The 144179-nt window shown below is 44.5% G+C and overlaps 1 protein-coding gene across 1 annotated transcript; it reads right to left on the reverse strand.

Annotated features, from left to right (window-relative positions):
- Positions 1–40909: 40909 nt before the first annotated feature.
- On the reverse strand, positions 40910–109326 carry IRS1 (insulin receptor substrate 1). Its single transcript, XM_056122073.1, has 2 exons — positions 105496–109326; positions 40910–41962 (listed from the first exon to the last, which is right to left on the reverse strand). Exon 1 carries the CDS (start codon positions 109324–109326, stop codon positions 105517–105519), a length of 3810 nt encoding a protein of 1269 aa, XP_055978048.1. The 3' UTR covers positions 40910–41962; positions 105496–105516.
- Between the last annotated feature and the right edge of the window lie 34853 nt (positions 109327–144179).

Genomic DNA, 144179 nt, shown 5'->3' on the forward strand with positions numbered 1-144179 from the left:
AAATCAGTAACTAAAATCTAAGCCATCTCTTGTATCCCAGAGGTCCAACAAGTTCCCAGCTATGGCATGTGAACAAGACTGGAAAAGAGAACTCTGTGTGTGTATGTGTGTGTGTGGGGGGGGGGGGGGTGTTTACAAAGAGGCTGTGAAGCAGCACCTCCAGGGGCCACATTTGGAGAATCCAGGTGGGATGGAGAAAATAAGGGATCCTGGCATGTGTGCATGGATTTTCTTCCCTAAGTAGCCCAACCCTGCAACACAGGGAATGCTGTGAAGAGGATAGGGAGAGGGACTCGTTATTTTTCCCTGTTGTCCTCATTTTGTCTCATGCTTATTTCTTTTCTAACAACATGGCATACGAACGCATCTACTGAGGGGAAAATGTCTAGCTGCAGAGCTGCACAACGAAGAGACTTCAACATGCTCACCTAGCTAGCTCCAGTCTTTTTTCTTTACAGATATAAAGTTCTTATTCTTATTTTTTAAAATTGAGAATCATTATGAAGTACTGCTTTGCAATCTGCCTCTTAAAGGTCAATACTGGTTGGCAAAGTTGCCCACTATATTTTAAAGCATGGTTTTTAAGGGTGGCATGCAGTGCTATTGAATGGACGGCATCCAGGTGAGCTAACTTATCCGATTCACCTTTCAATTAATTCTGGCCTACACCTATGTGTGTGATTCCTACACTCATGCATAGGGAGGTCTGTAACAAACCACCTCTTCCCCTTCTAGATAACTTCCTAGAGAGGGATCTGAGCAGATGGCTAGGCATATTTTTCAGGCATTTGATGCTGGATTTCAAATTGTCCTTTTATAAAGTCTGCTGACACTAAATGAAGGATGGGTGTTGGAATATAGTATGACTGAAACTCAATCATGAAGAACTTTGTAATTGTATATCTCACAGTGGTTCAATAAAACAAAAATTTTAAGTCTGTCGATTTCTATTTCATCAGCAGTATATAAGACCACTGATCTGCCTATGATAACTAGTACCAAATATCATAATAATGTTGTAAAAAGGATCTGTTGTATTGATATTTAAATATAAATATTATGGAGAATTGGAGCAATAGTACAGAGAGTAAGGCACTTGCCTTTACATGGCCAACCTGAATTCTATGCTCAGCATCCCATATGGTCCCCCAAGCACCTCCAAAACTAATTCCTGAGTGCAGAGCCAGGAGTAAGCCCCGAGCATCACTAGATATGGCCAAAAAGCCAAATAAATGAATAAACAAATAAATATGTTATGGTTTTCAGTACGTTTAACTTACGGGTGATTTCTTGGGTTTTGATGTAAAAATTAAACCAAAAGGCAAGTTTCTGTTGCTCACAATTTCTTTTTCAAAAGCATAAACACTTCTTTTTTTCTTTTTTTTCATAAACTCTTTCACTCCATCCAAACCCCTAGCTACAGTTTCTACCATCATTTATTTTCCACTGAAGCAACAATAACATAAGTCAGTGAAAATAATGAAGTGGAGAATAACAGAGAGATCATAAAGTTTGGAAGATGGGAAGTGGAGAGACAACTGGGGAATGAAATACTTCTACCTGGATCTCCCTGAAGGATAAGTTTCAACAAAGACAGAGAACACTGAGAAAGTTTCATTAGGAGAGGCTTTAATGCCTCTGACAGAAAGCATTCAAAATAGTTCCATCTCTTAAGGGGGAGCTACCAGCTGCTTCTTCTGAGAGGGAAAGATGGAGACCGGCTATCTGGATGGTGCCCAAAAGCCACCATAGACCTTGCACTATAATTTTGTAGGCTTTACAGTTGACAATACCAAAGTGTCTTATCTTAGACAAACAATAATATGACCATGGAGCTGGTTAGAATTACATTTGCAATATGGGTCATTGCTGACATCAGGAAGGCAATGATCTCCCTCTGAGATCATTCCGAGATAAGATGAGCTGAAATTCATGAGGCAAATATTTTTAGAGGGAGAAAAAAAAAGGAGAGAATGGAGATTATGTGGTTTAAACAAGGAATACCACGGGTTGCTAAAAGTAGTCTATGAAAGTGCTTGACTCAATACCTCCAGAAAGAACATAGACTTTATTCTTGCTTCCAATGTCTTCATTTAGGGCCTCTGGCTTCTAGACTGGTGAGAAAATTAATTTCTGCTGTTTTCTGCCACTTAGTTTCTGGTACTTTGCTTTACAACTGTCCTGAGAAACCAGTACAGTCACCGAGCTTTGGAGAGTCCTTACCGGGACATTCTAGAGCAAGGCCTCCTGGACCTGTAGAAAGGTGAAGTGAATATGCGTGTAGAAAGGGCAGGCAGCGCATCAACCTCTTGCCTTACTTAGCTCAAGAATTCAGTTCTCACGTGTCTGTACTCAGTCCCTCTCAGAACTTTCAGGAAATGGGAAGTGATTTCTCTGGAGAAGATAGTTGCCTTACTGTCCCCCTTCAACTCTCTCTTGGGAAGACACGTTGGCAAGATCTGTCCTTGCAGATAACACTTCCCAGGACACTTCCCAACCAAACTACAGAAATGACTTCAGAGCATTTAGAGAACGCTGTACAAGTGGACAGTGATTTGCTTACGGTGACTTGTAAGGCATCGGAGCACTGTACTCTTCAGGAATTGTCCTATCCCTCCTTTCTGAAGCCCAAATGCCACTTTTGGCCCTGACCTAGTCACTATGGTCTTATAGGACTTAGAAGAACTTTCACATCAGTTTTCTGCTCTCCTTCTGATGCCAAGTTTCATAATCTATGCAGCCCTTTCTTCCCCATAGCACTAACTCCTGTCAAGCATCTCCTTAAAACATGGCAGCAGACAGGACACAAACTGAAGTGTCTCTGTACCCATATTCGCAGGACAGTGTTCATGAGTCAATCAGCAAAACTCCAGTCCTAGGAATATCCGGGGCTGGGCATGGGATTAACAATTGTTTCCATGATTTAAGTGTCCTTAGACACCAAGTCCTAGGCTATGTCCCATATTGTCTAATCTTCAGAACCTCCTAGAAAATTAAGAATTACCATGGCCCCACATTTTATAGGAATAGAAACTGAGGCTTCCAGAGTCTTCTCAACTTGTCCAGGGTCACACAGACTAAACTCAGACCCAACTGCTCTCATTAGAGTCCAGGACTTTGACTTCAGACCCATTTTCCCAGCATCACCTGAAAGATCAGTGAAACTCTCTGGCTCCCCCCGCCCACACGATACCATCCCGAGCACCAGACTCCATCTAAAGAAGTCCGACCTCTGGCAAAGGTGGAGTTCCCAGGTATAATGTGTTAAGTAGTAGGGCTGAGAGCTTCCCCATAAAGACCTCAGCCAATCAGGCTTCTAGCTGGTGCTACTGTGCAGGAATTATTCTAGTATGTGGATACCAAAGAGCACAAGGGGAAGAAGAAATCACCTTCCCTCCTCTTCCCTCCATAAATGCACAAACCCAAGCAAATCCAGATACCACTGATAGTAGTACAGACTGTATAGCAGGTTTTAGTAGTCACTGTTATGGACTAAAATTTAATCTGGGTCTCAAGATCCACCTTCAGTATAAACTCCATTTAAGGGTTGGAGGAAAAGTAAATAGATTTTGGGGGCATTTAGAACCCTACACTTTACAGGTGTAGTGGCTATACCAGTGGCCCTGGAGAATGAATAATTTTCCAAAGAGGTGGATAGGGCAGAGTGCTTGTGGCTACTCTTGAGGAACTTTATAAACTTTGAAGAATGTGATTCATAAATTAAAAAAAATAGGAGCAAGTGTTGCCAGTGGGAACAGATCTTGATTTACCCACCAACTCTGCTCTACTGATTCCCAACTAAGTCTCCCAGTAGATGCATACCAAGCAACTAATCTTTATAGAAACACAGGTCTTCATGGCTGAAACTCTGCTGTTTCTTGGAATTATGGTGGGGAGCCTCTCTCCAATCCCCCCGTACTTAAAGAAGCCCCTGGAAGCCATGCCCACCTCGCACAGTCACCATCATGTCCATTCATTGACCCAGACCATAGTTTCTGAAGTCTCTTGTCACCTCCTACTTCCTCAATACTGAAATTCCAGTAGGGAACACCAAATTAGGTGGGGAAGTAACATAGAAGTCAACTAAACTCAACAACAACAACAAAAAACCCTGTAAGACAGATGACTCAATTAGCAACAAACAGCTTAATAAATTCTTCCAGAAGGACTTAATAACCCCATGATCAGATAAAACAATTCTCACATAAAAATTGAATTTTTATACTTATTGATTTTAATCTTGAAGTTTTGTTGCCTAATCAATTCCAGCTCTAGAATTACATCAACAACTGTGGTTTCGTCTACGTTAAAATTTTTTTTTTAATTTTAAGGAAATAAAAAGAATATGTTACCTAAATAATACTTCTTGATACCACCAAAGTATTTGAAAGGTACTGAGGGTGTAATTTTTGGGACTTGCGCACATTACCTGAAGTGGTAAAGGACTTAGCAGGTTTGGTTAAGACTCCAGAGATTCTGGATAATGCACTGGGCTCTAGATGAAATCACTCAACAGACTCACAGCCCTGCTCTCACTTTGATCTGGGTCCACTGAAACGAATCCTACACTTGACTTCCAGAACTAGAATGAAAATAATTGAGTGAATACATGTATGCTGTTCTTAGGACAACAAGTTAACGGTGACTACTCAGCAAACACGAGAGACAATACACAGACATGTGCCTCTTAATGAAACCCAGCTAATTCTGCACTCATTTACTATCCTCTCCCTTTTCATTACATAAATAGCAAGCTTGAGCATTCAGTACTTTAGGAACAAAGGGTGGTCAGTCAATTGCCTGTATGCTAACAACTCTGTTTCTTATTTCTTCTGGACTTTGGCATGTTGACATGGGAGAAGAGCAGACTCTCATGGAACCCATGTATCTCAAAGTCCAGTAAAATCATGTGATTTCCTCAACAAGAGACAGCAAGGTGAAACACTTCGAACTCATATCTGAAGCCTGGGTCCAGAGAAGGCTTTCCTAAAATTGGACCCCTTGAGATGTCAAGACCTTGACACAGTGTGGACAATCAAGTGTTGGATTTCAAGGACAAGATGGAAAAAGTTTGTCCTAAACCTGTCTGAAAAAAATCGAACTAGAATTCCCATAAAGTAAAGTAAAGTAAAGGCCCTCCCGTTGATCATCGATTTGCTCGAGCTGGCCCAGTAACGTCTCCATTGGAGACTTTGTTGTTACTCTGTCTGGCATATCGAATACTCTCGGTAGCTTGCCAGGCTCTCCGAGAGGGGCGGAGGAATCAAACTCTGGTCGGCCATGTTGGCTGCATGCAAGGCAAACGCCCTACCCACTGTGCTATCGCTCCAGCCCATATGACCTAGTAATACTACTTTGTGGCATCTGTCTCCCAAACACAAAAACATCAATTTGGAAGTTTACATGCACACTTGTGTTCATCACTATACTTAGGAAGTGCAATAGCCAAGATATGGAAACATACCAAATGACCAACAACAGAGGATTGGATTGAGAAGTTGTGATATACACACACAACAGAATACCTTGCAGCTCTAACAAGATCAAGACCGGCTCTAACAAGCACAAGATCATTCAATTTGCTGCAACCTAGATAGAACTAGAAAATGTCATGCTGAGTGAAAGGGACAGTGAAGGAAAGGGACAGACACAAGATGATCTCTCCCATTTGTGGAACTTAAAGACACACAGCAAGGTAGCAACAAACAGGAGAACTGATCCACACAATTGAGTGTGGGGGAGGAAGGGTGAAAGGGAGGGGCATTGGGGTCCTTGCAAAAAAGAGGTGGATACTTTGGTGATGGGTATAGTGTAATTACGTGCATGGGAAATCATCATTAATTAACGGGATTATAAATCACAGAATCTCAATCAACAAGAAATTTCAAAGTCTCCTTGTTCTCAATAAGAAAGCAATAAAATGACCTTGCCATTATAATTCAATTCCTGTTTGAGGGTCTAAATGACTTTAACTAATAACTTTGAAAAATTGTTCAAGACATTTAATAAATGGCATTAGACCACATTCTGGACACATAGCAGTCTGTTAGTATTTGGTGGGAGAAAAAGTAGATGGTTTTAGAATTGGACAGTCACCTTTGACACTTCCTTTCTGAGTCTCATTGTCCTTATCTGCAAAATGTGAGGATTGGATTAGCTCAGGGTTACACACAAGAATCTTTTGCTTTCTGATTTCCTAGGCCAATGTTTTCCACATGAATTTAAACATAATTGCACTATGGGCATCTTAGGACAATGCTGTTTTTATCTGGAGCATAAATACACTGGCAATCATTTTGTTTCCTTGAGAAAAATTATAAGAAAAACAACATCTTTTTTAAAATTCTCAACAGAGAACTATTTGAGGGCTTTGGGTGCAGAGAAGCATTTCTGGAGAACAATGAAAAGAGGCCACCAGATATTCTAACACTCATATTTGTGACAGTCAACTGACCTATGCGCTTCACCAAACATTTAAATGAGTAACACATTTCAAGGTCCTTCATTTGACCCTGAGTATAAACCTGTATCTGTACTGTTGGATCACTTGCTGATTCTTCAATGAATGACAGAATCTTGTGGCAGTTATCACAACACACATTTTGTCTTTAAGCACCTCCTGAAATAAACGTGCCAAGCCTCTAAAATCAAGACACCATAGAAAGTGCTGATCACTGCTTGTTAAAGAAATAAATTTATGCAGTACCATAGGTGCCATAGGTGAGGAAGTGCTTATCAGTGAATATTTTCTACAGTCATAAACCTGTGAAGAAAATGTATTTGCAGCTCATCAGTTTGTGAACACTATATTATTTACCTTGCACTGGCTTCCTCTTTTTCTTTTCACCTTGCTAGAGAAAAGCATTTAATTTGCTGCAAGGGAGAGCCAGGGGGTGGGAAGACCCTCTGCACAAATGGGCATTCCCTGGGAACCTTGGACATTAGAATGAACCTATTAGCCTACACAAACCTGAGTTCTTTCCCACTTAATTCACTCAATGGTTCTTCTTCCAAATGATTTCACTGTTCTGCCCTAGAACGCTTCACATCAACTGCCAGACATAAACATTATCTTTAAGCCAGAGCAATACAGTGTTTGCCTGGCATGTTGCCAATCCAAGTTTGATATTTGACACCCCCAGGTGGTCCCCCAAAACCCACTAAAGTGATCCCTGAGCACAGTGTCAGGAGTCAGTCCTGAGCACTGCCAGATGAGACCCCCAAGGCAAAACAAAACAAAACAAGCATACCATTGTCTTTTCTAGAAATATTCTCTCATGCTACAGGAGCATGGATATAGAGTTTTGAATGGGGATTCTCCCTCCACCAATGTGACTTCAAGTCTCTTAACCTCCCATAAGTCTACACTGAAATTGCTGCAAATGGGGCAGTAGAAGACTCATTTTCTCTGCCCTCTACCTCCTTAATTCACCAATTACTTTTTCTGGTATCAGCAAGGTCCGAGGAGAAAAAAAGAAGAGGCAATCAGATGAAAAGTTCTGACCTTCTTTGTGTTATAAAAATAACTCAATGCCCTCTAGGACTAACCCATGCTTCCAGGTGACTCTTTCCTGGTCCCCCTGGACACTTATTTCTGTGATCCTCCAAATACAACTATGTTGGGAGCAGACTCAATGACCTTTCACATGGAAAGGTCAGAAACCGTCATCCTTGGGGCCAGAGAAATAGCACAGCGGGTAGGGCATTTGCCTTGCACTCAGCTGACCCAGGTTCGATCCCTGTCATCCCATAAGGTTCCCCCAAGTACCGCCAGGAGTAACTCCTGATTATAGAGCCAGGAGTAACCCCTGAGCATTGTTGAGGATTGCTGGGTGTGGCCCAAAAAAAGTGAAAAAAAAAAATCATCCTCTAGTTCTACATAGTTTAGAACCCAGGAGCCAGTTTTCAACACACACTAAGCCCTTCCTCTCACAGACAGGAGATAGAAGATATTCTCTTCCAGATTTACTACACCAGAGCTCAACTCCCACCACCTTCTAGTCTCAGGACTCTTCACAGCTGAAGAACCAGCCCATAATTCTATACCAGCACCTTGAGGCCATTTTCCTTGACTTACCATGAGGAAGATTAGTCATTCTCCGTGGAACACTTGATTCTCTGGCCCAGCCAGGTGGCTTGCGTCTAGTGCCTGACACTTTGCCTTTGAACTGCTGAGATAACTTCTCTGTTTGAAATTAGTCATGGCTCCAAGAGGAGAGTTGGAAGTTGGTAGCAACTCACAAAGCTTTCTCTTCCTCTCTTGATTTCCATGTTCTTGACCCTTGTAGATCATCCGTCTGGGTGCGAGTGACACCAGAAAGTGATCCAAAAACTGTAACTGGTTCTAGGGCTCACTGGGGCAGGCAGACAGGTTGGGAAATGAGGAGTGTTGGGGAAGTAATAAAACAAAGAAATTGCCTAATTGGGAGTCTTGAAGTCACCCAAAGGTATGAAGATCACATCCTTGGGAGATGCAAATACTGAGCTCTTAGAAGAGAGAGGGGGGAAAAAAATGAGATACCACCAGACACAGAAACATATATTGAATTTCTAGAATTGAAGTCACTGAGAAGAGCGGAACCATTTAGAAAAAGAGACCTTTCAAGGAAATCTACAGGTCAAAAGAAAAGACCATCAAGAGTTCAAAATTTTTCTCCTTGATAACTTCAACGTCAGGTGAGGGTAGTCTGGGTAAAGCCCTACAGTAAAACTAACTTTGGGAAGGCGTGGGGGGGCTCTTTCTCCACCCAAGAGGTTCACCCCCATGTCTTGATCTGAGATATGCTCTCACAACTTTTCCCTCTCTGGAACAGCTCATGTTCTTTCTCTCTTGAATGTCTTTCTCCTCATATTTCCTTAAGTAAATTTCCCTAAATAAAACATTTTACCTCACTACTTCTAAACTCCTGAAATTGTTTTCTGCAAGGGGAGAAAATAATGCTAGGTTCCTGGAACACCTGGGAAGAGATTTGGACTGGCTTTCTCTTTCCTGCAAAGAGTCATTACTTGGTCTAGTCTGCTCTGCGTCCCTGAGAATGTACATGATGGTGAACAGGTCACAACACAGAACAAGTAGACCGGATGTAGCTTGAAAGCTGCCTGCATAGTGATAGGACCAGAGTGTCCATGCCGCAACTGACCAGCAATTATGTCAGTGGCCAAGGTGGGTTGTGAAAAGAAGTTTGGTTTTATTTATTTATTTATTTATTTATTTTTAATTTTTTAAAATAATGTAGGAGTACTGCTATTTGTTCAGCCATTGATTAAGCCAATTGAGTTGGGCATGAACTCCACCTTACTTTTTTATTTTATTGTATCAATATGAGATAGAGTTGCAAAGCTTTCATGTTTGAGATTCAGCCATACAATGATGAAACACCCATCCCTCCACCAATGTGCACATTTTTCACCACCAATGTCCCAAGTATCACCCCCCTCCACACACACACATACATACATACACATTACAGTCTTCACCCAGTCTCTATGGCAGACAATTTCCCCCAATACTCTCTATCTAATTTGGGGCATTAATTTTACTCAAATTTTCCCATCACTATTCAAGCCTACCTGCCAGGGGCAGACACTAGATAATATAATTTCCATAGCTCATTTCAAATATCACGAGAGCTCACACGGGTGCGATTTAAATGTAAATTCCTAGATTGTAAATGTTGGGTTCCAGAGACATGTCTGTATGGCACTAATCCATTTTGGGATTCATTTGGGAGGCTCTGGGCCAGGGCTGTTGGTGTGCTAAGATGGCATCCAGAGGCAAATTGTGGGCATGACAGCCAGTCTTCTGTGCAGGTGGTGACCCGGGGAGGGACAGCCTAGGTCCTTGCCACCATGTGGCCTGGAGATTTAGTCCTGAACCCACATATCAGGGCCTTGCTTTGAAAGCTCTTGGTCACTAGGATTTCATCTGGAGTAGGCGGAGAGACTACACCTGCTCCATCTGCAGTGCCCTGGTGATATTGGCTCGGTATGGGGCCTGGAGCCTTCAGGGTCAGGTGAATGAGACCAGTTGTAGTTACTGGTTTTGGCATATCGAATACACAACGGATAGCTTGCCAGGCTCTTCTGACATCCGTCGACGATCAAGAATCAGGGACGCTGTCTCATATGCCAAGGTGTCAAAAATCAGATGGGCTGGTCACGTAATGAGATTTAAAGACGACCGCTGGACTAGAGCTGTTACCGACTGGATTCCACGGGATGTCAAAAGACCGCGTGGCCGCCCACCTACCAGATGGTCAGACTTCTTCGTCAAGATCATGAACGATCGGTTTGAGGCCCTTCATGTTCCCAGAGCGAACAGATGCCATTGGGCTACACTAGCATGCGACAGGGACAAATGGAGACGTTACTGGCACCCGTTCAAGCAAATCGACGACTAACGGGAAGTTAAGTGATTAAGTGATTAAGTGATGGGGCCTGGAGAGATCTCTGGTGCTGTAGTACTCTGGTGCTGTATCTCTGGGCCAGGGCTGTTGGTGTACTAAGATGGTGCCCGGAGACCAATTGTGAGATGACAGTCAGTCTTCTGGGCAGGCGAGGACCCGGGGAGGGACAGCCCAGGTCCCCTGTTGCCATGTGGCCTGGAGATGTAGTCCTAGAACCCGCATACCAGGGCCTTGCCTGTGAAAGCTCTTGGTCACTAGGATTCTATCGGAGTAGGCAGAGAGACTACACCTGCTCCATCTGCAGTGCCCTGGTGATATTGGCTCGATATGGGGCCTGGAGCCTGCACCTGCTCCAGGGGAGACTGCACCTGCTCCATCTGGTGTGTCCCAGTGATATTGACTTGGCGTGGGGCCCGGAGAGATCTCTGGCACTGTGGTGTCTTCTGGAACTTGTTGCTGTGTCTCTGAGCCAGGGCTATGGCTGCAGTAAGATCCACATTACAAAATTTTCAGCTGATTATATCTTGGTGAGGTCCATCTCTGCGTCTTGGCCGTTGATGGGACCAACCTGGCACTGGCGGCAGCTGGTGGGTGTGATGCCTACCTACTGGAAGATGGGGAATCTGGATGGAGAAGACCCAGTCCCAATCTGAGCAGGCTTAGAAATCTCAGTCCCAGGACCCGCATGCCAGCCCCAGGACCTGGTTCCTCTGCCAGTTCTTTCATGCATGAGGCTTGTCCAGACGTGTGGAGAATGGTCCCAGCATGGCCATGGCTGGCTCCAGAGGTCCTCAGCTGCTGGGGCTCTGCTTGGGCGGAGGGGGGGGGAATGGAAACTGATGCCAAAAAGACATCATTAAATAATTTGTTTTCTATTGCTGATTATGAAGAGCATATCATGCCATGTGGCCAGAATAGTGGACACGTGATTTTGGATTTCTGATATTTTATTAATAAGCCTAGAGGGATTACTGCAAAAGCCCCTGGGTTCTGAGATTGGTTTGTGTGCCTCTGGGATCATGGTCGTTCAGGAGCCAGAGAAGGTGTTTGTGGGTGGCAACCCGGGCCTTGTCAGGGTGGGGAACAGGGCCTGTTCCACCACCCCCCCCATCCCATGAGGCCCCGCATGTCTCATCAATGCAGTCTCATACCTGGCTATACAGTAGGCTCTAAAAGATGGAGGCCACCATGCCGATCTGCAAGGGGGGACAGGCGGAAGGACAGGCATCCTTCCCCTCCCAGGACGGCATAGCACCGTAGTTTAGTGCACAGTCCAGATGCATTTTGGTTGGGCATTATATTTTGCTCAAATTTTCCCACCACCATATAAGCCTGCTTTCCAGGAACAGACGCTAGATCATTTACTTTCCATTGCTCACTTTGCATATCAGGAAAGGTCGCGCGGCCATGTATGCAGCCATGTAGCTTGAAAGAATAGTCCTGGTACTCGCATACCGGAGCCATGCTTGTAGAAGCTCATGGTTGTCAGTATTCTATCTGGAGAAGGCAGGGAGACAGCACCTACCACATCTGGGATCTGGGACCTCCCTGTGATAATAGCTCTGTATGGGGCCCGGAGAATTCTCCAGGAGTTATGGAGTTGCCAGCCAGGTTTCCTTGCTGCTGTGTGCTCTGTTTTTACCCAGTTATGATGTCACTCAAACTGTCCTTGGATGATGCATCCAGTGTTACAATGTCCTAAGTCCTGTCCCTTGCCATCTGCTCACCTCCAGTGGAAGGTGACTTGGCCTTGTTCTTCCACATCTTGGATCCTGTGTCCGCACTCCTAGTCTCCAGTCTTAAGCTGGAAGCCTGTCCCCAGTGTGCCTCTGCTGGGGCCTGCTGCCCTGTCATCTGATGCTGGGCCTCTCGTGGGGAGTCTACCCCAGTGGCTACCTGTTCCCTTGGCTTTCCTGAGTCTCCAGTCGGGGCCACATGCATGTCTGTGAGATCCCTGGATCCTGCCATATGTCTGGGCATAGGAGGGACTCGGAGCAAGTTACTTGGATGGGGGTTTCCTTTCTATTGTGCTTCTCTCCTACCCTCCATCATCCAATTATCGTTTTTGACTGGAGACCTTTTTGGCATGCAAGATTTAAAGTACTAATTAGCTTACTTGCCATTCCGCCCTTCCACTCCACTGTATCACTACAATCATCACCTCTATCTTGTTCCAGAATATTACTGTCATTCCCATTCCCCTCCCCACCCCATCCCCAAACATCCATTCCTATTTTTCTTTTCCCGCCGCCCTGGGAACTACAAATCTACTTTTGATCTCTATAGATTTGCCCACTCTGGACATTTCATGAACATGGAATTATTCGATTTGTAGTTTCTCAGCTGAAAGCAAATATCAGGATTTCATTCTTTTTATAATGGCAAAATTCATGCCAGGATGTTGTTCTACTGCATTTTCTTTATTCGTCAGAGGAGTATTACTCAGTATTTTTGAAATTATGAATACAAGGCTCAAGTTTTGGGAGGTGAGCACATGTTTTCAGTTCCCTTTCGACTGAAATTGAGAATGTGGAATTTAAATTGAATGAGAGTGAAAGTGCTGGAGGACATAGTAGCTATGCTGAAACTTTGCAGGAAGTGACAGACTATTTTTCAAATGGCCAGACCATTTTGCAATCCTAAATAAATGACAGTTCTGATTTCTTTACATCTTCACCAACATATATTGTTGTCATTTTTAATGGACACTTTAGTGGGAGTAAAATGATATCTAAGTCTGATTTTGATTTACATTTTCTTCTTTGGGTTTTTCTGATTTGGGTTTTGGTTGGGTTTTGGTGGAGCATAGGGTGCTTGGGGCTTGACTCCTGGTTCTGTGAGAGGAGATCATTCCTGACAGTACAAAAGGTACCATGTGCCATGTGCCATGCCAGTGATCATATGGGGTTGGCCACATGCGAGGCAAGTAAGGCAGTTAATTGCAGTGCCATCTCTTTAAACCCTTGATTATGATAATGGCTAATGGTACTTTTATATGTCATTATGATAGTGACTAATGGCATTTTTTAGTGTTATCTGTATCTCTCCTTTGGAGAGATGTCTGTTTGAATTCATTGCCTATTTTTAATTGGATAATTTGTCTTCTTATTCTTGATACAAGACCCTTTATCAGGTAAATAATTTGCAAATATTTTCCCCATTCCTTGGGTTGCGGTTTCACTTTCTTGAGAGTATTCTTTAGGCATAAAGGTTTTTAAGTCTGATTAAAATATAATTTATCTATGTTTCCTTTGTTTGCTTGAGCGTTAAGAGTCCAGTCTAGGAACTATTGCCTTTCTGATCCAAAGTCAGAGTGATTTATGTCTATATTTTCTTTGAAGTTCTCTTTTTATTTTAGCTGTTACACTAAGGTCTGTGGTCTATTTTCAGTAGATATTTGTAAATGATGTGAGCATTTATTATATCTTGACACTACATTAAGCCCATCCTGTTACATGAGTAAATCAATTGTATTTGCGTAATGTAACACAAATATCTCTGTGCCATTAAGTAAAAATATTTTAAATGCTTCAAAATATTTTTATGACAATGAAAAATTTTTGCTAAGGACGTTAAAAGCAACCTTTATGTGTAAAAAAAAGAAATTCCTAGGATTCTTACTAACAACAAAAAAATCCGATATCATTGGAATGACTGTTTTTATTTGAAAACAATGCAAGAGCCTTTCTTTAGAAAGCCAGTGTATAACTTTAATGCACTTCAAATAAAATGATATCTTAACTAATTCCTCTGAAGGAAAAGCATTTGCCAATTAACATCTTGTTCTTAAGCTGAGAATCTACATTAGTCATAAGCTAACAAAATATTATTACTCAAAACTGTTCTTGCTAAAGGGTAGGTACCTGACAAAGAGAAATAACTTTGCAGTATTCTGATCTCCTCTTAAATGAAATCTTCGTTGAGATGAGGTGTCAAGGAATAGGAAGGTTTGGCAGACTGCCATCAAAACTCGGGTGCATTCAAAATTCACAAAAACACTGAGAGAAGACATTTCTAACTCAGCAGGTGTGAAAGAAGTGGGGAAGAAAACCAAAGTTAGAGCTGTAAACAACAAAAACAAAACCATCTCAGGATGGGCACTTGAGAAGCAATGAATTACAATTACCTTGTAATGAGGTAACTTTGGATTTAGCCCTCCTATGGCTACAATTCAGTGTGAACCTGAGTGGGTCAACCAATATTCATCTGTCTCTACCTCTGCAAAATGGGTCTTGGGAGTATATCTGTCTCATGGGATTTTTAACAGGTTAAATGAAGTTCCAACAATCCCGCTGAGTTTCATCCATTTGCTAAGACATTTGCTCAGAAATTAGTGATTTTGAGCTGGAAAGACAGTACCTGGGGTAAGGCACTGGCCTTGCATCTGGCTGACCAAGATTCCATCCCCGATATAAATATGGTCCCCAGAGCTATCCCTAAGCACAGAGCCAGGAGTAAACCCTGAGACTAGCCAGTATGGCCCAAAAGGATAAACAGCAACAAAACCAGATATTTGGCTTTCTAGATTTCTGGTTCATTGCAAATAATATAAACTCAGTTATATACAGGGCATGGCATGAGAACAGGGTATGAATATCTTTGTTTTTTGAGTACTCTAGTCTCCCCAAATCTCCCGTGTTCACCAACCCTAAAGTTCTTTCCATCCATGCCTTCTCTTTGGGGTTTTTATGGAAGCTTTGTCATGGAGGAAGGATTTATTCAGTTATTGACCATTGGTGACCCAACTCAATCTGAAGCCTTTCCCCTCCCAAGGGATGTGCAGGGGGAGGGGTTGGGAGAGGGGGTAAGAGGGTAGGTCTGAAAGTTGTAGTTGCAACCCTTCTATCACATGAAGGGAATAACCCATTCCTCTCCTTAGATTATTTAGTGTTTTTCCAAAATTGACCTCAGGAACATAGCAAATGACAATTTCATCACTTAAGAAATTCCAATAGTCAGAGGCCAGAGAGATAGTATAGCTGGTAGGACACTTGCTGTATAAGAACCAGATATGGGTTCAATTCCCAGCAGTCCCTGTGGTTCCTGAAACCTGCCAGGTATGATCCTTGAGGACAGAAACAGGCGTAAATCCTGAGCATAGGCAAGTGTGACCCAGTCCCGCATGTCCCTCCTCCACTATCCCCTTCCCACCCACCCCCTCCCCCCCCCCACACACACTGTAGCACTGTTGTCCGGTTTGTTATCAATTTACTTGAGCGGGCACCAATAACATCTCCATTGTGAGAATTGTTGTTACTGTTTTGGGCATATTGAATACATCACGGGTAGCTTGCCAGGCTATGCCCTGTGGGTGGGATACTCTCAGTAGCTTGGCAGGCTCTAAGAGAGCGGTGGAGGAATCGAACCTGGGTCGGCCGCATGCAAGGCAAATGCCCTACCTGCTGTGCTATCGCTCCAGCCCTCCCCCCCCCCCCCCCCACATACACAAAGAAAACAAAGAAAAGAAACTCCAGTGACTTTAGGACGTCTATGTCTGTGGCACAAACAGTGCACTGGGCTATTAACAGAAGTGGAATGAAGACCAAATATACATAATCCCTACTATAAATCACAGTAGCACATCTAAGTAAGTAAAGTAAAAGTAAAGGCCCTCCCGTTGATCATCGATTTGCTCGAGCGGGCCCAGTAACGTCTCCATTGGAGACTTTGTTGTTACTGTGTCTGGCATATCAAATACTCTCGGTAGCTTGCCGGGCTCTCCGAGAGGGGCAGAGGAATCGAACTCGGGTCGGCCATGTTGGCCGCTTGTAAGGCAGACGCCCTACCCGCTGTGCTATCGCTCCAGCCTATATTTTCTTCTATTGACTGGAATCTTTTTCTTTGAGATTCAATAATTGAATTAAATCCACTTAGCATTCACCTTTATTTGAGATAACCATAAATGACCTACTTGTATTTTTCTCCAGATTTTTCTAAAATCAACAAACTGGAAATGATAGTTCAATTTACAGCAACTATCATAGTAGCTGTGTATGGTGCCCAATATGTGGTCAAAGAATTAATTAGAGTCCAGTAGGATATTATTCTAGACACTTTTTCAAGGATGTTTTCAAGTTACATTAACATTTAAACTGGTAAGATCATTTTGCCTTGACTTTTGGTTTCAGTTTTTGGGCCACATCTGACTGTGTTCAGGGTTTACTCCTGGCTGTGTGCTCAGGGACTCAGGAAACCGTATGTGGCACTCGGGATTAAACTCAAGTCAGCAAAGAAAAGTGCTTTTCCTGCTGTGCTGGTCCTCCAATCCCTTAAGTTTGTTTGGTTTTTTTTTTCCCTTTATTTTATTTTTTTTTTACAGTTGTAGATTTACAATTTTTTGTGCTTTGGTTTCAATTATACAATGATCAGATACCCATCCCTCCACCAGTGCCCATTTTCCACCACCATGGATAATATCCCTCCCACCCCCATCTCCCCATCCCCCCTGTCTCTGTGGCAGGGCAATCCCCTGTGTTTTCTCTCTCCTTTTGGGTGTTGTGGTCTGCAAAAGAGGCATTGAGTGGCAAACATGTTCAGTCCATAGTCTACTTTCGACATGCATCTCCCCTCCTGGGAGGATCCTCCAAACATCCTTTATTTGGTGATCCCTTCTCTATCTGAACTGCCCTTTCCTCTAGGATACCCGACTGGCCTCTAAGGTATGGAGTAATCCTCCTGGTGCTGATCTCAGCTATTCTTGGGTATTAATCTCATACTTTGTTACTTTATATCCCCCAGATGAATGCAATCTTTCTATGTCTATCCCTCTCTTTCTGACTCATTTCGCTTAGCATGATACTTTCCATATTGTACCACTTATATGTAAATTTCATGACTTCATCTTTTCTAACAGCTACATAGTACTCCATTGTGTAGATGTACCAAAGTTTCTTTAACCAGTCATCTGTTCTTGGGCATTCAGGTTTCTTCCAGTTTCTGGCTATTGTAAAGAGTGCTGCAATGAACAAACAAGTGCAGATGTCACTTCGACTATACATTTTTGCCTCTCTGGGATATATTCCCAGGAGTGGTATTGCTGGGTCAAATGGGAGCTCAATTTCTAATTTTTTGAGAATCGTCCATACTGTTTTCCAGAAGGGCTGAACCAGTGGACATTCCCACCAACAGTGAAGGAGTGTCCCTTTCTCGCCACATCCACGCCAGCATCGGTTGCTTTTGTTCTTTTGAATGTGGGCCAGTCTCTGAGGTGTGAGATGGTATCTCATTGTGGTTTTGATCTGCATCTCCCTGATGATTAATGATGTAGAGCATTTTCTCATGTGCTTTTTTGCCATTCGGATTTCTTCTTTGAGAAAGTTTCTGTTCATTTCATTGCCCCATTTTTGGATGGGGTTGGATGTTTTCTTCTTGTGGAGTTTAACCAGTATTTTGTATATCCTGGATATCAACCCCTTGTCAGATGTGTATTCGGTGAATATCCTTTCCCATTCTGTAGACTGTCTTTGTATTTTGGTCACTGTTTCTTTGGAGGTGCAGAAGCTTCTTAGTTTAAGATAGTCCCATTTATCTACCTCTGTTTTCACTTGCTTGGCCAGTGGCGTGGCATCTTTGAAGATACCATTAGCTTCAATGTCATGGAGGGTTTTGCCAACTTTATCTTCAATGTACCTTATGATTTCTGGTCTGATGTTGAGGTCTTTAATCCATTTTGATCTTACTTTTGTACATGGTGTTAGGCAGAGATCTGAGCCTATTTTTTTGCATGTAGCTGTCCAGTGATGCCAACACAATTTATTAAAGAGGCTTTCCTTACTCCACTTCACATTACTTGCACCTTTATCAAAGATTAGATGAGCATATAATTGAGGGGAGATGTCAGTGTATTCAACCCTGTTCCATTGGTCTGCAGTTCTGCCTTTGTTCCAGTACCATGCTGTTTTAAGTATTACTGCTTTGTAGTACAGTTTGAAGTTCGGGAGGTTGATTCCTCCCATTTTCTTTTTCCCAAGAATTGCTTTAGCTATTCGTGGGGGCTTATTGTTCCATATAAATTTCAGGAGTGTTTGCTCCATTTCTTTGAAGAACGTCATGGGTATCCTTATAGGGATTGCATTGAATTTATACAATGCTTTCGGTAGTATTGCCATTTTGACAATGTTAAGTCTCCCGACCCATGAGCAGGGGATATCTTTCCATTTCCTCATGTCCTCTTTTATTTCCTGAAGTAGCGTTTTGTAGTTTTCTTTGTACAGGTCCTTTACTTCCTTAGTTAAGCTGATTCCTAGGTACTTGATTTTCTGGGGCACAATTGTGAACGGGACAATCCCTTAAGTTTGTTTTTAAAAATTCAAATGTAAGTGACCATCCTGTTTGATCAATAATCTACTTTCAGCACGCATCTCCCATCCTGAGCCAGCCCTCCAAGTATCATTCACTTAGTGGTCCCTTCTCTATCCCAGATGCCTTTTCCCCGAGCGTGTGAGGCCAGCTTCCAAGCCATGGAGCAACTCCTGACCTTTATCTCTATTATCTCTATTATCGTTGGGTGTTAGTCCCCCATCCTGTTACTTTATATTCCACAAATAAGTGCAGTCATTCTATGTCTGTCCGTCTCTCTCTGACTCATTACGACCTGCATTACAAACCATAACACCCAAAAGGAGAGAGAGTGTGAAAGGGAATGTGCCTGCCACAGAGACAGAGGGGATGGGGTGGGGGGTGGGAGGGAGGGATACTGGGAATATTGGTGGTGGAGAATGGAAACTGGTGGAAGAGTGGGTACTCATTGTATGACTGAAACGTAATCACAAAATTTGTAAATCTGTAACCGTATCTCACAGTGATTCATGAAAAAATATTAAAAAATTAAAAATAAAATATAAAATTATGGCACAAAAAAAATTCAAATGTAGTCTTGATTGGGGTTGTACTGAAATCAGAGAGAAACTTGTTCCAAGAGTATAGTACTTTCCTTTTGTGCCCAGAACATCTTCTAAATCTTTTTAATATTTAAAAAATATTTCTATGAATGTCTTGTGAATTCTTGTTTAGGCTAACCTCTAGACACCTTATACTTTGACTACTCAAAATAAAATAAAATATTGCTTTTGATTACATTTTCTTTTCTTTTTGTTTAGTTTGGGGGCCACACCCAATATTGCTCAGGGGACACTTCTGGCTGAGCATAGGTGTTATTCTGGTGGCACTTAGGGGACGATTCTGTACCAGAGTCAACTACCTATAAGGCAAGCACCTTAATCCCTATACTAACTCTCCAGTCCCTGATTGCATTTTCTAGTTGAATAATGTTGTGAAATGCTATTGATTTTTATAGGATGAATTCACATCCAGCATATGAACTCTTACTGGACTCGAATTCATTCTAAAGCTTTGTCTATTTTCACCTAAATTGGCGATCACACCAGTAGCAAATGATGAGAATTTTTTTCATGTTTCTGTTTTGCTTTGTTGGAGATGGAGGGACACACACCCGGCTATGCTCAGAGCTTACTCCTAGCTCTGTGCTCAGGGATCACACCTGGTACAACTCAGAGGACCCTTGGATTTGCAGGGAATCAAATCCAGATCAGCCAAGTGCAAGGCAAGAGACTGAGCCACTGTATTATCTTCCCAACCCCAAATGATGACACTTTTATCTCTTCTTTCAAAGTTCTACTCTCCAGCATTTGTTTTGGATGCTCATTGCACTGGCAAATATTTCTGGTTCGACGTAAGTGGATGTCCTGGATTTGATCCTTAAAATAAAGGAAAAAGCACCTAATGTTTGTTTGACGATTTGTTTAAAAGTTTTCAAGATTTCTCAACACATACAATTTTTTTCAATTAAAAAATATGCTTTCTAATGCTATTCGTCTGCTTTTCTCATGATGAATGAATGGATGTTGACACATATTAAAAGCTTTCTTCACATCTCATGAGAACGTCACATGGTTCTTCTCATTTGTTTTCTACAATTAACATAACGAATTACTTACATAAGATGCACGACACGACAGAGACCCATCCTCACATTTGTAGAATAAAATACCCCTGTTCGTATTATGCATTAAATATATTATTTGATTTGGTCCCATTGTATTTTCAAATAAAGATTACTTTAGAGATATGAGCTGAAGACATGTAGCTCTTTTCCTTTCCCACTTTCTTTTCTATGCTTTTTTTTTTCAGTAAAGAGGTAAGCATTTATTTCTTGAGATTCTAAACTCTATTTCTTTTACGTTACATAATCCCTCTATAGAATATGGGAGACTTAACTTCTGCCATTGCCAAGCAGCAATTTTTATCATTAGTGTCCGCACACCAGTCACGACTTTTCTATTTTTTTTTAAAAAAAAAACTCCTTTGGTAAGGCAAAAATAATATTAATAACAACTGTTCTTTCAAATATTGGCAAAAATGCAAATATCTCCTAGGCCAGGTAGTTTATAAAGATGATTGAGATATTTTTCACTATAGTTTTCTCTTTTTTTATGCTTGCTGACCTAATCTGGTCTCTCTTTTGTCTTTCATCAATTTTGACAATGTGTATTTTACCAGAAGTGCGTGCCTAGATCACACATGAGCTTTGCTGACTACATTAAAAAATTAATATTAAGAAATCACAGGTCTGCTTTCTAGTTTCTAGTTTAGTTTATACCTTTTCTAAAACATTTTTGGGACTTTTTTCTGGGTGTTTTATTTTGTATAATAATTTTGAAATGTATCTGTTTTGTTCCTTGATGATTATTCCTTTGTGTAACTGGCCACAATCTGTTCAGCTGTTCACATGTTGACGGACATTTGATTTATTTATAATTTTGGGTAAGCATGACTAAATCTTTTATGAACATAAAAGATGAATCTTTTATGAACATAAGATTGTTCCTTATATTTCTGTTGTCCTACACATTTTTTGGTTGTTTTAATATGTGTGTTTTGGTTTGGGGGCTTTGGATGGGGTGCTTTTTTGAGCATGTTCAATGAACACGAGAGAAATGTAGGCTTTGTGTTTATGGAACAGAGTATGATCTGTGACAATTTAGCACTGTAGCATTGTCCTCCTGTTCATCGATTTGCTCAAGCAGGCACCAGTAACATCTCCATTGTGACAATATATGTTAATTTTTGTGATTTGGATCTTTTACTTTTACTTTTTATCTCTTGATCTGCCGTGGGCTAAGAATATGTAAAAGTCACTTCATACAGACGTTTTCTGCTTATATCTTGTTCTGTCATTCTTTCATTCACTGGGTGCATTGGTACTCAAAACTGTTAAATCATCCTGAAATGCTGGTAGCCAGCAATGTGGTTTCTAGATCTTTATGCCAGCCCTCATGTAAGGGACACAGATTTCTATGCTGATGTGATTAAAAAAAAAAAAAAAGCTGTATTGTAGTTCTAGAGACAACCCAGAAGTCAGAACTTTACCATTCCTCATCACTGCTCTTCATTCTTCAATTTCACTGTCCTCTTTCTCTTTAAGTTTTTTTTTTTTCTTTTTAGGTCACACCCGGCGATGCACAGGGGTTACTCCTGGCTCTGCACTCAGGAGTTACTCCTGGCGGTGCTCAGGGGACCATATGGAATGCTGGGAATCGAACCTGGGTCGGCCGCATACAAGGCAAACGCCCTACTCACTGTGCTATCTCTCCAGCCTCCTCTCTTTAAGTTTTAAATATACTTTTCCTTCTACTGTGTGACTTAGCAACTATAAATTATGTGATCCTCCCTTTACCTGAAAGGTGGGGAGACCGTGAGTTGACACAAAACCCAGACATTCTACTATGGCCTTCACTGTGACCCCCTCAGGATGTGGAATCTCATATTTACTTCCACACCTACACACTGGTGGAAATTGACATGTGCGCTCTCTCTCTCTCTCTCTCTCTCTGTATCTGTCTCTCTCCCTCTCTCTCTCTCTGCCTCTCTCTATCCCTCTCTCTCTTCTTCCCTCCCTCTCTCCTCACTCCCTCGTCTCTCCATCCCTCTCTCACTTTCTCCCTTTCTCTCTGTCCCTGTCTCTCTTTCTCCCTCTCTCTCTGTCTCTCTATCTCTGTCTCTGTCTATCTCTCCCCCATCTCTCTCTCTGTCTCTGCCTCTCTGCCTCTGTCTGTCTCTCTGTCTCTGTTTCTGTCTCTCTCTCCCATGATTGCCCATCCTTTTGCTGATTCTGATCCTCAGCCCCCTCCCATGGGTCTGAGCCCTTATTAAAGAGAAGAACTATGCCCCTACCTTGAGGACCACAGTCAGCTGCTGTCTTGCCTTAAGAATGCAGCTGATTTGGAGTCTTGTAACTTTGGGGGTATAGAATGCTATGCAGGAGTCTTTGTTCAAAGCACTGAGTCTCAATTCCTATGCAGACCATGTGCGCAGAAGCAGAGAGCAGGGAACTCAGTGCCTATGGGGCCTGGTCTGTGACTAGGAAAATCCAGGCTAAAATTTGGCAAAGAACATAAATCTGTCTGAGTCAATGGGACCATGGATCAAAAATGTGGGAGTTAAGTGGTAAGGGGTCCCCTGAACTGTCCAGGCTGCCTGGGCCAGGAAACATGTAGAGTTCATCTGAAAAGGAAATGGGACTCAACCAGAAAATATATTTTTTGAAGATAAGTAGTAACGTCTGCTTAGAGAGAAATGTGGGGTTATGGATGTTTATATGGAGCTCTTTCTCTAAGAGATATAAATGTCTGCTTTACTTGTAATCAAAGTTAGAACCAGACAGAAAAAGGGAAGTACTGTCACAACCACAACCTTCCTCAAAGGAGAGGGGGCAAAAGGACTGCCCCCCAAGCAATGCCCACTAGTGGTTGTCGGCCAGCTGGACCAATGGTTCAATGCAAGAGTCCAAGGATCTCGAGCTACCCAGATCATGCAGTGCCAGGCTTCACCCAGGTCAGCCCAGGCCATGCCTAAGAGTTACCAGGGCTGCATCTGGCAAAACTTGAGAGACTGTGTGGTACCAGGAATCAAACCTGCCTCTGCCCTAACAACTGTACGATTTCTCAGCCCATCAAAGGAAAACGTAAACCTCTCATTGACTTTCTTGCCTTTCTACCCTCTATTAAGATGCTCCCACGCACCTCTGATATCCGTTTCCTTCCACACACCGGGATGTCACACTTCACCTCCAATGGTTCAATCTAAGGGGACAGGTCCAGAAAAAGACCAGCAACTCATCAACACCCTTCCCTGTTCTCGGATGCCCTGGTCTTCCTTTGGCTCCCCAGGAGGCTGGATGCAGGCCTCTCCTGGGCTTATCGCTCCTCCGTTTGGCTTCAGTTGTTATACGAATCGCTGGTCAAGAGGAGGGAGCAACTGCTGGTGTCAGAGCAAGACCTGCCAGGGGACGAATCCCAGGCCCACCCCTCACTCGGTCGTGGGTGGTCTTGGGAAAACAACTCTCATGAGTCTCCTTTTTATTTTGCCAAACATAAAAATAATATTCTTTTTTTTTTTCATAATTGCCTTGCAGATTAGAGATAGTGTACATAAAACAGTGCTTGGGAAAGAACCAAAAATGTTAAAAGCTGTTATTATTCTTCACATTATTCATGATGCTGTTGTTATTTAGTATTATTGCTATTATTATTTTTTTTTTTTTTGCGGTACCCGTGAGTGAACCCAGGGTCTCACCACTGAGCAACCTCTCTAACCCCTTCTTGATTATTTCTCCCCTTCCCAGTGGGAGTATTTATCTCATTCAGCAGATACAGATATGTATTAAGGACAAGCTCTGTGAAAAACACAGGAGGAAAGCAACGGCTTAGGGGGGTTGGGGGTAAAAGGAGAAAATAAACAGCAATTAAACCCAGAGGTAGTTTTTGTTTTGTTTTGCAGAAGATAGCACTAGGAAGAAACTAAGATAAAATCCACAAGCAAGAGCAGTCAAGGCAGGGCAGATTCTCTGAGGGCTCCCTGGAAAAGGGGTGTTTTGAGTAGGACGAGGAGGAGAGAGAGAAGCACCCCAGAAGTTCTTCAGTCAGAGCATCTAGAAATGAGGAGAGGAAGGGAGCCTGAAGGAGGGCAGAGGGAAGTAGTGGCAGACGGAAGTAGGGCCTGTCTGGCGCCATGTTGGCCTGGTGAAGAGCATGATGGGACTTTCCTGAGGAAACTGACCCATGGGCTAGTACCTGCCAGGTGCTTGCCTCTTCAAGACCTAGCAGCCAGCCCACAGATTTCTGTAAAAGGCTGAGGTGGAGAAAGAGAAAGGAGACAGAGGGAAGGCAAGGAAGGAGGGAGACAGAGGCAGAGGGAGCAAACCACGCTAGCCAAGCACAGAGCACAGTCGCAGGCCTCTCCCCATGGTCAGGGACCCAGGGACAAACTGAGACTGGCCGTGGTGGGTGGAACCAGTTTGTGGTGGGTGGAACAGTCTGTGCCCCTGTGAACAGTTGGTGTTCCGTGGTTCTGCTTCCTCGGGTGGTCCCAGATGGTGCAGGGGGCCAGGGGGTTGGGAGGTCCACACGGAGGACAGCTCATCACTGCCGCTGGCTCTCGTTGCTGGCAGTTCTGTTTCTCAGGTCGCAGATAACAACTGTCAGATGGGCTGACTGTGAAGCAATAAGCTTCCCCAAACAAAGAGAGGCCGGCCGGGCTCCAGGAAAGCTAGCCGCAGTCTGGACAGAACACACAAGCCTGGAAAAAATTAGAACTTCACGAGCAACCGAACCAAAAAGCACCTCAGGGAAACACAAGGGGTTAAAACATCAGCACATGATGTTCCCAGATGCCCTTGAGTGCCCAAGGAGAAAAAGAATCACAAATCTTCAGTCTGGCGGGGGTTGGGGGGGGGGGGGGTGGAGAAAGAAAGCGTGAGAGAAACAAGTCAGTGTTCCCATATGAGAACTGAAAAATGATGCCATGGACGGTTGGCCCAACCCAAACATGGAGGGAATGGAAGGAGGAGCCAGAAGGCAAGATCTGTGTCGGTTGGCCTGGAGGGAGGGAGGGAGGGAGGGAGAGAGAGAGAGAGAGAGAGAGAGAGAGAGAGAGAGAGAGAAGGAGGAGGTTGTAGGGAGGGAGGGAGAGAGAGAGAGAGAGAAGGAGGGGGGAGAAAGAGTGAGGGGTGGTGTTGGAGGGAGGAAGGGAGAGGGAAAGAGGGAGGGAGAAAAAGGAAGGAAAGAGGGTAGAGGGAGGGAGAGGGAGGGAGGGAAAGATAGAGAAATAGAAAGAATAGGGTGTTGGAGGGAGAGGGGGAGAGAGAGAGGAGAGTGCTGGAGGGAGGGAGAGAGAAAGAGAGAGAGGAGGGGGTTGGAGGGAGGGAGGGAGAGAGGGAAAGAGGGAGGGAGAAAGGGAGAGGGAGGGGGAGAGAGAAAGAGAGGAGGGTGTTGGAGGGAGGGAGGGAGAGAGAGGAAAGGAGAGAGGGAGAAAGAGAGGGAGGGAAAAAGAGAGGAGGGTGGAGGGAGGGAGAAGGAGGGAGAGAGAAAGAGAGAGAGGAGGATGTTGGAGGGAGGGAGAGGAAAGGAGGGAGGGAGAAAGAGAAGGAGGGTAGAGGGAGAGAGAGAAAGAGAGCGAGGAGGGGTTGGAGGGAGGGAGAGAGAGGGAAAGAGGGAGGGAGAAAGAGAGAGAAGAGGGTGGAGGGAGGGAGAGGGAGGGAGAGAGAGAAAGAGAGAGGAGGGGGTTGGAGGGAGGGAGGGAGAGAGAGGGAAAGAGGGAGGGAGAAAGAGAGAGAAGAAGGTGGAGGGAGGGAGAGGGAGGGAGAGAGAGAAAGAGAGAGACAGAGACAGAGAGAGAGAGAGAGCTCAGCACTCAGTAGTCCCCAGGTAGCTTAGGGGTAGCCAAACCTTCCTGGGACATGTGCCAGGGGAACTCTCATCTCTTTAAAAACATTGACATGGGCTGAACCCAGACTATAGATAAAGGCAAGACAGCAGCCTCATGTTAAGTTTTTTTATTATTATTAATTGTTAGACTCAAATAGAAAATGAATTCAAGCATAATCAACCCCTAAAATGGGGTCCTATGATGCAGGGACATTTATATTAGCATCTCTAGAGGCTCATGGTTTAGAAGGAAGAAGCTGCATTCAGCGGAGTGAGCATGTGAACTTGGGTACCATATTGGAATCCAGACTCAAGGACCATATTGGAATCCAACAGAAAGGTTACTTCACTAACATGTTCATTGTTCTTAATGTCCAGTTCCTCTCCCCCTCAGCCCCCATCACCACTTGGTCGAGTTTTTGTGCTCAGAAGGCAGCTTGAGTGTGTTTCTGAACGGCAGAAACATGGTGGCAAAACACCAGCTTTTTTTTCTTTTGGAGAAAGTGAGTATGACGGATTCAAGCACAGACTCCTGGCGTTCAAGGCCTTTGAAACTTCACATTAATAGAAAAGGTCACTCGAGCAGTTTTGGGCATGAAAGAAGAGATTCTGTCCAAAAGTTGTAAAGATGTTTAGACCTATATCGGGTGCCTGTGATAGGAGGGCTATTTCAAATGTTCTCCTTAGGTGGAAATGCTTTTAATACTCACCTACCTGGGCAAAAATAAACATCACATTATAGATGGGAACATGATTATCCTCCAAAGGTAAGTGACCTTCTTACCACATCTTAGCTGGTAAATGGGATATCCAGGATGTGCCTGGGACCATCTGTTGCCAACACAATTGTTTTTTAAAGGCAAAATAAAAAACCCTCATGTCCATAATCATAATAGGAAATATTAAAGGGTAGCTTCAACTGCATAACTGGTGAAGATCCATGGTTATCCATGGTTTCCTTAAGAGCTCTGCAATTTTAGAGAAGACTTGCAGAGGGCAGAGTCTTTTACCTGAAATGTTTCATGGAGAAGACAGGGAGTGAGGTTATAAACTCCAAAGAATAATGGTCCTGTACCATTGCTGAAGGTTTTCTTTGTGTCATCAAGATAAACTTCATCACTAACGCACAAGTAGAACCCAAATAGATTTCCCATTAGTACTTCCAATACATGTTGCTTTTTAGCTGGAAGGAAATTCTTTCACTTTGCCTGCTTTGTACCTTTGTACCTGCTTCTATCTATAGTTGAGAAAGGTACAGGTGGCCTGGGTCAACTTGATGGACAGATGGAGTAGGGAGACAATGACAGAAGTGGGTGAGAGGGATTTCTAAAAGGTGAAGGAAGGGTATGGAGAGTAGGTGGAACTTGAAAGCACCAGCCAAGCAGGCCCCAACCCCCTACCCGGGGAAAAAGAAGAGACAATAGTAGATCTGATAAAGTCTACTCAAAGCAAAGTATTGGAGACCTGGAAGATAGTAGAGCAGAGACGGTGCTAGCCTTGCACACAATCAAGCCTGGTTTGATCCCCAGGACCACATATGGTCTCCCCAGCACCACCAGAAGTGATCCCTGAGCACAGAATCAGGAGTAAGCCCTGAGCAGCACTAGGTGTGGCCCAAGAACCCACCCTTGAGTGCTCCCCATCCAAAAAAAAAAAAAACCCAAACAAAAGGATTTGGAAATTTCTAGAAGGAAGCTACTCTCTTCTAGCAAACTTGCAAGTTTGGTGTCATTGTTAATATAAAGTTCAGTTCAGTTGTAGTTACCCTTAGGGAAAAGGACTGCTTCAGTAGTTCTTCCTGCTTAAAGCCATAAAGTGCTAAATCTTTCCCAACTCAGTACACACACACACACACACACACACACACACACACACACACACACACACTCCTCACTAGAAAACTTCAAGTGCCACCATGACTTCTTCCTTACCTAGTGTTCTTTTCCTTTGGGAATCTTCTTCTTTTCATTCTTCTTCTTTTTCTTCTTCTTCTTCTATTTTTTTTTTTTTTGCAAAGCAAATGCTCTGGGAGTGAATATATTCATTGCTTATCCACCCAAGAAAACATCTCATTTATGAGATGTGCTCTCCACTGCAGAAAAACCCTGGGTTGCATGAAAATATTTGACAGAAGAGCATCACCTCATCTCAACCAATGTGTAGGATGGAGGAGAGAAAGGAATATTAGATTGACATTTTGTAGATCTAATATTTTTGCCTTAGGCCAGTTCCCAAATTTGGTAGTAAACCACAAAACTCAGGAACTCCAAAATTGATTTAAAAAAAAAAAAAACTCCCATCTCTCTGATTTGAACCTGGTAGGAATCCACTTTAGTCACCTTCTCTTCTGCCCATGAATAAAAAATCCTGCAAACCAAACCCATGAAGAAAAATACTATATTTGATTTTTAAGTGCTGATGAATTGCTGGGCCTCAGGGAAGAACAGACCCCCTTCAAATTTTATAAACAAAGAAGTAGAGACCTAGAGTGGAGAACTTTGCTCGAAGTCACACAGCTTGAGGAGCAAGGCAAAGATGAGAATCAAAGAATTTACCCGGTCACTTCAAGGCTGATCTCCCCACCCCCACTAGATTCCATCTGTCAAACATTTCAGCAAGCACAAATAGTGGGGTTGCTCTATTCAGCAAGAAGTTTGTTTTGCTCAGCCAAACTGATTTTATTTTTCAACAGATGAAGTAAACCAGACTCAGAACTGTACTTTTCCCCCCTCAATTACGGGGCCCTCGCTCACTGGAGCAGTCGGTGTGTGGTGGAGAGGAGCGGTGGATGGAAAATTAAATGAACAATTTGCACTTAAACCAGAAACAAGCTGCTGATGTTTAAAAAAAATAATAAAAAGAAGCCGGCTTCTTAGATGCAGCATTCAGATTTTCCTTCAATCGTGCGATTGTGTTGGTGTATATGTATGCGTGTGTCTGAGGAGTAGGATATAGTACAAGAGTCCAAACCTATGTGTGTGTGTGTGTGTGTGTGTGTGTGTGTGTGTGTGTAAGGTGGTCTATGTGTGCATACCAAAGTCATGTGTGTGAGTATATGAGTGATAATGGTGTATATGTGTTTGTAGGCACGTGTGTGTTCTGTATCTACGGCTGCCATCTTTGCTAAGAACCAAATGGGAAGCTGCATTTAACGCAGTCAAGCTAAGTTCTTAATTAAGAATTGGGCTTCAAGGGCAGGAGAGATACAGCAGGTAAGGCACTTGCCTTGCACAAGGCTGACCTGGGTTCAACCTCCAGCATTTCATATGGTGCCCCTTGTACCACCAGGATTGATTCCTCAGCACAGTGCCAGCAGTAATGCCTGAGCACTGGCGTTTGCCTTGCATGCGGCTGGCCCAGTCAACCCAGCTTCAATTCCTCTGCCCCTCTCAGAGAGCCTGGCAAGCTACCGAGAGTATCTGACCCACACGGCAAAGCCTGGCAAGCTACCCGTGACGTACTCGATATGCCAAACATAGTAACAACAAGTCTCACAATGGAGATGTTACTGGACCCACTCAAGCAAATTGATGAACAATGGGAGGACAGTGACAGTGCCATAGTGATATATATATATATGTATATATAATCCTGATATATATATATATTTATCAATATTATATATATCTTTTTTTTTCAGGATTGCAAGGACCAAGTTTCTGTTTTTGTTTTATTTTTTCTGTATCCATGCTTTTTCTTTTCTTTTCTTTTCTTTTTCTTTTTCTTTTTTTTTTTTTTTGGAGAGGGGCTGGTTGGTGGGAGGTATACCTGGCGGTGCTCAGGCCTTGTTCCTGAGTTTGTGCTCAGGACCACTCAGGAGAATGTGTGTGATGCCATGGTCAAAGCAGGTCAGCTGTGTCCAAGGCAAGTGCCTTATTCCTATCAGTATATATTTTCAATGATTTCATCTTTACAAGTTAAGCACTAGAATTGGATGGAACTCAGTTAGAATTCTAGCCCTTCACTTGGCCAAGAAGGAGTAACCTTAGATAAGATTCTTTTAGGTCTTGGGCTGTGTTTTCCCTCTGTGAGGTGGTAGGTGATGCTACAATATTTATAGACCTAGGGCGTGAGGATGGGGGCATCCACTGGTCCATGACCAGTGATGGGCATGTAATAAAATGCTCAGTAATTGTGTGTTGTGAGTGTAACTCAGGCTTGAACAATTAGGTGGGAGAGTAGGAACTTTGGCTTTTTTTTTTACTGGAAAACGAGGAATAGCACTGGGTGATAAAGAAGGAGCTGGAGTGATAGTACAGTGGGTAGGGCATTTGCGTTGTATGTGGCAACCTGGGTTCAATCCCCGGCATCCCATTTGGTCCCCCAAGCACTGCCAGGAGTAATTCCTGAGTGCAGAGCCAGGAGTGACCTCTGAGCATTGCTGGGTGTGACCCAAAAAGCAAAAAAATAAATAAATAAAAGAAAGAAAAAAAAGAAGGGGGTTAGCCAACAAGAGTTCTCTGAGATTCGTTGACACCATCAGGACTCTATAAATTGCCTGCAGACACTCTTGATTTCTTCGTGCAGCTTTCAGTCCTTGTCATGCCATTCGAGTGCCATCCCTCTCTACCTCCCCACCTCCCCACCTAGCTGGTTGTCCTGTTTGACTTCAACAATTCCCTAGGAATGACTACCCCACCTATCGGACCATGAACGCACCCCGAAAACTTGTCAAGAGAGGGGGTGTCCAACCACATTTGGGGTCCTTTTTTATCCCACCACTATGGTATAAATCCAATTTTAAAATAAAGTCAGGTTAATGGCGACGGAACGGCAATCCATCTTAAAGCACACATAAAACAAAGTGGTCCAAACATAGGGGATTTGAGATTACTACCAGACAGACAAAGTTGGTATGTTTGTTGTTGAAGTTTGGTTTGTGTGCCATGTCCAATGATGCTAGCTTTACTCCTTTCTTTGCACTCAGAAATTACTCCTGTCGGTGCTCAGAGGAACACCTGGGATGCTGGGAATTGAACCTGCTTGACTGTGTCCATGGCAAGTTGTCCTACCAGCTGTATTATCTCTCTGGCCCGCCTGCAAAATTGGGAGCTTCAAGAGTGAGGAGAGTGAGGGGCAAGAATTTTGTCATTGTGATGTGTCTCACACCTAAAAAAACAAATAGTCCCTCAGTGATACTTAATGAATACTGGCCTTTTATTATTCAAAATAGCAAGCAATTGCCTTCCAATCCAGAATATCTTATAACAATGGCTCTCTAGTTCAGATTCACTAATCCTCAGATATTTTATCTTTGCCTTCCAGTTTACCAGCTATTTATTCCTAACTGGAAATTGTGCTCCAGGCATAGCCACTGATAACAAGTTTGATGGACAAGGATCACTGTCTTTTCTTACTGTTAAGTCAGGTTACCATGGTTCTACTTTGCATTTCCCTTGGAAATCTCTTCAGGAAACCCAACCTCTTGAAAAAGACCATCTTTAACCAATTTCTGCCATTCTTTTTTTTTCTAAAACCGTTCAACTTGGAATACTGAGGCATCAAGAAAAATATATCCTCCCAGAGCTATAGCAATGCATACCCAATGGCAAAAGTATTTCAGTGTTCATAGGTAAGATAGAAAGAAGCCTTTTTATCACTTCCAATGCTCAGGACTAACAGATAAACTCTGTCCAATAGCATAAAACGGTGGCCAAGAAAAAAGAAAAAGAGCTCCTGTAATAGGTTCGAGACGATTGGAATCCTGACTTTCCCTCTTTTGGGAGATGGTGGGAGTAGGAAGGTGGAAAACACCCCCCAGTGCTCAGGAGATCATCTGCATCGCTTGGGATCAAACAGGCTTGGCCACATGAAGGGAAGTGCCTGAACTCCTGAACTATCTCTCTGGCCCGCTCACATCTCCTTCTTGAAAAACGTCTGTTGCAGGGCTTGGCTCAGAAAAGCACCTTCTCTGACGAATCGGATAATAAGTCTTCCACTTGGGGAACCGCTTAATCTTCGTGCCCCTGTGCCACACTGCTGTTGGGAGTGGGGAAGGTAAAAGGCCAGGAATTGAGCGAGCAGCTTCCCGTTCCAAGAAAATTTTATTTACATCAGGCAAAAAGGGCTGGACTTGGCTCCAGGCCTCAGCTGGCTGGCCCTCCTTATTATGCAATTGTGCAATGTATGGCCATTGCACCATGTGGATTTGCTAAGGTTCTCATCCAGTCTCCTTTGCATGTGTGAGAGCATTTTGTTGTTTTCCTCCTCCTTAGGAAAACGAGTCATCATTTAGAAACTCGAGAGAAAAATTGGAGCCAGAGAATAGTGCAGCAAGTAAAGCACTTGACCTGCATGCAGCCAACTTGGGTTGGGTCCCAGGCATCCCATATGGTCCCCCGAGCACTGCCAGGGGTGATCCCTGAGTGCAGAGCCTGGAGTAAACCTGAGCATTGCTGGGTGTGGCCCCAAACCAAAGAAAAATAACTAAATGTATAGAAAAGGTGAAATAATCACCATCCCCAGAGCTATAGCAAACATACGACTTCTCAGTATTTTGAAATCTTTTTGTTTGTTCTGGTTGGGTTTGGGGAGGAAATTTTGCCTTTTTTTTTATATACAGAATTGGAATCAGGTACAATGCTTTAAGTACAAATTTACCTATTGTACTACTTCCTACATAAATTCAGACTTCATTATGTTTTTTAACTTACTCCCACTTTACACCTAGCAGGGAAGAGCCCCAAGAGCATAATTTTTTTCTCTTCCTGTGAATAATTTGGGACTAGGGTCCTTGGGAGTTGGAGCTGTTGAATACCCTACAAAGAGGGGGAGAGAGAGAATACCACCGAGGAAAATTCCAATCACAAGTTCCTTCAAAGTCTGGGGAGTGGAGGGGTGGATGGAGGTAAAATTTTCCTGTAGAGAAGGGGTGGTGTGTTTTGGGGGAACAGCTTGTCTCTTCACAGGGTTTCCTAAGACCCTTGTCAAAATCTACAGAAGCCCTTCAGTAAACTTGAAGTGGTGGCCAGGCCAAGCTCTGAGGAGCTGTGTGGCTTGCCCCGTTTAGGCTATTCCCAAATAAGGCACTTTGGCATCCTCACTGTTTTCATCTGAAGGAGTCTGAGAAAACAACAGGAGCGGGTCACTCTGACCTTCTCCCAGTCACAGGTCACCAAACCCTCCTGGCGAGAAGTGTCCTCCCTCCTCCCAGAGGAAAGAGCCTTCTTGTCTCTGCGAGGAGCAAAGCAGACAAGAAGTCACCGAAGCTGCTCTTGCTGTCTCTCCAGTTACTTCCGGAAGCCCAGACTTCCTGCTCCTCGTCTCAGCCTCCAATAACATCTATTTTTCTTCCAAGTAGCAGCAAAGTGTTCCTTGAGCTGCTTCTTCTGGTTTCTGTCTCCTCACACAGGCTCCCTGGCTTGGAACGAGGCTATTGGAGAGCTGTGTACACCCTTTGACTATTCATCTTGCTCAGCTGAATTCTCAGAGGATGCTGGCTCGGGGCTGCTCAGGGCTAGAGGAGGGTCAGAGAAGATGTTCCCTCCTCTGCAGAGCTCTCAGGTGTATCACTGAGGAAAAACTCTTTAAGGTATGGTGAGGAAAGACTTCACTTCTGGCCAAGACTCAGTTTCCAATTCAGAGACTCAGCCATCTGCCTCCCCACCTATGGCCAAGCTTGTTCATTTTTCGAATTATCAGTGTCCCTCACAGAAAGTGTCAGAAGTCCTGGATTTTGCAAACTTAAAAGCAGTAATAGGGAAACCCAATAGGCGTTGGGAGTTAGCACAAGTGAAAGATCAGTGGGAGTTAACTCAAGTGATAGAGTATACACCTAGCTGAGTTCAATCCCTAAGACCACATAGTATCATCAAGAACTGGCAGCTTGGGCATGAAGCACTCCAAGTGTGGCCTGATGCCCCCCAGCACCACAAGCCAATGCAGCACCAAGTTCTGATAGGGGTGGTTCCGGTCCCTCATTTATTACCAAGTATGGACCCCTGCCTGTCTAAAAAAAAAAAAAAAAAAAAGAAAAGAAAAGAAAAGAAAAGAAAAAAAAACCCACAGTGTGTTCGGATGTTATGTGACTTTCACATTTTCTCACCTCCTATGCTAAAATAAAGCTGAATGCTTCTATTTACAGCTGGAAAGAGGCACACAATTGAGAGAAACAACCGGGACCCAGAAAATGATTTCTGACATGAATGAACTAAGCTAGACACAAAGATAAATGCCACAAAGGGCCCTAGTACTTTGTCAGGAAGTTACAAGCTGGATAGAGCTTTATTTTGCAGGCAGAGATGAGATCCTATTTGCTCAACAAAATAGTAACACGAGGCAGCTGGTGGAGGGGTGTTTTCTCTATACAGAACATAAATTTTTTGAGTATTTGAAAACCAGAATCTTGCAGTGGCGTCTGGTGAATGCACTCCTGGCCGTCCACGTTTAGAGCGTGACCACAGACATATCCCCCACACCTCCACACACATCTGGAATATGCTAAAGAATCATCCCCTGGGTTGCTATGGGACAAAATGAGATTGTTGGTGTAAAGAGCCAGGGCGGTCAACCTAGCATGATGCTGATGAATGTTGTTCTTGTTTAAAATAGAATCAGCGAGGTAATTACAAGTACTTGACTAATAACTCTTGCAGAATCTTTCATTGAAAATATTTTACTTGCTACAGTTTCTGTGTATGTATAAAGGTAATGACTATTAGGCTACAAATGACACCATGAATTCATTCAAACTAGATTTCCCTCAAATTAATACTAATTAGAAATGTTTATGTGTAATTTCAATAGAGATTAGAGAGATGCTTGTTTTGCAATGCCCCTGGGAGGGAAAAAAAAAATCAGGGTTTGTTTTTCTTTTTAGTAAATGAGCAAGCGGTGGAGAACTTAGATCAATAGCAGAAAGCTCATGTTTGACATATCTGTTGCTCTGGGTTTAATCTTTGGTACTAAGAAAGAATAAATGGGGGAAGCAAATACAAAGTGGTGATGAAACAATCCCGTCAAGTGTGGAGTCAATCATGTAGGGTGCAACTTCTTTAACAATGAAAACGTGATTCATGGTGCCAGGTTGGGGGGTGGGGGGGGGGGGGGAAATCCCTGTTCACCAAATAAGCATGAAAAAAGACAAGAGGGACCGGAGAGGTTATACAGCAGATAGGGCACACAGTTGAGGTGGGTTCCATTCCCTGCACGGATAGGGTTCCCCCAAGCACCAGTCTGAGCACAAGGCATGGAATAAATGCTGAGCATAGCCCAGAATGCTGCCCAAACAAATTAACAAACAACCCCTCTCCCCCGCAAAAAAAGACAGAAGACACTTTTCATTATTATATAATATTTAAGCCTGGGGAGCACAAAGATCACCTGGCCTGATCCACCACCCCCAAATATATGTGGGCCATAGTAAATGTTCCCAGAATCGCAGGGCCAATCCTGAGATGCTCAGCCCAGAGATACAGGCTAGACAGTGGTTCAGCCAGGTGGAGTGGTACTCAGGCTCCAGGATTCTTGGGAACCCAAGGACCATAGTGCTGACAGCGCTGGGAGTGGGCCGTACCTGTGTGAGAAGGGGGTGGGAGTGCCAGGAATCAATCTCAGACCTTGCACATATTTATATATACTCTACTCATTGAGCTCTCTCCCTGATGCAGGGAAAGCAGTCTTTCACTCTCAGTGAAACATGATCATTGAAGAAAAAACAATTTTAAAAAATTGATCTCAACACTTTGCTGCCACTTGGGTGGATCTAGAGACTATCATACAGAATGAGGTCAGTCAGAAGAAATGAGGTCAGTCAGACAGATCCAGAAGGATCTCTCTCATATGTGGGAGATCAAGAAACATAGCAAGGGCATAACAAATAGCCAAAGGCAACGGAAAGAATATGAGAAGCTGTCTACAGAGCTGAGCTCGCTCACCAAGGGGAGAGGAGATAGGTGTATGAGGGTCAAGAGACGCAAACACGCTAGCAGAGTGTTAGGGTTAGTGTTGGTACACTGTACGCATGAAATTCTATCATAAAAATCATTGCAAGCCATCGTGCTTCAAATAAGAATTTAAAATACTTTTTTCAAAATTTTGGTATAAAATCTATTTCCAAAGTGTCCACTCGTTTGAGTTTCCATTAATGTGTCCTAACCCCACAAGGCACCTCTGTCTTCCATGTTAAAAATAATAATAATAATGATATTTAACAAGATGCAAGAGGAGTTGGGGCTGAAGCAATAGGACAGCGGGTAGGGCATTGGTCTTATACACAGTCGACCTGAGAGTGATTCTTTTTTTTTTTTTTTTTTTTTTTTTTTTTTTGCTTTTTGGGTCACACCCAGCAATGCACAGGAGTTACTTCTGGCTCTGCACTCAGGAGTTACTCCTGGCGGTGCTCAGGGGACCATATGGGATGCTGGGAATCAAACCCAGGTCAGCTGCGTGCAAGGCAAACGCCCTACCCGCTGTGCTATCTCTCCAGCCCCAGGAGTGATTCTTGAGTGCAGAGCCAGGAATAACCCCTGAACATTGCTGGGTGGGTGTGACCCAAAAAAGCTAAAAAAAAAAAAGAAAAAAAAGAAAAAAGAAAAAAGAAAAATAAGAAAGAAAAGTTGAGTTGTGGTTGAAGGGTTAATTCACTGCTTCTATACTGGCAGCAAGGTTTACTATTTTTGGAAAACTGGAATGTCACGGGTGTTTTATCTCTGTGTGGTAAAACCATCCAAAAGGCTCCACTTGTTCAGAAATCAGGACCACCCAGACTCGTCAAGCACAGGTCAGCTGGTTGAAGTGCATATTCCTAAACAGTTCCAGGAAGTGGGCATTTCGAAGTAACCAGTAACCAGACAAATTTGGGCAAATTCCAGCATGGGTCTCAACCCTGACCAGGTGCTTGAACCTCCTGGAGAGTGACGACATGGCAGTGGCCGTGAGGACATGCAGGTTCAATGCCAGGGACTTCAGCATCTCTACAGCCTTTCCAGTCCAGGAAGCACAAAGAACCCCTAGCCACTGATCCACCACACCCAAAGAAGTTTAAAAGTTTTGCAGGCATCTTTCTCTCTTGGCCACTGAAGGCCTAACCAAAGTGGGTAGTATGAGGAAAACCTATTTCAAAATCATGTATTAAAATGTTTCATTGCTGTTACCCAAAGACCTCGGCATATTTGGGATGGGCCAGTTTCCACAATCAAAGACATTAACGATCACTAATATTCACATCTGTGAATTCATTTAGACAGTTTTCTTTAATTAACGATGAAGACACTACAGTTCTAAGTACCAGACAGAATGGGGGTGGGGTGGGGAAGGGAACAGAACGAAAATAAGCATAACACTATAAAGAAAACTTGGAAAAGTGAAACACTTCTAAATAAAAATATATATCTGGCCTGGTACCCGTTACATATATACATAATACATGTTATACACATATATACAATCAATGTTTTGGTAGCAATATAGACCATGCATTGGTCCTTTTGTACACAGATGAAGTAGCACCATTAACAGCACCACCATCTTAAGATGTCAAACCAAACTGCACATACATTAAATGAAAAAATATATATGAATTTAATTTGGCCCACCCTGCAGCCAAGAGATGTTAGGAAAGAACTTGGTAAGAAAAACTGTTCCAGGAACTACATTCTGAAGCCAAGAGTAAAATTCTAAAAAACGAAACAAAACAAAAACCACAGCAGTAAGGATGTCTATATAAAATAGAGACATGTTTTCCTGTTCACTGAATTTGCCCTACCATGTAGCATCATAATAGTTAACAACTGGGAGAATTAACAACATATGCAAAGAGAGAGATTTTAAATGCCAGGTGAATGGTAAAAGATCTCTTGGTGTACACTTCACAAATACCAAGTCATCAACCAATAAGGATATAAAGGAAAAGGAGTCATATGATTTTCAATCATGTTTGCTAATTGGAAACTCTTTATTATTGATAAATGCTGTAAGTGTGGCTCAAACACCTTCAATATCATTCTGGCCCCTCCCAGAATCCATTGATGCTCTGGTTGCACAGAGTAAGAGACCCCCCCAATCCACCATCTATGCCACAATGTCTACAACACATAAAACAATTTGTGGATCTATGGAAAAAGCTCCATAATCTCTTATTCAGCTTTGGAAATGATCTAAGTTTCCAGTGTTCAACAACTGATATTCTTTTGACCCCAAGAAGACTGCTTTTGCTCTAGTGTAGCAAGTGTGTGGACTACAGGCTCTTCTCTTGGCATTGGTAATGCCAACTTTCCTCAGAGACCCACAAGAGCGTTCTTCTTTCTCTCATGCTTCTCAGCTGCCCACGAGAAAGAAACATCCCTACCGGGAACGCCTGCCTTGTCCTCTGAACCCTTGGGCTCCTACCAAGTCATCACAAAGAAATCATTTCATCTCAGGCCCTGGTCTGTCTCCCTTCCAATACTTTCTAAAATCCTGTTTCTCCCCAACCAAGGTCTTAATTCCCAGTGTGTTTGCTTTAGCACCTCCTTGAATGGTGGAGTAACCCACAGAGCAGTGCCAGGACAGTAGAAGCACTTAACATCTGCCCCACTTTTCAAGGCTCTATTATCAGTGGACGATGGGTTCCCCTCCCCGCAGTAAAATAAAAGTTCTCAACGACATGGCATAATACATTAAGGATACAAGATTGAACAAAACAGGGCTTCAGGGTTGCAAAATACTATTTCTGACAGTAGAGTAACACAATTTCACAATACTTTAAGTGTCTCAAATGGCAAAGACAGCTAGGAGACCAGAGGCCGGGAAAGAAAGGTTAAAAAGCTGTACTTCTGGCTAGATGGTTCTTAGTTCGTCCTTTTTTTTTTTTTTTTTGTAGTCAACCTCCATTAGCCAAGAGAGTCCCTGACCTTTCCAAATTAGAAAGAAACCGCCACATATGTACCCTCAGTACTGATTTGGCATTATTGACTCAGGGTTGATCATTAATGGTTTCCCTTCCCTTCTAGCTGGTTCTGGGACCATTCCTTTTCTTTTTTCCCAGAATAAAGTGGTCATCAATGTTATGAAACAAAAGGAGAATCTGATAACTCTGCTCACGTCTTGAAGAAAGAACCTTCTGAAGGTGGGTGACACAAAGAAAAAACTACTTACAGGTCACCTCAATACAACTCACTAGAAGCTGTCAGCTGACCAAATACTGTGAAATGGACCTTTTCCCATCAGAACTGAACCCAGGAACTTCACAGTGGACAGGATGCTCAAGGGCAGTCCCTCAGGTAGCCAGAGCAGGACTTTTCACTTTCAATGCCAGCAACTTCCAGTTTTACATCAGTGAAGTTTGATATGGACTCAAACCATCTCAGGGCCCATGAGGAACAACTGAAATAGGAAATCTTTGACTTTGGGCTGGAGCAATTGCACAGCAGGTATTTGCCTTGCATGCGGCCTACCCGGGTTCGATTCCCAGCATCCCATATGGTCCCTCAAGCACCACCAGGAGTAATTCCTGAGTGCAGAGCCAGGAGTAAGCCCTGAGCATCGCTGACTGTACTAAAAAAAAATCTCTGACTTTGTACTATTGGACTCAACAACACACCACAGAAACAGAAATCAAGAGAGAGATGGATTTTCCAATCTGTCCATTTCTGTTCTCATCCCAAATCTGTTGAAAATTCTACCTGCAAAGCTATCTGGGGGGATACATATTCCATTTTTAAGAAATAACAGCCATGTGATAGGAACAGGGTTCGGGCTGACATTGTTCCTTGAGTTCTTATAACTATTTCTGTTCTCTATGGAAAAACAGGTCCGTGTACTCTCTTCCTTTACTAGCAAGATTAGGAACCCAAATATTTGAAAAATATGTCAGTTGGATTGACAGTAAAATGCAATCAACTTTCTATCCGATTTTAAAACTTGGTAATGTCTTTTCCTAAGTGGGAAATGATGTCACCCAGAGTTCCTTGAACACAATCAATTCTTGTGACTTACAGACCTACTTATCTTAGAAACTGGTAAGCGTGCTAATTGTTAAAACCTACAACAATGAACATAGTACAACCATGGACAAGAACAAGCCATCTGGTTCACCTAGCAGTACCGGGCCTCAGCAGTGGTGGGGGTGGAGGGTATTGTATTGATCTCTACTCCCTGCTGAATAGAACAGGGGTCCTCACATTGGTTGAGGGGAAGCAGCCAACAATGCCCCCAGCTCCTTTTTTTTGAAACACCAGCCCCCTATCTAGGGAGTTCAACCTTTCAGAGAGAAAATCGTTTCTCTCTACAGTAGGGTTGGAAATTCCTGAAATTTACAGAGACATGGAGGGGAGCCTGATAGTGGCATTCATTCACTTCATCTTTAGGAATTTTAAAATTTTTTTTTAAAGAAAAAAACTCTGCAAGCAGCATCTTTAAATTCACTTACTGCCATTTCTTTTCCATAAGGAAAAAACCCAAGCTGTGTGTCTATTCCAAGTAAGCAAAGGATGATCGTTCTGTTTCTACAGCAAATCATTATGCTTGATGTGCTCTCTGGACCCAGATTTTGTGAGCCAATCTCTTAACAGCTACCACCCACCAGGGCAAAGAGGCCAAATTTGAGTCAGTTAAATAATGTAATACTGCAAGTGCTTAGAAAACATGAGATAAGGTTTGGAAGGCAAGTGACATGTAGCCCTGGTCATGATTAAAAAACACTTTGGGGAACTTTAATTTCTGGTTCAAAAGGAAAAACAAGCACTCATTGGTCTTGCCATCTTTCCCAGACAATGCGGGGAACAAAATCCCCTAATTGTGTGCACAGGGGGGGAAGTTGACAACGGAAGGGGAAGCTTACAGAAGTGGGGGAAGGGGAGCAGAGAAGATCAACAGTCTCTAGTTTATTAGGAAAAGAAAGAAATTTCCAGAATTTACAAACACCCACGTTGTTCATTCCAAAGAGAGCTCTCGATTTGAAGGGTTCACCCAAGACTCCTCCTCTTTACAGTATATACAATGGAAGACTTTGATTTCCTTTTCTTGCAATTTTGCTTCCATTCAATTGCCAATTTTAAGCTGACACTTGAAAATACCCATTAGAATATATCCTTCTTCCATTTCATTAACATGGCCTATCGCCTTACAGGAAAAATACAAAATTAAGATTAATTCTTGTAAGGATCTCAGCTCAACATCAGGGCTATATTACAAGAGATAGTATCAGCAAATATAACTATACAATTGAGAACCATCTATGGCACTATGATTCTTATTATATTATTTTTTTCTGAATTACAATCTTAAAACAAGGATCGTACCCTAGTCTACTCTTCTCTGTTTGTTTAACCTTGTTTTAAGCATTCGCTCCACACTTTACAACAGACCATTGTATACCTCAGTTCCACATCCAAAACAAAAGATGTGCTGTAAGAAAAAGTTACATTTTAATTTAAAAAAATTACACATATAAATCAAAAACCTATGTTAAATATTTAATACTCTCTCCACCCATCATGAGCAGTTTTTTTTTGTATGAAATAATTTACAACGCTGTTTTGTCGAACACAGTTTACAGTTTCAGCAGCAGATGAAATGGATCTTGTGAACGCAAGGAGAGTAAACCCATTCTCTCGTGGTGTGGTGCTGGACACAAAAGTTCGTGTGGCCGGCTAAGTCCCTTTAAGGTTGACGATGAAGTAAAAGCAGACTCATTGTTCTGGTATCACAGTGCTTTGTTTTTTTTCTTGGCACAATATAGAACGTGCAGTTCAGTCAAGGAACTCCTGAGGATTGTGGAAAGTAAACAAACTGAAATGGATGCAGCGTACCATCTACTGAGGAGGAAGATGTGAGGTCCTGGTTGTGAATCACGAAATAGAGTCTGGGTACCCATGAGTGAAAGGAGGGTTTGCTGAGGTCATTTAGGTCTTCATTCTGAAAAGGAAAACGAAAGACTTCATCACCACAGGCATTTCAAAAATGCACGTTCACTTTTCAGGGTTTCTGTTTAAGAAGGGCTCGGTAGGAGCTAAGCGGGAGTCACAAACAGTGCCGTGTCCTTCATAGAAACTGGTGACCTGCATGGAACTTTTCATGTTTTGCTTTCAAAAGGGAAGAGTTGAAAGCCATCACCAACTCCGAGTTGTCAATATTAAATCAGCAAACAAATCGATGTGAGTGGGAGAGGTCAGGGGATTAGCAACACAAGAACACAAAATGCTTTGATGTGTTCGTGAAGGCAACGCAACTGTACATTATCATGCTCGTGACAGACCAGCCAGGAGAGATCGCTGAGCAGGGCACAGGCTGGCGAGGCTTCATCTCCTCTTGGCTCAGACCCAAATGCGGGTTTCAGAATTTGCAGTTGTGTTATGTTACCTTACCAAATCTGAAATCAGTTTTCTTAATGCGACACTGTTTGACACGTGGATTTTGGGATGCCAAAGGAAGCCCACGCTCACAGGTCTAGTTAATCATTTAAACAGAAAGAGCTGAACGAATTCGGATTTCGATCTATGGAAATAAATCATGCCAGCAGAAAAACAACATTCCTTCTACACACTTCAAGAAGACAAACCTCAAAGGGTATCATTCATTCCCCCACAGGAAGGAGACAGCAGTTTCATCTCATCAAGCCTCCTTTGCTCTAGAGTATTACACTAGACAGCCCTAATTTTCCGTGCACTCTGAAGTTCCTGACAGTTACCAGTATTTATAGAATCTCCTGAACAGTGCGTGGTGTGGTGTAACTCATCAATAAATATGTATTCAAGGAGTAAATGGCTGTTGCAAGAAGCACTCTGGAGAAGAGCATGTGAATTCTGCTCCTGACTCTGCTTTCTTGAAATTCTTGCAGGAAGGGGAAGCTCGGAGCAGAAACAGAATGCAAAGTCGAAAACTTTTCATTAACACCTGAATCCCATGATAAACACACAGGCAATAAATAAATAAATAAATAAATAAATAAATAAAAGGCTCCAAAGGAGCCTCACAGGAGAGGGAAGGAATCCTTTTGGCTAGGAGTATCAGAGAAGCACCGTGGTGACACACTTGGCTGGCTCTGGAAGAAAAGGAATGATCTAGGGCTGTGGAAATGATGTGTGTGGCTTCAGGTTCGCATCGGAAAAGCTTACCACCAGGGCTGGCACACAGAGAGTTCTCACTAAGCAGGCCCTGAATGTCGGAGAAAAAAGCACACTCCCCACTGGGGGCATCTGAGATAAGCCATATGGAACGAGGGGACAGTAAGGGGCGGTGAAGAAACGTGGCTTGGGTGGAGAAAATGGGGAATCTGAAAAGGGTCAAAGTTAAGCGTACAAGTGTAGGGTGCAAAATGTCTTTACTAGGTAATGGGACAGGGACATGGTTTGTGATACAGTCAGGATGAAGTTGACACCTGTGGCTGACCGAGACAGAGATGACTATGAGTTTACACCCCCTAGATGTTATCCCCAGCGGAAACTTCCGGTTTCCTTCCTCTTTTCTGAAGATCCTGCCTGGGAACAGGCAGGCCATTGAGTATTTCTATAATTGCTTTGGGTAATCTGAACATTTTTTCTTACCAAAAGAGAAGATCTCAGTTTCTGTGATTTGTTTACGATACTAGCGCCGCCCCCTAAAAGACAGTTTGTAAACATGCTATTTTGTTTTTCAAACTTAGAAATAAAGACTTGCGGGGTTGGAGCAATAGCACAGTGGGTAGGGCGTTTGCCTGGCACGCGGCCGACCCGGGTTCGATTCCCAGCATCCCATATGGTTCCCTGAGCACCGCCAGGAGTGATTCCTGAGTGCAAAGCCAGGAGTAACCCCTGAGCATCGCCAGGTGTGACCCAAAAAGAAAAAAAAAATAGACTTGCTATGGAGATACCAATGCGAAAACCACCAGATGCAAAATCCCTGTGGCCTTCTCTCGAACTGCCAGAGAAGCGGGGTTTCCTCGGTGTGGTTTGTCCAATGGAAAGCAGAATGCAAAGTAGATAACTCTTCACTAAGGCCTGCATCCCAGAATAAAGACAAAGGCAAGGGGCTGGAGCGATAGCACAGAGAGTAGAGCGTTTGCCTTGCAGCCGGCTGACGCGGGTTTGATTCCCAGCATTACTATGGTCCTCTGAGCACCGCCAGGAGTAATTCCTGAGTGCAGAGCCAGGAGTAGTAACCCCTGTGCATCGCCGAGTGTGACCCAAAAAGCAAATAAATAAATAAATAAATAGAAACAAACACAAAAATGAGAGAGGAGGAATCCTTTCAGGCTGGGGGGCATCAGAGAAGCACTGTGTCCTTTTGAAACCCCGAGAAGGATTTTTTCTTGCTTGTTTTCTCCTCCTAGTCTCTCCTCGACCCCTGCCCAGGTTTCTGTCCCGGCTGGGCCAGTACTGGCCGCCTCTCCAGATCCGGCGCTGGGCCGCACACGAGGGAGGACGGGCCATTCTTTATCAAAGGGCTCGGAACAAACAAAGCCACTGCCAAATAGGAGAACAGGGGAAGGCAAAGGGCACAGGCCATGCTCTTCATCTTACACCTGGCTCCCTTCCAGGACTGCTGAAAGAACCGCTCGGCACAGGAACAAACTGGATCCAACCTGCCTGGTGCAGAGGGGTGGACACCCAGAGCCTGAGGAGGCCAAAAGAGAGTATGGCTTCATCCGATGCTGCAATCCATGGCGCAGGGCCACTCTGCCACCATCCCTAGAACTTTCCGCCAGGAGCCCCGTGGAAAGGGCCAGAAACACCAGGCTCTAGGTGCCCTGCTGCTTTCTCTGCAGGGTCTTCGGGTGTCCCTGCCTGCTCAGGGCCCCGAAGCATACGTACATCCTGACCCAATCAGCATGCTGGGCCAGATATGCTACCAAACGGTGCCATCCCTGATGCCCTGCAGGAAGTGGGAGGTCACGGGGGCAGAGGGTCAGGAAGAGGCGGCAAGAACAGACAAACCTAAAGGCAACGTCTCGAGCTGACATCTGTTTGTTTTTATCGCCCCTCCCATCTTTATTGAGGTGCTGACTGACTGACAATAGTGTCAAAACCAGTTCACGCGTACGGCAATCCAACCCCACACCCACCACTGGAGTGTCTGTTTCCTTCCACCCATGTCTCAAAGGCCCCCTTCGAACCCACCCACCTCCGCCCTCCCAATCCATTAGTTTTGTCTGAGGGTGTGCGCCTGAGGGTATGCACACACACTGGCAGCTATGGGCCAATGATGTGGGTATTTAACACATATGCCTCTGTGAGAATTTTTCTCTGGAGCCACCTTGGCGTCCACCTGCTCATTCAATCATGCTGCCATTGTGAGAGTAATTTTTTGGAATAACTCCTCAAGTTTTCACTTTTTTTTTTTTTGCAACTGCCTTTTGAACCTTTGGGATATATATATATATATATAATATTTATATATATGATATTTATATATATATTTTTAAATTTATTTGGGGGTCACACCCAGTGATATGGGCTGGAGTGATAGCACAGCAGGTAGGACGTTTGCCTTACGTGCTGCCAACCGGGCCGACCCGGGTTCGATTCCTCCACCCCTCTTGGAGAGCCCAGCAAGCTACCAAGAGTATCTCGTCTGCACGGCAAAGCCTGGCAAGCTCCCTGTGACGTATTCAATACACCACACACAGTAACAAGTGTCACAATGGAGACATTACTGGGCCTGCTCGAGCAAATCGATGAACAACAGGAGGACAGTGCTACAGTGCTACCCAGTGATATGATGCTCTGTGGTTACTCCTGCCTCTGCACTCAGGAATTACTCCTGACAGTGCTATATGGGATGCTGGCGATTGACCTCAGGTTGGCCATGTGCAAGGTAAATACCCTACCTGCTATACTATCACTCAGACCCAGAGCATATTCTTTAAATGGTCACTAGAGCAGCCACTCTTGGACCTTTGAGGGCACATTGGATCTTTGGAGACAGTCAAAAAGCCTTGCGAGCCAAATATGGTGAATAAAGGGGCTGATTAAGTTGGTAATAGTTCAGTGCCCAGGGAGGCATGATCTACAGCAAGAGATAGGCATTCTCTACAGAACTAAAGTTCCAAAATCAGCACCTGATGATGGCACTGCTGACTTTCCTTGAAAAGGGACCTCCCATAACACTATAGGCTGACTCAAACTCGGTACTGAGGCTCAATTGGCCAGTCTCTCTGCTTCTACATGCTTTCCCCTCAAAAAGGAGTGAGCTTAACCAAAGAAAGCTGAACATGTACATCATGGATTTTAAAATTTAGAAATAGATGGGTCTGCTTAAAAAAAAAAGAAAAAAAAGAAAAAAAAAGAAAAGAAAAGCCATATGTACTCGACTCCTGTAGCCATTAGGTATCTACTAAGTGACAAAGGAAAATGTGATGATAAAAGTCTATAATAGGCACTGAAATAGGCATGGGTGTGGTATGTTTTATGCCCTGTACAAATTACAAGCCCAACGGACTCAGAGCAAGGCGAAGAGGTGAATATCGCTATCATGCTTTATTAATACAAAAGACCCCTTTGTAACGGGCACGCACTGGAAACAAGAAGGCAAAGCATCTCCTTGGAGAAGAGCCGTGCAAATATCAAATTGTAATGTGCCTGTGATCCATTCTCTCTAGTTACATCATTGGGGAATAACTTCTGAACCCAGAAAGAGGATGCACCTGTCGTGAGACTTAATAGCAGGAAATTGCATTTTGACCAAATTTCATCACCATGTCAGCCTCTATTCTATTATTCCATGTGTGTCTTCTCGGAAGATAAAACCTACCTAATCCTTGTTGCCAGTAATGAAAAATGTAATTTTTAAAGCGTTATCAAAGAAGTCAACACTGGAGCAATGCTACTTGTGACCTCTGGACCTCTGGATTATTGCATTATTGCATCGAGAAAGAATTTACATCTTCTGAGGTGATCCACTTAAAGGATGCCTCCTCAGGCTGCAAGACAAAGAAGGCTCCTGTTTCCTTTCATGCTGTGAGGCCTACTGAGGGGTCTTCACCAGGAAGCTGAAAACAGCACGAGGCTGCTATCAGCCTAACATGGAGGGCCTGTAGCTTTTCAGCAAAGCGTTGCAGTCCAACCCACTGACTAAATTTTGATCTTGTATTTAAATGCCTTGCAACAGCCTGTCAATTTGCTGAGTCAACTGAGACACCTTTATAAATATCTTGTTAGAACATGCCTAGCAGTTTCTACTTTTACTAATGGGAGAAAAATATAAGTGACTTGGTTATTGTCACTAAAACACAGCCAGGAAGTCGCTCTTACTCATCCAACCATGCTAGAAAAAAATAAATAAAAAGACATAGTTCTTGAATGGAGATCATTGTTTGAAATAGTGTGGATTCATCTAAGAAAATGCAGATAAACGCCACAAGAAGAAATGTATCAAAATCGCCTTTTAAAAAAAATTCACTTAAGCAGCTATGGCTTCGAAGAGTTCGACTTTTGAAAATGTATGAAGTACAGGAAGATGACAAGAAAGCATAAATATTACTGGTGATTTCTGTCATCCAGAAAAATAAAATCCACTATTTTAGAACCATCACTCAGCTGTGGTTCTAATTTCATCAACGACATAAAGAATTTAGATTTTTTAAAATTCTGCACTGAATGTGAAAAATGTATAAGCAGGACAAGAAAGTCCTGCTTCAATCACAGAGCTTTTCCATTCTGAAAAAAAAAATCTATCACCAAAAAATATTTAAAATGTTAATCAACTTTGGTCTCAAATAGTGCTGGGGGGTGGGGGAGTCCAGACGTGACTTCCGGTGATACTCAGATAACTGGCCAAATTTTTCAATGCCTGGACCTGGCAACTCAGTGCTATTCCAGCCCAGTGATGCTGGGGCCTCCAGGCCTCCAGCAGGAGGTGTTGGGGTTGCAAGCGTGTAGGGAAATCAGGGAAACCAGGTCCCCATGCATGCAAAGTGTTTGCCCCTAATCCCTCAGTTGGCTTTCCTCACTTTTTAAAAAACCTTCTCAGTATACAATCCCCTTCCCACCCCCAATTCACTGATTAAGGGGTGACATCTGACCATCTGAACACATACAGGAAAGTCTTTGACTTTCTGACTTTGGTTTCTAACAGTGGAAGTCCTTTTGAGAATGGCACGGGCGAAACACTGAGGAGAATGAGAAGAGCCCTCTGGACTAGGTGGAAGGAGATCTCTGGGGGGAAGCAGCGAGGCAGAGGGGTGTGCATGGCTCTGGACACTGAAGATGGCACCTGGAACATCCATCTCTATGGTCTTCCCGGCTCTGCTGGTTTGTTCCTCCCAGCAATATTCCGGTACATGCCACTATTCTGAGCAAATACACTTCACTGATACTGACCCCATAAGTTCCTGGAACTCTTTGTTCAGATCAGACGGAGATTTCTAGAATGCTTAGATAAGAATAAAATCCCTTATAAAACACTGCAAAAGTATTTTGTTTGCAAGCATCCCTGAAATCTGGTAAAAGTGTCAAGTAAATGTTTTTTTAAGACTATTAGTGTTACATGTACTTCTAGTTCTGATCGTGTGTCAATGTCCCTTGTGCTAATATTTTCACATCATGCCTCCCAGATAGATAAATGAGGCTACTGAACCATTGCATGGACAAAGAAACCCTTAGAAAAAGAACTATTAGATCTCCCAATTTAGGACTTATGTTCTGTGGTATTGATAAGAGGCTGCCATTAGGCTGGAAATAGCTTAGATGACCAGCTCTTAGCTATGATCATCACCAAAGAGGGAGGAAAGAAAAGTGAGAGTTTCAGGACAGGGAGAGTCTCTTTACTCTTTGCCACATAGGTACAACTAGGATGGCTCTGTGTGTGTGTGTGTGTGTGTGTGTGTGTGTGTGTGTGTGTGTCTGTGTCTAGGAAAAGACACAGGAACATAATAAAAAGGCAACCTTCATTTTAAAGTTTTCAGACCTTAAACACCATCACCCCCTATACCCCCTCACCCCCCACCACACACACACACACACACACACACACACACACGTTAAGTATTAACTAAAGAACTCAAGTTAGAGGTAAGAAAGAGCAAGATGTTCCCTACTTTATGATGAAAGGAGAAAGTCCCTTCAGCTACAGAAAGGAAACCAGCATCTTTTTAAAATAGGTTGGAATGGGGCCGGAGAGACTGGGTTGCTTGGTCTTAAATGGCAAAGGGTAACCATTCAGCCAAACCAGCGTTTTCATGGAGCTGCTGAAATAGCACTTTAGCCTGGTGCGAGTCACAGGGGAGAGCAGGGGGGAAAATAACACGGTCCGCCGCCAGCCCTTCCAGGGCACTGCACTGCCAAAGGAGACTGCTGGACAGCCAGGTCAGTGGGGGGAAGCCAATTCCTCTCTGGTGCTGGTGGGAGACCGGGCGGCACTGGGGACTTGAGAAGACCACCAGGGAAGAGAAGCACACAGAGACGGCGACTCAGGAGGGACCCCCCACACCCCCTCCTAGCCCATGGCAGAAAGCAGAGGTCTGGAAGCTTCTCAAGATGGTCTGGGAGTAGAGGACAAAGAAAAAATCAGCCAGTCCTCCACGATTCAAGCATCTGATCCATAAGGTTGTCTACAGGAAATTGGAGTGAATGTTGGAAAAAAAAACAAAACCTATTGATTCAAAAGAACAATCACTCCACTCCTCACTTGCTTCGGAAGGAGGAACAGGATGAGAAAGCAGAGAAGGTAGGATAGCAAAGCTTAAGATGTCAGCAGCTCTCACCCCAGTGGAAATCAAAATCTCTCCAAAGTCTCCAATCTCTCTACAACCAGAAAAATATGTCCCCCTCCCATACTGGAAAGTCAAGAGAGAGAAGTTTAAAACAAAAGTTAATACTCTAGGGATGGAGGAGAGGTAGTCCAGGAGTTAAGACACTTACTCTCCTTACATGTGGCTGACCCCAGTTCCACCCCTAGCCCTACAGATGGTCTGCTGAGCACAGAGCCAGGAGTGAGTTCTGAGCACCCTTGCCAGGGACCCCACCCCTGCCAGAATCAATACAGCAGTCCACATGCGCACCCCACAGAGCCAACTGCCCCAAGACCTGAAAGTGTGAGGCCATCCTCCCCCACCTGAAAAGGAAGACAGAGAGGTGAGCTGGAGAGAGCGGTCTCCCATCACACTGTTCCCTCAGAGCAGAAAGATATGTCCGTTCTGAGGGCTGTCGTGTAATTTGACTCATTGTTTTCATCTAAGTTTCAGAACACAGGACATAGCTTGTATTGGTCCCACGTAGAAACAAACCATCAGACTTCCCTTAGAATTACAGCTCCTTCTACAATAGGATAGCAAAACTGTTGGTAATAGCATGTCTGTAATTAGGCAGAGGGGAATCAAGTATATTTAGTCCAAGGGGATTAAACCCTTCTTTTTTCTGAGAAGCACTGTGTGTGTGGGTGTGTCTGTGTGTGTGAATGTGTGTCTTCCACCCTCTCCCTGGAGTTGCATCATGAACTGTTTCAAGAAAGCAAGCACCTGACTTTACATTTGAGTCATTGTCCAAAGACCCAACTGTTTCTTATCAAACATCAGCCTTTCCCTAAGACCCCAGGAACCCAAGAACGGACGAACAGGCCTTCTGCGTGCGCAGCAGGCAGAGGGAGGGATCCTAACACCGCTGACATCATTTTTGGCATTCAGAGAAAAGGGAAAACCTGTGTTTAATCTATTTCCTGCTCACCACAAGCTTAGCCGGAGTCCCCGATAATATGGGCTGTGGTTGACTTTATGGAAGAACTCAGTAATGCAAGAAAAATGTATTAAACTGAACCAGCATCTTTCAAAGGAACCACAAGGCACAGCAATGATGGGGCCCTGATCCCCAGGCAGTGGATGTCTGGGGTTCTTACGGTGACCCAGCAGAAGGCAAGGCCACTCCCAACTGTTCCTAACAAGGTCAAGCTCAGCAGCAGACATGTGCTCTACACGTCTAAGGATTTATTATGAAAAATCACCAAGGCTAAATCCTTTGCCTTCTTCCTTGTTTTGAAAAGGCTAGAGGGACATGTTGGGAAGAATTTAATTCTGGACTCTGAAGCTCTTCTTTCTTTTTTGTCTCCTGTTAAAAGAATCTAAATATTGATAATAAAAATAAAAAGGCTCTTGGAGATTTTGGTTGTTCGTTTGCTTTGAAGCCACACCAGGTAGTGCTCAGGGCTTACATCTGGCTTCGCAATTAGGGATCACTCCTGGTGGAGCTCAGGGGAATCCCATGTGGCACCGGGGATGAAGCTGCATCAATTGCATGAAAGGCAAACACCCTGTCTGCTGGACGTTTTGTTGCTCATTTGCTTTGGTTTATGAGATCCAACTCTCTGAAACCAATCGCTACTGGTCTTAACTAGAAAAGCACCTGGCAGCATTTTTCAAATGCATTCAATGCACAATTCTTTTCATTGAAGAAGGCAAATCATACAGATTTCTGGATTAGGAGAAGAGTTTTCACTTTATGTGTGTGTGTGTGTGTGTGTGTGTGTGTGTGTGTGTGTGTGTTGTGGCTATACCTGACAGTGCTCAGGGACTATTCCTGGCTCTGTGCTCAAGGAATCAGTCCTGGCAGAGCTTAGGGGACCATACGTGGTACTGGGATTTGAACTGGGCTCTATGTTATGCACGGCAAGGAGTGCCTTACTCCTGTGACATCTGTCCAGATCCTAATATTTACTGAAGTTTTGTTTCATTTGTTTGGGGGAGGGGTTTCTGTGGCCATATCTGGCAGTACTCAGGAGTCATTTCTGACAGTGCTCAGGGAATGCTATGGGGCGTCAGGGATTGAATTAGGGCCAGCTCCCTGCAAGGCAACTTAACCCCTTAACCCCTCTACTATCTCCCCATACCCAGAGAACAAGTTTTAAACAAAACTCAGGGTCAGGAAGGATGGGAAATGGACCTGTTGATCCTAGACCACTGGAGGCCAGAAGTAAAAGCTCAGTTTACTTGAGTGTTAAAGATGGCCTCTCCTATGCCTGTAATAAAGTCTTGTAACAAATGTACTAATTCTCATGAGATCCCACCACTTTAGATATCGGTGAGTAACCTGAATGTAATTTTGAATTGTGGAAAGGAATTTAGGAAGTTCAACTCAAGAAAAGTTATTTGAAGAATGAAGGTGGAAATTAAACAAGACTCATCAGTTTGAACTCAAAACCCATTTCCAAGCTAACACGAACTGTGGCTGACTTGATGGGAAAGCTTGACGGTAGGGGGTCTTCTCCTGCAGCATTATCTCTTCTTTGCTGATGGTTCCTCTGGGATTCTGGGCAAGTTTCTAACTCTCAGAAACTCAATGTTTTCATGTGCAGCGTAGGCCATTTTATAAATAAAATGAATCACAAAAAAAAACCTTAGCATGGTTCTTGGCATATTGTAATTCCTCAAACATTTAAAGAGAAAGTTGGGATACAGTTATCAACGTTCAGCAGCTACCTTGGACTCCTAGCTCTGTACTCAGGGGTCAGTCAAGGTGGTGCTTTGGGAACCGCACGGGATGCTAAGGATTGAACTGGGGTCAGCCAGTAGGCAAGGTAAACTCCTTACCTGTAGATCTGCCCAGCCCCAAACATTCTTACTGATAATTAGCCTTATCTGGAAACCCTTGGACCTTCTCCTGACACTTGAAAACACAGCAGCCAAAAGCACCACAGGGGAACAAGCAAGCAAGACTGAATCCACAGCGACATGCCAAGGACCAAGGCTGAAGCCAAGATTAGGTGTACCTTGGGGAGAGAGATCGCGACTCAGAGCAGAGGTGGTTTCGGGACAATGCCAGAAGAAAAAGGTTAATAGTATAGTCGTCACACTAAAAGCATGACCTACGATCTGATTCTAGACCTGTCCAGTGACACAGGGAACAGCATGAGTTAAACACTAGGACAGACAGTATTAGCATATCTCTGAGTGCATCCGAAACAAAGGCTATCCAGAGCCACACACGGAAGGCCGCTTTTATTGCTTTCTCAGAAGAAATTAGAAGCTTGAAGTCCACCCCCCCCACCACCACCACACACACACACACACACCACTTGCCCCCTCTTTGTCGAAGTTGGCTAAGGAAAGACTTCCAGGGCTCCATGAAAGAATCTGCAAAGAATTCTCATGAATAGGCTGAAATGGGAGATTCCCTCACACTCTCTCCCCAGACATGTTTATCATTGTTGGGGGCGGGGCGGACTGGCTTTTATTTTCTGAACTCTTCCCCTGCCCCCACCCCTCATCTGAAGAACTGAACCTGAGTATGGCAGACCCACTTGCTGCAACTGCTGTCAGAAGCACCATCTAATCGTTGGTAGCTGAGAGAAGGAGAAGAGGGTGGGAACCGGAGGAGATAATCTACAGTAATTGATAATGTACACAGGGCTGGCACCGTGGCGGCCTTTGAAGTCAACCCGGGTGCCGATTCATAACTGCTAACTTTTAACTCCTCTCTCGTCGCCCTCACGGCCAGCCCGGTTCCCCCAGTTGACAAAGAAGGGTTGACCTTCCACCCACTGACCCACAAGCTCCGGGGCCTTCACTTTCATCTCCCGGCCTCACTTCCCCTGGCCGGGCTCCTGGGCCTCTCTCACTGCTCTCTCTCTCTTATCTGACATCTCAGCCTGGTTCTTTTGAATGTGGAGTGAAAAAAAACTGCAACGTTCCCTACAGGCCTGCTGGCATAAACTGCATCACATTGGGGGATGTAGCAGGCTGTCGGAAGGACGGGAAGAGCTTTGTGTCAAATTCATTCTGAATCCTCAACCAAGTGCTGACCGGCCTTTCAAAACTGGCTCTTTCAGAAGCCTCTCCTGACGAGACCTGGGGGCTCTGAAGGGAGTCTCCAGGCCCACTGCAGAGGCAGGCAGCAGTCCCTGAATGTGCTACAAGCATCTGGTAGGAGACGAGGAACACCACTCACCGGCCTGCAAACGGACAAGCTTCCCAGGCACAGGCAGCCTCTGGCAAAGGTCACTGGCAAAGGTCATCGGTGCTGGGACCCGGGAACTCTGTCCCAGAGTGGCTGTCTGGCTGGAGAAGCCTCAGGGTTGCCCTGAGCACTGGGCATCACTGTCTCTGCATCCAGAGAGGAGTCTCAGGGAAGCGTTTAAATGTCTGTCCTTCACACCAGGGTGTTCGGAGTCCACTGATTGGTTGCCCAGTGCTCAGAGCCCCTCTGGGTGATCAGATTTTAGCTCCTCCGACATACAGGAGGATACAACTGTGCCTCCAGGAGAGCCAGCCGGGTGTGCTAGGAAAGGAACGACATCACTCTCACTTTTGCCCCCTCCCCCTCCTCTGCCTCATCTGCCCTCTCCTGTGGTCTGGGACAACCCACTGGCCCCTGCGCTATCCCCGTCAGCCACAGAGAGTGGAGAGAATGCCTGGTCATGAGGTCAGGGGCGAAGCACAGAGGGCAGACAGAGGGCACGGCAAACACGCAGAACCTTCCTCATGTGACTTGGGAGGATTTTTAGCTGTGCCCGGTGTCCTTCCAATATCTGGTTGATTTGGAAAAGAAAAAAATAAAAGACTCCGAGGCTTATAACCATTCTGTCCCAGAAGTTGCTCACTTTCAGTAATAAACCTGCTCACTCGGCTCAGAAGCTGCTCGGAAGTCAGAATATCATTTTCTAGTAACTTTTCCACCTTATGAAAGAAATACCCATCTTCCCAAAAAGAAAAAAAATATATATATATATATAAGAATTCAATACACAAGAATACAACAAATACTTTTCAGATCTGGCTCTCCTAAAGTTAAAGAAAAAATAAGAAATATGAAACAAAATAAAACAAAGATATGTAAAGCAGATAGGGTAGTAATATCCTATTTCTTTTCTCTTTTGGAGTGGAGGTGATTTGGGATCACACCTACTGGCATTTGGGGGCTACTCCTGGTTCTGTGCTCAGGGGTTGTTCCTAGCAGTGTTCAGTGAACCATGAGACACAAGGGTTTGAACCTTGGCCTCCCTCATGAAAAGCACTGCTCTCTCTTTTTCCTTCTTATTCTCCATCTCCTCCTTCTCTTTAGCTTTTGGGCCACACCCAGTGGTGCTCAGGGCTTACTCCTGCCTCTCTGCTCAGGGATCACTCCTGATGGTATTTTGGGGACCATATTCAATTCTGAGGACCAAATAAGGGGTCAGCCACATGCCTTCATACTATTTCTCCAGCTCATTTCTTATTCGAGTAAGTTAATGTATTTAATGTGCAACGAGCTATGTTAAATGTAAAAAATCTATATGTTTCAGAGATCTCCTTTTTCTGTACATATAATATGCTTGAGATTACAAACTGAAAACCAAATGAAAAACTGATAGGTGGGAAGCAGGACGCCTATACTACCTATCACCAATGAGACTGAAAATTTTGGACATGAGACACTGAACAGAAAAAGACCAAGTTGATATGCAGGTGGTTAAATACAAAGGGTTTTTTGTTTGTTTGTTTTTTAGAGCAAACCCTCAAGTCACGGCATAAAGGACAGGTTCTCCTGAAATGTAGCCACAGACACTGCTATGGTCCTCAAGTGTAGAAAGAAACAATAGCTTCTATTCTTTTTCTTTCTAGACTACAGTCTCAGATGCTGACAAAATGTCTTCAAAAGAAAATCAAAGCACACAATTTCGCCATTACCGGGAAACAGGGACAGGCTATAATTAACGCTACATTAACAGTCCCTCCGTTGAGCTTTGTTTAAATCTACTCAAAAACTGCCTCAAGTTTTCTCCACCACACAGAGTCTCCCATAGACAAGGGCCCACCTTCCGTTTTTTTTTTTTTTTGTTCACAAGGAGGAATACAAGTAGGGAAACGCCCCTATGGAGTCTTGTCCTGAAGCTGTTCCTCTCTTTCCTGCCCTCTGTGTTCTTCTCACTGACAGCAGCGGCAGCACCCCAAGAGGGCCCCAGAACATGGCCCCTTGTCATAACAGGTGGCAAGATTTCTTCTGGGGCCCTACCTAGAACACTATCTCGAGAAGCACATAAAGAGTTTCCTGGAGTCCTTCACACAGAGGTGCCAGGATCGCGACAATAGCCAGCTCCACGCTGATTTTCCATCTGTGGATAAAGAATCAGCTGACCTCTGTGAACAAGTTTGAGGCCTTTGGCTACAGCATGGTTTCCGAGTGCTTCTTTCAGGCATGGACCCAAGAAACAGAAGGAGAAACTGACAACAATTCAATGGAGCAAGTAATCCAAGGGTCCTATCCAAAAACTTAGAGCAATTGCTGAGCACAGAGCCAGGAGTAAGCCCTAAGTACCTCTGGGTATGGTGTAAAAACCAAATAGAGAAAAAAGGGGAGAAATGTAGGATGGCATAGTTCACCAAAATATGCAACTGGATACCAACTTTTGTGTTAGATACCGCCCGCCTGCCTGCCTGCCTGCCTGCCTGCCTGCCTGCCTTCCTTCCTTCCTTCCTTCCTTCCTTCCTTCCTTCCTTCCTTCCTTCCTTCCTTCCTCCCTCCCTCTGCCCTCATCCACTCCCCTTTTTCGTTCTCATTTGTTCCAGGGTCATACCTGCTAGTTCTTGTGCTCTGAGTGGTTCTTGGGATCACACTTGGGGTCTTGTACATGCAAAGCCAGTGTTCCCAACTCCTGAGTCATCCCTGCCTAGAAGTCATTAAAATCCTAATAGCCTGACTATTTAGTAAAGCAAGACTGGTCCTAGGAGAATAAAATCAGGGTGATATGCAGTGTAAGTAAAAGCAAGTTTCCCAATAATAAGTCCTTCAACTACAAAATGCTGATTCCTCTAGGTGAATGGGATAAGTTTATAATAGGAAAAAGAAAGACAACCCCCTTTCCAAGCCTCTAAAGATCACCAATTTAGTACAAATGAAGAACAGACACCAAGCCAGTCCAAGACCATGAGACACCCTTGGTATTAAATGAACAAAAATTCTGCATGTCTCACAACCTCCAAGCTGCTGCCCATAATGCTGGCCTGAGGACCACAAGTTGATGAACAGTTTGAGGCTAAAAGAAAAGCAAAACATGCTGTTTCCTTTACTTTAAAGAATAATCAAAGACCTTCACTGCAGGATTTCAAGGGAGGATGAGTGGAGGTCACCTGCTCTCTACCTCTGTCGCCTGAAACTACAGAAATGCCACTAAGAGAAACAGGGAGGGAGGAATCATTTCCGGATGGGAAAGGTTCTAAAAAAGGGAAAGTGCAAAAGGAGGAGCAGGATCTGATTGCCTCTTGGGCTCTGGAATCAAACAGAGGACGGGGATGAGCATGCACCTGTGAGGAAGGTGAGCAGAGCTATGGTCCCTTCAAGGCTAGGGCTTCCTTTCTGCTAACTGCACAGGCCAATGAGACCGCTGGATGGAGTGGGGGAGTGGAAGAAGTTATCTGACATATTTCCATTTCTGCTAAACCAATGCAGTGGACTCTGATGTCTGCAGATCTTAGAAAAGAGAAGCAAAGGGCCATGTGCATAAGAAGGTATTGGCCGCAATGATGTAAATTCTGACACCTTGCAAATCATCAGACATAAACCATAAAGCCAAAAATGTAGCACAGAAACAGACTAGGGTGGGGTGGCGGGAGGGAAAGTGAGGACATTGTACTCTGGTGGAAGGATGGGTATTGGAACAATGTATGACTGAAACCCAATCATGAACAACTTTGAAACTATGTATCTCGTTGTGATTCAATTAAAATTAAAAAAAACAATTATAGGCATAGATGGGAGCTTATTTCCCAATTTCAATTCTTTCCCAACAGTTAGCTCCCAATTTCCAATGTCTTATGTGTTATTACTTGAGAAGGCCAGTAGTTAGGTAGTAAAAGACATCATGTCTACTCAGAGCTCTTTCTACATAAGACATGAGCAGAATGGACACAGTTAAGTGACAATAACAGTCTATTTGCTGCCTTCCACTTTGAAACACTAAGAGTATTAATATTAACATGCATTCCATTCCCCCCCGTGCATTAATTCATTCTCCACACAATCTTTCCTACAAATGGGGATGGTTTGGGGTGCAGGTTCTTCAGAACGTATGTGCAGAGGAAATAGCACCTTTTATAAGACCATCAGAGGATGCAACAAAGCCATCATGAGGCAAAGGTGTTAAAGTTGGAAAAGACCAAAACTCAGCACAAAAAAAAAAAATGGTCTGTAAGTGCTAATACCTTCTATTCAGGTACACAGAAAGTAGCAAACAGTCATAGTTATGGCCAGGCACACACATCCCTGGAAGCATGACCTTCCTTCTGATTTATCAGGACTCTAGTGGGATAGACTAACAATTCACTTCACCAAGGGCTCCAGATACAACAGGAATGGAAATCACTAGGAAGTCCTTTAAAGTCAGACCTCTGTGTCCAGTAGCAAGTGATTGGCCAGCCTACAAAGTTTATGTTGACCCTTTCCAGCACACCCCAACTTCACTTCCTAGCACTCAGGCAACTGGTCAACCTCGTAAGCTGCCACTGACACCTTGCAAATCATCAGACATAAACCATAATAATACTACAGCCTATAAAGTGGGTTGGTGTAAGAATTAAATGAGATGGAGTCTCCAACACAATGCAAGCACAGTCACCAATAAGGAAACCATGGCAGAGTAAACCCTTTATTCACCCCCCAACCCCCATAGCAAGAAGATACCAGAAACCAACTGAAGGAGACTGGCAGAGAGAGGAAGGAGGAAGGTGCATGACACTGAAGCTACCTGCTCTTGACAGTATTGCCCAGGTATGTGTACAAAAAAGCACCACAAAATTGGCAGTGACACTGAGGTGCTAGAGGTGGTGTATCATCTGATGATAGGTAAGGAAAAAGGGACTACACCAGGTAACATGGTTACGAAGGTTCTTTCTATGTTGTTTTGATGATAGTGCTAACAATTGATTCATTATCAATAACCTATTGTCCGTAACAAGTCTAAAGCACTCTACACATTGGTCACCTGAATTTTTATACTTCATTAGCTAAAAGGTTAACTTCTGTCTAGGCATGGTAAAATCACACCCTACCCCAAATATATCCGACATTTTATTTTCTGAGACTACGGATAAACATCTGTTAAAGGAGCACCCAGTACAAAATTGTTCTTGAGGTTTCTTGCTTTACCTCGCTATATAATTGATCATTGTGTTTCTATGCTCAGTGGCACCTAATAACTTCGTGCCATCTAAGAAAGTATCTATAGGAAAGTCAGATAACCTCACACATTCTCAACTCCATAGGGCTAGATAAAGGGTAATTTCAGTCACAGAGAAAAAGAGCTCTTAGGTTTTTGTGAACAAAGAGCCCTGACATGAGGCAATGACTGAAGCAGGGGTCTACACTCCTTTTGAATGTGTGTCTCCTGGGCCGGGAAGAGATAATACAGCAGGTAGGGTATTTGCCCTGCATGTAGCTGACCTGGGTTCAATCCTATGTGGTTCCCCAAGCCTGCCAAGAGTGAGCCCTAGTACAAAACAGAAATAACCCTGAGTACAGCGGGGTGTGACTCAAAAGACAAAACCAAAAACAAAAGAGAAAATACTGTCTCTTTTTTTTTTTTTGAGTGGGGGAGGGTGTTCCCCAAGTGGTGATCAGGAGGCTCTGGGTCCTGCAGGCAATTCTCAGCCAACTTGTGGTTCCATACAACAGTCTGCTCATGAAGTGCTGTTCAGGTCCTTGGCACGAGGGTCTACCGTGGCAACTCCAGAGGTATACCCCAAAGTCAACCCAGATGTGCTCTCCAGAGGTGCTCTTGGGCCAATAATGCTCCGGGGACCATGTGGCACAGGGGACAGAATGTGGGTCAGGCGCATACCAGGCTCTATACTAGCTCTAGGCTTAGTTCTCTCTATTCAATAAACAGAGAGGAAAAAAAAATCCCTTGATTGTCAATGATAAACTCAATATTGTGACTAAGAAAATGAAGCAGTTTGAGTACTGACTGTACCGTATTTATTGCTGTTTCCAAATTGCATTTGGAACCTCCTCCCTCCAAATATTTCAGTAAATCACTTCTGGGGTGGCTGAGGCTGCAGTGTGTGCATGCCTACACACACACACACACACACACACACACACACACACACGACTTCAGTTTCTACCAACAATATAGCAATGTTTATTATATGCAAGACACCTAATTAGGGGTTTCAATATTCATTAAACTCATTTAATCCATACAACCATATTACTGAGACTTAATCATATTACTACTTCTGTTTCAAAGACAAGAGCATTCAGCTGACCATGGTTCAATTCTCAGCAACACATACTGTCCCTCCAACCCCCACCCCCAAGACCACCGGAAGTGATCCCCGAGCACAGTAGCTCCTGAGCATCTCTGGGTGTGGCGCAATCACCCTGGCCCCCCAAATAATCTGTCACTGTCCTCCTGTTGTTCATCGATTTGCTCGAGTGGGCCCAGTAACGTCTCCATCATGAGACATGTCATTGTGTTTGGCATCTCGAATACGTCATGGGGAGCTTGCCAGGCTTTGCCGTGTGGACGAGATACTCTCGGTAACTTGCTGAGCTCTCCGAGAGGTGTGCAGGAATCGAACCTGGGTTGTCCACGTGCAAGGCAAATGCCCTACCCGCTGTGCTATCACTCCAGCACCCTCAAAATAATAAAAACCAGAAAACTTGAAGTTCTGAAATGCTAAGCAAACTCCTCCCCATCTCCACGCTAAAAGATGGGGGGAACTGGGACGCAAAATCTGTGCTCTGAACCACCAATTTATAGACAGTGCTATAAAAAGCCTGGGTGGAAGGGCTGTCAAGCCCTTCATCTAAATAGAGTGCCCTGGAATATACAAAGTTATTTTTATAAAAGGAAACGGGGGAAGCTTTGTGTTTACAAAGGATAATGAGAAATTACATGGTGAAATGCCATTCTGATAAATCTAACCTAAATCAGCTAAGACAACATTCCACATAATAGGCACCTGAATCTCAGAAATAACCCGCACTGCTATAAAACAGTTTGCGAACGAGATTACCATCACCAAAGCGCTAGCCCGTTCCCTTTGCCCTCCTGCAAAATTGCAAAATAGGAAATTTCTCATTTCTAGAAGCATCGAGACAGTGGCAGACACCACCACTTGCGTGCGACTAATAAATTCTCATTCTTATTCTCTCTCTCTCTCTTTCTCTCTCTCTCTCTCTCTCTCTCTCTCTCTCTCTCTCTCTCTCTCTCTCTCTCTCACACACACACACACACACACGGTGCAGAACTAAAGTGTGAAGCCTGACATACATGAAGCCCCCTCAATGCAAACCCAATTCACTTCCAGATGGGCAGTTCCTCCACCCACTGCTTCTAGGGGCATAATCAAGAGAATGGGATGAAGGGGGGGGGGGGTATTTTTATTCCACAGTCCTTCTATCCTTGATTTAGAAAACTAAAATAAAAACCAGAGAAGAAGCTTTAGACAGCCATCAGCCATACACTATAATAGGTAAAGCAACGTCCTCCGCCCGGAGAAGCCGCCACAGAGGAACAGAAGATTAAAAAGCAAATCATAAACAGCTGCGTCTCCCTCCCAATTGTTTACATTCTTAGACATCCACTTTTTAAAAATATTCCCTCTGTAGATCAAAACACGCTGCACTTGGAAACAGGGGAAAACAATGACGTGAGCTTTAAGATATGCCAGAGTTTACATATAAACAGAGCTGAGTTTCTGCGCATTATTCTAGTTGGCGAGGAGCAGGTTGAAAGGCTTGAGAGTGGAGAGTATAATTAAGAGTGTTAATTATCTGTCTACAGCAAACTCGGAAGCCCGGATGCACCCTTTAAATGTTCTGTCTCGCTGGAGTGTGGGTTCCCTCCTGGGTGACCTGCCACTGATTTGGCAAATCGAAATCATTCCGCTGAAGGGAGCCCTATGTGAAACAGTGCAGTTCTGGAGGGTAACTATTCACTCTCCAACCTCCTGTCCTCCCAACTTTTACTTTTCTTTTTTCTACTAAGAGTCATGCCCACCCCACTGTCCTATCAGTGAGTAGCACTGTAGCACTGTCCTTCCGTTGTTCATCGATTTGCTCAAGCGGGCCTAGTAACGTTTCCAACGTGAGACTTGTTTTTACTATGTTTGGAATATCGAATACACCACGGGGAGGATGCCAGGCTTTGCTGTGTAAGCGAGATACTCTTGATAGCTTGCCATGCTCTCCGAGAGGGATGGAGGAATCGAACTCTCTGAGAGGGATGGAGGAATGGGACTCTGGTTCACAGAGCCGGCTGCATGCAAGGCAAACACCCTACGCTGTGCTATCCCTCCAGCCATCATCATCAGTGAGCGCCACTCAGAAATTCTCAGGACTTCCTCCTGACTCTGCATTCATAGATCACTCCTGGTGGGCCTGTGGGGATGCCAGGGATTGAACCCGGGTTGGCCACATGCAAGGCAAGAGCCCAACCTGCTGTACTATCGCTCCGGCCCTGTCACCCAGAAATTCTTGTCAGTGTCGCTACTGATACTCAGGTTCAGGAAGCCTATCTGACTGAAACCTAATCATGAACAGCTTTGAAAGGGTTTATCTCACAACGATTCAATAAAAAAAAAGAAAGAAAGAGAAAGAAAGAAAGAAAGAAAGAAAGAAAGAAAGAAAGAAAGAAAAGAAAGACATCTGGGTGGTCTACACCAACCTACCCACATTCTAAAAACTCTTGCCTTTCAACATTAAAAAATTGTAACAGAACAAACAAACAAACAAACAAAAACAACAAATTTCACAAGGTCAAAGTTCCCTCTCCCAACATGATGTCTGTGGGAGAGGCACAGGGAGGAGTCACATTTCTCTAGAATTTTTAAGCAGAAAAAGTAATTTTAAGAAAAAGAGATCAGCAGTTGCCAAGGAGTTGTTAAAAAACCAATGGCCAGCTGCAGACCTCATGCAAATACTTCCAGTGTCCCCGATGAACGGAAATCATTTATTCTAAGTATCTTCTAAGTTTCCCCCAACTCCAGCCCGCTCCCATCCGTCAGCAACAGCAGATGATTATCAATGGCAAGAGAGTGAGTTCAGACAGATCAAAGACTCTGCGGCTCTGAACTATCATTAAGAACAGGAACTATCCTGTTCTAGCTATCCTAAATGCGCGTGTCTGAGAGACGAGCCACAAGCCATGTGAATCAGCAGCTTTCTCTCAGCCACGGCTGAGTCCGGCCTATGTGCCCCAGAGGTGGAGAAAAAGCCGTAAACGTGCCTCCCATGTAGGGTACCAGAACTGTGCCCCTCCGCAGTGATGCTGGTTCTGCGCTGACAATATTCCTGTTGGTTCAGAGTCAGTGGTCCAAGACACGGCTGGGATAGAATCATAGGGAAGCAAAAACTGTCCCCTTTGAAAGTGACATGACAGAATCTAGAGGAGATACTTAGAGCTGGTGAAGAAGTTCCACATCGGCCTTTCCCAAAGTGGGTGATTACCCCCCGACTTCCGGCCCTGACAGTTGGGGTGCTTTCTGTTTGTTCACTTAAAGAAGGTAGATTTCCATGGGCCAGAATGATAGTACAACGGGTAGGGTGTTTGCCTTGCAAGCCGCTGACCTGGGTTTTATCCCCAGCACTCCATATGGTCCCCCGAGCACCGCCAGCAGTGATTCCTGAGTGCAGAGCCAGGAGTAACCCCTGAGCATCACCGGGTATGACCAAAAAATAAATAAAAAGAAGGTAGATTTCCAGGGAGATGCTAAATGATTCTGTTTTTCTTCCCCTAAAGGGGATGGTAGACTGAAAAAGTGTGGGTATCTCTGGTTTACAGGCTTCTATGTTGGCTCTCAGTGATGAAGGCCAGTGTAAGAAGCACAATATAACTGACTTTATTTACAAAGTGCTTCAATTAATAGATCATGACGTGACTTCGTCAGAAAGCATTTGAAGGGGACCTGGAACAGACATTCCCAGTGCCGAGGGGTGGGGGGGTTACACCAAGTTTGTGGACTCCTAAAGAACCAGTCGGAGGCAGGCAGGAAGCCAGCAGTTAGTTGGAAGAGGCATTCCACAGAACATGAGCCCCACGAGAAAGAAGGCTCTGTGGCCAGTGACATTTAAAAACTATCTCCCTCTTGACATTAGAGCCTGTGCATTCTGTTTAACTGTGCGTTGCCTGAACTTATGATCAGCAGATTCTATTTCATACCATATTTCATTCGGATCATCCTATAAAACTCACGTTAGGAAAGGCCACATTAAAATTTCTTTTAAAAAATGCAATTTACAATTCCCTCTTAATTTTGCTACTCAGAAAGCATTCTGATAAAATGTGCATATGTGTGTCCTGCATATGCAGTGTTCATGTAAATAAAAGATGCGCAGTTGAGGGTATTAAATGCACATCTGTTTTATGAAATTAATTGGAGAATGTTGGGGAGATGACTCAAGGATGGGAACACATCCTTTGCATGCCTAAAACCTCAGTTTTGATCCCCATCACCAGTATCCCAGAGCCTGAACTGCAGCGCTATGCTGGGCACTAGCACTGACCCATCCAACAGTGAGTGCAGCCCAGAGCCCCTGAGAACTGCATGGGACGTCCCCACCCAATTCAGTGCACACAAGTATACTTTTATTGCAAATAATATTGTATCTGGTTTTATTCTGTTTGTTTGACACAGCCAGCTGGGCTCAAGGCTTACGCCTGGCTCTGCACTCAGGGATCACTCCTGGTGGGGCCCAGCGGACCACATGGGGTGTCAGGGATGGAACCCTGGTCAGTCATATGCAAGGGGACTGCCCTAACCACTCTCCTCTCTCTCCAGTCCCTCTTGTTTTGTTATGAAATTCCAGATATGATTTGTAGCCAATAACAACGTTAGTAACGTTAAGTTTCCACTTCATTACATTGTTTGTATATCTTAGAAAATGAGGGTATTCTGATTTACACAGATATATACAGAGAGAGGAGAGTGAGAGAGAGGGAGAGGGAAGGAGGGGAGAGGGAGAGGGAGAAAATCAGGGTGGAGAGAGCAAATTTTCATCCCTAATTGCTCACTCGATCTGAGTTCAAAAACCATTTTTTTTTAGTCTTTAGGACTCATATATGCAGGTTGTGTTATCTGCATAGCATTGGTTTAAGAACATTACATACAAAATAGTGTAGTATGGCATAAGTAATTTTTAAATACTACTTGGGAAGAAATATAGACTTAAGCAAAATTAGTTTATATTGCTAAAAAAATAAAACCCAAGTCTACCATTATTTCTCCATCATAACCCAAAATATACTGAGTTCAAAAAAAAGGAAAAAAAAACACAAAACAAAATATACTGAGTTCTTATCAAATTCTTATCAAACGACCATAAATGAAAACAATTTTTCTCTCAAATATTGAACAGAATGCTATATTAGTTTTTAGCCCAAACACTTCAACATACAGTTGTATCTACCGGGAAAATGTCAAATCGGAATGTCTAAATGTGACTATTTAGACTCAAGTGCAAATTGTAACCTACAGGGTTCAACTTGGATGTAGTTAGATAAACACAGTCCGATCAAAGATTCATAAGCTGTTCAAGGAAGTACAATCTTTGGGACTGCGATAATAAATATGATTGTCTTGAAGACATTTAAAAAAATCCCCTTTTAACAAAGATGCTCAGGGCACATTATGCATGATTTTATGCAGTGGTTGTGGAATAAGAGCGGCCACGCAATTATACATTCACTCCTGTTTGTGCCCAGAATCTGATTCATAATTGCCTGAGGGTAGGATAATGAAAAACTAATAGTCCTAATAGCCAAAACGGACTATTCTGGGGAGGAAATACAGCACACGAGGCATAAAGCACAAACCGGAGTCAGGATGAGAGATCTTCCCTAGGCATCCATCTGTGTAGCTCTGAAGACCAATTCCAAGTGCTTATTTATAAATGGGAGATAAAGTTGCTGTATTTTTACAATGCCATGCTGGTAAATGGAAAAAAAAAAAGTTCTTCCTACAGCGCACAACGTTTCATCCAGAGAAAAACTTTTACAGAGGTCTGGAGCCAATGAACTTCTAAATATGGTACCTGCACTTCATAAAGGAGCAAATAAGTGCTTGGGTCCTGGAGTGTGGAGTTACAAAGGTTTTGACATAACCAGCAAACCGTTGCAGCTGGCAAATGTCCTGAACCATTAACCACCAAACAGCAGCTGAAGCAAGTCACATTCCAAAACTATGCAGCACTTCCTATAATAAAGTCAAATGTTGATATCAAGGGAAACTTATTTCTTCACTAAGCCTGAACGAAGAGCATGTGAGCAGAAGAGCTTCGATGACCCAAGCTGACAGGCATTTTCCAATGTATTTAAATGCTGAAGAGAAAACAACATGGAAGCTGACTTTCCCCCAAGCCACCACGGCCCCATACAACTTGGTGCTAAGACAAAAACCTTTTTGGAGTCGGGGGTGGGGGGTGGGGTGGGGGGAAATGATATTTTAAACACAGCAGAGCATTTCCTTCTTTTTCTTTCCCCTAGAGGAAATCAAGAGCATCAAATGTCACAGAAGAACGCAAATATGCCACCAAGGCCTTGAATAACAAGGTCATACACATACATTGAGATATGCTGTCCCCTACAACTCTTAGATCTTGGACACAGGCTTAGAGAGGAAAGAATAGGAAGGCAGAGAAAGAAGATACCCACCCTCCAAAACTCATATATTAGCTTGATTTTGGAAAAGGGGGGTGGTTTTGCTTTTGCATACTTTTTGAAATACTATTGTCCCGGGCACCAAGACAAAATTAAAAAACCATTTTAGAACCAAGATTGACCAAATGGCTTTACACTAAAAGGTAGAGCAATAGTACAGTGGGTAGGGCGTTTGCCTTGCACGCGGCCGACCTGGGTTCAATTCCTCTGTCCCTCTCGGAGAACCCGACAAACTACTGAGAGTATCCCGCCCGCACGGCAAAGCCTGGCAAGCTCCCCATGGTATATTCGATATGTGAAACACATTAACAACAGGTCTCACAATGGAGACGTTACTGGTGCCCGCTCGAGCAAATCGATGAACAACGGGAGGACAGTGCTACAGTGCTATTATTGTCCTGGGCACCAAGACAAAATTAAAAACTCATTTTAGGGGCTGGAGCGATAGCTCAGTGGGGAGGGTGTTTGCCTTGCATGCGGCCAACCCAGGTTTGATTCCCATCATCCCATATGGTTCCCTGAGCACTGCCAGGAGTAATTCCTGAGTGCAGAGCCAGGAGTATCCCCTGTGCATTGCCGGGTGTGACCCAAAAAGCAAAACAAAAAAAACAAAAAAACAAAAACTCATTTTAGAACCAAGATCGACCAAGTGGCTTTACACAAAAAGGTGACCTGAAGGGCCATTTGAACACAAGGTGATACTAGGAATCTCTTGTCTATTCCTTGCAGAGAGCTGAAATACCTCATCAGCTGACGAAACGCCAACTGAAGAGGCTCTCGTGAATAGCACAGCTCACGGTGTCAGGTCCACGCTTCCCTACAAATACGAGCAGTCATGTTCTTTCCCCTCTCCTAATCTGCTGTGGCTCCATTAGTAAGCCCCTAAAAATGTAACCTGGCATTTACACTCTTGTCCCTCTGGAATGTCCCTACGTCAGAGGAAAACCCTCGTCCCCAGTGAAAGATGAACAAGGGCACAGCTGGTGGGGGAGAGGAGGACACCAAGAAGGGACCCATTTAGGAGCTTATATACACGAGCCTGTGTTTCACCGCACCAGCGCCCTCATCTTCCCATTTTCCGAGGAGGCTAGCAAGAAAATAGGTTGTTGATTTTTGTTCTTTTTGTTGTTTTCAATGCTGTACCATGATCCAACACCAAACAGTTCCTAGTTGAAAAGATACTGCAAGAAGAAAGCCTGGAAACTTGCCATCCAAGCTGTCTGAAGTCCAAGGTGCTGGTTTTTTTTGTTTTGTTTTGTTTTTTTTGTTTTACGGTTACTGGAAGCCTTGGAAGCAAGTCTGCATAATGCTCAGGTCGCTCTTGTAAAAGTTGCATTGTGAAATCCAGCCCTGCTCCCCTGCCCTCCTGGGGCAGCAGGGCCCATATATGTACACTGCACTAGGGATTCAGGTTGCTGAGGTTTTCCATCCTGCTCCCATGAAAACCAATACATCTAGGTTTCACTGCTGGCCCGGGATGAGAAGCTAAACTTAGAAATCAAGCTGGGTTCTCGATCCAGTGACACCAATCAGACTAGCTGTGGGCAGGAAGGTGAAGGTACAGACCATTCCCATTCTTAACTATTGGGCTTAATGAGCAAAGCAGGGCAATAAATTCCAACCCTCCTGATAATGTAACTACAACAACAACATTAATTGCCGCGGAATGAGCTTTGGCAAGAAACGTGGGCATTGCTGTAAGGAAGAACTTGTCAATCCAACTATAGGGGGCACTATTTACACCACCCAGTAAGACTGGCCCCAAGGGGGGTTGGGCTGTGTCTGATTGGTTATTTGAGAACAGTTACCAAGAGCTATCTTTCAGAAAAAAAAAAAAAAAACTGGAAAAGCATATTACCCCTGATACTTTGCTATGGTAATTTGTCCATGCACTTCTTTTGCTCTAGTCAGCTCAGAACAAAGTTTTGCTTCTAATCCAACATTCAATTGACCCAAAAGCTCGCTGAGGTTTCAAAGAGATTCATTCCCACAAAGAATTCTATGTCGATAGACAGGTTCGAAAATATGAACCAAACGACCATTTTATGGGTACTTCAATGAACCTGCAATTCTCCAAACCCAAGGAATCTGCCCCTGGAAGAGTTCATCTGACCTAGTTCAACTACAAACAGTGAATCTTGAAATGTAAATGACTGTTTCATGAGCGTAGTGTGGGAGTTGTGACAGAGTCATAAACATGGTCATGAATAACAGAGGTTGCTGAGTGACATTACTTTCCATCATGCGCTACGTTTCTCACTCCTGATAGCAAGGACCCTAGACTACAGGGCTGCAGAGGCACTTGATCCCAACAATTGGAAAAGCATAGAAAAAGAAAGAGGGCTAACACAAAGCCGGGGGTGGGGTTCAGAGGTAAAACGCTTGCCTTCTGAGCACGAAACCTGGGTTCAATCCGAAAGAGAGTAAAAAAAAGGGAGAGAGAGAGAGAGAGAGAGTCAGAGAGACAGACAGACAGAGACAGAGAGACAGACAGAGACAGAGAGTAAGCAAGTACCCTAAAATGGTTAATGAGGACCAGAGAGAGGGCAGTGGGTTGAGCACATGCTTTCTATGCAGGAGACCTGGGTTCAATCTCTAGCACCTCATGATCCCCTGGAGCAGTTTCTGGAGTGATCCATACCATTGTCAGGTGTGGTGAGAAATCAAAACCAAACTCAAACCCAGGAAAGGCTAATTAATACACAGGACTCCCCTGTGTGCTTCACAGAAGAGAAAAGCATAAGCTTTTCTCATTCCCGAAGCACTAGAGCCATACAAATCAGAATCTCCACTGCTTCACTTTCTTCTAACAACTGGTGAACACAGTTTTCCCAGAAAAGCACAGACTTGGAAGCCAGAGAGATAAGGGCAGGGTGAAGGCACGTGTCGCGCACAGAGCCAAGCCCAGGTCATCACAGGGCTGTACCAGCATCCCAAGGGACTGCTGGCCCAGTTGGCCAAGAATTGCCAGGAGGAGACCACTGGGTTTCTTGAGCACTGCTTGGAAAACACACCACACACATACACACACACACACACACACACACACACACACACGCGCGCGCGCGCGCGCGCGCGCACGCACAGATTCAAACTAGTTTGATATATGAATTTAGTTAAAGTTTTTCAAACTTTGCTCTTAGTGAATATAAACACGCACCATCCAACTGAACGTGGGATACTAACTTGGAAACATAGGCAGATTTCTCTGGGAAGCCACTGCACGAATCCTAATGTACTGGCAATTAAAGAGACATAAGACTTGCCTCCCGAGAGATTACTATCTAAAATGCCACGAGGGTACAGAGATGGAAAGAAAAGACAAGCAGGAGAGCAACAAATCACATTCTCGACTCTACCGACCATCTCAAACTGTGATCTCGATTGCAATGACTCAACCCCACTCACTGCTCAATGCTCAAAAGCAGTCATGGGTATGTGGCTGGTTCCCAGTAAAACTACAGAAACAGGTGACAGTCAGATTTTTGGTCCATAGGCTCAACTTTGCTGCTGATTCCTGATCCAGTGTTATGTGAGGGAAAAAAAAAATCTTATTTAATTGCAAATCAGAAATAAGACCATAATGCCCAAAAGCAGAGAGAGAATGGGGGAAACTGTCTGCCACAGAGGCAGGTTGGGAAGGCGGGGGCGGGGAGGTGGGGGTATACTGGGGACATTGGTGGTGGAGAATGTGCACTGGTGGAAGGATAGGTGTCTGATCATAGTATGACTGAAACTCAAAAGTGAAAGCTTTGTAACTCTATCTCATGGTGATTCAATAAAAAAATTTTTACAAAATTTTGAAAAAAAGACAAAATAACACAGAAGGAACCACATGCATAAATGAGTGAACAGTAAGAGCTCTGCAAACACAGAGCAATGTTCTCATGAAAGAAATCAGGAGGAAAATAACAATGGTTTGCCAAAGGAGGAATGTATGTGTACTTGTGATCCTTACCAAATTTTGTAAAACTATTTTCAATATACTGAAGATGCTCGCAGCATTGTGTCACTACCTTCTTTTAAGGACTTTTAGAGTAAAGGATACACAGAAATGTTCCTAAAGAAAAGAAGAAAAGAGATAGCACTTCTAAGGGTAACCCAGGGTCCCCTGTAAGGGGAAGGAACGAAAGGACGAGAGAAAGAGTTGGTGAAACATGTCCAGTACCATCTTAGTTTGGATTCTTTTTCAATCAAATGACTGAATTTGTTTTTTTTTTTCTTTTTTCTTTTTTTTTTTTTATACCATACTGTGGTTGTTTTAGTCCTGAAATTACGCAAGATTCTGAGAATTCTGTATTAAAACTCTCTGGGAAGGCTCTTGTCCAGATTTATGACAAAAATATTACAAATAAAATCCACAAAAAGTACCAGAGATGTCACATCTCAAATCCTGGTGATTACCCCCTTTGAATGCCTATATGAAAATGAAACGAGCAATTTGTGGAGCTTGAATTTCAAGGGTATTTTGAAAAAGATGCCATCTGCTTTCCAAAAGCAAAACAGCAGCAGAAATAGTTTTCTCTTTCTCTAAGGCCAGGAAGCCAAAATATTAGATCATTGTGCATTTGATTTTCAATGGCAAAAGTATCAACATTTTTGCGGTCTCTCTCTCTCAATGTCTATAAGTCAAGGCTTATTCCATCTGGAATTGTTTTTCATTCTCACAATAATTCCAAGTTAACTTTAAGTGCCATCCAAAAAAAAAAAAAGACCCTACATAAATCCTCCATTCACAAAAGCTTGGGTTTTGGAATCAAATTTCTCTTTTGTAATACTGAAGAGGACTCTTTTCTTTATTGTTCATATCAACAATGAATCTCAAGGTAATAGTATCCTACCTAACATGATCATCTTTGGGGCAATCACTTAAATAATCAAGTTTTTTTCAGAACTCATTTGTGTTACTGCATCACTAATTAGTAAATTAATTTCAAATATGAATATATATGTATATGTGAGTTACATTTCATGTTATATGATGAAGGACCAAGAAAAGATCAACTTTAACTGCCCAGAATCCACTATCTTTTCTATTTCATCTAAAACAAAGTTTTATGATTTCTCTCCCAATTCAGACTTCCCAAAGCACTTCTTGCTTCTGGTTTTACTACACTAATTAAAGCATGTTCCTTTAGCAATAATGAAGGTTCACGAAAAGAATGTGACCAAAAAAAAAAATCAGATTTTAAAATATGGATATTAAAATGACCATGGGAAGTCCCCCACATCCTTGAAACCCCAGAGACCAGGGGCAAATGAGAGAGACTGAATGAAGATGACATTCCGCTGAGAGGAATCTCAGTGAAAGGAGTTCAAGTGAATCACGGTGGCAGCAGCAATCCATAACACCCTCTGTTTGGGACAGGGGCTACCATTTATCTTCCCCGTTGCAGTCAGTGTGAAGGTGACTCCGGGTGTATCTGGATGTGTGTAGATCATAAACGGATCAGTCACCTAACTGGTTTTCTACCACATCACTCAGCCTAAGACACTAAGTACTCCCGGCAGACCTAATGATGAGCTCGCTGATGAAGTGCTGGATATGGTATGCCGTCCAGTGTAATTTGGAGAACTCTAGCACACAGATTTTTCAGGCCAGTTCATCTTCTTCTGAGTCAAGAAAGCCTGCTTGTAGTTCCATTTCCTTCCCTTTGGATTATTTTTCTTTCCCCTTAGTATCATTTTATTGATGTCTACGACTGAAGTCATCTCAATGATTTATTCCTTTCCCCTGCTTAATAGTATTCCATGAGATGTAAGCACCACAGTTTGTTTTCGCATTAACATTATTATGACATACTTTAGGTTATTTTTGGATTGGAGCTAGTATAAATAAGCTGCTATGGACATCCTGGATAAGCTTTCATTTAAAAAAAAACCTTATGAGTTGTTTTATTTTTTAATTTTTAATGTTTATTTATTCATTTTGATTCTTGGGAAACACTCCGTGATGCTTAGGGGTTACTCCTGGCTTTGCCTTCAGGAATACTCCTGGCAGTGCTCGGAAGACCATATGGGATGCCGGGAATTGAACCTAGGTGGGCCACATGCAAGGCAAATGCCCTATCCGCTGTATTAATTCTCCGGTCCCTGTTTTTTTGCTTTTTTAATGACTGCATCTCACTGTGTGGCACCATTAAACATAGTGCTTTTTTTAGGGAAAAAAAATGAATCTGCTCAATCTCATCTCTTTTAGGCAAAGAACAGCAAAGCTTGAGAGGGAATGGACATGAGATTTCTTTAAGCATTTCTAAGTCGCACGGAGTAGCAAGGAAGCAGCTTAGAGGAAACAGCAGTTTGTTGTCAGACAAACTTCACTGAGTGCATTCTTGGTGCAGGTTTTCCTAGGATGGACCCATACTCCATTATAAGATCCAGAAAAAAACAGTTCTTGTGGCCCAAGGCGAGTCCTTGAAAGTCTAACTTCTTATAAACAGTGGGGGTTGTGAAATTTTTATTTCAATATAGATTTCTGATTTGGGCTTGTGAGGTAACACAGGGGTTAAAGTACTCGCCTGCATGAAGTCGATGGCAGTCTGATCCCTGGTCCCTTGAGAACTGCTGAGATCAACCCCCAAGCATGGAATAGGAAATAGCTCTTGAGCACTGGCAGGTGTGGTCAAGTGCCCCATTCAACCAAAAATTTACAATTTATTATAATTAAATGTTTGGTTGGTATATTTTTCTATGCCCTGGGTTACAGAAAAATTTCTTGAGTGAAAAGGGTCCTAAGCGGGAAAAGACCTGCTATAAAAAATAAATAAATAAATAAAAACAGGAGCACTAAAGGCTCTTACCTGAGGGTAAATTCTGAAAATTTACCATCTGCCTACACAACAACCAGCCTGAACAATTCTAAACTCCAGTTTCCACTTTACAAGTTGTCAGGAAGCAAGGGAGGCATCTTTCCACAGCTCTCTTCTCCCACCCCCACAAGAGAAATACACAAGATGTTTTTACCAGCGGAACCCAACTGGTACCACAAAAAGGCCATTTTCAAAAGTAAAATTCACTTACAACCAGGACCCAGTTTTTATGGTAAGAAATGACTGAAATAGAATTTTATGTTGAAAATTCAAAATGCTGGAAATACTAAAATAGATGAAAATTGCTATTTTGCTTTTTGTTTAACAAAATATGTCTTTGCATTTACTACGGGCAAAATGTGACCATAAACAAAGTTCATTTTTTGAATTAATTTTATTCAAGCTTCAACTTCTTGTTTTATCGATCAAGAATGATCACTTTGGGGGCCAGAGCGATAGTGCAGTATGTATGGTGTTGGTCGATCCCAGGTTCAATCACCAGCATCCCATAGGATCCCTGTCAGGAGTGATCCCTAAGCAGAGTCAGGAATAAGCCCTGACACAGGCTGGGTGTGGACCCAAAACAGAAACAAAAACAAAGAAGAATGACTACTTTTGTAGAAAAATTGAAATGATTGATAAGACTTATCAACTTCCAAGAACCCCCTTAATTTCATATTTTTATGTTTACTTGATATGCTCGGGGAGTCATTATGATTGATTAATTCGTTCAACTCATCTAATTCGGCTGGGTTGGTACTTATCACCTACTACCTGTGAATTCCAGGGGGTTCTTCAACAACACTTTTATTAACTTCCAGAAATCCTACGTCTTTTGCAAAGTGTACATTTCTCATGCGGAATATTGCCAATGGAAAAACAGTCCTGGATATTAAGTGTAGAGAGCTAATAAGCAAGGAGAGTTGAGAAGTGGTGAGTTCATTAGTGGATATTTTTATAGCTTCTACTTGCCTACTTAATCCTTATAATTGCAGGAACTCAGATAATTAAGTGGAATTTCATATCATCAATTGCTAGCATGTCCCCATGAAATGACTAGAGCCAGCTGTCCAGAGCTACTCAAAACAAGAAGGATCACAGAATTAACACCTAAAGACAAATGACGTATCAAAAACATCATTAAGAGTTAATTTGGGGGGCTGGAGAGGTAGCTCAAAGGACTGAGCACAGGCTTTGCATGCAGATGGCCTTTCTTCCATCACCAGAACCGTCCCCCGAGCAAAGCCAAGAGCAAGCAACAAGCCAGGAAGAGCTCCTGGTACGGCCAAAACATTTTTAATTTTTTTTAAGTTAATTTGGTGAACGTTTTCCAAGAAATAGGTAAAACCCATATTTGTTCGTTTGTTTTAAAAGAAATGAAAGTCAAAAACCAATGCTTTCTAATGGGCACCATATGTCTGTTACCATGAGGATTTTTCAATGTTCCACTGGAGAGAGACTCTAAAACCGAGATGCTACAGAAGACCAGTTAAACAGCATACCGAAGACGGAGGGACTAAAACGCACTAGTACTATCCTTCCTAAAACATACGGACCTCCTCCTGGTGCCAGCCAACTGGCAGCCAAGTGTTATCAGCAAGTCTAAATTTGGATCTCATAACCTACAAACCACTTAAGATAAAGGGTGCTGGCATAAGTGCAAGAACTGACAGGCCCAAAAGTGAAGGGGTCAAGTCAGGTGACATGGATTCCAAACAAAAAATGACCAACATGGGGAACATGAAAACCAAGGTGAATCATTTCCAGCTAGAATTGCTCATGGGCAGCTTAAAAATCAAGAGGTTCTACCCAAGCAGAAAGGGCTTTGGCCATTGTTCCTACAAAAACTGAAATTTGGCTGTTTAAAAAAAAAAAAACACGCAGCAGGCAGCGATGTCAGGAATGTGTCAACAGTCATCAGATGGGTGGCTGAGCACCCACAGGGCCCAGGACCAAGACCAACCTCTGGTCACTACCGCCACAGGGCTGAGTTTGGCCCGTGAGCACCTGTGGTAAGAGGCACCTCTACAACACACAAGCTCGGGGCTGGAATGACTCAAGGAAAATCTGGGTCAGAGGTGGCTCGAGTTCAGGGCTAAGAGGTCCCCGTTGGTTGGCTCAACGGAGAGTGCAGACATGAGGAGAGAGATATTGTGCAGCACGGCTCCCGTCTCTCGTATGGAAACCTTGAGGCCATGCGGGGTGGTCCTGGCACACACGGGGACTTTCTTAATGGGCTCCTCACCACACTGGGAATGAGAGCCAAGCTACTCACTATGGCTGAGTAAACCTTTCAGGACCTGGCTCTGTGCTACCTCCCTTTCCCTGCTCTCTGGATGCACTAGAAGCTTCTGGAAGGGATCCCGTGGCAGGACTGCATCTGTACTCCCACAGACAATGCTCTCTCACTCACTCTCTCACTCTCTTTCTCTCACTCTCTCTCTCCCTCCCTTTCTCCTTCCCTCCCTCTCTCTCTCTCTCTGTCTCTTCCCTCCTCTCTGTCTCTGTCTCTGTCTGTCTGTCTGTCTCTCTCTCTTTCCTCCAGCCAAAAAACTGCCCTTCTTCCCTTCTTCATCACTTGACAGGAACTTGGTTTTCTCTGACAATACACCATTTTTATTTATTCAGTTATCACATTAGAACAATGTATACTCTATAAAAACAGCAACTTACTGCTCTGATCTCACTCACTGCAGAATCTGTGGTTCAAAAAGAAAAGAAAAGACATCTGGGCTCATAGAAGGTATTCAGCCAGTAAATTTCTCTGGCAGAAAAAAAAAAGGACATGAAACTTCGCTGGTATAAAGATAACATACAAAAGTGAAATATGAAGATCATAAGCAAATGACCACCTATAAGGATGGGAATTGACCACATGCAAGCCAAATGGCCAAATCAGAGACTTGGATTTATTAGAAGGCTCAAAGATTTTCTTGCTAAAACTCCCTTAAACCTGTTTCTCTGTAGTTGCCGATCTTTGAATCCATTTGAAACTTAGCGCCAGCTCTTACTAAGCCAAAGTGATCCTCTTAGAAATTACACAGGGTCTTGGTTCTTTTTTAGAGTGCAAGGTTGAAGGGAGTTCAATACGCTGAGCTCACGCTCTGCATGTGGGAGGCTCAGGACTGATTCTCAGCACCGCATGGTCCCTTAAGCACTACTGGGAGCAACCCGGAAGCAAAGAGTGGGAAGTAGCCCCAAGTAGATTGCCCTATTTGGCCGATCAAAAAATCTTCTCAAAAAAGAGTAGCACTGTAGCGCTGTCCTCCCATGTTCATCGATTTGCTCGAGCGGGCACCAGCAACATCTCACAACAAATTGTGAGACTCTTTGTTACTGTTTTGGGCATATCGAATACATCACAGGTAGCGTGCCAGGCTTTGCCATGTGGGCGAGATACTCTCGGGAGCTTGTCGGGCTCTCTGAGAGGGGCAGAGGAATTGAACCCGGGTCGGCCATGTGCAAAGCCTTACCCACTGTGCTATCACAGTTAAATGATGCTGGAGAGATGGGACCATTCTACAATCAGCTGTATGTATTTCTATGCGTTACAGGACCATTCTCCAAACGGCTGTATGTATTACAGGACCACCCATAATCTATGCATTTTATGTAATTATATTCAATCTTTTCCACCTAGGGACTTACCCCAGTGGAATCTGAGGCCCAGTGTCCAGGGGTTGCTCCCTGGCAGTATTTGGCAGGGCTGGTGGGGTAAGGGGAGGGGGGTGTCTCCTACACTATTTTCTATGTCGCTGAAAAGACCATCAGAACTTAGAAACTGGTACTAGAATGACCCGCTTTAACGCTACTGCCATTATTAGATAACTGGGTAGTCATAGGTACTCTCTTAAAGCACAGAAGACAGACCAAAGATTGCAACCCACAAAGCAAAGGCCCAAGAGATTTCTGAACATAATGCAATGGAAGACAATTAAAGGGCCGTGGGCTCTGCTCAGCCAAAGGTCACTGGCAACACAGGGCACAGACAAGAACGTCAGGCCAGCTCTTGCAATCCTTCTCAGAGTGTCCTCAGGAGGCTGAATATGAAGCCACTGCAACTGAGGCCTCAGATGACCCTCACAGTCAACCAGTCCATGTACAAAAGAACCAGAGACCCAGAGACGGAAGCCCTTGATGAGCACGGGAAAGTACTTACAGAGCTTTCTAAGAGTTTCATGGGAAGCTAGAAACTTCATTTCCTTTCTTACTTTTGTTGGGGGTGTTGGGGGGGGGGGTCACACCTGGCAATGCACCAGGGTTACTCCAGGCTCTGCTCTCAGGAATCACTCCTGGAGGTGCTCGGGGGACCATATGGGATGTTGGGAATCGAACCCAGGTCGGCCACGTGCAAGGCAAATGCCCTCCCTGCTGTGCTATCGCTTCAGCCCAGAAACTTCATTTCCTTTTGAAAAGCAATTACTTTTCAATCATTTCAACATCCAAGTAGTTTAACATAGTGAGAACTGGGAAGATAATGGGGAGATGGGGGAGATGGGAGTAGGGGCAGGACTTATCTGGTCATTATTCATAGAAAACTTTGTATCTACAATTCCATGAGAATAGGAACATACAAAAATAAGTCATCAGGTGATATTCCAATTTTCCTCAATCAACTTAGACCATTCACTGATAAGAAGCATACATTTCTCTTAGTTAATTTCATCATCATTATCCATTGATTGGCATACAAAGATATGTTTAACCTTCGAAATTGTATAAAGTGTAGTATCTTCTTTGGAGCTGGAGTGATAGTACAGGGGGCATTTGCCTTGCATGCGGCCAACCTGGGTTCAATCCCCGGCATCCCATATGGTCCCCTGAGCATCACCAGGAATAATTCGTGAGTGCAGAGCCAGAAATAACCCCTGAATATCACCGGATGTGACCCAAAACACACACACACACACACACACACACACACACACACGAGATAGATCTATAGATATAGGGTCTCCTATTCTATCTTGTGAAAAGTCCAGGCACTGAGAAATATACTCCCTTCCCAAGAAAAAAAAAATAAGAGACTGAAAAAAAACACCAATAAAGTTTTAGTAGTAATAAAAGCATTTTTAAAACATAATGGCTAGATTGACTAAGTCATAGATATAGGCAGTTAATTACCAGCATTCATAAATTATTTTCAAGTAAGGCTAATAATTACTCTACATGTAATGAGGAAACTGCAGTTAACAAGCTATCTTTTTAATCCTTTTTTTATTCTCATAAGTTATAATTTTTCCTAAGCAGATCTTTGAAAAATCTGAATGTAACTTGCCTGACAGAATTTTTAAAAAAGAAACAAACAAAACTTCCACAAAACTTGAGGCTGGAGAGATGACACAGGGGTAGAGAGCTTGCCTTGCATACATCTGACCTGAGTTCAATCCCTGGCACCCCTTTTGGCCCCCTGATCACCAGGAGTGATTCCTGAGGACAAAGCGAAACCACTGGGTATGGCCAAAACAAAACTTCAACATTTCAAATTTGAAATTCAACACTGAGAATGGTTTACTCAGCTTTTCTGATTCTTTTATGACCACACATTTAATCTGTAAACTGCTCTAACATCCTTGATTTTTGCTAAGAACACTTACATCTGAAAGAACTGTATCTGCCTATTTTCTTGTTTCTCCCACTAAAATATAAAATTCGTGAGGGCAGAAACCAAGATGTTCTCCAAGCACTCAAAATAGTGCCTGGTATCATAAATATCTGAAGAACAAAGGAATGAACAACTAAGTCTGTAACATACATCCTCTGGATATGTGGGTATGTAACATGCATCCTTTATAAGTACATACTTATGAGACACAAAACTCTCTCATGGCTACAGCACTACACAAATGTACATCCTCATGCAGTACAATAAAGCTGGAGATAATATTTTAGGATTTTCCGCAGACTGTTCCATGGATGGCTACGTCATCTTGATCAAGTTACTCAGCTTCCTGAAACTGTGTTTATTTACCCATAGAATAAGCATTTGAGTTTAGTTTATTTGGGTATTTCATTTTTCTCCAGTTTTGAGAAATAATCTACATGTATCACCCACCATGTTAAAATGAACATAAACATTATATGTAAGGAACTTTAGCCCCAATACTTTTTTTTCCCCAACATTCTAGGGATTGAATGCAAGACTTCATACATGCAAGGCAAGTGCTCTGCTACTGACCTACATCCCCAACCCTCAAATATCTTTTCTTAAATAATCCAAGAGAGCAGAAGAAATATTACAGGGGTAAGGCCTTTGCCTACATGCAGCCAAGTCAGGGTTGATCTCTGACACCACATATGGTGGTTGTGCCGCCTTTGATCCCTTGAGCACAAAGCCAGGATAAGACCTGAGCACGTGCAAGTGTCAAAGAAGGAAAAAGAAGAAAGAAATAGGAGGAACCAAGAGAGACGGAGAAAGGAAAAAGGAAGAAGAAAGAAGGAAGGAGGAGGAGGAGGAGGAGAAAGAAGAAGAAGAAGAAGAAGAAGAAGAAGGAGGAGGAGGAGGAGGAGGAGGAGGAGGAGGAGGAGGAGGAGGAGGAGGAGGAGGAGGAGGAGGAGAGGAGGAGGAGGAAGGAAGAGATATCATTAATACAATGAAAATCAATTTAAAGGAAAAATAAATGCAAGAGACATAATAATGGTCGACAATCTACAAGAAAATGCAAAATAATATTCAAACATCAGACTCCATGATAATTATAAATCACTATCATCAATGACTACCAATAAAATGGTCATATGAAATTCCCCCCTCCAATATTCTCCTCTATTGTTCTTATTTTCTCATTTCTATTTTTCTTGAACAACGGAGTCAAATCCTTGAAATGATTCTGGACCAGAAATGATCCTGGAGAATCGCTGAAATGACTGCTCTGGATAGCCCACCAATACCATGCCCCTGATCACAAGCAAAGAATCCAGCTCTAAACTCCCCTACTATCATGTGTCCTAAGTTGTCTTTTGTCCTCACATGCTATGACCTTGGCAAATACGTGTCAGAACCAAAATGATTTTGCACCTAAACAATCCCTCTCCTATTCACCTTAAAAAAAATCACAACACAGTTATCCCCAAAGTTCTTCAGGCGCAACAAGAATAAAATAGCAAGAGAGGGTCAAACTGGCTTCAGTCTCCAGAGCTGCCTTTTCTGGACAAGAACATGGCATAACTGAGATTCTGTGGTCCATATCAGAAGTGATCCAGTTCTAAGTAGATGAGTATACTGCTGTTTTTTTCTGTACCCATCTTCTTCAAGGCAGCCAACCCTTTTGCCCCATAAAAGACAGAAACCCAGAACTCTCTGCCAAAGTAACCTGAGAATCAAATGATTGGAGAATTCGAGGGTAGAAAACACTCATTATCACCCAGAAATACTTTTAGTTTTCATATCTGGTATATAATTAAATCCACAGAAATTATAAAATGCATGTATGTACCTTGTTTGAAAATTAAATACCTTTTGATCTTGAATCCTGCCTTACATTTATAAAAGCAATCTAGCCCACACGTAGAACTTTACTTCTTCTATGCCAATAAGTACAACCCAGTTCCCTAGAATCTAAAAGTCAAACAACCTAGACTTCATAGAAGTATCTGAACTAGACAGTCAACTCTACCTCTAATCCTACAGACCAGAAAATTAGGTCAAAGTAAATGAATCTTAAGAATTGCCAAAGTCAGGATTAAAATTGACCTCTCCTCTTTTTGTATCCATATTGGTTCTAGTCTGTCACCTGACCTTTCATGCGTAATAGTCAACCCAGCCTTATTTTATAACATATGGCAAGTCAATATACACACAAATAATAGATAGTGAAGGAAATGACTCAACTGTCGCATATACTTGTTCTCTTAGGAGAGCAAATACTATTCAGTTGTAGGAAATGAGAGAATCTTATCAGGACAAGAAAAATGATGCTAATAAACTCCCCCTAGCCTCCTACACCCCACCCTGCAAATCCCCCCACTGTGGACCTTTTAACTTTAAACAAAATTTTAATCCGCTTAAGAAAACCTGATTACAAGAGAAGAAATCTTGGGATCAGAAATGCAGAACTGAAACCCAAAGCTTATCACACTGATAAGGAGACTTATACAGGAAGCAATAAATTACTAGCGCTTCCTGTTTTAAGTATTCTTATCTGTAGGACACTATATTCTTTTTTATTTTTTTTTTTCACAGCAGAACCTCACATTTAGGATACTTCCCCAAATAGATTCCTCTGATCTTCAGCTGTCAGCTGGATTTGCTTCATAAATAGCCTGCTATGTGCACTCCGGAGAGCTGTGGACACTCTCAGTGCAAAAAGAGTCCAGTGGATACCCACTGCTTTTAGACTTGGGCAACCAACTGCAAGAGGTAGAATGTAGACACAGAAATCCTAGGAGGATGCTATGAAGGCCCCCTGTTAGGGCACTGTGGCCTTTTCTTACTGGAGATTTTTAAACAAAGGCTTTAGCGGACATAAATCTCCATGTTTAATATATGGGTCATAAAAGGACCTAAGATCTATTGCAGATCAATTTGAAGTACATCCAGGCAATCATTTTGACACGAAACAAGCACGTGTGCGCGCGCGTACACACACACACACACACACACACACACACATACACACACCCTAGTCCCTGGGTTTAAAATAACTTTTCTAGAGGTTTTCGTGACCAACAAGTAGAGACAACAAAACTGATTATAAGGGAATGTGTTTGAAAAATTACATATTAACCCAAGTTTAAATATATGGAGGGAAAACACACACACACACATACACACACACCAGTATAAAAGATGTTTAGCTATAATCTTTATGATCTAGTATGTCAGGAATTCTACTGCTAGAATTACACAAGCTGGGACAATTTCAGAGAGAGAAAGAAAAAAAATCAATGTCTGTGTTTAAAAGAAATAAAGGAAGGAAAACAACTTATGGAATGGGACTGTGAAGCACTGATTTCAGACTTTCGGGGTTTTTTTGGGGGGGGCCAAACCTTGCTCAGGGGCTACTCCTGATGCTTTGCTTCTGTGGGTGCTCCAGGGTCCATGTGGTACCAGGGACCAAACTTGGCTCTGCTGCCTGCAAAGCGAACATTCCACTGGCGCGATCTCCCTGGGTCCTGGCCGGGGATTTTATGATGTGTGCGTGTGTGCTGGTATTTGAACTAAATACCTGTGTGTTTATGGCTTCCTATCATACCCGCCTCTGCTCACCAGCCCCACCCCAGGTGGGGTAAGAAGTTCTGCCGTGGGCCCAGGCAGTCACTGCAGCAGATCTGGTTGACTACATAATCTTAAATACTTGGGGCATGCTGACTCTGTACAAATATGATATCCAAGTCCCTTCCAGAAATTGCCAAGTAACTTTTTTTTTCATCTAATGGTACTAAACACCTATCCACCCAGAGAGGCCCCGTTTGACCCCTGAGTCTACTCCCTGCAGAAACTCCTGTTCCTAGCTCACACATTCAGATAGAGACTAACACAGTGGCCAGGTGGTTGAGCCACGTGGAGCCCAGACCAGGCCAGGCCAGGCCAGAGTGTCTACCACCCCCACATTTCTACTGAATTCCAGTCCAGTACTGATGATTACCAAGTTCTAGTGAATCTGATTCACTTGATTAGGAATCCATGGTGGGCGGGGGGGTTGGGGGAGTGGAGAGGAATGGACAATTTTTGGTCATATGCATGCTGAGGTCAAATTACAAACCCATTTTCAAAGCAAACCAACCACAGAAGGATCGGAATAAAAATCTGAACAGTTAAGTCCTTCAAGATGAGGAGCTCAAGAAGGAGGTTCTGATGACCACAAAGACTCCAAAATGGTACCATTATTGATAATGTTCCGTGCTGGTGAAGAGCAGAACGGGGACAATTCGGGAGGCAAATCCCAACCGCACCTTGGGTTGGCCTGAAACACTCTACCACAGAACCTTGGCCAATCCAAGGCAGGAAAGCGACATGGAAAGCATTAGAGGCTTGGACAAGAACTACAACATTAATGGAAGGTCTAAGGAATCAGAGTGATGAGCACAACTTAAAAATGGATCCTAGGAAGGGAAAAAAGAGCTGACTTCACATGGGTCTTCAAACATATGTCGGGAAACGGCCCATAAAAGGTCAGTGGGTTGAATAAACAAATTGTGGTATATCCATACAAGGCAATATCATCCAGCAACAAAAAGAAATGAGCTTTCAAGCCACAGAAAGACATGGATGACCCTCAAGTGCACTCAACTAAGGGCAAGAAGCCAGTCTGATAGATGCATGCAGTGTATGACTCCAATTTTATGACATTTTGGGAGAGGCAAAAACCACAGAGATTATAAATGGAGTAGTGGCTGCCAGAGGCGGGGGGTGGGGGGGAGGGTAGGAAGTTTGAATAGGGAAGCACAGGGGGTTTTAGGGAAGGCAAACTCTTTTGCATGGTACCTTGGTAAATGAGACACGGGACACCTGTCAAAGCCCATAGAACTTTCCAGCACATTAGGCAGGTGCAATAGTACAGTGGATTCAGTCCTTTGCCACGCATGCAGCCCACGCTGAGTTCAATCCTTGGGGTCCCATATGGTCCCCTGGACTTCACCATGAGCAGAGAGCACAAAGCCTGGAGTAAGCCCTGAGCACCTTCCTGTATGGCCCCCAAGCAAAAAAAACAAAAGACAGAAAACTTTACAACACAAAGCACACACCTTGGGGTAAGGGGTGGGGGGTAAGGGGGTATCATTTTAGAACAGGCTACCGCAGGATAGAATCTCGATGAGACAAAGAATCTAAATGTATTCCAAGGATATGAAACCATCTCACTGAAAGAGGGATTGGGCTAAAAGGCTGACCTAAAGAGAAATGAGGAGAAACTGTAAGGAAAAGAAATCACACTGGGCTTTAGTTGATGAAGCCATTTCTGACAGATAGGACTGTGGATTCCGGTCTCTGGCTTCTGGGTCTGTAGCACAGTGACAAGTTAGCAAAGGGCTGAGGGACAGCGACAGCCCAGGCTTCTTGCCACTGGAATAAGAGACAGAGAAGGGGAGGAAATGGAGAGGGTGCATGTCAAAATAAGTTAGTGTTAGGAGACATCAAAATGAACTCACACTTAGCTTACTACAGATACATATGGTTACACACAGAAATAACAGTAGATATGTGTATCTACATAAGAGAGAGAGAGAGAGAGAGAGAGAGAGAGAGAGAGAGAGAGAGAGTGAGTGAGTTTCCTTATATGTACAGATTTTCTTGTTCTGGCAGCTGAGGGTAAAGAGAAATCATACCTCAATACCAACAAAAACAACTAGTGCCAGGATATTGGTTTCTCACACCACTCTCTATAGGATATGTGCGGTCCATGGGTTGTACATCAAAATCAGAGTCTATCCCTGGTACCTGCTTCTCATGGGCTGCCCATGGCCCATCTCGCCTGTACGATCTGGGCCACGAATGATGTTATCAACATCCAAATGGCTTTGGGTAGAAAAAGATCGCCCATAGAGAAATAGGCGATTCCAAGACGAGAGCGGGAAATGAGATGATCCGGGTGGGTCTTGCAGTGCCAGGAAGAAAGAAAAGGTTTCAGAAGTACTTCTAAACTGAAACAAGGGACTGGAGAGAGAGTACAGTGGGAAGGGCACTTGCCTTGCATGCAGCCAATCCAAGTCGATCCCAGGTACCCTTATGGTTCCCCCGCAAGACTGCCAGGAGTAATCCCCGAGTGCAGAGCCAAGAGAAATCCCTAACCATTACCATCATCAGGTATGACTCCCCCAAAATTAAATTCACAAATAAAACAGCTGGAAAAAAAAAAACAGGACCAGATGCATTGCTCAAAAGGTTGAGGTACTAAATTTAGTCCCTGGCCTCACATGCCCCCCACCAACAAGTACCACCAAAAGTGCCCTCTAGGCCCTCAGCGATGCTGGGCTGGAGTATCAGTACATCCCAGGCTAAGACTGAGCCATGAGGCTCATCCAATCACAAGAAGGCCTCCTAGGCCCTAATTCTATAAATACCCATGCAGTTTGCTCTCCAAATGGTTTTCCAACACTTCTATATTGCCTCTTCGCTTTAAAATGCTCTCAATTGTAAACTACATTTGATGAATTAGAACTTTCACAGAAAAGTCAGAAGACACAAAATTTCTTATGGAGGAAATTGATTCTCTAATTAAATTTCAGCAAATAAATATATGTTATATTTGTATCCCCGAAAAGCATATTCAAGTTAATTAGCATTGTCTAATCATTTATGAAGCGTTTTATGTTTATGGGTATTCTCTTCTAAGAATTTCTGTTGAAACTCATTTCCAGGCTTATTTCCTCTTATAGAAAACTGATTAGTAACGGTGCCAAGGTTATGATTTCATGTTTTATCTTCTGCACATTTAAATGCATTGTGTTTATTTTTTAATTTGTTTTAGAGTCTTGCTACGTTTGTGGTGGATTCATTGTGTACATTTAAATCTTTTAATAAACTGGAACTTACATCCTCAATTTGGAGAGAAGCTGAGCCACGCCCAGCAGTGTCAAGGGGCCAGTCCCAGCTCTGTGCTCAGGGGTTTGCTTCTAAGGGGTCCAGGGATCAAATTAGAATCAACACCTTGTAAAGCCGAGCTTTGATTCTTGAACCTAGCTTCAATTTTTATTTAGCACTGTAACACTGTCCTCCCGTTGTTTATCGATTTTGCTCGAGCGGGCCCAATAACACTGTGAGACTTGTTGTTACTGGGTTTGGTATATCGAATATGTCACAGGGAGCTTGTCAGGCTTTGCTGCGCAGGCGAGATACTCTCGGTAGCTTGCTGGGCTCTCCAAGAGGGGCGGAGGAATCGAACTTGGGTTGGCCTGGTTGGCCGCGTGCAAGGCAAACACCCTACCCACTGTGCTATCGCTCCAGCCCAATTTTTATTTATTTTGAAGCCAAGGCCGTTTTTATTGACACTTGTTTAGAAACATGTGAAAGGTAGAGAAAGGGAAAAGTGTGTGTTTGAGAGAACAAGAACTTCTCCAGAGTGGAAATAGGCAGGCGAAGAAACCGAGAGAACAGCAAGGAAGACAGGTGTGCAAGGTATCACTTCTCTTTACCCTCAGCTGTCAGAACAAGAAAATCTGTACATATAAGGAAACATACACACACACAAAGACACACACACCTGTGTAGAGGACGGCTTTTAAGAGTCAGCCCTCATTCTCAATGTTTAAAGGTCAAGGTAACAGTCATCACTTGTCACAACTAAAATCAAAAAAAGAGGAATTTTAATTAGCAAGAAAGAAATTTTTTCAGGCCAGCGGGATGTGACTCAGTAGCAGAGCGCCTGCCTTGCCTGTGTAAGGTTTGGGGTTCGATGCACGAAAGAGGTTTCCTTGCCAAAAAAACTTTTCATCAGGAATGGGGAAATAGCTGACCAGACAGAAAACATACAGTAGAAGGCTTGGGTTCCACCCCAGCACCACAAGGCTCCACAAGTAATGAGCTGGGAATAATCCCCGAGTACCACCGGGGATATAGCCCCAAAATATAAATCAATTTTGAAACAATTTAAAAATTGGCAACAAGGCCAGAGAGATAACACAGCAGGTAAGGTGCTTACCTGGCACACGGCCGACCTGGGTTTGATCTCTGGCATCCCATGTGGTCCCCTGAGCACCGCCAGGAGTGACTCCTGAGTGCAGAGCGGAACCCCTGAGCATCACTGGGCATGGCTCCGAAACCAAAAAAAAAAAAAAAAAAAAAAGCACAAAAAATCCCAAAAAAAACCTTAAAATAAAAACTAAGCAATCACTAGAAAAAGTCTCCAATGTATGGATAGAACAGGCATGTGCCCAAGAGCCTCACTAGCATTGTCCACAGAGTGTCAGTGTGAAATTTTAGAAAAGAGGCATCTCAAGATAGTTGGCTTTTCCTCCCAAACATTTTGGAGAAGTGATGAGAAAAGCAGACATATCAAATACTTTTCCAGCATTTTAGAAAAGGAGCGTGAATCTAGCCACATTATGGTTTACATAAGAAGCATCCAAAGAAAACTCCAGGTTCTGGGATCACCGCTATCCTCTCACTTGACCGGTCAGCTGTGGCTTCTGACAGCGCAGTGCACACAGGTGGTAACCCTACACACGCACGCACACACGCGCGCGCGCGCGTCCCATGTGCACCAGTCAGTCCTGGTCCTTCTCAGGAGTTCCCCCCGAGATGTTACACACTCCTCACACCCCTTCCCTACTTGGGTCTGTTCCAGATCGTGCCTTTTATGTAAAATTATCTCTCCCAGGCAGACACACATCAGTTTCGACTCTTAACTTCCTTCTCTTTCATGGCCTGCCCTATTACATCAGAAAACTCTGGCTGTGCCTCCTTTGTGAGTCACAAGGTAACCATAATCAGGAACGATAAGCCACAAGAAGTGCCAAGGATGGACGTACATCCAGAAAAAAGGATGTGATGAAGGGCTGGAGTGATAGCACAGCAGGGAGGACGTTTGCCTTGCACTCAGCGGACCCGGATTTCATCCCCAGCATCCCATATGGTCCCCCAAGCACTGCCAGGAGTGATTCCTGAGTACACCACCAGAAGTAAGCCCTGAGCATCGCCGGGGGTGAACCAAAAAAACGAAAAGAAAAAAATAAAGTTGAATTAAAGGATGTAATGAGATTTGCACTGAAACTCGGTACGAACCAATGACGGCAACACTGTAAGTTTATTAAAAGGAATCAGAACCCCCTATCACTTCTCTCGCTGGCTATCATCCTCCTCTCAAATGACCAAATAGCCGTTTCTCAATTAGGCACAATATGCCTCCCCCTCTCCATCCCCTGTGAGACCCAAAAATAGTCCCCAAAAAAGGCCACAGAAAACTCCAACTGGGATCATAGCATGAGACTAAGGGACCAACCAGTAGGATTGGGGGGGGGGGGGGGGGGAAGATGGAGGAGGGGGAAGGCACAGGGAGGAAATAGGGTTGTAAGGTTGGGTGGGGGGGGAGATAACACAGTCAGAAAGAGGAGGAGAAACACTGACCAGAAGCCAGAAGTTTCCTCCTTCATTTAGTCCTCAAGAAACATTACTCCAGGAAGGCCCACATCTTTACTTCCTTTCACAGCGGAAACTGGAGAGCGCAGGAATTCTTTACAGCACTCAGTAAAGCCTCACTCCTCGTTGCAGTGACTAACCAGAAGGTTCTCTCATCTTGCAGCTACAAACAGTTGAGCCTCCACAGTTCCCCACCTCTCTCTTCATGACCGGCCAGGGTTTCTTCAAACTTCCAGGTTCAATCATTCTCCACTTCTGGCTTGACTGGAAATACTCAGGGTGGCCGAGGCCAGCCAGTTGTCTGTCAGTCAGGTAAAAAGTTACTAAGGAAACACTGTCCCCTTGGATAGAAGACGATTCTGCTCTACGGATAAAGGAGGTGCTGACACATTTCCCATGTTACTACTCTGGTCTGAGAAAATCTAGCCCCACGTTCAATGTCCCTTCAACAAACAGCAAAAGTTCGGACTGGAATGAGAGCACAGTGGGTAGGGTGTTTGCTTTGCATGCGGCGACCCGGGTTCGATTCCCAGCATCCTATATGGTCCCCTAAGCATAGCCAGGAGTAACTCCTAGGTGCAGAGCCAGGAGGAAGCCCTGAGTATCCCCGGGTGTGACCCAAAAAGTAAAAACAAACAAACAAACAAAAACAACAGCAGAAGCCAAACAGCAGACTCACAGCAGTGCCCATTTGAACCAAAGTTGACTTGACCCAGGGGCATAGAGGAAAAGCCTCGTTCCGTCACAGACCCACATGGGTTGTAAAAAACACTTTCTAGTTTTAGAAAGTAGCATAAATATCACACAGTGGCCCCCAGGGTCAGAAAGCTAAAATCCTGTTTGAAATCAAATAGAAGACAGATTCGACAGATCTTGGGGAGAAGTTGTATTCTTTTAAAAAAAAAAAAAATTAAAGTGATGTATCTTTTGCTAACTGTAAAACTGATCCTAAATTTCAGTTTCGTACTTGAAATCTGAAGCCAAAGACATGCTGTAAGAGCTGGTGGACTTGTTTAGGATGCGCTTCCTAGCGCCTGGGTGGCCTTCACACAAGCACATTCTCAATCATGGCTCGAAAGGAAACGCAAGGGAAAGTAGTGCATTTGGCCAATTGGTTCCACTTCCCAGACCAAGGTCACATTCAACTGGAGTAGCTGACAAGGGTCACCTCGACAAAATGAACTTATTAAAATGTGATTTCCTGGGGCTGGAATGATAATACAGTGGGTCGGGTGCTTGCCTGGCACGTGACCACCCCAGGTTCAATCCCCAGCATCCCAATTGGTCGCCTGAGCACTGCTGGGAATGATCCTGGAGTGCAGAGCAAGGAGTAACCACACCTGTGGTGCCAAACCACCTGAAAAAAATTAAATAAAGACCTGTAGTTTAGCGAAGAGGTGGCTAATTAGGAATAACATACCCAAGAACAAGAAAAGGGACAGATCAGAAGAAGGAGCGTGGAACTGCACACCGAATAACTGGGCTCTTTTTTAAAACAGAGGTAGCCATGACACAGCTGTTGTTTTTCAAAGAATTTTCTCCTCCCTGCCACAGATATCTTCAAACCTCAGGGAAAAAGACGCTGCCCTGACCTAAATCAGTAAGCTACAATTAACATCAGAGGCATTCTATTAGCAGCACAAAAGTTGATGAGCTACTGTTGGAAGCAGAGAAATAAATCTTGTCAAAACAAAGCAAAGTTTCTGTCAATCTTAGAGAGAAACTGTGGGGGCAGGAGGTGGAGGAAGGAGCCAGGATTTCCGCCAGGAGGGATGTGGTTTGGATTCCGGGGCAATGAACAGGCTCAGAGGTGCTCACACTTGAGCCAGGCTATTGTTTGTCGGGGCTGGGGTTTCTAGAGCCCTCCTCCCGGGATTCACAGCTCAACTGTTGATAAACAAGCAGTCCATTCTGGGAGAGTCAGCCCTCAGATATTGGGAGTGATGAAACTCTATTCTATTCTGAAAAGGCCCCGAAAAGACAAAAATACACGCCAATGTCCCAGGCAGGAGGGTAAAAGCAGCTGTTGCCATCACTCAGGAAGGACTGAAAATAAATAATAAATAAATCTGAAAAAGCAGAGGTAGGGAGGCAGGTTTACTGGAAGCTGACAAATCTCACACACACACACACACACCCGGTTTCCTGGGACCTTTTAAAGGCATTGATTTTTTGCATTGCAAATGCAATCCCGGTGGCTGGAAATCTCTGAGTGCCTCAGAGCTAACTAAGAACGCCACCATTTCTGCTTTTTTTTTTTTAAGTCACACCCGGAGATGCATGGGGGTTACTCCTGGCTCATGGAATTAATCCTGGCGGTGCTTGGGGGGGACCATACGGGATGCTGGGAATCGAACCCGGGTCGGCCACGTGCAAGGCAAACGCCCTACCCGCTGTATTATCGCTCCAGCCCCCATTTCTGCTTTCATACCTCACACTTTTCACCATTACTTTTAGAAATTATTTTAAAAACTTGAAGAAGAAATAAGAAAGCCAAATGCCTCCTTATCCAGGGGGTAAAGATACATCATACATTGAGGTGGGGTTCTGGGGAAGAACGAGGCAGGATACTTGGAGAAGAGACCCCATTCATTTGAGACGCGCCTAAAAGTAGCCAATGAATCAGATGGAATTAGGTGGCGTGGGATTTTGTCGTGCGCCGGATAATGCAAAGTCGCTCTCAAGAGCCCATGTGAAGATGGTGAGAAAGTGGACTTTGGAGACACAATAGCATTCCTCAAAGCGGCAAGTCTCAGGCTAGAGGCTAAAAGCATCAGCCATTTATTTTTCCAACAGGAGACACATTCCTCCCCCCAGTTCAAAGGGTCCGGGAACAACAAGTCTGCACATTTTCTGAAGGTTGTCCCTTGTAGAAACTTGCGAGGGGCCCTTTCTCTCTCTCTCTCTGTCTCTCTTTTTTTTATTGGTTTGGAGTTTCCACCCCACCGCCAGCACGTACACATGCAAACAAGTTTAGGCAAAAAAGGAAAGTTTTCATTAGAATCACAATGCCACCAAGCCGGGGTACTACGCAAGCAGTGGAAGTAACCTATTTTCAGAAATTAAGTCAATATACATTCCTGAAGACAAATAAAAGACACACCTGTGATATTTCTATATCCTTCATCCCTGCAGAGGGAAGAAGGTTCTGCTTTGAAAGGGAGTTACCGGAAAGCAGGGGTGGGAGTGGGAGGGGGTAAAAAAAAGGGGGTGGAGTGCTTTGTAATCACATCCTCTTTCCCTCCAGATCCATTCCAGGGTACACTTCACCCCCTTCCATTGGTTCTGATATCCTCAGGAATGCTTACAGCATTTTAGATTCAGGGGACTGTTTGGTTTTTTCCCTTTTTTCCTTCCTCGTTCCCCTTTTTTTCTTTTTGGGCCTCACCCAGCAGTGTTCAGGGGTTACTTCAGGCTCTGCACTCAGGAATCACTCTTGGCAGGCTGGTGGAAACGTAGAGGATGGAGGATATCTAACTGGGCTGCCCCCCCCAGCCCCACCCCCACCCCTCCCAATGACTAGCTGTATTATTACTGGACCCAGAATTTCCGATTTCGATAACAGATCAAAGGGAGGCAATGGGGCAAATCCCTTTTGCCCCAGGCTGACCAGTAATCGGTGGGTACTCACTTTCCCAAATCCAAGCTGTGCTCCGGTGGGCACATCCCTCTCAAAGCAAGGAAAAGCTTCTCCCCTGGCCAGCATCCTTCCAGAGGTGGGCAAGGGTGCCGTGGCCAAAGTCTCAGGGGACACCCCCCTCCCCCAGTGACCGAGGCCCGGGCGCAGGGTTCCCTGCCCGGGCCATTTTGAACCTCCTCTCCTCAGGGACCGCCTGATGGCTGTTCAAAAGTAGAATGCCCGAAAGTAGAGCGAGAGTAAGAGGGAAATTGTCTGCCACAGAGATAAGGGAGAGGTGGGGAGGGGAGGGTTACTGGGGATATTGGTGATGAAGAATGTACACTGATGGAGAGATGGGTGTTCGATCATTGGATGACTGAAACTTAAACATGAAAGCTTTGTTAACTGTATCTCACAGTGATTCAATTAAACATCCCCCCCCAAAAAATATTAGAACTTTGGGGCTGGAGAAATAGCACAGCGGATAGGGCATTTGCCTTGCACAGAGCTGACCTGGGTTCAATTCCCAGCATCCCATATGGTTCCCCTGAGCACCGCCAGGAGTAATCCCTGTGCATCACTGGGTGTGATGCAAAAAGAAAAAAAGAATGGTCTATTATTCTAGTTCCTCAGAGAAAACAAGAGCACAAGTGTAACTATTTTCATGACCCCCGATGGCATAAAATATACACAAAACAGCTAGAGAGTACAAGGGATAAGGCATCTGCCTTGTACCTGCCTACCCCAGCTTGATCTCTGGGACTGCATATGGCCCCATAGAAACTGACAAGAATGATCCCAGAGCACAGAGCCAGTAGCAAGCCCTGAGCACGGCCAGTTGTGGCTCAATACCCTTTGCCCCAAACCCCAAAATACATTCAACAGCTTCTGGTACTAAACACTGCAGTGTCTCATGTTTTGTGTTTCCAACCTTCAACTCATCCAAGAAAGGCACCGTCTCCTTTCTCCCACTATATTTTCCCATGTCGCAGCTCTTCTCGGGAGAAGTCCGTTCTATTTTCAACGCCCCCAGGTTGACATTTTGTTGCCTGTTCACCAGCTCTATCTCCGATGCCACCTAAGTCAATTATATCTCCTAATGTAGCACATATAACTGAATTTATCCAATACTGGTCTTTTCCCTTTTGGTTGATTTAATTGCACACGATTCCCTCAAGCTCCTATTTTGTTGCACACGGCAACATTTTTCCTTTTTTTTTAATTGCTAAATAGTTTCCTGATGGTATAAATACACCACCCCTTCACTGTCTCCTCATCTCTTCACCGGCACTTCAGCTGCTTCCCAGAATTTTGGCTGTTGTAAACAATGTTGCAACCGATACTGGGGTGAGAATAACTTTCTATGTAAATGTTTCCACAAGTCTTCTGATAGGTACCCAAAGGTGAGATTGCTGGACCCAAGGGTAGCTCTATCTTTAGTATCCTGAGGAAGTGTCATAGCATTTTCTAAAACAGAAGTGCCAATTTACATTCAAACTAACAGTGCAAGAGAGTTCCCTTTTCTTCACGGCCTCTGGACCACTGGCTGTTTCTGCTGCTTTTGATGAAAACCGTTCTCACAGGTGTAAGATAGCATCTGGCAATCTCTTGACTCACATCCCCCCAAGATCAATGAGAAAGAGCTTCTTTTTTTTTTCACGTGCCCCATAAAAGGCACAAGTCCTTGCAAATGATGCCAACCTGAGAATACTACCTGCACCTGCCACCATGAACATGCACCATGAAGATATATAAAAACATAAAAACATTTGTTTGGGGCTGGAGCAACAGTACAGCAAGTAAGGCACTTCCTTGCCTTGTCTGCAGCCAACCCAGGTTTGATTCCCAGCACAACCGATGGTCCCTGAGCACGGCCAGGAGTAAGCCTTGAGCACAGTGGAGTGTAGCCCCAAAAATATAACAGAAAAAAATTGTTTCTCCTTCACAGTGTGATGACGGAGCTACAATTTGCCTTAATTGCTTCCAGCCTCCCCATAAAACACCTCCCCTTTATTTAATGCCTTTTCTCCATACCTCAGTTTTCTAACAATTCCCTGTTCCCACTTTGTCTCTGATGAGCATCACCAGGACTTAGAAACTCCTTCAGCCTCCAGCGACTGGTTTCCAGGCACTCAATGAAGAGTTACTAAGAGAACATTCTTTTAGAGAATTCAAGAGGAAACCATCTAAATAGGAAGAAAGCCACTGCTATTTCACACCAGACATTATAAACATCTGAGTATAATTTTATTCTAAATACACAGCATGTAACTGAAGTTTAAAGATGACATAAGGAGGCTGGAGTGATAGTCTAACAGGTAGGGCGTTTCCCTTGCACATGACTTACCCAGCTTTGATCACTCACTGGCACCCTGCATGGTCACCCACCCCCAAGCCTGCCAGGAGTGATCCCCCCATAGAGTGCAAAGTCAGTTTTGTTATTCTGAGCAACACCCAGTGTAGCCCCAAACAACTAAATTCAAAAAGATGACATAAATTTCCCGATTGACAAATGCACTCTGTGTAAATAAGGGAAAAGATGGTTTCTTCCAACGAGCAGTAGTATTGACTTTTTAGCCCTTGAAAGGGTGTAGCTTTGTGACTTACTCTGAGCAATGGGTTCACAGCTCATGTGACAGAAGCTCCAACCCTCCAGTCCTATTTCTATGTGCCCATATCCAGGCGAGCCACGCAGAAGAACCAGCTCACTGAACCCAGTCCAAATCACCAACCCCAGAGAACCGCAGTACAACAAATCAGGGATGTCTTTCAGAGATGGTTTGCTACATGTCACTAATTTAGCTAAAGGGTACACACCAGGAAGAATCGAGACCACATTCTGTAGTAAACTCTTCAACAGAGTTTCCCTAAAGATCTTTTATACTGATAATGAACTACCTTCCTCTGAATGATCTGGGAAGGAAACTGGACTTGGAGGAATGATGAGAATGAAGGAATGAAGGTTGAGAGCACCTGCCTGGGTGGGCAGCAAGACCCCGGGTTCCAATCCCCAGGGATCCAGCAGGGCAGAGAGAGAGATCCCAAGAGAGCCCAGCTGTTCGCCTGGTCACTGCTGCCAATCATCCCTGGCATCTCTGGCGATCAATGTCTGGCTGTACCACTCCCAGGTATATGTGAGCATTCCAACGAAGTCAGTGACCCCCACCACCTTACAGACTCCAGCAGAGGCCACCCAGACCCAACAGCTCCCAGCCAATCCTCCAGTCCTATTTCTATGTGCCCATACCCAGGTGAGCCATGCAGAATCCAGCCTTACTGCAAGGATGTATTGGTGCCACAGACAGGAAGTGCCACCCCTGGCAAGGAAATGTATGAGGACAACCGGGATTCTGGGTGGATGCCACAACCCTGACTGGCGGGCCTCAACTAAGAGTGCGACTTCTGGTGAGCACGTGTACCAGCACCACCACCAAAAGAATGCAAATCACATGTCCCAGCTAGCACTCCTGCTAAAAATGCTTTTCCTTCTAGGGCAGGTGACCCATGTTCAATTCCCTGCAGTGTCTATGATCTGTGGAACCTGTTAAGAATAGACCCTCAGCACACCCGGGTTTGGTCACATCAGCCACCACCGAATCTTTTCTTCTACTAGATTATTTTTAAACCTGAGGATTCAAAAGGGGCCTAGAAACAACTGGGCTGGAGTGATAGCACAGCAGGTAGGGTGTTTGCCTTGCACGCAGCCGACCTGGGTTCGATTCCCAGCATCCCATACGGTCCCCTGAGCACCACCAGGAGTAACTCCTGAGTGCAGAGCCAGGAGTAACCCCTGTGCATCGCCAGATGTGACCCAAAAAGCAAAAAAGAAAAAAAAAAAAAAGAAAAAAGTAACAACTACTTTTTTTTTCCCTTTAATAAATAAATTTTGGAAAATCATCCAGTCTACTACTGCTAAGAGGCATGCTGTCTGCTGTGTTCCTTTCGTGCAGAAATTGGGGATCTGGGCATGTTCTCCCCTGGGAGATCTGAATAGGTGGGCATGGGACTAAGCCAGTGTTACCAAGCTTCAAAACTTACAAACCTACAGCTCATCTTTGAAAAGAAAGGAAAAGTTCGTCTGGATGGGGAGCCTCTGACTAGGAAAGCTGGGGAACAAGAGAGCAAAAGGGGCTCCCTTCTCACATATTATTCATACCACACAAAGCATTTAAACCAATGAAATCTCCAGGTACTGCCTGTACCCACCCCAAAAGAAAACTAAAGGCAAAAGTAATGTGAATAGAGCCAGCAACAGATCAATGTTATCTAAAAGGGGGTGGGGGGGAGCCTTTTTCATGTTTCTGTAAGAAACTACTATAAACTCCAAAGCAAACAGAGAGCGCATGTGTGTGCTCAAGAGAGAGCGCTTGCAAATCTCAAAGGAGATCATACTTTCAGCCAAATGCAAGCACAGGAACCAGAGTTCAGTGGGTTAGACCCTTTTACGACTAAAAATAAAACCACCCACCCAACAGAGGAGGGGGGGAAAGGTCCCTGAATAATCAAGCTGCTAAAACAGAAAGACCTGATGTGAGAGAGAGGGCAGTTTCTTTTGCTACGCTTCTCCACCCAGTTTTCTAACACTGCCCAATCTACAACAAACAGGCGTTGGGCTCCTATTCCTCTTTCTCCAGGAGCCAAGGATCTCATTTTCGGGCGTCCTGCTAATTCTATTTGCAAGCTGAACATGGACCACTTTTCCAAGTGAGTCCCAGCTGTCTTATAAACTAAGGAGGCCGTTTCCGAGTGAGGAAACGCTGAGAACCATCCAGGGGAGCACGTGGCCTTTGGTGATGAGTACCTTTGCCCTATTAATATATGAAAAATGCTTGGGGCCGTACTGAGAGTACAGAGGGTAGGGTGCTGGCCACTCGTGCAGACGTCCAGGGTTTGATCCCTAGCATCCCATATGTTCCCCCAGGAATGATTACTGTGCAGAGTCAAGAGTAAGCCCTGAGCACTGCTGGATGTGGGGCAAACACCACCCCCGCCAAAGAAAGAAGAAACATGCTGACATACTGGTGGATGGACACATTCACATTCTCAATTTTTATCCCCCAGGCTTCCCACCTCATCCTCTTTCCACAACACAGTTCAATGGTATTTACTGAGGAAAAGGAGGAAAAGGAAGGCAGGGGCCAAAAAGTAGTCTAGGCTTGACCTGCTTGGTCAATGGCACATCATTTGTTTCCGGTTGAGAGAGGGTGTCCTCTGATAGTGCACTGCAATGTTTAAAGGTTTTTTTTTTATTATCCCTAACATTCAAGGACAAGTATTTTTATTACTTTTTAATTTTATGGAGTCTCTCGATTTCCAGACAAATAAGAAAGTGATGCTTGAAGCTTTTCATATGACTTTTTGGGGAAAAAAAAAATTGTGTCCCTCTTATTTAGCTCCTAGTTTCCTAACTTAACACTCTTAACTTCCTGTGCAAAAGACAATTTGTTGACCACACCATATTATAGCTAAAGATAAACAGCCAAAAAAAAAAAAAAAGAGTCTCTGTTGGTTTCAAAAACTACAACACAGTTATCAACTTCTGAAGATTAAATGATACTGTTTAGCAACATGACCTAAATATTTGCGGAGGATCACAGCCCTGGCACCAAAGTTGTTTTGTTTTGTTTTTGAAGTTGGCAGAAAGGAGAAAAAATGGGAGCAAGTTTCTCAGTTACACTTGGGTTTCACTGGCATCTCCCTGGGCCCAAACAATCACTGTATCCAGGTCTGGGCTGAAAGGGCGCAGGAGAAGGAGATGTAGCATATGACAGAGGGGAGGGGGAAAAAAAAAAAAGCAAAGATGAAACACAGCCTGAAAGGGTCAAAGAGAAGCAATAGGTGCCACTCAGCCCCCTCCACAGAATACTCGGTATCAGGGGCTGGAGCGATAGCACAGTAAGTGGGGCATTTGCCTTGCACACAGCCGACCGGGGTTCGATTCCCAGCATTCTATATGGTCCCCTAAGCACCGCCAGGAGTAATTCCTGAGTGCATGAGCCAGGAGTAACCCCTGTGCATCGTCGGGTGTGACCCAAAAAGCAAAAACAAAAACAAAAACAAACACAGAATACTCTGTGTAGGCGATCAAACCACAGCCAGCCTCTCTGCTTGCAGACAAACACAAGTAAAACTATTTCCAACCCACACAGTCAGTTCCACGGGTGATGAAAAAGCAGACAGGGGCTGAGAACAACAAGCCGCCTCTCCACCTCATCACAGCCTCCCTACAGGTCCTGTTACTCAAAGACCACTGACTCAATGAAGAAGCACAAATAACACTTATCCAGCCAAATCTATTTGAACAGATTAGAGCAGAGCCCGCGGCAAGAATATTATGAAAATAGAAAATGCTCTTTTCCCCATTGATGTCAGGACCTAATCTTTATCGAATCCATCTTCCCTCTTTTCCTGTGAATTAAAAATGGGAATGATACTACCATCTCCATATGAACAGGAGCAAAGAGCTCTTTACCAGCCAATCATTTTTATTTACTTGACTTCCTTCTCCAGCGGGAGGTTTGGAGGCTACATGTGGCAGTGCTCAGGGGCAACTCCCAGCTCCAGGCTCTTGGGGGTCATTCTTGGTGGTGCTTAGGGGACCATGTGGGATGGAGCCTGGGATGGAGCTGGGTCCCACGTCTATCTTTTTTTTTGCTTTTTGGGGTACACCCAGTGATGCTCAGGGGTTACTTCTGGCTCTGCACTCAGGAATTACTCTTGGCAGTGCTAGGGGTACAATATAAGATGCCGGGGATCGAACCCGGGTCGTCCGCGCGCAAGGCAGACACCCTATCCACTATACTATCACTCTGGCCCCACGTCTATCATTTTTAAAAGCCACCCAGTAACTTTTGCAACCATTTCATGTGAGTTTGAAAGAAGTCCCTTATTATGTCATTCTAATCTTAAAATGTCTTTGTACCATTAAAACTACTGTAATTCTATGTTCTGAAGATGTTTCAATAGGATTCTAAAAAGAATTTTTTGTTGGGGCAGTGGTTTTAGTTTTGGGTCACAACCACCAGTGCAAGAGAGCTACTCCCTACTCAGTGCTCAGGGGAATACAGGTACCGTGGATGATCAAACCCAGACCTCCAGCACACGTGATCCAGATCTCTGAGTTATCTATCCTTCTGGTCCCCTGAAATGTGCTTTTGAAGTCTGGCACATACCCCTGGGCTCCTAAGATAATCTAATAATAAATCAATTACATAGTTACAATGAGGTAAGACAGAATATCTGACTTTAAGCTCACACAAAAGCATCTGTGTGTGGGGGGGGGGGGGGAAAGTTACAGAATCTTTAGTGCGAAACTGACTTCAAACAGGACTCAGAAGAAATTCTTTTCCTTGAATACAATTTCCAGTAACTCTGTAACATGAGGAAATAATTGAGGAAATGGTTTTCTTTAAAACAAAGCAAAGCAAAACCTTAAAAATCATGATGTATTCCATTATACAAAAATTACCAGCCCACTAAAAGAAACCATTTATATGCTATCCAGTTAAGAAATATATCCCATTATAGCAGGAGGACAGGAAAAGAGTAAATCAATGGCGTTTTTGAATGAGTCAATAGACTAATTATTTATGAAACTCTCCTGCAGATGCCCAAAGGAACTTTTGAATGCATGTTGCAACTCAACAGCCAAGATAATGGGGGGGGGGGGGGGGGGAAGAGCATTAAAGCTGGGTACAGGTCAAATAATCATAATACAGGTGGGAAAAACATATTGCTTGCTAAGAGAAACAAGAGCTTTTTAACATACCTAACCAAAAATAAATAAACCTAAAAAAAAAAACAACTATGGAAGGCTTCCTATGGTCCCCAGTTGAACCCTATTTCCTTTCCCTCAGTCATTAGGAGACTTCCCCGAAGGATTCTGGTGGCACAAATGAGAAACATTATCCAGGAACTGACCACCCGCGCGTGTAGGGTGATTTCCGAAACAGAATTAACAGGATAATGTCGTCCGTGCAGCTTGACCTACACTGCAGGGTGGATGCTTCCAACAACTGACCTTTGGGGGCAGGAACTAGCAGGTGACTTGCATTCCTGCTCACATTTTATTTTTAAAAAGGGAGGAGGAGTGTATCAGGTCTAGAGACACTTCCAAAACAGTCTGGAGCCAGCCAGAGGAACTTGTCTTAAACTGCGGTTTGTTACAACTTGAAAAACACCTCCTCCAAACAAACACAAAGGGGAAATCAAGCCATAAAGTTTCGTTCTATCTGATCCCTGAGTCGCTGATGAAAATGACTGATCCAGACACCAGAACCAGCCAGAACAGAGTATCCTGATGTGATGCTTCCATCCACAGCTTCTTCAGAAAGAATCCTCATTACAATTGACCCACTAAAGAGGATCCGTCATTTTTTTTTCTGCAAAATATTCCTATGTTTAGAGCTGGAAAGGAGGTTAGAATAATTTAGAACAAAATTCTCAATTTCCAGAGGAGGAACTGGGTCCAGATTAATTGACTTGTCCAAGGTCACTGAACTAGTGAAGGACACTCAACCAGGGTTAGAACTCAAGTTCTCTGGCTCCTGGGAGCTGGTTTTTCCATTGCATCATTTAAGATAACATAAAGCTATTTTCCAGGAATTTCGATAACAGGGGGAAAAACAAAGAGGGGGAGGAGAGGATGCCCTTTTGATTGAAGTTCTTTACATAAGGCAAGGCTGGAGAGAGCGTTTGGGGGAGGGGCTACAATCGGATCAATGACAAGTAATGGAATTTCTGATGGATTTTTTTAAACGGAAAAAGCTGCCTGAAGAATGGCTGAAATTAAGATGGCTGTCAGATGCTCAAAGTTTTCAGGAATAACAAAAACTCGTGGTTCAGAAGCAGTGCTGGGCATAGTATTTCCACTGGCCCAACCTTACAATATCATCTATGATACATCAACTGGTACAGAAGTGTAGGCTTTGTAAGTGGAGAGAAGGGCTGGGAGGTTGGTCTACTTATTTACAACGAGGAGGCTGGGAGGAGAAATACTTCTACAGCACGATTTCTCTCATTTTCCTTCTTTATTTTAGAAAGGTCAAATCGGAACAAATTTTCCATCTCACAGTGTATTAATATAACACAAATCTGGCTCAAGGAAAAAAAAAAAGAGGAAGAATAACAAATCCAGCAAGTTCTCAAAAGCAGTTTGCCCAGTCTGCCCTGATAAGCTGTCAGGGGTCAAAACACTTAACTGGCTTTTTTTTTTTTTTTTTTTTGGGAGAACGTAGGCAGCATTTTCCCCAACTCCAACAAAGAACCCCAACTCAGGCCTTAGACTGAAATCAATCCAAAGATTCCCAGCATTTGCACGCGGGATGCCCAGTTTGCATTTCACTGTGAGCGAGCGCCCATAGGCCCCCCGAAGGGAAGGTTGTTTTTGTTCCTCTTATCTAGTTCCCAGCTTTGCAAACTAGCAGCGTCTCACTAAAGCGTTCACCCTCCTGCAATTTCCAGCCAAATGAGTTTTTAACCCCCACCCTCACCCCCCATGATTTCCAGACAATGCCAGCCACCGAGCTAGTATTTCTTTCTTTTAATTTCCCTCCTCCCTCCCTCCCATTAGGAAGAGACGTAAATGGAAGATTTCTGAGCCAACCCCACGCGCCTACAACCACCACGTGCTGCAGCTGCCTCCAGCTTGCAGAGCTCCAAAGGCAGGAAGGAGGAACGTGGAGTGGTAGTAAAATATAGTAGGGGAGAGAAACAAAATGGGGCGCGTCACATGGTTAAGGCCTGGATTTTTCTCAATTAAAAATAAAGAGGAAGCGTGTGTTTCCGGCCTGTGGGGGGGGGGGGGGACGGAGGAGGGGAGCGGTCGGACTTTTTCATTCTTAGGATTCTGGTCGAGATGCTGAGCGCAAAACAAGCTCCGGGAAGGGGTGGGGGGGGGGGAGGCGAGGGGCGGCGCGTCCTTGGTCGCGCTCTAGGGGAGTAGGGGGGAGGCCCCGAAGGGAAGGGGTGGAGGGAAGGGAAAGGGGGGTGCGCAAAGGCCGCCCGGGGCCGCGGGGGCCCACCCCACCCCCAGCGCACGACCCGGGAACTGGGGCGCCGGCCCCCACCCCCGCCGCCCCCCCGCCCCCGCGCCCGCCGCAGCCCGGCGCTGATTGGCCCAGCCGGAGGCCAATCAGCGCGCGACGGCCCGCCCGCTCCCAGCCCGGCCCCGCCCCTCGCGGCGGCAGGAACCGCAGCCCGGGGGGAGCGCGGGGCGCCGCAGCCGGGGCCGCGACCCGCGACGGGCCGGAGCGGGGGAGCCCTCGGCACTCGGCCGGGCTGCAGATTCCCAGCCCCCGGCTCCGGGGGGCTCCGGAGGAGAGAGGAGGAGGAGGAGGAGGAGGAGCCTCGTGCCCAATAAATAGGGAGGAATGCAGGAAGCGGAGGTGACCCGAGAAACGGGGAGGGGGGCGTACCCGACCGAGAGGGTTTTGCGCCAGACAAAAAGGCCACACAGCGAGGGGAAGGGGAGGAGGCGGAGGGGGGCGGTGGGGAGCTTCGGAAGTCGCCCCCCTACCCAAGAAATAGATTCGGAAAAAAAAAAAAGGGAACTGCACAATATGGGGGCGGGGAATCCACAAAACCCCCCGCCTCCCCAAACACACCACATACACAAGCACATGCACACACACACACAAACACATACTCACGCACATGCACACACACGCAGAGGAGCTCGAGCCGGCTCCGTCTGCCCAGCTGCGGTTTCACAACTACAAATCCGATTTGCTGGTTAAAGGTGGCTGGCCTGCGACAACTGAAAGCCCGATGTCCTTTTTGCCCTCCTGCGTGGGGCTCTGCATGCCCTCGCGACAGCGCGGGCCCAAGGACCAGGACATTCTGGAATGCAGCGAAACGAAACGGGCCCTGTCAGGAACAGAACCAGGAAAACAAAGGGAGTGGGCAAGGAGGCGAGGCGTGCTCGCCAAGCTGCCGGAGGAGAGCGGGAGAGGCAGGGAAGGTTGCTCGGACCCGGGCAAGTACCTCCAAGCGAGCACTGAGCACCCGAGGGGAACGCCTCCCTGGCGTCCTCCTCGGTGATCAACAGACAGGGGGAAAGAACGAAGCGAGCCCAGAGGTTCAAAATGAGTTCAGAGAGCGCCAACCTGCTCAGAGCATTTCATTTTCTTTGCAAGCTGGATATTTTCCCTGAGAACGGGGACAGAGGAGACTGCATTTTGCTGAGGGCGTTGCGAAGGATGTTTTCCCAAACATCCTCATTCCTGGGGAAAGTTGTTTGCCACCGACAGGTCTGACTTCTTTTTGTTTCAGATAGTAACTGACTATCAAAGCACATGTTTATATTCAAGAGGGCAAAGCAAGCAGGATTCAGGATACAAATGTGATGAGCCGCATTTGGTGTCCCCCCACCCCCACCCCCCCCACACACCACATGCACTCACACCCTCTTCTTTATCCATTTACATCTTTTAAATACAAGTGGAGGGACATTTTTTGGGGGGAGGGTTTTTGTTTTTGTTGACATGGTGTCAAAGCATGGTCTGCTACTTCAAGATTATTAAAGATGAGATTATGATTATTCCAGACTACTCTATTTTCCACCAGTAAACTCAGAGTAGAAGACTGGTCTTTGGTTGGTTTGTGTTCCCTTCATAGAAGGATTGTTATTATCAAGCCCTTTTGAAAACCAAGCTCAAGTTGGTCATCAGTTCTCTTCGAGCAAGTAGTATTGATTCTACACTTATAGCAGAAAGAAACCTATACAAATTTAGAAAACAGGTGAGGAAAACTGACTTCCTGAGCTGCTTCTTTCACTGCCTTTATAAACAAAATGTTAGTTCGGCTGGGTGGGGGGGTTCCCTCCCAGTCTCATGACTTTATAAATGCAATACTTTGCAATACAAATGGTTGAAGCGTTAGCGTGTTTAAGGTTCCTTAATATATCATTTGAAATAACGGGAACTTCTGCTGTTGATTAAGATAATTAAATCTCTTAAAGTGAATCATGAAAACAAATGTTGAATACACTGATCAAATGAGGTTTTCAAATAGATATACACCACACCCCTTAAAAGTCCGCACACTTGTATATCTCGTTATAAGAAACAGTTAAATATCAGAAACTTCAAATCATGGAAGACCATAACCATTAGCAAATACCTGTTGGTAAGAACGTGGTTCACAGATTAATTTCTTATCAATGGACAGATAATAGAAAAGAACAATGCTCTTTAAAGCTCATTCTGCGAAGAATATATTAAAAAGGTCATAAGACAATCAGTTTGTCAGGCTAAAATGTTTCCAAATGCTGGAAACTTCTGCATTGCCAACTCATCACATTATTTGCAAACTATACTCCTCTCTTCCCACAATTATGACCACCAGAAAATAGGCTCAACAGAACCAAGGGCAGGCTAATTTCCTATTACAAATGTTTTTCATTTCCAATACAGCCCTAGCCACAGGAAAAAGCCAACTTGCAACATTTACTGAGGCCTCTACTTTTAGACTTAAAGGCAAACAACAAATTGCCTCAAACTGCAGAGTGCACGTTGGAGCTCTTACATTCCATGTACAGAAAACAATATCTATCTACCTGATGTAATATAATATTCCTTCTGTCCAGTCTGAAAAGTGTTAGGTAACAAGATCTCCAGTAGCCCCCTCTAGGATCTGTGGGAAGTCTCGAAGCAGGCCTTCACAAGAACAGACAGACTCAGGAATGAATTTCCATAACTCTTCACTAATAATGGGTCCAGACACACACAGACTTCACTGCCTGTCCCATATAAAAGCGGCCGGGCCTGCAAGGTGGTAGGTCTGTGTGTGAATAATAAATACCTCCCTAATCCTGCTTGGGAAGCAGAAAGCAAACATCACCAGACTTTTTGGAGCGAGACAGTGACCGACTGGTACTCCTCACTAAATATGAACACCTCCACACGCTCTGACCCTTCAATATTTTTTCGGACAGCATGAATACAAGTGAATGTTTCCCATCGCTCACTGTGCTGCCTCAGTTTCCTGGCATTACAGAACTAGACTACTAAATAACCAGCTAACAGCCCCCATCAGAGCTCTGCGAAACTGTCTCATAGGATAGCACGGGCCTGAAGACCCGTGTTTGCAGAATTGTCCCTTCCAGGGACAGACCTATATATAGACAGGCCAAACCAAACTTCAGTCAAGGTTCGGAGAGCTCTAGGAGCTGAAAGTCTCCCAAACCGCAGTGAGGCCCTGTGCTTGGAAAATTCCACAAGTCGGGACCTCTCTTAAAGACCCTCCAGAGCCAAAGCCCCTCCGGTGTGTGGGCGACCCTCAGCTCTGGGGTCCTCAAGGGATGCTGTGACCCTGCCCCTCCCCCCTCCCCTAGCTGTGGCTCCCTAAGGACCCCCGGGACCACCCAGAGCAAAGGGCAGAGCATGTGGAAACGGCATTCAGCGAGCAAGGGGCGGGGGGGGGGAGGGGGGGGACTCAGTTTTCTTTCTGGATTTGCCACTACCCAACGCACCTGCTGTGACGCCCAGTCGGACTACTGGCGGTCCTCTAGCCGCTTCTGGAAACTGATGCTGGTGTAGGCGCTTAAATCCTCGCTGGAGCGGCGGCTGCTCTCGCTGCTGCCCAGAGACTGGTGCGAGGCCGGGGTCGGGGGCGGCTGGGGTTGAGGGGGGCGCTCCGGGGGCCTCTGTTTGAAATCCTTGACCAGATCCAGGTCGATGTAGTTAAGCCCGTTTTCCAGGCCCCCGGCTGCCCCGCACACTTGGGCCGGTTCCTTGGGGGCTCCCCCGAGCTCCCCAGGCCGCAGCCACACGTTCTCGAAGGAAGCGGAGCTGTGGCGCTTCACCTCCTGGGTGCTGTTACTGCCACCGCCGCCGCCCCCGCCGCCGGCGCCGCCCCCGACGGCAGGGGCCCCCCCGAAGGGCACCGTGTTGCCCGCCCGGGTGGCACTTGGCGTGGAGGAGAAGGTCTCGGAGCTGTGCCGCCTTCGGCACCCCTGCGGGTCGGCCCGGATCACTTTGGCACTCTGGTTGCGGCTGGGACTGAGGTTGACCCGGGTGAAGGCGCTCAGGGCTCCGGGGCCTTGGGGGGCGCCCAGCAGGGAGGCGCGGCCCGCCAGCTCCCCGGCTCCTGGAGGTGCTGTGGGGGAAGTAGAGGCAGCAGCTGATGAGGATGGAGCGTCCGCCGTGGCCCCGGGGAGGCTCGCCGCCTCCACCACGACCCCTGTCCGCATGTCGGCGTAGCTGATGGGGGCCACGGGCGAGGTGTCCACGTAGCTGGGCCGGGGACAGGCCATCTGCATGGTCATGTAGTCCCCGCGGCCGCTGGGCACCGCCCGGGTGGGCCTGCAGAGGCCCGACGTGCCCAGAGGGGCAGGCCCGGCGCTGTCCTGCCAGCCGGCCCGCCGGGGCCCCAAGTCCATGTTCATGTACCCCTCGGCGGCGCCCGACTCCTCCTCTCGGGGTGCCGGCTGCAGCAGGGCCGGGCAGCGCACGGCAGGCGGGCTGCGTGAGGCCACGGGGCCGGACAGGTAGCCCGGCTGGTCACCCCCAAATTCAATATTCACATATTCCCCGGGGCTCTTGGGCTCGGGCGGGTGCAGCAGCGGGGCCTGGGGCGGCAGCGGCTGCTGCTCGCGCGCCCGGGGCAGGGTGCTGGCCTTGGGGTCCCCCAGGGACAGCCGCGTGGGCCGCGTCAGGCGGCTGTGGGTCTGCGCGGCCGTGTCCACCTTGCGCGGCAGGTGCGGCTGCAGGACCTGGTGATGGAGGGGCGGCAGGCCCGGCTCGGGCCTCGCAGCGCAGTAGCCGCCACCCAGGCTGTCGCTGCTGGTGGACGACGAGGAGTCCTCGGCCGCGGTGGCGGCGTAGACCAGGCGGCCCGAGCTGGACGACAGGCGCAGGTGCTGGTGGCGGACGGGCTCTTCCAGCTCCCCGGGGCGCGGCGTGTGCTTGAAGGACCGGGGCAGCGAGCAGTACGACAGGACCGGCTTGTGCTGGGGGTCCTCGGGGACGTAGTAGCAGTCGGAGGGGCTGCTGGTGGCGGAGTCCCCCACGGGGGACATGTTCATGTAGTCGCCGGCACAGGACAGCAGCTTGCCGCCGCCCCCGCTGCCCTCCACCAGGAGTTTGGGGTGCGGCAGGGTGGGGGAGGGGTGACCCCCGACCCCGTTCGTCCACAACTTGCCATAGCTGCCCCCCGAGGGGGTGGCGCTCCCGCCGCTGCCGCCACCGCCACCACCGCCCCCGGGTCCCCCTGAGATGTCCGGGGAGCAGCTGCCGCTGGGGGACATCATCATGTAGCCGTTGGGGTCCACTCTCTGCGGGTGGCGCCGGATGGGGTTGATGATCTGCTGCGGGGCCGACACGCTCTTGGGGCTCATGGGCATGTAGTCACCGCCCCCGCCGCTGCCGCCGCTGCCACTGCCGCTGCCCCCCTTGCGGCCGCTGGGCGAAGGGGCCACGCCGGGGGACATGGGCATGTAGCCGTCGTCGGTGTGGAGGTTGGCGGAGTCTGGGCGCGCGTGGCCCCCGCGGCGCTCCAGGGGGTGCATCTCCAGCGGCTCCTCGGGGTAGGAGTGGGTGGGCACGAAGGCCGAGTGCCGGTAGCTGGGCAGGCGGGCACCGCTGCCCCCTCCTGGCGGGTAGGCGGGCATCATCTCCGTGTACTCCTCGATGGACGCCACGGACGACTGCGAGGGGGTCTTCTGGTGGGAAATGGTGGGCGAGGTGCCCGCCGAGTGGGTCCGCTTGCGGAAGCGATTGTCCACGTCGCCCGTGGCCGAGTCCTCGGCGGCCAGGGCCGGGCTCAGACCCAAGGCGGCGGTGCCGCCGGGGACGTAGCGGTGGCCGTTGCCGCCCCGGGGCAGGATGTAGTGGCCGTTGGGGGCGGCGAGCGTCGAGGGCCCCTTGCCACCCATGCAGATGTAGTTGCTCAGCTCCTCCTCCCCGCGCGCCGGCGGGGTGTGGCCCAGGGAATCCGGGGTGACGCTGCGGAAGGAGCTCCGGAAATCGCAGGGGCTCGAGCCGTACTCGTCGGAGGAGATGAAGCCCCCATCGCTGGGCGAGCCGGACACCGAGGCACTGGAGCGCCGCGGGAACAGGCAGTCGGACGTGGAGCCGTGGCCGCTGGTGCTGCTGGACGAGAGGCTGACGGGGCTGGTGGCCGAGGGCGAGCAGCGGGAGGACGGCATGGGGATGGAGCGGCTGTGGTTGAGCGGCGGGTGCAGGCGGGAGCTGCCCCGGTGCCGGTGGGCGTGGGTCCGGTTGGTGCTGGGGCTCACGGGGCTGCCGTCCACCGAGGCGGGCCGCGACATGGTCCCCTCGCCGTCGCTGGAGGCGCGCACCCGGAAGGAGCCCTGCTTGCCGCCCACCAGGCTGGCCGGGGACGTGGCGGTGATGCTCTCGGTGCGCGAGCGGCGGGTCAGGCCCACCTGGCTGGGCGGCGGGTTGTTGAGGTGGTGGCGGCGCAGGGGGACGCTGATGGGGTTGGAGCAGTTGGACGACGACTGGCTCTTGCTCCGCGGGCGGAACTCGTCGCTCATGGCCCGCATGGCCTCCAGGATGGTCTCGTGCATGCTCTGCGCCACCACCGAGTCATCCACCTGCATCCAGAACTCCCCGGGACCCGTCACCGCCGAGCGGCCCACCTCGATGAAGAAGAAGTTCTCCGAGTGGCCGCAGCGCCGGATGTTCATCAGCTGCAGCACCACGGCCGCCGCCTCCGAGTTGAGCTTCACGAAGCTGATGGTCTTGCTGGTCAGACACAGCCGGTAGATGCCAATCAGGTTCTTTGTCTGCCCCAAGCCCTTGGGCTTCAGGATCACCTGCCAGACCTCCTTGAAGGCGGGGCCCGGGGCCACGTCCCCATAGCTCAAGTCCTCGCCGGCCTCCCCGAGGCCCGAACTGCCGCTGCAGCTGCTCCCGCCGACTCCCCCCGCGCCGGGGACCCCGGCGCCGCCGCCGCCACCGCCGCCGCCACCGTCGTGGTGGCCCTTGGCCCGGTTGTGCAGCTGCAGGAGGGCCTGGTACCAGCTGTCCTGCTCGGCCTCGCTGTCGGCCGCGATGGCAAAGTGCTCGTCCCGGGTGTAGAGGGCCACCAGGTGCTTGTTCTTGGAGTCGGCCCGCTTGTTGATGTTGAAGCAGCTCTCCAGGGGGATCGAGCGTTTGGGGGCGCTCGACTTGTGCCGCCACTTCTTCTCGTTCTCGTAGTACTCGAGGCGCGCGGGGCCCCCCGCCTCGCTGGCCGCCCGCAGCACGAAGAAGCGCTTGTGCATGCTCTTGGGTTTGCGCAGGTAGCCCACCTTGCGCACGTCCGAGAAGCCGTCGGTCTCCGGGGGGCTCGCCATGCTGCTGCTGCTGCTGCTGGTGCTGCTGCTGCTGCTGCTGCTGCTGCCGCCGCGGCCGCCGAGCCGCGGGAGGCGCCGAAAAACAACCGGGCGCTGGGGGGCGGAGGCTCGGCGCCGCGGCGGCCCCGCACATGCAAACGGGGCTGGAGGCGGCCGAACCCCGGGCTCCGCGATCCACGCCGCCCCCAGCACCGGGGAGGGGCCGTCGCAGGAGGGCACAGCGCCGGTGCCCGGGAGGGAACCCCGATCGGAGTTTAGGGGCGTTTCATGCCCGGGGGGTGAGGCCGTGCGTCCCGCCCGAGCGCAGCCCCGAGCCTCGGAGAAAGCAGGGTCCTCTCCGCCGCCGCGGCCGGGAAGGGGAGAAGATGCATCTCTCGCCGCCCGGGCAGGCGTCCGGCACCGGCAGGTAGCGGCGGCCACGGAGGGAGGGAGGGAGGGAGGGGGCGTCCCCGCGGTGTCCCTCCAGGCGCGCGCGCGCCTCTTCCCTCCTGAGTTCCCTTCTGGAAGTAGCGATTCCCGAGGCAAATTAAATATCCTTGGGCAGGGGGAGGCGAGCTGCCAAGTCCCAACGTTGCACGGTGTTCTCCCTCCTCCTCCTCCTCCTTCGCCGCCTCCTCCGCCTCCTCCCACCCCCCACCCCCCCCCCCCAACCGTCCCCGCCGCCGCCGCCGCCGCCACCAGCAGCCCAAATACCAGCTCAATCGCGGAGACCGCGGCGATGCGGCTGTGGCTGCGGCCGCCCGCCGACGCGTCCTGGGCAGCCCCGGCTCGGGCCCATCTCGGCGGGCGAAGAAAGTGGCTTTTCCACGCGAAGCGCCCGTCGGCAGCCGGGGGAGCCGGGGACGGGCCGGAGGGACAGGCTCATCCCGGTCCCTCGCGCCAGGCGGCCGGGGACGAGGGGAGGGGACCAGGGGAGGGGAGGGAGGTCGGGGTGGCGCGGGAGGGGGGGGAAAGAAGTCGGGGAAGACGCCTCTTCCCCGGGAGGCGCAGCCGCTGCAGTTACTTCTCCCTCCTCCCTCCTCCTCCTCCTCTTCGTCGTCGTCGTCCTCCTCCCGCTCCCGCTCCTCGGAGAGTTGCCGAGAGCCCCAACCAAAACAAGCGGCGGCGGCGTCTGGCTCCGCGCGCCGGCCCCCTCCGACCGCGCCGCCGTCTCACTCGGAGGAGGAAAAACACGTGACGGAGCCCGGGCGCTTGCTTGCAGCCCGGCCGCCGCCGCCGCCGAGAGGCTCCCGCCCGGGTCTCGCTACATTCCCGGCCGAGCCCGCCCCGCGCCCGCCCCTCTCCGCCCCCCGGCCGTGCCGCAGCGGCGCCCGGGCTCGGCGCAGCGCGCGGGCAGCGCCCCTGCGCGGCCGCCCCGTCCCGCAGCCCCGCGCCACCCAGGGCGCACCCCCCCATACACACACCCACCCCCCCCACCCACCCACCCCCGGCCCGCAGGAATCCCCGGCGCGGGCGGGGCTGTTTGGGTGGCTACCCGAAAACGCGAGGGGAGTCTGGGAAAAACGGGGTGGTGGGGCGGGGAGAGAGAGAGAGAGAGAGCTCGGGCAGAACTGCAGGAGTGAGGGTGGGGGGCTGCGGGAGGCGGAGGTGGTGAAAGCGGGGGGGTCGGCGATGCGGCTGGCGGCGGGTGCCCCCCGAGTGGGAGGACCCCGGGAGGAGGGGGCGCGCGAGCGGGGTTTGGCGCTTACCGAACAGGTAAGATCGACCCCTCCCCAAGGGGCTTGCTGAGACCCCCTCCTTCCTCCTCCCCCGGCTTTTCTCCCTGGAAACCGCCGTTGCGTTGCAGTTTCGGGGTAGTAGGCCAGGATGAGGGGAGCCCTATTTTTTTTTTTTGCAAGAGACGTGGGGGGGAGCAGAGGGGCTAGAGGAGGGGAGGCACCTTCCACCTTGGAATCCCCGCGTATGCCGCAGTGAGGGACCTCCGAGGGAAGCAGCAGGGTAGTGACTGGGGTGGGGGGTGGGGGTCACCCCAGAACCGCGCAGCAGACAGATCCCTGGGAAACGTCATATATATATATATATATATATATATATATATATATATATATTCCTCCGGTGCTATCGGGTGAGCAAACGACCGTTTCGAGAAAGAAAAAAAAAAATGTCACATTCACACGTCTTCGCCCCACCCCGGGCGTCCGCAATTCCGGAGGGGATGGGGTGGGGGGAGTGGGAGCGGGGACACCTGGAGGTGTGGGCTTGGGGAGGGACGGAGATGCCCCTTATCAGACTCCCAGTTCGACGCGCGGTGCGTAAACGCGGCACGGGACCACCCGCTCCTCGGGGTTCCCGGGGCCAGGAGGTTGGCTGCGGTGTCTGTCTCACACCCAGCCCCGCACCCAGCGACCCACCCCTGCACATTTCACCCTTGGCCACGGCGACGGCAACCGTCCGTCCGGAGACTACACTCAACGGCGCCGTCTCCCCCTGGACAGGGGGGAAAACGGGGCATTTCACGGAGCAGAACGGGTCAGCAGCCTGGCTCTGCTGGACTCTTAAAACCACAGTTACGTGGCGGCATCGGCCTCACGTCCAACGAGCGCTCCCCAAAGTTGTGTGTTTGGTGTGGTTTTTTTTTTTTGGTTTGTTTGTTTTTGTTTTTTCGCAGCTGACCTAGAAAACAAGCAGTTTTGTCCACCCCCTCCTCCGCTTGCCTAGCTGTGGCCTTCATTCAGGACGCGAGAAAAGATGCTGCGGACGGCCCCGCGTTGGGGCTCGCTCCTCTTCCCGCCGCATCCCTGCTGGCTGCGGCGCCCCCCGCCACCCCCCTCCCCGCGGGAGACCCCGCTCGGGCCCCCGGCGCCCGGGCACTGCGGGATGCTCGCGGGGAAACGCTGCGGCGGAGGCGCTGGGCATGCTCCGTGGCCTGAGCCGCGGCGCGGCGAGGGGAGGGGGCGGGCGCCGGGGGAAGCCGCTGATTGGCGGGGCTTCCTGCCTTTCAAGTGTTGCCTAGCAGGAGGGGCGGGGAGGGGGGGAGAAGGGGTGAGGGTACCAAGGTAGGCTGAAAAGCGTAGTACAAATAATAATAATGATGATTGTAATTAATAATAAAGAAGAGAGAGGCCCAGAGGCGTCCTGCAGCGGCATGGGATCGGTGCATTGGAGGATCGGGCGTTGTAGGGGGTTCCAGGGTTTCCTCGCCATGCCAGCCGGGGAGTTGATTTCTCCTCTCACCTTGCTCCTGCCATCCTGCAAGCCTCATCTAAACCTGGTTAATCTAGAATTTTGTGTACACACGGCCGAGAGCCCGCCCTTCTCTTCCTCTGACAGCTTGGTGGTGTGGACACAAGTGCCCACTACAGCAGGGCTTTAAATAGCAATTATTGGAGCCTGGTATTGAGGCGGCAATAACAGTGACTGAGATCTGAAGGGACAGCCTGCTTGCTGGGGACCTGGGGACAGGCATTCGGAGCCTGGAAGCCAGAAGTTAGGGAGAAAGTCAACTCTGCGCGGCTTTTACCCTGGGGAAGAAAAAAAATGATAAAAGAGTTGTTTACTGGTAACAGTGTAATCTCAGGTCACCAGGGTCTGATGTTTATAGCCGGGCGGGGTTAAAGGATATTTCACATTTTTCTGGAAAACTGTGGACTTTTACTCTTCTGATAATCCCCCCCTCCAAGGCTAATTCAAGGGATGATGCCTCCATGGAAAAACAATACTATTCTCCAGGGAGCAGAAAGATCTACTTAATTTGCAAAAATTTTTTATCATAGCCCTCAAAAACGATGTAATTTCGAGGCCAGGGTTTTGATCGCATCAAATTATTATTATAAAAGCCTCTTTAAAATGTCTCAGTGAGAAGGGATTTCTTTTAAAACCACAACTTTAGCGGCTAAAATGTACAATAGAATTCATGAAATAAACCAGATTGTTGACAAATTCCATTCAGACCAACGAATTTCATCTGTCAATTGCTCATCATAAAATGTTGTCATTTCTCCAACATGCCGATGTTTCACTACCAACACTAAAGGTAATTCATATTTATTATAATTACACTATAGTAATTTCACTTGTTCCCTGCGGGGGTTTTCCCCCCTTTTATTAATGGATTGAGATAACTCTGGGAATGCACATTTGGTTCACATAATATACTGGATGGAAAGAATGGAACGCTTTTGTGGAATCTAGCTGAAGTCATTTTAAGCAGGTACAAGTATTATCCTGTCATCTTACGCTAAATTAGTCTTGTGGTGTACTGTAATGAAATACACTGAAAAATTCACTCCTCACTGAAAATACACTGAAGCCAAATTGCAACCGACGAAATATATTGCTCAATGCTGCCATCTATAGGACAGTTAGGTATGACGGGTCAGAGACGAAGGCGCGTTTTAGGGCTGAAATCATGATTCTTAAAGATTCTTAAAGGCAGCTGTGTTGATACCAGGAATCAATTTATAATTCAGGAGTTAAAAATTCACATATCATGGTAACACGATTGACCAGAAGACCAGTAGTGCCCACCCACACCCAACATCCTTCTGCATATAAATGGCCCAGCCCCGCAACTGAACCTCATGGAGCCGCCAGGTACCAAATCATCCCAATTCTACAGATCTTGGAGCACATGACATTTCCAAATTTCATAGTAGGAACACCTCAAATCTGATGGGAAAAGTTGCATAGAAGGTCACCATACTCAATGAGCAAGAACAATAACACAGAAGGTTCAACCAGCATCAACCAGCTCAGTAAATCCTCAATGATTTTAGCAGCAACATTGTGATATCTAATAATTATCACATACAAATTCTCTTTTCTTGATCTATGTTTGAATAATTCTATTTGCCGTTCTGTTGTAAGCCGTATGAATTAAACTTGTTTGCATCTGATAAGGAGGTAGACTGGGGGAGGGGGATTGGTGGGAACTTTGGAACATTGGTGGAGCCAAGTTCAAGTTCACACTGATGGTGGGATTGGTACTGGAACTTTGCTGAAACAACTGCATTATGAACAACATTGTAAATCACGGTGTTTAAACTTTTAAAAGTCTATCTCTATGTTTTCAGACCATAGAGGTAGGGCATGACCTGAGCTAAATTCCTGGCATCACATATGGTCCCTGGAGCCTGGGCAGGAGTGATTCCTGAGCTGCAGTAAACCCTGATTCTGGAGTAAATCCTAAGCACTGCACCATCCAAAAAATGTCTTGTTTCTATCCATCACCACAGAAAAGAGGTCTTGTATGGGAAGCAAGAATAAAGGTCATTAGTATGGAGATTAATGAGTATAATTAGCTTTAAAATGAAACTGTTGTTCTCTGTATAATATTTTCAAGAACATCATACACTACAAATTAATCTATATCCTGTGATCTCTAGCTATAAACTTAATTTTGTCATGAATTTACCTGTTATAAAGTAAATATTTTCTATACATTCAGCATGGGGAAGTATGCTACCTAACAGGATAGAGAATTAATATGGCTGAAGGTATAGCCAACCACTTGAAAACTAGGGAGAATTTCTCATATAAAAACAGATGTTTTATTTAAAATAAACATCATAATTAGAGGAGCTTTCACCTCTAGAATTAATTTTGGCAACTTAGAATGATGCTTCAAAACTTAAAACCACATCTGATGGAAAATCGGATCTTCGAGTTGTTCTCTTCTTTTTGATCTTTTCAAAATTATTTGTAATTTTTTAAATTTATTTGCCATGATTTACAAAGCTGTGAATTACAGACTTTAGGTATTAAATTTTCAGCTCCAACAACTGATCATTTCATTATATATTCTAATTTTAAGATAGCTCAATAGTTACAAGTATTTAAATGCCTACTCTATCCGGTAGTATGAAATATGTAAAAGAGACATATCTCTCATTGCTTTGATGGGGTTATTAGTGGTACCAAATAAACAGGCCTGAGTGATAGTAAGTACAGAAAGCAGGTTGCTTTCCTGGCATGTGGTTGACCCGAGTTCAATCCCTATCTAGTCCCACAGATGGACCCCAAGGCTCACCAGGAGTGATCCCTCAGTCAAAAGAAATCCTGAGTATCAGTGGGTGTGGCCTCAAAACAAAACAAAACAAACAAACAAACAAAACTGTCATTTTCCAGTGCTGGGTTAATGCAAGGCAGAGAGGGAAAAGAGAAGACAAGAGCTGAGATCAGACTCACTGAGACCAGGGAACTACACAGTGCCAGAAGGAAAGAGAGAAGATGCAGTAGATCACTGCTGATGCTCAAACTGGAGGACACCCTGATTATCAGTGGCTTTCGCCTCACCTGATTTGTGCCATGTGCCTAGCGTACATTGATACTGGCTTCAGGTGCACACAAAATGTTTACGACAGGATTCCATCCGTTGGGAGAATCACTAGAGTCCGTCACACTCCTCAGGTGTGTGCAGTCAACCTGCTCACATGGATCAACCCCCAGATCCCTTCATATGGTTATAAAATAATCTAGTATTTACATTTTCTAAATAATGAACTTGTGAAGTTGCCACAGGATGTACGTATTGAGCGTGTGTGATGTCAAATGTTTAGGTAATTGTCACCTGAAATTTTAGCCTTTTTTGGTTCGTTTCTTTGTGTGGGAAGGTTGCACAGATTCTGCTGTGCTCAGAGGTCACTCCTGGCTCTGTGGTTGGAAGTCCTCCCTGGTGGTGCTCTGGGTACCATGTGATTGAATCATCTCTCTGGCCCACATCGGCCTTCATGCTGCTGAAATATCAACACTTTCCAAAGTTTCCTAACATTTGGAGAGAGAGAGAGCTGGGAACGTGACTCGGCAATAGAGCACTTGTTTTGCACATGTGATGCCCTGTGCTGGCACCACAAAAACTAATACAGTCAGAATTGCCTGACCCCACTCCACTGGAGCACCTCGGAGGGGGGTGGGTTGAGTTTCCCTCCTGCCCCAAGCAGAGCCCTGGCGGCTAAAAACCTCCAGAATCCAGCCATAGCCATGCTCAAGGCCACTCTCCACACACTCAGATGGGCCTCACCCATGAAGGAACCGTCAGAGGAACCCAGGTATGCGGGACCCATGGCTGAGATCTCCAAATCTACTTGGATTGGGACTGGGCTTTCTCCACCCAGATCCCCAGTTTTCCAGTAGCTTGTCAGTTACACTCACAAACTGCCCCCCCCCCCCCCCCCCCCCCCCGTTGCCATGTAATCTATCAACAGTCAAGATCCAAAGACTATAAAATAATGCTCCCAGAAGAGAGTGATGCAGTATTTCCTGGAGCGCGTGGCTGCATTTAAGTCCATGTGACCTCTTATACTCTAGCCTATAGATGTACTTAAAGTAGCACACGTGTTTGGTTTTAACATACTTGCTTGTATTCTTGTATGTATGGGTATAAATGGCCCCAGAATGAAATACAACAACCTTCACACACTTCCGTCTTATTGTGGTGGGAAGAGGCTCGCTGGTTGGTTGGGTGTTTGAATATTATCTGTAATAAACTATTTGTGAACTACTTTATGAAAATACATATAAAAATTATTAAAAAAATAGTAATCACAATAAAAGTTTAAGACTGGGAATAACGATGGGATGAAGAGAAAGAGGGATTCATAGAAAAAATTCCCGAAGCAATATGTTCTAATGTAATTTTCCTTGTATTTGTACATAAAAGCTTATTTCTAGGACTCCATATTGATTTAATTTTCTTATTTAAAATTTTCCTGAATAATAAATGATACCTCTCTCCTTTCTTTTGAATGACTGCTGAAAATTCACAAATTAATATTTAGTGTAAAGGGCAAAAAAACATTACTGGCACTGTTTAAAATGAGGAGTAAGAAATAAAATCTTCCATAAAACAAATCGATATCCAACAGTGTACTTGTATAAATGAAAAAGGGTCTGCCGTTGGTGGAGTACACAGCTTCCCAAAGAGGGATAAACCATAACTCTTGGAATCATTAATGAACCACAAGATACACTTATGCACATCTCTGTGAGTTATGAATTATTACAGTTTGAATCCTGTCATTTTCCCAGCACAGCATAAAAATAAAACGAAAGGGGGCCGGAACGATGGCACAGAAGGTAGGGCATTTATCTTGCACGCGGCCAACCCGGGTTCGATTCCCAGCATCCCATATGGTCCCCTGAGCACTGCCAGGAGTAATTCCTGAGTGCAGAGTGAGGAGTAACCCCTGTGCATCGCCAGATGTGACCCAAAAAGGAAAAAAAGATTAAAAAATTAAAATAAAACAAAAGATCTATTCTCAGATGCCTGTGCAATGGGTCAATAATAAAGTCCCTTCCTTGAAAACATGAGGACAAAAGTTTGATCCCCAGTGTCTCCCACATGGGCTGAGCACAGGCCTGGAAGCTTTGCTGTCTGCAAGCACCATGGCACCATGTTACATGTGACCTACAGAAGCACAACAACATGGTGTTTGTGAGCTGTATTGTGGCAAAAAAAAAAAAAAAAAAGGAAGGCAGGGGAAAAGCAGATGCAACTGAATAGCAGCTGAGTTGTCCTACCAGACGTGGTGTGTCTGCTGTCCCACCACACCCCGTTGGACTAGTGACCATTGGCCTGAGTTGAAAGTGTGTCCCATGTGATTGCTTGCTCTTCCAAGCTGGCCAAGTTAGGCAGTGTTTTCTAATTTGGTAATTGAGCATATTTTAAAATGTAGCACTGTCTGTAGCACTGTCTTCCCATTGTTCATCGATTTGCTCGAGCAGGACCAGTAACATCTCCATTGTGAGACTTGTTGTCACTGTGTTTGGCATATCGAATACGCCATAGGAAGCTTGCCAGGCTTTGCCGTGTGGGTGAGATACTCTCGGTAGCCTGCCGGGCTCTCCGAGAGGGGCGGAGCAATCAAACGCGGGTCGGCCTGCGGACAGCGTGCAAAACAAACGCCCTACCGCTGTCCTATCGCTCCATATACTAAAAAAAATTGGAACGATACAGAGATTTTAAAACGAACAACACAAAAACCTTCTCTCCCTCGATATCATCTTCACTTTCATTTGATATATTCTATCCTATATTAAATGTCAGTGGACTGAAATGGGTTTTTGGGGGGGCGGGGGATTCAGGACCATGGAGAGCGGGGCAAGGGGCACTTCTAAGATATGCTGGTCATATAGATGGAGGAAGAGGTGACTCTGGGATTGTTGCTGGACAGCTGTCTTTTTAGGGATGCTCCACAGGCAATGTTCAGAGGACCTGAGCGACATTCCTGTGGGCACTCTCAACCGGGTGCTGTTTAGGTCTAGCAGTGCTGGGAGACATGACATGGTGGTTCCTTAAGGACCATGTGGTTCTGGGTATGAAATTTAGAGCCTCCATATGCCAGGCATCCAGTACAACTCTTTGAGCATCCCTGAGGATAACTTTCACTTAAAGGAAATTCTTATAAAGAATAATAGGAATGCTGATTCCCTGATATTTGGGATGATTTAAAAATAATTTATTTCACCAGGTGCTGGAGAGAGAGTACAGTGTGTAGGGTGCTTGGCTAGCATGCTGTCAATCCTGTTTCAATACCCGGTATCCCAAATGGTCCCTGAGCCCTGCCAAGAGTGATCCCTGAGGGTAGAGCCAGGAGTTATCCCTAAACACCACTGGGCGCTGGCCCCAAAACAAAAACTATGTATATATGTATGTATGTATATGTATATATATATATATATATATATATATATATATATTTGACCAGTGTTTTCTGAACTTCACTGATTTCCATCTATAGATGAGAAGACACAAACAACCATGGAAGATAGCCAGAAATTTCTAGTACAAAACATCTTTGGGGATTTTTATGCTTATAATTTGCTTGCTTTTAAGTACATCTTTGTCAGTTATGGGGCCCACGATCCACCATAGAGGAAAGCTAAGTCACACAAAGTTGGAAATGGAAAATAAGAGAGTGTGTGGGCCAACTCCAATTCTGGGTCTCTGGAATTGTCTGTAGGCTCAAGTTCGCCTTGGGTACCTGGTAACTACCTGGAATCTTGACAGTGATCCTCCCCAATTCCCTCTCCCTCTGCTTAAGCTAAGTGTCATTTGTGTTTTGTTATTTGCAACTGAGAATGTTCCACTAATGCAGATAACAGGGCTTACATAAATAATGAGAAGGATGGTTGATTCTAGGTCAGAAATGAAATGATTAGAGGCAAGGAGACAGAACATAGGGTTTTCTGGGGTGGGGAGAAAATTAGCTTAAGAAAAATGAGTGGTTTTAAAGGAATGTACTTAAATAACATCTATATTATAAAGGAGTAGGAGTATGAATTCTTTCAGCCTCTTCAGAAGGCGGTTGAACAAGAGTTATATAAAGCTCAAATGCATATAACAGTTGACCCAGAAATTCCATTTCTACAATAGAATTACATAGAAAGTAAACAAAGGCTTTCATTGAAATATTGTCCATGTTAGAAAGTTACTGGAACAATGTCCGTGGCCATTAATAGAGAACATGTTGAGTAACATGCTATATTTCATAATCAAATGTCACCTAGCCACTAAAGAAAATGCGTTAAATCCATAGACCAAAATGGAACAGTCTTCTCGTGAAGAAAACAATTCAAGATATAAGACAAATGTATTTAAACAATCATATATTTGTGTATACATCCTGAATTCTAGAAGGGAAAGCCAGATGTCTTAGGAATGATTTTCTCCAGAAAATTTTTTCCATATTGCTTATACTGCTAGTTTAGTGGCTTGTTAATTTTAGCTACCTGCACGTATTATTCATTGAATGAAACAACCATAGACATAAAGAATGATGACAATTTAATGGCATGTAAGAGTTATTTGCAATTTCTGTCTTAAAGTCTTTGTGTGCTATGTCCTCCTTCAATTCCACAATGAACCCATGTGGAAGAGAAGGTACTTCCAGATTCATTCTCAACCACAGCTGTATCGGATCAGGTGCTGGAACTCTCCAAGGGGTGATGCCATGAATCCAAACGGTGGTTCCCCAGCTCCAGTGTCTAACTCCCCTACTTGTCTCCTTCAGCAGCCTGACTGCATTATTTCCTCTTACCCTTCCTCAAGATAAATTTCTTTTTCTTTTCTTTCTTTTTTTTTTTTTTGCTTTTGTTTTTGGGTCACACCCTGCGGTGCTCAGGGACCACTCTTGGTGGTCTCTGGGGACCATATAGGGTATTGTTTTAAAAAATAAACAGATTTTATTTGAAGGACTTGTAAGATGTGGAGGGGGAGAGAGTGAGAGAGAGAGTAACATACTCAAGAGAGAACACGGGCTTCTCCAAGGATGGAGAGAGCCTCTACACACACACCAGCATTAGAAACAAAAGCATGAAAGTACACATCTTAAGAGGGGAGATGTGGGCGACACATGTGCTCAGCCGTCACATTTGCTCGGCCACGTGGGCGCAAGCAACACATGGGATCACAGCAGTATATGTGCCACCATATAGGGTACTGATACCTGCTATTTTATCACTCCAACCCCACCCTAGGATAGATTTCTGCTGATAAGAGCGTTTCTTGTAGTGTTTCCCAATGAGCCATACTGGCCTGGAGGAGATGCTCCCTGTTTCCTTGCTTATGGCAGGCTGATTTCCAGGAGAACACTGATCTTATTTTTCTTCTGAGAGTGTAGGAGACGGGCCAAATAAGATCTGCAACCTCTGTTGTAGGCACTCAATTAGTGACATCCATAAAGGGTTCTTGTGGGACCAGAAAGACAGTACAGGGGGTAGGGCACTTTCCTTGCACACAGCTGATTCTGGTTCACCCCAGCACAGATTATGTTCCCCCGAGCACCACCAGGAGTGATCCATGAGTACTGAGCCAGGAGTAATCCCTGAGCACTGTCCAGTGTGCCCTTCCCTCATCCCTCCCCTCAAGCCCTTTTCCCTCACCTCCCCCTTAAAAAAATTCCATAAGAGGATTTTGGTCATATCGGCTAAGAAGTCATCAAATAAACTTTCCCTTCTCTATTTCATATTTTGATTTAGTGGAAAGGTTTTCTTCAACTTATATGTATCCAGCATCTCAACAATTCAGGAGAGATCAATATATAATCATTGTCTCTCCAGCATGGGGAGCCATTGAATTGTTTAATCAGAACAGGGAGGATTGAGAGACGGTCCAACAGGTTGGAGCTGGAGTATAAGCCGGGCATGCGGGTCCCCAGGTTTTGTCCCAAGAACTATATGGTCCCCCAAGCCCTGTGCTGTGTATGCCTTCCCAGAACAGGGCAATAATAAAGTTGGACTTTCACTTAGACAGCTGACTCTTAGAGTTTTGGGAAGATGGATTTTTTGCTGGGGGCAAGCAAATAGTTGCCATGGAAATTTGGCAAGAACATCTGCCAAGATCACTTTCTCCATCTTTGGCTAAAAGCAGTACCTTGAGATCTTGTGGACCAACTCATAAAAAAAGAAAAATGGTAACTAGACCTTAGACCGCCTTCATTCGAACAGCTCAAATACTGCCACCGTCACCTAATTTAACTTTTCCCCATCTCAAGAATCAGTTAAGATTCGTTGTATTACTGAGACTTAAATCCCAAAGCTTTGTAACTGCTCTCACGGTGATTCAATAAATAAAATTATAAAAATGAAAAAAAAAGAATCAGTTAAGATAAAGAATGCCTGCACTCATTTGTGGCATATAAAAACATAATATGAGATATTAATACCCAAGGACAGTAGAAACAAGGGTCAAATGCTGGGGACAAGGCAGTTGTGACAGAGAAGGGATCCCTGTGACAAAGATAGTTGGAAATGATCACTCTGGATAAGAGCTATGTGCTGAAAATAGATAAAGGAACAAACATGATAACCACTTAGTAAATGTATTGCAAACCCCAAAAGTATACAGAAAGAGAGACAGAGAGACAAAGACAGAGAGGCAGAGAAAGAGACAGAGAACACAAGTGTCTGTCATAGAAACAGGCTAGGGGGTGAGTGGCGGGAGGGAAACTGGGAACATTGGTGGTGGGAATTGTGCAGTGGTGGATGGATAGGTATTGGAACATTGCATGACTAAAAGCCAATCATAAAAACTTTGTAATTGTATATCTTATGGTGATTTAATTTTTAAGAAAAGAAAAAGGAATAAAAAGATCAGAGAAAAACCCTACACATATTACTGAAAACAAAATAAAAGAAGAATTAATTAATGTGAGATTAATAGTCTCTCAGAGAATCATTGTGAGGTTTTAAACAGATAAACAGACTATACACAAAATTTAAATTCTCGGTAAGTATTGGCCATCAGATTATGGCCAATTATCAACGATTGTCCTTATACAAATCTTTTAAATGGACTTAATCTCACTACTCACTATCACCCCCACCTCTCAAACGCCACCCACTACAGAATAGGACTTAGCATGGAGTGATGAACATCGAAGAATTTCACCCCTGAGAAGGAAGCTAGAGTTTGCCAGGATGACTCTTGTTGTATATTTAGTCCCTCTTAATGAGTATAAAATTTGTGTTGTATATTTAGCCATATACATATACATATATTTTGTGTTGTATATTTATACTCTTAATGAGTATAAAATTTGTTTTTCTTTACCAATATCCTTAGGTGAGCACCAGGTCTGTGTTAAAGAGACCTAAGAAAGCATTCCAGGTGAGAAACTGTGTGAATGATGGTGAGAATATAGGAAGAAAAGCAGGCATTATATGTAGCCTATTTAGAGGTGGTTGCCTATTTACAGCATTTATTATCTAGTAACCATCCAGACAGCCATTATAAGTAGGGGACAAAGAGATAACATAGCAGGTAAGGAATTGCCTTGCATGCAACTGACCCAGGTTCTGTCTCCCCAACACAAAATATCGTCCCATGAACAATGCTGAGAGTGATGCTTGAGCACAGAGCAGGAGTAAGCCCCGAGCACAGCTGGGTGCGGTGCCAAATCCAACCAATCAGACAGAAGAAAAAGTTACAACTACAAACTTGTTGAGAAGAAAGTGTCCTTTGCATTTGAGAATCATTCAGAATATCGAGGCCCACATCCCTAGGATACAGCAATCACTGAGCTCAGCTGTAGACGTGAATGCTGCTATAGGTAACTTTGAGGACCCACATAGGAGCCTTTGAGTGCAGATCAAGGGGTTTGAACTTATTATTTATAGTGAGGAGTTCTTGGCATGAGAAACAAAGGAAGTAACATAGGCAAATCAGAGAAAAGAACAAAGAAAAGACCTGGGCAGCAGTCAGTAAGATTAGAAATCTGTCTCACTAGACCAAATGAGGTGGTAAGGAGACCTGGGTTAAATCTAGGGTTATCCCTAGATTTAAAAATCTGAGGTAAATCCCTTACCTGCTATGTTATCTTTTTGTCCCCTACTTATAATGGCTGTCTGGATGATTACTAGATACTAAGTGCTGTAAATCCTAGGGTGAGGAGCGAAAAATAATTTTCATAGGTGGTAATGGGAATATTGTAGAAAAAAGTCAAGGATGACTGAGATTTTAATCCTGAGTGATTGGGAGACTGGTAAAATCTTCTATCACTTTTCTTTCTTTTTTCCAGATACAAAAGGCTTCTTTGGGAACCAGAGACAGTACAGTGGGTTGGGCACTTGCCTTACACACAAACAACAGAATTGATCCCCAGCACCATGTGTGGTCTACTGACCGTTGTCAGGAGTAAGCCCTCAGCATCATCCTATGTGGCACAAAAAAAAACCAGGAAGGAAGGAAGGGAAGGAAGGAAGGAGGAGGGAGGGGGGGAGGAAGGAGAGGGAGGAGGGAGGAAGGAAGGAAGGAAGGAAGGAAGGAAGGAAGGAAGGAAGGAAGGAAGGAGGGAGGGAGGGAGGGAGGAAGGAGAGGGAGGAGGGAGGAAGGAAGGAAGGAAGGAAGGAAGGAAGGAAGGAAGGAAGGAAGGAAGGAATCGAGGGAGGGAGAGAAAGGGAGGGAGGGAGGGAGGGAAGGAGGGTGGGAGATATAGAAAGAGAAAGAAAGGAAAGCAGGAAGAAAGGAAGAGAAAGAAAGGAAAAAGGAAAGAGAAGGAAGAAAGGAAGAGAGAAAGAAAAAGGACTGTTACAGAAAAAGCAGTAGGCAGAAGTTGTTCATTTTGCAGAAGCTTCCCAGCCCCCATTCCACCTCTCCTTTCCACCTAGGGCTGGAGAGGGTCCCAGTACCATGGACGCAATAAGCATGATCAAGTGATCCAGCGTGCTAGGTCCTTGCATCACCAAGCATTAGTTCCTGGCCATCACTCTAGGTGCACCCGAGTCTGCGTGATTGAATCTGTGACTAGCTACAGACACGGCTGTGTTTTAGGAGAGGAACTGACCAGGACCACTTAACACCGATTTCCTGAGACGGCTTTGTACCCATGGTGGATGCCGTCCCTTTAGGCCCTTCTAGAATATTTAACACGAGCTCACTTTTTAGGTACAGCTGGCTTGAATTGACTTGCTTTGCCCAAACCTAATCTCATGAATGTTTCTCAGCTGAATCTTGATTCATTACCTCTGTTGGTAACTTGGAGCGCACTGGTACTCTTCATGGAATTTCCCGTGAGTAATTAGATGGCGGGTTAATTTCTGCAGTGAGCACAGCTGAAATTATTTTTTCCAACTTCAAAAACAGTATTTCGTTATGAACAGTTTTCTAGAATTTGCCTTCTGAATTCTGTCATCTTCACTTTAAGGATTGCGTTTTCTTAAATAAGAAACAGAGAGAGAGAGAGAGAGGAAGTGCAGATTTTAAGTGCTTGTCCTGCATCCCACCAACAGGGATCAAATCCCTGGTATCACATATGTCCCCTGAGCACAGAGCCAGGGGTAACCCCTGTGTACCTCCAGGTGTTGCCCAGCCCCCCAATTATTAAAGTAAGGAATATTTCAGAGGGTAGACTGTTGCTGATACATTCACCCACACTTTAAAAATGCAGGGATGTTTTACTTCTTAATTCTGAGTAATTCAAAAGTAGTTTAGAAAATTTCATATCATATCATATGAAGCTTGATTTATTCTAAAGACCATGAACTCTACCTAAAAAGAAGAAGACAAATATATACATTGGAATGAGAAATTTCTATTCCCGTTCATTAATTCCAGTTTAAGTTATTTTGGGTAAGTATGTTCTATGGAGGGGAAAAAAGGTTATCTGAAGGGTTAGTAATATATATTTTTCTGGCAGAACTTAAGGTTTTCTTTTTAATTCCAGCTGTCCAATAAAAGAGAGACAGTGTTTCCCAGAAGTTCTCAAAGAACAATTTTCAAGACCCTAAGTACCCAAGATTAATTTTTCTCTCCCTCTAACTTATAATATATTCATGGGATTTTCAGACTCAAGAATAAAGGTCAACACTTTGGAGCAGGGGGAATGTAGCAAATGGAGGAGAGCAGTTATAGCTTTAAGCTCTTTCTTATGTGCTGCCCCTGCCTGGCGTGTCTAGTCTGGGAGATGATGCTGATGGCTTATCAGTTAGGGCACAGGTGGCCGCCCTGTTCAGGTGTCTGCCTGTCACTCCGAGGTGCATTCAGCAATGTTTTGCAGACATACGGGCTGAAGGACCCTCTTCCCTGGAGCTCGGCTTCTTGTCACCAGCTGACCTTCCTTCGCCAGCTTCCTCGGCTGACTGAGTATCTCTAAAACATTGGGGAGTGCCATCCCGCTGCTGTGCACGCGATGGTGACAGGCTCAATGTTACTTCACCTCGGCGTACACCCCAATTGCGTGTCTGAATATTCTGAATGGCAAGGCAGTTTGCATTAACTAGAATAGCGTGAAATGATGGGAGAAAGACAAGCTGTGCAAGAAATGATTGCTTTGTCTTCTGGAGAAGGTTACCTCAGGGATCATCAATTTCTTTTGTCTGACAATAATGTTTAGAAAGCTTTTTTGAAATTGCCTATTTATAGTCTAGGTTCAAGGATGAGTAATCTCTTAAACTGGGCCTCATTTCCATTATTCTGTTGTTTACAGGGTATGGATACATGATCTAAGAAACACGGATCTGGGGCTGAAGAGATAGTACAACACTTAAGGTGCCTGGCTTTAATGTGGCTGGCTGAAGCACAGTCCCTGGGACCCCAGATGGCTCCCCACAGATCTAAGAGTAAGGCCTGCAAACAGCTGGCTGTGACCCCAAAACCAAGACAAAAAACCAAATATAGATATAGATGAAGTGATTGTTCCCAAATGCATTTTTGGTGCATATTTTTCCCCTAAAAAAAAGGTTCATTCATCATTCCATAGTTCTGTACACCAGAAGTCCAGGCAAAGTACATAGCTCAGCTGATATTCTGCTACACACACACACACACACACACACACACACATACGTTGGCAGCTCTCCTTTGTTTCTGGAGTCCTTGAAAATGTACCAGCTTTAAAACCCATTCAAGTTGTTGGGGAAATTCACTTCCATGTGGTTGGAGAACTAAGGTTCCCATTACTTCACTGGCTGTTGTCTGAAGGGCATTCTCAGCTTCCTGCATTACGTGGCTCTCCTCCAATACCCTGCTGAATGTTTTTTTTTTAAAAAAAGGAAACTTGCATTTTGGCTTATTTTTCAATGAAGCAATATAACAATTTACATTCCAGTTGTGGTTTCCCTTAGGCACACTAAAATATGTAGCTCATTGATCATGTTGGTCTATCAGCCTTTACTTCAGCATATTCAAGTGTCTAAAAACAGTATGACTATACCACTTTCATAATACTATTTTTGTCCTTTATGAGTGCACAATAAGTTGTATTTTCACTTCCTGAATTTAAAAGTAGCCAAGGTGATATGTTATATGAATGGGTATGGGTTCATTTGGTCAATAACGTCTTTGACTTTCTGGGAGCTAAAATTAGTCCAATTATCAACTTAACTAAATTGCCCAGTGGGTTAAAGCAAATGATTGTTCAATTCAGTCACAGACAGTTGATCGGGTAGGCCTACTTGACAGTGATCTAATTAATGCATCATAATAGTCAATCAAAAATTACTTACTGGGCACTGATCGGGTACATTACACTGATACTCAGTAGGAAACCAAGACGAAATAACCCACTAAGGCATTAACTAAATGAAGACATATACTGAGAAACCATAAACTGAGAGCTAATGAGGTAGACATTTGTTGTTATGAAGTATCAACTTGTAACTAAGGACTCAGTGATTCCAAAGGACACCTGTGTTCTGGATAGCCTACCCCAGCAGGAGTCCAAGAAATCCCAAACAAACCCACTTTAATTTGGTACTAGCTCTACCTGAGAGAAAAAGAGAAAAATACAGAAGTCAAGGCTGGCAGTGAAATGACCAAAGCACCATTAATGGCAGCATTAGAATTATATGCGCGGGGGGGGGGGGGGGGCTTCTCAGAAATTAGATTTCTAGGAGTTTCTTGAGACATAATTGATGCAAATCCAGCATGCATATCTTAACATCTTGATGCCAGAGCATCAATAGATGTTAATAAAACCACATACAAGGGTGAGCCACTGGTAGTATCAGCAGTGTCAATGCTTAAACGAGTTCTTTTGTTAATTCTGAGGCAGATGGTGGACAGCTTCCATCTTGGGGCACAGACTTCAAGGTTTCACATGGAATCCCATCTTGTCTGTTTAGCTTGAAATATGTAGCCACCACCATTGCTGAATTTGAATCACGTCTCAAGTTATTACTCCAAAGTAAACCTGAAGCAAATCCAGGGAAAACTGATTTTCCAGCTGTCTGTGGATTGAAGCTTTCCATTTCATAGAACCCAGTGAGGAGGTAACTCAGGAGCAGGGGCCAGGGGACTAGTATATGTTAAAGGTGTAAAGATGTGCTAACTCTGTATAGATGAACTACAGAATCAACATTGAAAGCATTGAGGTCCAAACTACAGCAACAGGAGCTGGAGCGACAGCACAGCTGGTAGGGCATTTGCCTTGCATGCGGCCGGCCCGGTTCGATTCCCAGCATCCCATATGGTCCCCCAAGCACCGCCAGAAGTAATTCCTGAGTGCATGAGCCAGAAGTAACCTCTGTGCATTGCCAGGTGTGACCCAAAAAGCAAAAAAACAAACAACAAAAAAACAAAAAACCTACAGCAACCAAACTTAAAAATGTTCCTATTAAGGAGACAAACTAATAGAGGTAGGCTGGGGGAGGAGACAATGGGGTCATTGATGGTGGGAAATGGACATTGGTGGAGGGAAGGGGGTTGGATCATTGACAATGACTGAAACCCGACCATGAACAGCTTTGTAACTGTGTGTCTCACGGTGACTCAATTGAAAAAGTAAAAATTTTTTTAAAATGAAGGTAGACTCGAAAGTGGAAGGCAAATCAGGGATACTGATAGAAGGAAGTTGAATCCACTAGTGGGATTTGCTGCTGGCACACTGTACACCTCAACTTTGTGCAAACTCAACTTTGTACAACACGGTGCTTCAAGTTAAAATAGCAAACAATAAACCAAAACACAAGTCTACCCAACAATGGCTCATCCATGTTCAAGTATGATCAGTTTTTGGAAGTATTTTGCAAAATCAAAGCCTGTAGACATCATGTCAGCAGCTGGAGTTAATGCTGAAAGTGGGGTTCTGACTTTCATAAGTGCTGGAAGTGATTGGAGAAAAGAGTAGGCTGAGGGCCTGGTCATGCCTCAGGTCTTTGTCCAGTCTCCATTCTACATGTGGGCCGTGGGTCAGGCTGAGTGTAGCATCCAGATCTGAGCATCTCTCTGTTGCCCAGCAAGGTGGGCACATTATGATCATCAACCAACACATCCATCTGCTGTACCATAGAACCTTCTGGAAAACTATGATACTTTAATTAAAACACGGTGCACTTCTTGTGAAGTCATGGCTGAAAATTTTAAGTCCAGCTTGGCCATTAGCTTTAGCTGGGAAATAGGGCACTAGAATCTGAAAAGCCATTAGAAAATCTTCACCCTGGTGAAGAGGCAGTTTGTGGCTTGGTGAAAATTTGAATCCTGACATTCTATAGTTATTGTTGTTGTTTTAGTTGAGGGGGGCTACACTTGGCATTACTCAGGGCTTACTCCTACTTCTGTGCTCAAAGATCATTTCTGGCAGGAGGAAGGGGAGCATATGTGGTATTATATGGTGTGGGTGATTCTTTTTTCTGATACTGAAAAGTATGTTGTAAGTTCTTATTTCCATTTTTCCCTTAAGAAACTTTATTCACCTAAGAAAAGAAAAGGCAGGAGAATATGTTATCACTGTCAATATTAATTCTTTCTGGAACCACCATCCCCTTTTCTGTTATTCAAGCTTTTTGATTTTCCTCCCCAAAGAAAAAAAATTGAATATTAATGATGGGAAGCTTGATATTATAGTTAAGGTTTTTTGGAACCTTTACTATGTGCCTGTCACTAGGATATATGCCTTATATGATTTATTTCAATCAAACCTGACAAGAAACCACAGAGGAAGGAATTATTGTCCCATTTAAAAGGTTCATCAGATCAGCAGTCCCTTAGCAGGGCTGGTTTGTCTGAAATCAGGCTACTTATAAATGCAATAATTAGATTCTTTTGTATTTTTAAAAAGCAATGAGTGAATTTTTAATATTTTCCCTATTCAATTAAAAAAATCAGCTTGAGTTGGCTCTATAGTTGTTGAATTTGTGTAGTAATGACTTTTCTTTTTTAAAAAATAATGTATCGACTATCAATAGGTAGAAATATTTTAAAATTTTCCCTTTGATAGTATTTTGAGTTATTTATTATTCTAGAATTCAAGTAGTTTTCTTTGTCCAGAGCTATAATTGTTTCTCAAAGACATCATAGCACAGGCCATAATTATTAAAAATTGTGACTTGTCTTTATGTACTGACTACTTTTGCTTCTATTTACTTTATTCTAAAATAGAACAAAACTGTTTATTCTTTTCCTTCCATTTTCTATACTACCAAAGTTTTAACTCACTGTCACTGTCACTGTTCTCATATTGTTTATCGATTTGCTCGAGCGAGCCCAGTAACATCTCCATTGTGATACATGTTGTTACTGTGTTTGGTATATCGAATCCATCAAACTGTGAAATTTTAAATGTTAAAAATGATGGTGGGACTGGATAGATAGCACAGCGGGTAGGGCGTTTGCCTTGCATGCGGCCGACCCATGTTCAATTCCCAGCATCCCATATGGTCCCCTGAGCACTGCCAGGAGTAACTCCTGAGTGCAGAGCCAGGAGTAACCCCTGTGCATTGCCGGGTGTGACCCAAAAAGCAAAAAAAAAAAAAAAGATGGTGACCAATATTGCAAACCACAAAAGGAAAGAGAGAGAGAGGCAGGGGAGAGATGAAAAGTGCCTGCCATAGAGGCAGGTAGGAGGGGTTGGAGGATGATGGGAGGAAACTGGGGATACTGGTGCTGGGAAATGTACACTGATGAATGGATGGGTGTTGGAATACTGTATGACTGAAATCCCATCATGAACAGCTTTGTAATGTTATATCTCACAGTGATTCAATTAAAAAATGTTTAAAAATTAAAATTAAAAAAGAAAGATGATTTTAATCTCTTAAAATACCTAAGCTGATGAAGACAAATATTTTTGGTTGGTTTCTCTCATCTTACTGTTGAGAAAATTAGGGGCCAGAAAGATAGTACAATGGGGATAGCCACTTGCCTTGCACGTGATCCACATTCCATTCTCAGCATTGTGTATGGGCCCCTGAGCACTGCTAGGAGTGAATTCTGAGTGCAGAGCCAGAAGTAACCCCTGAGCATCACTGGGTATGATCCCAAAACTACAACAATCAAGAAAACAGTCAAGAAAATTAATTTTTGGAGGGTGTAGATGGCTTACTCAAGACCACATAGTTAAAGATAGATCTAAAAATCACACACTGTATTTTTAATTTCCTATGATTTTTTTTACTCATTGTGAATCAAACGCATTAATAGAAAAAAAAACTCCATTAGACCATAAATAACATACAATTTATAGGTAACAATGATTTCTACATAGCCTCAAAGACCACATCCCCAGTTGCCTCTTACAACCTTGAAATCTTGTTCCGTTGTGGCTTATATAAGACTAATTCAATGCATTAATTTTAAGCTTCTGGGCTTTCATTTGGTGAAATAAATGTCCTTTGTTGGGATGCTTATTACTCTGTGCAAAGGAAGAGTCCTTTGTGTCAGGCTGGCAGTTCTGTCCAGAGGTTCAATTTGGATTTTATTTAGTTACTTAGTTAGCTGGTTGGTTTTAAAGTCACACCTGGCAGTGCTCAGGGTTTACTCCAGGTTCTGTGCTCAGGGATCCATCTTTCCTACTCAGACTCAGGGGATCATATGTGGTACCAGAAATTGAATCAGTGTTGGCTGCATGCAAGATAAGTGCCCTACCCATTGTACTATCTCTCTGGCCCCTGTGTTTTATTTATTTAAGTCCAGTTTGTGTTTTACTAAATATTTGGATGATGGTACGGAAAGATTATAGTTCTTCATTACTAAGCTCCATACATGGTAGCAACTAGTAATGAGAAGAGAGTATGCTATAACCACTTTTGAAATTTAAGACTAATAACATTTTTTTTCTTAAAAGTAAGCACTGTAGCACTGTCCTCCCATTGTTCATCAATTTGCTCAAAATGGCCCAGTAATGTCTCATTGTGAGACTTGTTACTGTGTTTGGCATAATGAATATGTCATGGGTAGCTTGCCAGGCTTTGCCATGCGGGCAAGATACTCTTGGTAGCTTGTCGGGCTCTCCGAGAGGGGGCGGAGGAATCGAACCCGGCTCGGCCGGGCTGGCTGTGCACAAGGCAAACACCTACCACCGTGCTATCGCTCCAGCCCCAAAAGTAAGCAAAGTCTTGTATTTTTAGAAAAATACTTATTAAAACTAAGGAATGTCTCATCTGCAATGTACATTAAAATGATTCAGAAAATATGTGGGTATATAATTCTTATTAATATAATGTAGACAAGTAGAGAAAAGACCAAGAGAACTTAAGTGCTAATATGTGTCATTTTGTAAGTAAAAAGGAATTCCCATTGCCATTTTTGCAACAATTTTTTTCTGATGATGGATGTTTCTTAAACTAAGTCTAAACTAGATCATTAAGCAAATCTTATTAAATTTTTATACACATTTTTGCTCATAGTACAGTTGTTAAGGGATTTTGATGTTCTGACACCAATCCCCCCACTGGAGTGATCTTCCCTCCACCATTCTCCCCATTTTTCCAACCATCCCTCAAGCCTGCCCCCGTAGCAAGCACACAATAATTTTATATTGCTGTTACCACAAAAGGGCTAAAGGAATTATCAAAAATAGGTAAGGTAAGGTAAAGGTAAAGGCCCTCCCGTTGTTCATCAATTTGCTCGAGCGGGCCCAGTAACGTCTCCATTGGAGACTTTGTTGTTACTGTGCCTGGCATATCGAATACGTCACGGGGAGCTTGCCAGGCTCTGCCCTGCGGGCGAGATCCTCTCGGTAGCTTGCCGGGCTCTCCGAGAAGGGCGGAGGAATCGAACTCGGGTCGGCCATGTTGGCTGGGTGCAAGGCAAACACCCTACCGCTGTGCTATCGCTCCAGCCCTTATCAAAAATAATTCAGCAAAAAAAATTTGTGAAAATTGTTACATCTCACCATGGGGTTGTTAAGTCTTTATCTGAGGATTTACTAAGCTGTTTGTCACTAGCTGAGCCTTCTGTGTTATTGTTTTTTGTGTGTGTTGAGTGCTATTGGTTTTCTTGTTACTTTCTCATCTAATTTGGTGTGTTCCTACTGGAATTTCAGTACTGTGGAATTTGGAGGTGTCATGAGTCACACGACCCAGAAACTTCAGGATCTGTAGAACTGGGATGAGTCTGCAGAGATTTTTAGCAAAGCCATGGAGTTAGGCTGTGGGCATGGTGGCAGTAGTGGGGTGTGGCTGTGGCTGCCTGGGCTTTGGCAGAGCGAAGACTTAACCCCCTCCCAAGGGCACCCGAGAGTGAACCAGTGTGTCTATGAATTTTAGCTGTTTGGCTTGCATCTCCTTGGAGATTTACTTCGTGAATCTGGAGAACACGGCTGCTGGGTGAGTTGGCATGGTGGTGGCTATCCATTTTTGCAACTTTTCAATAAAATCTATTATTTCAAAATAAATCAGGGGCCACATAGATAGTTTAGCAGGTTGCCTTGCCTGTGACTGACTCAGGTTCCCTCTCTATCACCACGTAACGACCCCCCAAGCCTTGCCATGAGTGATCCCTGAGCACAGAGCCAGGAGTAAGGTCTGAGCACAGCTGGGTGTGGTCCCTCCTCAAAAAAATTAAACTATAAATGGCAGCATGGAAACGTGTGATCTGAGAGCTGCTGGTAAAAGATTTGGCTCCTCATAACTGAAGGAAAATACTGAACTTTAAAACTTTTTAAAAATTATACATATTTGACATTTTCAGATAAATGATCATATTATCTTATAAAGTTATTTCTCCTGGGAATGAAATGATTGGTTAGAAGTTAGGTATATTGACACAGAAAAAGAAACACTTAAATGGGGGCTAGAGTGATGGAACAGCAGGTAAGACACTTTGCATGCGATGGAACAGGGAGTTGATCCCTCACGTCCCATATGTTCCCCCAAGCACGGCCAGGAATGATCCCTGAACACAGCCAGGCATAAGCCCTGAGCATAGCTGGGTGTGCCCCAAAAACTCAAACCCAAACCAAACCCAGAAGAAATTTCTAAGTGATAGGAAATGGAACTATGTGGGATTATAGGCAATGCAAAAACTTTGTTCCAACCCCCTGCCCATTCCATGACTTCTCTTTTATTCCAAGCTTGTATATTATTCCATCCTAGTCATTTGGGCAGATCTTTAATTGTAATTTTTCAAATATTCCAACACTTCTTTGTCCCAGGTTCCTGCGCCCAAGATCCATCTCTGACTAGTTCCCTCAAGCCATGACCCAGAATCATCCTGCTGGTGGGCAGCTTAACCCTTGGCTTTAAACTAAAATTCATTCTCTCCTAAATTTTCCCTGAGCATCTCTACATTTTAAACAACTATGTCTTATAGTGGGTGAAAAGACCCTTCTGGTGTACTTTAAGCACAAATCTCCCACCCAGAACCATACCTCCAATCATCATTTACTTAGTAGTCCCTTCTCCGTCCCAACTGCCTTTTCCCCCAGCACGTGAAGCCAGCTTCCAAACCATGGCATGATCTTTCTGGCCCTTATCTCTACTGTCCTTAAGTGTTAGTCTCATATTATGCTACTTTATATTCCACAAATAAGCGCAGTCATTCTGTCTGTCCCTCTCTTTCTGACTCATTTCACTTAGCATGATACTCTCCATGTCTATCCATGTCTATCCACTTATATGCAAAGATGATGGCCTCTTAGCATCTATACTGCAAACCATAATGCCCCAAATTAGAGTGAGAGTAAGAAGAATTGGACCTGCCACAGAGGCAGGGCATGGGATGGGGTGGGGGTGGCAGGTGGGATACTGGGAACAATGATGGTGGAAAATGTGCACTGGTGAAGGGATGGGTTCTCGAGTGTTATATGACTGAAATGTAATCATGCAAGTTTGTAACCCACGGTGTATCCCACGGTGATCCAATAAAGCTTATTAAATAAAATAATAATTTATTGTAGCACTGTAGCACAGTCCTCCCGTTGTTCATTGATTTGCTTGAGTGGGCACCAGTAACGTCTCCACTGTGAGATGACTTGTTACTGTTTTTGGCATATCAAATATGTGATGGGTAGCTTGCCAGGCTTTGTCGAGCGAGTGGGATAATCTCGGTAGCTTGGCAGGCTCTCCGAGAGGGGCAGAGGAATTAAACTCGGGTCGGCTGGGCTGGCCGCGTGCAAGGCAAATGTCCTACCCACTGTGCTATTGCTCCAGCGATCAATAACATATAAATATTAAATAATAAAGAAATAGCACTGTAGCACTGTCCTCCCGTTGTTCATCAATTTTCTCGAGCGGGCACCAGGAACGTCCCACAACAAATTGTGAGACTTGTTGTTAGTGTTTTGGGCATATCAAATACACCACAAATAGCTTGCCAGGCTCTGCCGTAAAAATAAATAAATAAATAATTGTTTTTTAATAAGTAATTTAATAAAAGCTTATTTTAAAAAAGCTTATTTAAAAAAAAGGGCTGGAGCGATAGCACAGCGGTAGGGCGTTTGCCTTGCACGCAGCCAACATGGCCGACCCGAGTTCGATTCCTCCTCTCGGAGAGCCCGGCAAGCTACCGACAGTATCTCGCCTGCACGGCAGAGCCTGGCAAGCTCCCTGTGACGTATTCGATATGCCAGACACAGTAACAACAAAAGTCTCCAATGGAGACGTGACTGGGCCCGCTCGAGCAAATCGATGATCAACGGGAGGGCCTTTACTTTACTTACTTTACTATTTTAAAAAAAAAAAGTAAAGACCTTTCTGAAGGGATTTCAATAATTAGCAAACATTTCAAAGGTGGGGACAGGGAAGGGTGCACTTACAAGAGAGTATAAGCGAGTTCTCAGGTGTTTGAGGGACCAAGGGAAGCGATACAGTGACTAGGAGATTAGCCAACCCGCCAGTTGCCATCGCCAAGCTTTCTTTGTCACTTTTTACTGCAAGGCCCTTTTTTCAAACTTTTTTCTTCTTAGCAAGAATATTCATGTTCTTCCTTTCTAAGAATTCATTATCTAAATTAGTTTTTTTTTTAAAAAAATAAAGTGCATGTACAGTGTTCATGATAACATTCTTCTAGATCGGAGGAGATGGGCACGAACTCCCATGAGATCTCAACTAGCATGGAGAAAAAAAGATTTGGCAATATGGAGTAAAATTATTCCCTGTAGCCACGGAAGCATCAAAATTGTCTATGGTATAAATAAAAACAGAAGTGGCATTTGCAGATGTAAAAGAAAATGTTGTTAGAGGAATGATTATTAAAATAAATGGCTTTATTTGGGATTTGTTATTTGAAAGAAACAGGAGCTCTCAAACAATATTCTACCATTATCCTGTAAACATAAGAACAATGGGACATCTGTATACCAAATTTAATTTTTAGATAATAATCGTAATGAGTGAAAACAAGATTAAAGAAGATTTAGTCAAAACACTCAATAGGAAAAAATACTTCCTAAAATAGAAAAATGTAGAAAATTGAAAGAGTTATTTGAAATCATCTGAAATGGAGAGTGCATTGTTTGGATAATCAGTGAAGCAATGAAAACCTTGTGTAAACACATGGAGAGAAACAAAACCTTTCTTACAGAGACATCATCCACCCAGTGACACCCACAACCCCAGCCCCAGCACTAGACGCTGAATATTCAGCAGCAGGTGTAATGTGTTAGGAAGTTTGAACAATCCATCAATCCCTTGCTTTGCTGGCTTTGTGAGCTTTGGCAAATGACTTAAACTTTCCGACCTCTTTCCTCATTTATACACTGGAGATGAAGTGCTGTGCTTGGCACCGAGTAGACACTGAACATATGGTAGCTGATAGTGGTGATAATAGCAATGAGCATCTATTGAGTGTTTATTGTGTGCCAGGCATTTTGATAAGAACTCTAAGTTATCTTACTTAACAAGTGGACGTCAGAATGATGGGGGGGAAAAGCAAGACATGTTAGAAGACTGAGAAAACAGTAAAACCCACCAAAAAAAAAAATTTAAAGGGTTGGAAGAAAACAAAACCAGGGTCAGATAGTACAGGTGCTTGCCTTGCACATGACTGGTTCAATCCTTGATACTGCATATGGACCCCAAAGTACCTCCAGGAGTAAGCAAAGAGCCAGGCGTTACCCCTCAGCATCCCCCAATTTGGTCCCCAAACTCTGTGTGTGTGTGTGTTGAACCACAAACTTGCAAAGAGTGAGCCTTGGCGCTTCATGATCCCCTGAGCACTGAGCTGAGAGAAGCTCCCAAGCACTCCCAGTTGTGACCCTGCCAAACCCAAGAATTCATAAGAAAAAAAAAGATTTGTTTACAATATGATTGAAAGCCAGGGAATGGCAATCTAGAGACAGATGTTTAAGCATTAAATTGTGAACATTAAAATATTGGGAAAGTAACACCAATTATTTTACTGTTAACATAACTTTCTCAATTTATTATATTGAGTTGATTTTAGTAAAATCTTATATGAAATTATAATAGTGCCCATAATAATGTCGGGATAATTAACCGCACAGGTCCATGACTGTTTGTAATTTTAGTGACATCTTATTGCTGCCAGGGATTTTCTCATTGAGTATCAGATGAATCAGAATCAGTATCAATCATGATGGATTTTTTTTCCCTTTATGTAAAGCAAGCGCACTAGCCCTTTTGAACTATTGCCTCAGCCCCCTCATGCTGAATTTTTAATTTTATATTATTTTAAAGCAGTGAAAAACCAGTTGAGTTCTACATATTCCTATAGAAAGACTAAAGGACAAGAATATTATAAGAACTTCTAAGACATGTCCATTACATTTTTATTATTAATAGTGTATTCTTCAAGTAGGATTGAGCAGTCTTCTTTTAATTGGATGGAGTACTATTTTCTCCTTTCATAATCTACACCTAATTTTCCCCATTATTCTCCTAAATTCTTTGTTTCATTTAGTCCAATATTTATGTTGTAATGCTCATACATCAAGATATTACAAATCATGACACGCTCTTTTCATTGCCACTGATCAAAAGAATATGCCTCAAATGCTCCATAAAGCATTAATCCCCTCACAATGTTGTTTTCATTTAATTTTTTCTTGGCCTAGAATGCTCTTCTGTTAAACCCACTAGGTCCAAAACCCTCTTAGACATCAAGAAGGCTATTCAAATGTCAATTCTAAAGTAGTTTTTTCTCATTTCTCTGACGTGTCACTATTCTCTCTTCCTTTAAAGTCCCGAAATGATTTGACTAAATGTCACTCAGGACAGTTAGCTCTTTCGGTCTGATTTCTTTGAAATTTATGTAAATTGCTCGTCTCCATTACATGACTGAAAGTTCCTAGACGGTGACATTCATCTCTGATTGGTACCCCCATCTCGTGGACAATGCATTGAGCGAAACACACAGAATGACAGGTCTGCCGTGCTCACAGTTACGAGTCTCTGATAAGCAACCACAGGTGTCCACAGGCTGGATTCTCTTTTCTTTCTAGACTTGTGTTGAGATAGAAGTCATATACCATAAACTTACCAATAATTGTGTACAATGTACCTGTGTGATGCTGAGTAACACATAAAATGGGGTACTCATATCCACAATCATTTAAAAACATTTCTATCATCCCAAAGTCCCTTCATTCCCACTTACCTTGAATCTCACCCCAAGCAATCTCACTCCTAAGCAACCACTGTCATTTTGTCTCCAGACATTTGCCTTTTCTGTGTATTTCATATAAATGGAATTTCCCAGTACGTACTCTTTAGGATCTGTTTTCTGTCAGCATACTGTCTTTCTTTTTTGAAATTGCTTTATCCTTTCAACAGTTGAAAATGTTGGGGCTATTTGCAGTTAGGAAAATACTGTGTGAAATGCATACCCTTTTTTGGGGTGAACATATATGTTTCATTTCTCTTGAGTTAGAGTCCTAAGAGTGAAATTGCTAGGTTCTTATAAGTGTATATGTAACTTCAACCCAAACCAAACCAAACCTGCTATTTTCCAAGATGGCAATACCATTTTACATTCCCACTAGCACTGATTAAGGATTCCAGGTTTCCTCACATTCATGATATAACACATGCTTAGCATAGTCATTTCAGGGGAAATGAGGGAGTTTCCCACTGGGATTTTAATGGACATTTTCCTAATGACTTATGATGTTGGGAATATTTAAATATATTTCTCAGAGTGATAGCATAGTGGGTAGGGCGTTTGCCTTGCATGCGACTGACCTAGGTTTGATTCTTCCATCCCTCTCAGAGAGCCTGGCAAGCTACCGAGAGTATCCCGCCTGCACAGCAGAGCCCGGCAAGCTCTCCTTGACATATTCGATATGCCAAAAAAAGAGTAACAAGTCTCACAATGGAGACGTTACTGGTGCCCACTTGAGCAAATCGATGAACATAAGGAGGACAGTGCAGAAAGTGCATGCTTTGAACAAATATTTTGCTTAAGTTTTAGTTGAATTGCTTATCTTTTCTTAAGATTTCTTTAAATAACCTGATACAAATCCTTTATCAGGTATTAAATTTGTTGCAAGTTGTGTTTTCCAAAATATGACTGGATTTTTATATCTTAAGAATTTATTTTAAAATAAATACTTTTTAACTTTGGGAAAATCTAGTTTTTTCTTTGTGCATCATTCTTTTGGTGTTTAGCTTAGAGGCTTTTGCCTTATTGACAGTGACAAAGATTAGCTTGTTTTTTCTCCTAGGAGTTTTTTTTTTCTTCTTCTTTTTTTAGCTTTAATGATGACATTAAAAATGACACTGACATGAAGTCAATGTCTTTGCATTCTGTGGATCAAGAGTATAACTTAATGCACTGTACATTTTTTCATACAGGTGTACAATTTTCTCAGGTTTGTTGAGAAAACTCTCTCTGCCTTGGCGGTTTTGTTGAAAATCAACTATCTCAGGGCTTATTTCAATCCTATTCCATTGATTGCTATGCTTCATACCAGTAATGTATTGATTACTGGTACATATTTGGTTATACATTTTGAATTTTTTCCTTTTCAAAATTGGTTAAAATAGGTCTTTAATTGTCATAACAACTAGTCTGTTTCAAACTATAACCAGATCTCTAAAATTTGGAAGAGTGTGCTAAACAGAAAGATTAACTTGGAACTTTAATTTTGAGCTTTTCAGTCAAACACAGGATGCCATTTTTTTCTGTCACTTTATGCTGTTTTCACTGTGCACAATCTTGTGCTTTTTAGCTATTGCAAATGTTTTATTCATTATGAAGCAACATAGAATAAAAATGTTTTCTATTTTGATTGTGAATTTGAATTGTATAAATGCTTTAAAAAATCTTGACCTTGTTTTATGAGACTACTAGTTACATTTAGGAAAGTTTATTTGCACTATATATAGTTCCTTGTACAATCATTTATAGATGGTTTTCCTATTAATGCTGCTGCATTTTTTATTTCACTAGCTTCTCATAAGTTTGAATAAAAATAGTGAAAACAGACATCCTTGTCTTACTCTTGATTTTAAGAGAAAGCCTTGTGTCTTGCTGTGAAGTACCATGCTACCTTTTAGGTTTTTTTTTTTTTTTAATATATATACATGTTCCTTACTAGGCTGAAGAGCTTCCCTTCTAATCTTACTTGGATTTTTACTGTTAGATTCTGCCAAATTTTTTGATCGAGATGTCCTTTATTAAAAAGGCATTTTTGCACGTATCTATCTGTATTTACATTAAGCCAAACTTAAGACTTGTGGTATGCAATTCTTCTAATGTATTGCTTTTGAATTGATAAAACTTATTTGACAATTTTATTTATGAGGAATATTGATCTGTAGTCTTCTTTTCCCGTAATGTCTCTATCTAAACTTGGCATTAGTGTAGTAACATCGTCAAAGAATGAACTAAAATTTGATGTCTCAATTTACGATTTTATCTTCTCTTCTTGAAGTACTTGATTCAATCCACCAGTGAATCCACTTGGACTTCAGTTTTTCTTTGTGGGAAGACTTTAAAGGATTAATTTGATTCTTGTTCAAGGAATAGTTCTGAGTTGAATTGTACCACCAAAAATGTATGTTGAAGTTCTAACCCTCAGTACTACAAAAAGCATGTTTTTGGAAAATGTGTGATGGTAGAGGTAATTAGTCAAGATGAAGTGCTATTGGAGATTTCTGAGCTCCAAATCTTCTATGATGTCCTAGCAAGAGGAGAAGACAGATACACATAGGGAAAACAACATGTGAAGATGGAGGCAGAAACTGAAGTCGATGTAGCAGCAAGTCAAGGAACACCAAGCATTGCCAATAATCCACTGAAAATACAAGAATTCTAGAGAGCATGTTGTTCTGTACACATGCTGACAGGACTTCTAACCTCCGGCACTGTCAGAAAGTGTTTCTATTAAGTAACCCAGTCTATGATACTTCCTTATGGTAGCCCTTAAGAAATGAATATGAAAACTTTTGTCATTTTTTATTGTTTTTAGCAATTTGTACCTAAGAATTTGTACAATTTATCTACACTGTCTTATTTGTTAAGGTTACTCATATTCTTTTTCTAATTTTAGTAGGGCAGATACTAGTATATTGCGTTCACTCCTTATTTTTGGAAATTTTATTTCTTTTCACCAATCTCATTGTTTTCCAAAACCCAATTTTTACTTTAATTAATTTTCTCTTCTCTCTCTCTTTGATGCCTAATATGATCAATTCTATCAATTACAGCTTCATTGTTTAAGATTTCATGAATTGGTGGGTACCTATACATTCTAATTCTTGAATCCTCTTGATATCTTGATCCTCTATCATTATGAGTTGGAGCGATAGCACAGCGGGTAGGGCGTTCGCCTTACAAGCGGCCAACATGGCCGACCCGAGTTCGATTCCTCCGCCCCTCTCGGAGAGCCCGGCAAGCTACCGAGAGTATTTGATATGCCAGACACAGTAACAACAAAGTCTCCAATGGAGACGTTACTGGGCCCGCTCGAGCAAATCGACGATCAACGGGAGGGCCTTTACTTCTTTCTTTCTTACTTCTATCATTATGAAAATGCGTCTCTAGAAATACCTGTTACAAGGTTTACTTTGTTGCTATCAGTATAGCCATACTTTCCACTTTTTAACTAGTGCATGGCCTGTCATTGTTAAATATAGTTCTGATCTCATTATCATCATATCAGGTGATGCAATTTTATGTTAAAATTTGTAGTTCTTAAATTATGAGGATCTAATATGGATGCATTTTCATAACAAGTTATATATATTTTCATCAGTTTTAATATTTTTAATTGTTTTGAATTTAACAACCCATTGAAAGCAGGCAACAAAATAAACCCCTCTTTCAAAAAAGTTATCTAGTCATCTTATTATGGTGTTGTTGCTTGTGGTTTTCTCCTTTGGGCCGGGCTTTGAAAACTGGGAATTCAGATTTATGAATTGCGTACAAAGGTTGTTACCACAACTCCACATTTAGACCATGAGGTAGTTCTTGATTACTGGGCATAAAAGTGTATAATGTTGCTTTCTCCCATAAGTAAGCTATAGGAACACTTTTCAAGATAATGTAGTAATTTTTTAACTTTTAAAGCTAAAGTGCCTACTTAAACATGTTGTTAGGGAACTCTGGCACCACCCCCAACAATGTTCCATGTTGCTACCCTTATCCAGTAGGGCTAGAGGCTATCAGGGGATACGCCGGGGTTGGCAAGTGGTGCCAGGAACTAAATGAGGAATGGGATACATGAATTTTAGCCCTTTGAGCTATCTCTCTGGTCCACAATTGCATGATTTTTTTTTTTTTAGTATTAAAGGACTGTAAGAATTACTTAAGCAATTTTAAATCCTTGCTTCAGTGAAAGGATGCAACTGACCTTATATCTGCATGAGTAAAATAAGACACTATTATGCAAGTGATCTGTTGCCAATTTAAGTGGAATCTGAGAATATCATGCTGGTTTTAATAGGGACTTAAAAACATCTCCAGTCTGCCTAAGGAATCAATCACATAGGACAAAAGAGGTCATTTTTTTTTTTAAAGGCAGCTTTTCTGCCCTCTTAAATGTCTATTAAATTTTTCACTGATAATATTGAAAATGGAATATAATTAAGTATATTTCTTACTTCCTACAATCACTTTCTTATGAGATTGCTTTGTTGAGACTTTTGATTTGTGGCTCCCTTAAAATCACTCCTGTATTTGCTATATTAAAATGCAGACAAGAAAAATGAGGCACTTACAGAAAATGGGGCGTTAGAGAAGACAGGAGTATTATTAATCGCGTTGATGCATATGATCATAGAGCCATAACATATTTGGTGGAGGCTTCTTTCTAAGAACTTCCATTAATTTTTTTTTTCCTACGGAAACATATAAAATACCTTAATGGGTAAATTCACCCTCGACTTTACCTTTAGGAGATGCAGTTTCTCACTGTCAGCTCAACTTTCTAATCAGCATATCATTATTAGAAGGGCTAAATTGTATGGTTCAAATTACACATACTTCGAATTTGCCCTGAACGTTCTGTCTCTTGAGAGTCTGATATATGCCCCTGTACAGGGGACAGGCATTCATTTAAATTTCAAATTCTAAACGTTTTCGTGATGAGTTCGTGCAATACGCGCTGACAACAGATAATCAAACTCTTCTGATTTAGAGTTTTCGAGTAGTCGCAGCTGTCCCGCGCCGATAAACGGAGGCGCATAAAAAACACCTGCATTTGGAGGCCTCCTGGCAAGACGGTTCCTTGCAAGGGCCGTACCTTCCCCCCACCCTGGGTTATTAGAAAATTCCCGACCTACTGGCGAGAGTTTGCTCCTACCGCGAGGGCATAAATAACTCCTGTCGGCGGGTCACTGAACCACCACATAGAGCTTGGTTGGGAACAGAAACAGAACCCGTTACCGGGGACCCCCCTTCCAATGGGCCAGCAAGAGACCGTCGTGCAATGCAGCCTCCGACCTCAAGCAGCTTTGGGGACAGCTGTGACCTCGTGGTGCGGGCCCACGGGGGGCCGGGCACTCCGCTCCGTGAGGGGCGCCTTTCGGACGGCTGCAGCGCCGAAGGGGGGGAGGCTCGGGGGTGGCTTTTCTCCAACGCCCCCTCTCCCTCCTGTTGCATTTCACAGCCAGTCGCATCCGTTTCTTTGGCAGCGGCCAGGATCCCGGAGGCAGCGCGGTTTCTCAGGCCGGGATGGGGCCCCTTCTCCCCCACGTTGGGGATCGCAATGTCCGGGGAAAGGGTGTGTGTGGGGGGGGGTGTTGGGAGCAGCAGGAAGGATCGTTCTCGGCCTTTCCACGGAGCTTGGAAATTCGACGCCTCGAGGATCCTACTTTTCCCTTCCTCCGCCTTCCCCGCAGGCCGCCGCCCGCGCACG

This window comes from Sorex fumeus, unplaced genomic scaffold, assembly GCF_029834395.1.
Source record: "Sorex fumeus unplaced genomic scaffold, SorFum_2.1 ptg000005l, whole genome shotgun sequence".
Taxonomy (NCBI): Eukaryota; Metazoa; Chordata; class Mammalia; order Eulipotyphla; family Soricidae; genus Sorex; species Sorex fumeus.

What these genes read in the sequence shown, in the direction of transcription:
- IRS1 (XM_056122073.1), bottom strand. Translation starts at nt 109,326, where the DNA reads ATGGCGAGCCCCCCGGAGACCGACGGCTTCTCGGACGTGCGCAAGGTG.